This window comes from Natrix helvetica (genome assembly GCF_964273705.1).
Source record: "Natrix helvetica genome assembly, contig: HAP1_SCAFFOLD_191, whole genome shotgun sequence".
Taxonomy (NCBI): Eukaryota; Metazoa; Chordata; class Lepidosauria; order Squamata; family Natricidae; genus Natrix; species Natrix helvetica.
Genome location: NW_028113585.1, coordinates 5,001 through 117,379, shown reverse-complemented (window position 1 = coordinate 117,379; position 112,379 = coordinate 5,001). Strand labels below are relative to the sequence as shown.

Genomic DNA, 112,379 nt, shown 5'->3' with positions numbered 1-112,379 from the left:
AATTGGGAAACTGTTGTTATCATTAAGGACTTTTTCTTAGTGTTCAAAAGAATCTCCCTCTTCCTGTAATTCAAGATCAATATTTTGTATCTTGCACTCAAGCACAATAAATGATTCTTGCTTTTTCTGTATGACACTTGTCCATGTAGTCTTTTTTTCAAGGAACTTTACACCCAGTTCCTTTTATTTATCTTTTAAAACATAGGTCATCCTTTTTCACCTTTTTTTAAAAAAATACACTTCCATTTATTTGAATCCTTCTTAAACTCTAAAGCCCATTAATTAGGATAGGCCTTTTTCTAGTGCAGAACAAATTGGAAGAATTACTAATTATGAGTTTGAAGTTATTTTTCTATTGATGCAGTCAGCATCAAATTGTATTTCATAATACCAAAAACAGAAATGAAAAGCACAGTGGGGGTGGGAGGGTAAGAATTTTGTCCCATAATCTCTAGACATTCCGATAACTAGGCTTTGTTTATTGGAAAACTCCATTTATATGCTGATTAATATTCAAATGGATTATCTTGTTCGATTGTTAAAATCAATTTGGCTTGAATTCCAATATTAAGCTCTCTATGTCATCTTAGTGCCCTTGGAGATGTATATAACTTGTCAATGTGTTATCTACTGACACCAGTTTTGAAATAATGGAATCCAAAGAAAAATAGCTTGGGAGACCTAAAAAAAAAAGACCTTGTGTCCTACACATAAAGAAGTCTACAGCTTTGACCAATGTTCTTGAGGTTTTCATATTATTTATGTTTTTGCATATGATTTCCCTAAACTTGCAGAGTGAAGGAAAGCCCATTTACAATAAATCTGTTAAATTTAGCCAGAAGACAAATAGTGGACAATTGATAGATTTGCTTATCCTGCATTTTGTGTGCTTTGATTTGCTACTAATATTATTTCTAGCATGTATGAAAGCTCTGTGAATGTTTTGTTAGTTAAATTGTTGCATTTTTTCCCTATAATACGATACTTAAAAGGGCTATCTGCCACAGACTGTTATTGTAATAACCATAATGTAAAAAGTTCTGCTTTTATAACCACAGCCTATTCAGCAAGCAATAACGCACATAATGAAAAATGCCCATCATTAACACAGAAGTCTCAAGGACCGTTGACCATTGGCTGATGCCAGAGCCCAATCATGGTCTACCTGATCTCTAGGATGTTTTCAGATTTATTTTTATTCCAATAGAATTCTATTTTACATTTTTACTCTGCCTACATATTTAGCCTTTTTATTTCAATGTGATTTGGTCCTCACATTGCTATGTTTTTCCCATGATAATCAGGGAAGATTAGTTTTTTCTCATTATGATAAATACAGGCATGTGAACGCATGGACCTGATTGCACTAAATCCCCGTGCTAAGTAAGAAAACATTTCAAATTAATTCCAAAATAGTCTATACACAGTTTGTTTCAGTAAATCAGTTGTTTCAGTAAATTTTCTATTTCTCATATCTATGCATGAAATGACTGCATTTACAAGCCTTGTGAAAGCCACATTGACTGATTCTCTCTCTCTCTCTCTCTCTCTTTGTGTATAAATTTTAGATCATGGTTTAGAGACAGGGAGCTGAAATGGTATCCAAAAAGAATCTTGAACAATGGTTTGTTGTTGTTCTTTAAATCACTGCTGGATTCTTTTTCAGATTCTGAAGTTAAGTCATAAGAATCTTTTCACCATCTGTCACTTATTAGAGTCAACTTCCTCATTTAAATTTTTTAACCTTTCTTTTTCAGAAAAATTCTAAACTATGTTAAATATGTGAGCAAAAAAAATGTACTTGGGCTTATATTACAGGAACATTATTACTCTATTTTGTTGCAAAAGTAGTAATCTAATTTATTATATTTTGTTTGTTTAAAAACTTTTTTTACCATGTTACTTGCATACGAATTGTATTTCTTTAAAAGTCCATCCAGGCAAAGAAATCCTATCTATGCATTCCAAAAAAACAAAATACAAGAATATGTTATGAGGCTTCACTTTGTTTTATTACTTTTCAACAGCACTATGGATTTCTGCTAAATAAAGATAGGACAGCATGTGGGGAAAAGAAGGGGGTCTGTCTATTACTTCAGATGAGGCCTGAAATGGCTAATAAGAAAATTATGGTATGTAGTCAAGATATATCATCTTTTCAATAATGTGTCACAGTGCAAAAATCATCCATGATTTCAGCTCCTAAAAGAAAAATGAATAGAACAGATGTAACTTGAGGGTTTCAGTTCAAAGAAGAGATTGCAGAGGAACAAGAAATACTAGAGAGGCTACTTCTCACTTATGGAAATATAGATTTACCCATGGATGTAAATACAAATACATGATTCATAATGGATGTATTTATGATCACTGTGATCATGATTTATCACATATCTTTATGTAGAGAGCTTATGCACCAAAGACAAATTCTTTGTGTGTCTAATCACACTTGGCCAATAAAGAATTCTTTTTTAATATATATTTTAGTTGTTATTTATTATTTTATACTAGATTTTTTTTATTTTAAACACATAAACATAATAACAAAGACATAGACTATATTTATACAACACACCAAAATTTAGGCCAATAAAGAATTCTGTTCTGTTCTGATCTGTTCTGTTCTGATCTGATCTGATCTGTTCTGTTCTGTTCTGTTCTGTTCCGTTCCGTTCTACTCTACTCTACTCTGCTCTGCTCTGCTCTACGAAAGGGTACAGAAACTATCCAGTCCACATTGAGCCACATGGATTGGGTCATTTCCCAAATGGTTAATTTTGAATCTAAACAAAGATATGAAACAGGGAATTCAATTCTATAATAGCATGGTATCTGAAAAAAAACCACAACTTTTAATATATTTCAGCAGAAAGAATGCAATTTGCAGTCAAATCTGATTTTTCTGAGAAAAGCTTGATGTGATAAAAATTAGTGCAAAAAATTCCAAGGTATATTTGAAAATAGAATAGAACAGAACAGAATATAATATAATATAATAGTAATTTTATTGTCAGTTTGTACACTAATTGGCATACATTAAAATGAAATTTCATTGCATACAGCTCTCAAAGCTTCATCACCTCCAATATATACTACATAAAAATGACAAAATAAATAAATAAATGCAAAATTATGTATATACCCACATATAATATATGACACAGAGAAACAACACAAGCTAGTTTGGATGTATACATGAACAGAAAAACAGATCTTGCAAATTTATCAGACAGATGGCATAAGGAACAAAATCTGGCAGTCTTGTTAGAAATATTTCAAAATCTCCTCCCAGAGGGGAGCAATAGAAACAGATTATATAGTGGTTATGTGGGGTCTCTAACAATGCTTTGAGCTCTAAGCACATAGCGCAATATAAGCAGTATCCTGAACAACAGGAAGTGAGCTTCCTGAAATCTTCTCAGCTGACCTTACCATTCTCTGTATGGACTTTCTATCTGAGGCACTGCTGCCACCAAACCAAACAGTGATGCAGTTTGTTAAAATGCTCTCAATCGTGCCTCTGTAAAACTGGCCAGGACAGAAGGAGAAATATGTGCTCTCCTCAGATAGTAGTAGCATGTTCTGTGAGGTGTGAACACAGGCAATAAAACATCCTGTTTCTACTTAGAAAGACACATGCATAGTTTGGATTTACACAGAATACCTAACCAGGCTAATAAAAAAAAAAAACCCATTTGCCATATTTGTTCAACATGCTAAGCCTGGTTAATTTTAACCCTTGGTTAGCTTTGGGTGGCCTAGACTAGGTCAATATATTGTCATATAGCAATATCATCTAGACTTATCATCTAGACTTACTTTACAGCACTTCTGGGCAATTTACAAATCTCAGCATATTACAATACAATACAATAGCAGAGTTTGCCCCCAGCAATCTGGGTCCTTATTTTATCAACCTTGGGAGGATAGAAGGCTGAGTCTATCTTGAGCCAGTCAGGATTGAAGTCTTAGCTGTGGGCAGAATTAGCCTGCAATACTAATTCCACCACCATGAATTAACTGGATAACCAAATATGAGGGCAAGCACAACCCACCAGTAAATTTCCTGACTCCATCTCTACTGCCTTTTTCTTTTTCTTAATCCCTTACCAATCACCAGACGTGGAGAGATGGATATTTTGAAACTTATATTGTTTAGATATGGGATAATATTTATCTTTGTTGTGGCCGCCAGTGGCCAGCGGAAATGGCAGCAGATTCAGAGAGTGAGGAGGTTGGGGAGGAACATGGGCCAGTCCTGGAGTCTGGGGAAGGCTCTGATGAGGGCTCTGTGTTGGAGGCAGAGGGGGGCCAGAGCCATATGCCAGTAACTAGCTGCCTTCAGTGTCAGACATCAGTGAGGCAGACAAACAGCTGGAGCCTGTTCCCAGTGTGCACATGCACAGAGTTGCCAGACGAAGGGAACAGCTAAAGAACAGGGGTCGACTTGGGAGTAAGGCCATAGGTGGATGATGAATGGGCGTTCCCTGAGTAAATAAAAGAGGAGCGAAAGGGAGTGGAGTTTTCAGGAGACAATTCATTTGCTTAATTGGTTTGTAACTCTCCGAGACTCCTTGCTAAGTTTTGCAGATATTGGCCTGTCAGCTCTCCAAGCCAGATAAGGTCTGTGACTGTAAATCCTCCCTTGAAAGACTTTGCTGGATGTGAATGAGCAGAATTCACAGTAAATTAATAAAAGGGTTTTTTGTCAGTACAAGGAGTTTGCTTCCTGCTCTTGGGAAGCCTAGGTCAGAACATTTTTTAAGACAAAGAGCAGGATTGATTTGGACCTTATGACTTCCCAACATCTCATCTATTTTTTGAATATGTGACACAATTTTTATAAATTGAATGAAGGTTAGCTGAGGGTTAGTTGGGAAGAATGGGACAATTGTTTTAAGTGACAGTTGCTGAGTCCTAATTGTACCTCCTGAATTTTACAATTATTCCTTCTCTTGTTGGCTGGGTCACATAATGCACCTTGCACTCCTAATTATGTACTAACCTTAAACATTACATTAAACATTAGGTTTTGCTGGTGTTGAAATAAGATTCATTGACTGAATCTGTTGCTTAGGAAGGATATCGTCTTTTGCTCTAAAGGCAACAAAGAACAAACTGGAATGATTAAGAAACATACAATAAATCCTGCTAAATGAGAACAAAAACATGTAAGGTCCAATATCCTCTTTTTAATGTATGTAATGGCCAATAGGATTCCTCTAGGATACCCTGACACTGGCCTAAATTTAAGATTTTTGAATGATCTTTGGTGATTTGTTCAGGTGATAGGAAGAGCTGAGTGTATTCATGACTTACATATACAGATGACTAAGATGACTTTAAAATAATTCTTCAGGAACCTTTATTCTCTGCTATCTAGTTGATTATACCATTGTGCATTTGGGATACAAACTGTCTCATCCTATCCTCACTTGATATCAATGAGAGATTTTCTTCTGAAATCAATGGAGGTTGATTGGCCTCATCAATCAACATCTCTCCACATTTACTCTCCATGGGTGGTCTCTCTCTCTCTCTCTCTGTCTCTCTCGTGTGCATGTGAGACAAAGAGAAAGATTGAGAGAACAGTCTACTGTAACTGAGCAATTATTCTAGCTGGATTGGCTTTATTTCTTCAATCCAATTAGAAATTATATTTCCAATGAAATGCTAGAAGTCATTAGTCCAATAATGGGACCTCAGGGTGCTATTGTAAGGAGTACCATGAAAAATAAGAGTGAATGCAAGAGTTTCAAACTAAATTTATCTAGCAACAAACAAACACAAATATTAGATTTCTCAGCATGCTGTGATTTAAGAAAAAAAACACCTTTCTTCTATTTTTCATTTCCTGTTTCATTGCCCATGACTGAATGCTCACTCGAGTCCAGTGATCCCCTTCTCAAATATTGAAAAAAATGGTTTTAAAAATTATGATAATTACTGTACTTTATGGAATAGAAGTTTTACCTCAGCTTTCTAGCTCTTCAATATTGTCATAGGAAAGTTTTTTTTTTCTCAGTTCAGTTTTTCATAAAGTCTTTTGGTGTCTTTGCAAAGTAGCGCACATTCAAAAGAAAATGCATTAAAACAACAGATGCATAATCATAACAAATAATAATAATAAATCATTCATTCATTCATATTATTTCAGTCACTGCCCAGTAGAAAAGAACATTTAAACTGCGACATTTTATAGCCCAGTCATAAGAAAGCCTATGAGAAAAGTAACTAAAATATTAAACCAACAGCACAGAAACATAAGAAGACTAAAACCACAAAGAATTACAAATTTATAATTTATTGAGAAAAACTATATATATGAATATTAATATTAATAAATGAAACAATTATATTATAATACCACAATATCATTTCCTGAACTTTCTTTTGCCAATTGGGCCTGCAATACTTGCTGATGTTGTTGATCCATCCTGTTTTAGGTCTTTTTCATGGATGCTTTTTATAAAGTGGGATCCATTCTACAATTGCCTTGGTCTACTTGCCATCAGATCTTCTTGCTATGTGACCAGCCCATTTCAACTTCAATTCTTTTACTCTCTTGATCGTATACTTTAGTTTGCTGTCTAATCCGTCTGTGAGCATATATCTTTTCATGGCTCTTTGCACTTGTAGCTTTGTAGATTGTAAGGTTAGTGTCTATATTTCACCAGTAGAGCAGGTAGCACACACTGATTAAAACATTTCTCTTCATAGATATTAGAAATTATACTCTCTTTATGAGAAGTTGTTCTTCCCTGTAAAGAAGACCAAATCACCTTCCATTGAGATTTATTGGCCAAGGTATATGTAGTGGTCTACTACATCTAGTTCTTCTCCAAATATAAAAATCTTTTCTTTCTTTCTTTCTTTCTTTCTTTCTTTCTTTCTTTCTTTCTTTCTTTCTTTCTTTCTTTCTTTCTTTCTTTCTTTCTTTCTTTCTTCTCTCCTTCCTTCCTTCTTTCCTTCCTCCTTCCTTCCTTTCTTTTTCCTTCCTCCCTCCTCCCTCTCTTCCATTTTCCTTCCTTCCTTTCTCTTTCAGTCTGTCTGTTGTCTGTTTGTCTTTCTTTCCTTCCTTCCTTCCTTCCTTCCTTCTTTCCTTCCTTCCTTCCTTCCTTCCTTCCTTCCTTCCTTCCTTCCTTCCTTCCTTCCTTCCTTCCTTCCTTCCTTCTTTCCTTCCTGCCTGCCTGCCTGCCTGCCTGCCTGCCTGCCTGCCTGCCTGCCTTTCTGCCTGTCTGTCTGCCTGCCTGCCTGCCTGCCTGCCTCAGAACAGCATGGCCGATTATGGTCTATTCCTTCCACATGCCAATAGCACAATCATCTTTATTGTATCTTAATTAAACAGCTATAATTAACCTGAAAAACCAGATTATCATGGAATAAATCATCATGGAAGAAATAAATGTATCTGGTTATTAAGATTTGACACTGACTTGATGGCACATAAGAGCTACTAATTATAACATGCATTATATAAGAGCCTTGGTGGCATAATGGTTAGAGTGCAGTACTGCAGGCTACTTCCGCTGACTGTGTCTGACTGCAATTTAGCAGTTCAAATCCCACCAGGCTCAAAGTTGACTTCACCTTCCATACTTCTGAGGTTGGTAAAATGAGGACCCAGATTGTTGGGGGAATATGCAAACTCTGTAAACTGCTTAGAGACGGGCTGTAAAGCACTGTAAATGGTATATAGATGCTATTGCTATTATATAATGGGTTGTTGTTTTTCTTGGAATGTCCTAAAGGATTGCAAGTTTCTTTTTCTTGTCACTACATTTAGATCAGTGGTTCCCAAACTTTTTCAGTCCACTACCCCCTTGGTGCTACAAACTGATCCTCAGTGCCCCCCACCCAGTGGTGGAATTCAATTTTTTTTACTACTGGTTCTGTGGGCATGGCTTGGTGGGAGTGGCTGGGGGGGTCATGTGTCTGGGCGGTTTGCACGACGGAAGGAAGATAGTAACAGTAAAATTCAAAACTGTAACAATAATTGCACATTTATTCAAAATCCAAATTAAAAACCTTTTTAGTTAATGTTAATTCAACAAAATTGTTGAACATGATCAAGTGATACCAGGTTTTCAAAGTCTGATAGTCATTTATCAAGAACCTTAGTAACTAGTAACTTAGTAAACTCAGTAAAATTTAGTAACTACTCCACTGTTCAGTAAATTCTTAATGTGATGGATGGGCTTGATGAAGTGATACCAGTTTCCCAATGTCTGGTGCAATGTTTCCCAACCTTGGCAACTTGAAGATGTCTGGACTTCAGCTCCCAGAATTCACCAGCCAGGGAATAAGGCTGGGGAAATGTGGGAGTTAAAGTCCAGACATCTTCAAGTTGCCAAGGTTGAGAGACACTGCTCTAAAAGCATCAGAACTGTTTTTCTCTCCTCTCCTATTACGGTATCAGAGGAGCCTTTTCAGTGGCATTAAATCCTGGCTCTAGTTTCCAGTAGTTTTGGGTGATGGTTTGCCTTAAAAGACACTTAAAAAGAGCGGCCCGTTTCCTACCAGTTTGCCCCTGGAGTTCATGCAAAACTTGCTTCGTCATTGCCCATGTCAAAATTTCCTTTGGCCATTGCCCCACTGCCCCCTTTGCACCCAAAGAACACCACCCACCACCCCCTTTTTTGTGTTGCCAGAGGATTTTAGTTTCCACACGCACATATAGGGATCCCCAAGTCCTGGGATCGCCCTTTGCGTGCCCGCAGAAAAGAGGGTTCCCTGCCTGTGGAACCCAGTAATGCTGCCCTTGGCAAACAGCGCGCGGATCGATGGAGCATGTGCTGTCTGACTGGCTACCTCGAGGAATGTGAAGTATGCAAGAGACCAGAAGCAACCATTGGACAGGATGGGGAGGGGGAGGACGGGAGCAGCCCATGTCTGCGGAGGGCTCAGGGAGCACACACATTCCAAGCCATGGCGCTCGGTCCGGAGAGGGGGGGAAAGCCCCGAGCGGCATGTGCCTAGCCGCCACGTGGGAGCAGCTCAGTGTCTTCCGATTTAGTTGTTTTCAACTCCCCCCCTCCTCTGCTTGGTTGCGTGCTCTCTGTATGTTCTCTCTCTCTCTCTCTCTCTCTCTCTCTCTCTCTCTCTCTCTCTCTCTCTCTCTCTCTCTTTCTCTCTCTCTCTTGCTGGGCGGTGGTTGAGGCTGCTGATAGTTAGGATCAATTCTGCTGTTGCTTAAGTCGCCGCGGCAGACAGCAACAGCAACGAGAAGCAGCAGTGGTAGTATGGAGTAGATCAACGAAGAACGGGCATTTATGGCAGTCTGGCCAGCTGAAGCTGTAGGCTCAGCATGGCTCCTTCTCTGCCGCCTGCTGCCCCCCGCCTCTTAGAGTCCCCTAAGTCATCCCATCCCCCCAGGAGGTGGTACCGCCCACTTTGGGAACCACTGATTTAGATAGTTCTTACAGTGACTTTATGAATGTATAATTCAATGAAAAGTTCTATCAGTTGACTTGTCACAGAACCCGACATTGTTTCGGGTTGACAGGGACCATCTGTCTCAAGGTTGTCTGCAAGTTGGCTTCTGTGACTAAGGGAGGCCCAGGCTCTGGATCTCCCATCTTCAGATTCATCACCTTAACTACTATACCATCCTAGATTTCTATATTATACATTATAATGGGAAAATAAAAAATAAAACCTTATATTATAAAGCAGCATATACATTTTTAAATATATAAGGTAACAAATTGTATACTGTTATTAAAATATACTATTTCTTGATGTAGTGTTTGCATTTTACTTGGTATAATTTATTTATACTGTTAATTATATAAAACACTGTACATAGATATACTGTCACTTTTGAAAGTAGTAAGAAATTCAACTGAAATTTTATTTACAAAATGTGCATAGTATGTTTGTTGCTTAGCCTCAGGCCAATATAAAAATCAACTGATTGTATGAAACAGTGATAAAATGCAGCAACATATGCCAACGAAGCAAATTCTAACATGCCCATTTTCAAAAAGAAGCATTTGAAATGCCAAAGAAGATAACTTGATATTACTTTGTCCTGTTCGACTTGAAATTAGATTTTCTGAAAAATAGATTAGGATTCTACTATAATAATACAATTGATAAAATGCTTCATATTTTTTTTCCTGATCCTAAGATTACAGTTTCTTTTGTAATCTGTCACACCATCTGCTTTGAATTATACTCAAAGATTTATCCTTGACACTGGGTGCACTTGTTTATTATACTTTTTCACACACTCTCAATTATAGGAACTATTAGCAATCACTCATGAGTTGGGATTCTAATCCCACAAAGCCATTTCTGGCTAGGTGGCTCACATATGAATGGCACCTGTATGGGAGAATAGTACTATAGACCAGTGGTGCACAAAGGGCAGGGTTGTAGGAACAGTAAGGAAGTACCGGTAGAAGGGAATAAATGTAGCTCAAGGTTGAATTGTGGGGTCTCTCTAAGTTTGGCTGTTTTCTTGCAGACATTTCATTAACCAAGTAGGTAACATTGTCAGTGCTAGAACATAAAGGGGTTTGGCCTCTATTGAGTGGTTTTCCCTCTCAATCTGGCTGATTTAGATGGATAATTGTGTCCTTTAAGAAATGGCTGTGAACAAGAAGTATGGGCTTTGTTTTTGGAGGGGATAGTATGTACACTTAGTACGATGAACCAATAAAATTCTATTACGCTGTTTGAGCTATTGGGACTTATCTAAGGGTTGCACATAGCCCAAGCATTCTCATTGCGAGATAATGGCATCTTTCCTTGCAGATCAATGGGTGAAGTATTATCAATAAAATCATTACTCAAGTTCTCATTTAAATGTGACTAAAGTCTGGAACTTCTCTAGCTAGTCTTGTATTACATAAAACATTCTCGACTCCCCTTTGTATTAAATGTGCAACAGAGAGCGAAAAAGCCATTTAGAACACCTTATATACAATGAACACCTTTTGCCATTGTGTATTATACTTTCTAGAGGGTTTCCTTTTCCTGGCTTTAATGCACAAAGCTATAGATTTTGAGACCAACCCAAACATAAATTGATCATCTTATTAATCTTTCCTGGTTTTTTTTTTTAAAAAATGCATTTCTTGTTCAATTCCAAATAACGGAATGTGTTATTTTAACTATTTCCTGTCTTTCTCAGGAAACATGAGGAAGTTTATATGACAATCCACTTCATTTTATCCTTACAACCATCCTATGAATTAAATGAGAGAAAAAGAGACAGAGACAGGCAGACAGAAAGACAGAATAAAATAACTCAGCAAATTTCCATGGCTAAAACTACTTTCTGGAGTCTTAAACTATTCAGTTTTAGAACAAAATGTTAACAATTATATTGTCTGAAATAAACAAAGCCCCCAAGACCATATTTATTCACTTGTCTATGTTGTCTATGTTATTTTTTTCATTGTGTCCTGAAAAAACCCGCCCATTTCTGCCATCTACACTGATACAACAGAATCTATGTTAAAGATGTCTGCATATTACATTTCTGTATGAATCAAGAGCAGGATGAACATGACATTGGACAGGTCAGTGCTAATGGTGTTAACCTTCACCAAATTAGCTTTCCCCCAAGTTATTTCCTACAATTTTCCTAGTTGGGTTTCTAAATATTTGCATCTGCCTTAATTGCACTGGGAAAGGAGATGTTTCTTAATCCCACCATTGATTTTATCTATCTATCTATCTATCTATCTATCTATCTATCTATCTATCTATCTATCTATCATCATCATCTATCTATCATTGTATTCAAGACCAATTCTTGAATACAGCTCATCTGTCTGGAATCCACACTGCATATCAGGCATTAATACAATCGAACGAGTCCAGAGATATTTCACAAGAAGAGTCCTCTGCTCCTTTGCTCGCAACAGAATACCTTACGCCACCAGGCTTGAAATTTTGGGCTTAGACAACTTAGAACTTTGCTATCTTCTATCCGACCTAAGCGTAGTACATAAAATTATCTCCTACAATGTCCTATCTGTCAGCTTGAGTGACAACAACACACGAGCACACAATAGATACAAATTTATGGTAAACTGCTCCAAACTTGATTGCAGAAAATACGACTTCAGTAACAGAGTTGTCGGTGCCTGGAATGCACTACCTGACACTGTGGTTTCTTTCCCAAACCCCCAAAACTTCAACCTTAGACTGTCTACTGTTGATCTCACCCCACTCCTAAGAGGTCTTTAAGGGGCATGCATAAGTGTACCAGCGTGCCTATCGTCCCTGTCCTAATATTACCTTGTATTCGTATTCATTTCATGTATTCATAATCATATTTATGATTAGATCTGTTATCCAATTCATACTTGATGAAATAAAACAAACAAAAAAAAACAAAAAAACAAACAGTTTCTCCAGGAATCTGCAGCTTCTCCAATTTCACAGATTTACATGCCAAGGGAAATGCTCATGGGTGTGTGTGTGTGTCCTGTTGGCCTTTTTCTGGCCTGGCTCAACCATAGTTCGTTCACACTGCTCCTGACGGGTTTTTTAATTTTTGTGACTTTTAGACTTTTATTAGGGGATTTTAAACTATGTTTTAACTGTCTTTTCTTATCTTCATACCTCCTCCATGTACGCGTGTTCGTTTATTCTGTGTGTGTATTGTCCATATTGTTTTTTATGTGTTTTATTGTACGCCGCCCCGAGTCCTTCGGGAGAGGGTGCGGCTAAGAAATAAATTTATTATTATTATTATTATTATTATTATTATTATTATTATTATTATTATTATTATTATTATTATTATTATTATTATTATTATTATTATTTCTGATCAGATAGTGTGGGTTGTTAGGAGGCTGCAAAAGCATGGTAAAATTATGATAGAACCAGTTTGATGTAGCGGTTAAGGTGCTGGTCTAGAAACCAGGAGAATGTCAGTTCTAGTCCCGCTTTAGGCATGGAAGCTGACTGGGTGACCTTGGGCCAGTACCTCTCTCTCATTCCAGGGTGAAATCTTGAAACTTCTAAATTGTTATAAATCAAAAATGTATAGCAATGAGTAAAGATCCTTTTTTTATCACCTGATTGAATCCTGTTACAGTGGAGTAAAGTTTCATTATTTTATCTTTTTAGTAAACATTCTAACTTTCTTTATTTTGTTCCCATATGTCCTTTGGCCTCAAAAGACAATACCATGTTTCTCATCTAAAAATGTTTTAGTAAGCCAGTTGTATTCTGTGATTTTTATTACATAAAATTTAGTAGTTCTAGCAGTTTTGCCCACACAGATTTTCTGAGGGATCTAGGGCAACTTGCCATGGCCAATTCGTGATGGGCCAACGGGCTACTGGACAATTCAACATTGTATTGTTTCATTCAGTTATTTTTATTATTGGTGACCACATTTTTGTTGAAATTATTGTAACTCTTGTATTTCTGCATTGACTTTCTTTCTTTTATTATTAATGGCCATGGTCTTGTTCAAATTAATTAACTTTTGTATTTGTTGAATTGTCCCATGGCAAGTTAGCCATGGTACAATGTTCTGCAGTGAGTTGGTGATTTGTCCTATTCCATTTTCTGAAAGGGGCATTATACAGCATACACAAGGTGAATACTGTTATAAGTGACGAATCCTTGTAAACAATGTCTTTGTTCAGCTACAGGAGTAATATAAAAATGTTTACATTTAAGTTTAATTTTACTATAATAAAACATTATATACCATTTTAGCATTTCATATAGAAATGTCTTTTAGCATCAGTTCAGGCTAGTTTTTCACACATGTAAATGCATAAACTAAATTCCCGCTGGCTGTACTTCTGTATCCATTCAGAAGTTGTGCCTGAGCAGAAAATTTCAAAATTTAGTATTTATAAAATCCTTTTGGGGAGATTCAGATGTAATTTCACACAGGAGCTTTGCCTGTCTGAAGTAAAGCCGGCAACAACTGTAACATAAATTGTTACAAAATAAGATTTGTAGAATCTTTATAAGGGCGGTGAGCATGAAGATAGGAAACAGTGGGGTTGAGAATATTGCTGACATCTCTTTCCCTCAGCATTCACAGGAGAACATGAAGGGCATACTGAGAATATGTTTTCCTGGGGGGGAAAGTGAAAATGTGAAAAGATTTTATGATTATACCAAAGTAGAAAGGCAATTAAACATAGTAGAAGGTGATAGGCATCAGCTACCAATGATTTATGTCTCAAGATTATTCTGTAATATGTGCATATCTGTGTGTGTGAGAGAGAGAGAGGGAGGGAGAATTATTCTTAGAAGTAAGAAGAATTTTTGATGATTTTCAAACTAGGTCACTGAGGATAAAATCATAGTAAGAAACATATAATCTCAGAAGCCACTTGCTTTGCTTACATTAATAGCTATTTATTTACATTTTGCTACAATGATTTACTTGACTAAAACAAATGACATAAGTAGCATTTGACTTTTTTTATTTTGGAAGAGGGTTTTCTAATAAATATTTTAAACAATCATAAATATTTGTATTAGGCATTTTAAATGCTTTTAAACTCATGCTTTCTTTATTTGCATGCAGTAGGCTAGAGGTTGCTGATGTGGAAATATTATATTTCTTTTATATATATTTCTTTCAGTTACATTTTCTTACCTTTTAGGCTACTGTATCTTTAAGAGAAAATATATTTTTCCCATTTCCCCTTGTATTACTCATGGCCATCTTGGGGTTTAGAAAAGTAAAAGCCTCTTACAGTCCTTATAGTTACAATGCCAACATGAATTTTGCAAAAAATGATCCATCTTTGGGAGGTCTGCAGAGTGCAAAAATCTCTTCAAAATCTTGGTGTTTTTGGCTTAAAACGTGGCCGGAGCTGCCGTCTTTCTATAAATCTTGGTGGGGGTATGTGGAGTGCTGGCTTTGTTTCAGTAAGTGGATTGATTGGGTGTGTGGCTGTATCATGATTGGTAGAGTGGTGCTGATTGGTGCTGGCTGTGGGTCCATTGTTGTTTTGTGTTGTAACGGCCTGGGTTGTGGGTGGGGCTCATTCGTTTACCAGGGCTGGTTTCCAGATGTCTGGTAGGCGGGAGGTATTGTCACGTTTATTCATGTTGTGGGGGTGTTTCTCTATTTCGATAGCTTCCATAATTATTCTCTTGTTGAAGTGTTCAGTTTTGGAGATTAACCTGGTTCCTTCAAAATTAATTTCATGTCCTGTAGCTTTAAGTGCTGGAAAAGGGAGGAAGTTCTTTCTTTTTTTCTTGCTGCGTTCTTGTGTTCTGTGATGCGTGCATTTATTCTCCTGTTCATTTGTCCTATGTATGTTGCAGGACAGATTTTGCATGGTATTTTGTAGACTCCTTGGTTTTCTAGCTGGATTTTGTCTTCGGGGTTTGTTAAGATGTTGGCTCTTTTTTGGTCTTTCATGGAAAAGACCCGAATACAAGAAGACCAGCATACTTACACCCATGAAAATCTACGAAAACATATCTATCTATCTATCTGTCATCTATCTATCTATCTATCTATCTATCTATCTATCTATCTATCTATCTATCTATCTATCTATCATCTATCTATCTATCTATCTATCATCTATCTATCTATCTATCTATCTATCTATCTATCTATCTATCTATCTATCATCTATCTATCTATCATCTATCTATCTATCTATCTATCTATCTATCTATCTATCTATCATCAATATATCTATAAAACACACACACACACAAAGTTTATATAGTAAATCTGTATTGTATTGTACCCATTTTTGTCTTTTTAATTTGAATCTTACACTCCTAATGATATCAGCATCATGCTTTTATAATTTTCACTAGTAACAAATCTTAGTAATTTCGTAGAGTATATTGACTAGACTACCACCACAATGGGATGGCTATGATGTTATCATTGAATATTATTTTATGCTGTTCCATAACTCAGATGAAAGTATCTCAATATTTTTCTTCCTTCTTGTGCAACTGCCTTGAATATCCCTCTTTGCTTTTTTGCTGTAATGTGTCTAATATATCCTTCATTCTACTGAATATTTCCTCTACCACTTAAGAGACACTAAGAAGATTAAGCCTCTTAAATGGAACTTCTCTAAGGTTGCCTTTGCCTCACTGCAGCAATACATCATTTGAATTCCTTCCTATTGACAATCTTCAAGACTTTTGTGAAATGCCTATGACTCAGTGAGCATGGTGGATTGTTGTGTCTAATGATGACCCCCATTGATGTTGTTGATTTAATCTGATCATTGAAATCCATCCGTATGTTTCCCCTGCCATTATTTTTTTATGAATTCTTTTGTTTTGTTTTCATTTTTTCTAATTGATTTTAAGGCTTACCTATGTATAAGAAATGTTTTAAAAACTTGTTTCAAAATGCTATAAAGCTGTGTAACACTTCTCCCAATTCTGGAATTTAAAATGAAAATGTCATTGTCTTTGACATTGACATCTAGACATTGTCCTGTCTACATTTACAGCTAATGTTAATAACATCACTGACTTAAAGCGTGTTGAACTTAATTCTATTGCCAAAATTAAGTCATAAACTATTCAATTGCATAAGACTCAATGCAATGCAATCAAGACAATACCAATAGGATTTACCTTTCTTCCCCCATGACCGGTACTACTATACTATATGGTGACTAAAATCCATCAGTATTTTCATTAGGCTTTTGATAAGGGTGGTTCTTTTTCAAAATTTCCCCAAGATTCTAGACAAACATCAAATCAGGAAGGCTAAAATCCCATCCCAGAGATGTCCATCCCATTTGATAATCTACAGCATGAATGCCAAACTCCTGTCATGGGCCGGATTGTGACTTTTTTGACTTTGAGGAACCAGGGTGGGTGTGGCCTGTGCATGATGTAACCAGCAAGCCTGCAAGCAGTGGTGGGATTCACTTACCATCCCTACTGGTTCGCAAATGTGAGCATGCATGCGCTTCGCCCAAATGCATCTGCACATGCATACCACCATCTATGCATGAGCAGTGCTTGCGCATTATGTTGGGGTGGGTGGGCGGAGCCTCCCACAGCTGCCACTACCGATTCACCCGAACCAGAGAGAACCAGCTGAATACCACCTCTGCCTGTAAGTACAGGATATTTTCTCAGCTGACTGTAAGGCATGAATCTCACTATTATTATTTTTACTAGATTATATGATTAAACTTTATTTGCATTATCCTGGGTGGGTCAGAAATAAGTACTAAGAAGTAAATGTCTGAGGATGCATCTTCCTTCTTTTTCTTTGTGCTTCTGAAATTTATTTATCATATGTTAATGTTTCTATGATTGATATAGATAAATCATGCATGCATCTGTGTATATTATTCTGAGAAATGTTTTAATATCTGCCATGCATGAGCTATTGTATGAATAGATTGATATGATGCATCTAGTGTACTTAGTAATTAGCAGTGACTTCCTTCTATATAAATTCATAGACGGAGGAAGCAAAAGCACATCTGCTGAACTAAGTTTGAACTTCTTCATGGAATCAATCACATTATTGGAACGGATCTTAACCATCTCTAGTCCAATTCCGTGGCATTGCAGGAAAACTGGTGCAGAGCCAAATGTCTCTGCTTAAAATCTTCCAACAAAGAAAATGCCATTGATTTCCAAATTGATCTGTTTATATGATACAATACAATAGCAGAGTTGGAAGGGACCTTGGAGGTCTTCTAATCCAACCCCCTGCCTAGGCAGGAAACCCTATACCGTTTCAGACAAATGGCTATCCAACATCTTCTTAAAGACTTCCAGTGTTGGGGCATTCACAACTTCTGGAGGCAAGTTATTCCATTGATTTATTGTTCTAACCATCAGGAAATTTCTCCTCAGTTCTAAGTTGTTTCTCTCCTTGATTAGTTTCCACCCATTGCTTCTTGTTCTACCCTCAGGTGACTTGGAAAATAGCTTGGCCCCCTCCTCTCTGTGGCAGCCCCTCAAATAGTGGAAGACTGCTATCCTGTCTCCCCTGGTCCTTCTCTTCACTAGACTGGCCATGCCCAGTTCCTGCAACCGTTCTTCATGAGTTTTATTCTCCAGTCCCCTAATCATCCTGGTTGCTCTTCTCTGCACTCTTTCTAGAGTCTCAACTTCTTTTTTATAGTGTGGTGACCAAAACTGCATGTGGAATTCTAGGTGAGACCTTACTAAGGCTTTATAGAGTGGTATTAGTATCTCCCTTGATTTTGGTTGTATCCCTGTGTTAATGCAATTTAGAATTGCGTTGGCTTTTTGGGCTGCTGCTGCCCATTGCTGGCTCATATTTAGCTGGTTGTCCATTAAGACTCCAAGATCCCTCTCGTAGTCACTGCTATTTCACCCAGTTTATATGCGTCCTTTTGCATTTTCATACCTAAGTGTAGGACTTTACTTTTCTCTACATTGAATTTCATTTTGTTAGATAGAGTCCAGGGTTCAAGTCTGTCAAGATGAATTAAGCATCACAGTCCTTGGCCCAGGAGAAGGAAGCATCCCGTCCCTTGGACAAGGTGCTTTGAGAAGAATAGACTAAACCTTCAAAGGGAACTGGTTGATGGAGAGGAGGTTGCACAACCTTCTTGGCCGATCCCTTCCTCTTGCTCAGTAGTTGACACAGTCAGGAGGAAGAGTGAGTGTTACACCACATCCACAATTGCTTGGTTGCAACATGAGCCAATTCCAACTCAACTGGGAGAAAGGAAAGGAAGGTTACCTCTGCTTGCTTACTTTGCATTGGCTGAATAGCAATAACACTTAGACTTATATACCGCTTCATAGTGCTGTTACAGTCCTCTCTAAGTGGTTTACAGCCTTATTGTCCCCAACAATCTGGGTCTCCTCATTTTACTGACCTTGGAAGGATGGAAGGCTGAGACAATTGGCAGAATTAGCCTGTAATATTGCATTCTAACAGGAAAGAAGGAAGAAAGGAAGGAAGGAAGATAGGGTTGGATTAGAAGACCACCAAAGTCCCTTCCAGCTCTATTATTCTGTTCATTTTGATGATTTGGAAAGGGACTGGACCAACTCATGAAAGATAGGGCTATTGAGGGCTGGAGGATGGAATAATGGCTGGTCAAAGGGAACACACCTTAAATGCAAGCTACTGGGAACCAGAGTAGAACTGAGTTTGTTCCCCATGTCCTTGATTGCCAACTTCTTGAACGCATCTGATAGACCCCTGTGGAACACAGAAGGTTGGGATAGATGAGTCCTTGGCCTAACCCAGCTTTAGGATTCTTCATCAGTCTTTATGTTTTGTGTAGTTTGTTGTACTGTCATCCCGTCTTGGGTAGACCATTGCCTCTCTAGATTCAAGCAGCCATTGGAGAATTTGAAGGCTACTGTCAGAACTTGGAAGCTAAGCAGGTCCAGGTCTTATTAGGATTTGGATGGGAGACATTCAAGGCATCTGGAGACTGGTGGGTAGACCAGAGAAAGCCAAGACTTCTGGATGCCAATACAAAAAGTTAGTTATGCCTATGTTGTCAACAGGATTAGAGCTTCAAAAGGCATAGTTGGTGATATTGTTCCTTCCGCCACTTTAATTAACTTATTTATTAAATTTCTGCACTGCCCATCTCACCTACATGACTCTGGGCGGCTCACAACAGCATAATAAAACCATACAAATACATAAATAAAAGCGTAGCTTAAAAACAGAGTGAAAAACAAGTCAAAGCATCCAGGTAAAAAGAAATCAGATTATCAATTTTCCTCTAAACCTCTCACACTTGGCAAGTTGAAGATAAATGGACTTCAATTCTGGGAGTTGAAGTCCACCCAACTTAAAGACTGCAGGATTGAGAAACATTGCTTGAAGCTAAGCAAACTCAATTTCTTCAGCATCCTTTTGGCTCAAAAGCCCCTTATGCTTCCAATTTCTCCCTTCCAGCTTTGCATCCTTCCTTTCCTTCTGAAAACAAAGTGGGCCTAACCGTTCTCATTATACCCTAACCAGTGAGGAAGAGGAGCATATCCGTAGCCAAAATACTAAATGTGCAGCCCTCAATGCCCAGGTTGAGAGACAAGCAAGGAGAAAGGATTCTCCCCGTCTTTCTGATCCGAGTCAGCAAAAATGGGTGAAAACAGCATTGATAATGAGGCTCAAGATAGGGAAGGAGGGGAAATCCCACCGCCCTTTTTGTAAAGTCCGGGGGTTGACTCAGCTTGCTTTGAGCTTTTCTCAGGCTCCTATTGTGTGTGGAGATGAGTCAACAGCTCTAGTGGCCAAACATTTGTGAGCTTTTCATTCCAGTTCCCCCACCTCCTAATCTGCCAGTTCAGGAATTCCTGCACACACATCACATGGAGAGAGAGAGAGAGAGAGAGAGAGAGAGAGAGAGAGAGAGAGAGAGAGAAAGAAAGACACACAGAGAGACATAGAGAGAGACAGGAGAGAAAGAGGAAAGAGAGACAGGGAGGGAAGGAGGGGGGGAAGAGAGAGAGAAGAGAAAGAGAAAAGAGAGACAGGGAGAGACAGACAGACAGACAAAGAGACAGAGAGAAAGGGAAAAGAGAAAGAGAAAAGAGAGAGAGAAAGACACATACAGAGAGAGGGGGGCAGAGAGAGGGGAGAGAGAAAGAGAAGAGGAAGAGAAAAGAGAGACAAGGAGAGAGAGAGATGGAGGAAAGAGAAAAGAGAGAAAGACACATAGGGAGAAAAGAGAGACAGGGAGAGAGACAGACAGACAGAAAGAGGAGAGAAAAGAGAGAGAGAAAGACATACAGAGAGAGAGGGGGGAGAGGGCGGGAGGGGAGGGAAGGGGAAGGAGGGAGGGAGAGAGAAAAGAAGAGAAAGAAAAGAGAGACAGGGAGGGAGGGAGAGAAAGAGAAAAGAGAGGGAGGGAGGGAGAGAGAGAGAGAGAGAGATACAGTTGTGGCTGGTTGAAAGATTGGCTTAACTGGGACTTGGGAATGGGTGAATTGGATTCCCCATATTTCTGTGCACCTGTAGCTGTATTTTAAGCAGTCAGCCTGAGGAGTGGCATGGAGTAAGAGGTGAAGGAGAAAGCAGCTTTCAACACAATTCAGGAGATTATACACGTAGCCCTCAACTGAGCCCAAAACTTAGGTTGCTAAGTGAGAAATGTGTTAAGTGAGTTTTGTCCCTGAGGGATAAAGGGATGGAGACCACCTGTGTGAATCCCCACCCACCCAATCCGAGGTCTTGCTCTATTAGGCAAACGGAAGTATTGCCCGCCTTCTGGAAGGCAGAGGAGGCTGACTTGGGGAAAGTGCTCATTGCAGCAGAATCTGTTCCCAGGGGCGGAGCTCAAACCCTGGGAATTCCGGTTTCAGAAAGAACCTTGGGCTGCTCGTGCTGAGCTTCAAGCTTTGCTGGATTACACCAAGCACCCCAACCCCCACCAGCATTTCCAGACAGCTTCATGTCACCTGAGGCTGATTGGCAGTCTGGAATATCTGGGGGGGGTCTCTTCTCAAGACCCATTTGACATTCTGAACTGTGTTTCGCAGAGGGCACCTTACTCCACGCTTTGGAGTAGGAAAACATCAACCTGGCCTATTTGAGGAGTAGGGTGAGATGGCCACGCCACGGGGTGTGTTACAGAGTTGTCCTAAGCTTCTCATCCCTTCCTTCTTCCATGTCTAAACTATCCTTCCTCTCCGGTTCCGCTTTCAAGAAGGTAGATTTGGATGTCCAGAAGTTTGATGGAGATGTTGAGAGGAGTAGCAATTCGGTGCCTGAGGGTGCTGCCCCATCAACTGTTTTGTCTCCTGAAGGGTGTCAACATCTCACCCTCTGGGACTGAAATTGGGCTGACTCAGCAGGATTCAAGCAGCATCGGGTTTCAAAGGGCCAACACCGTTGAGTCATTGGGAAGTCCAACCCTGATTAAGTCCAGGTGTGGCCTAGCCACCATCCTTGGTGCAGATGGCGAAAACAAGGGTGGGTGACTTGGTTTCTTTTCCGGTTATGGCCAAAGGGTTGGCTCTCTCTCCTTCCTGGCAATTGAACTCCTCAAAGGTCTGAAAGATCTCGGACTGGCCACTCTCCCAGCTTGATAAAGGTCGGTCATTGTGAACTATCTTGAAAGACTCTGGGAGAGTAAAGACTTTGCTGGAGAGGAATTCACTGTCAATGAAATAAAAGGAGTTTATTGGGATGAGGACTTGGCTTTGTGCTGCTGGGGAAGCCTAGGTCAGAACAGTGAAACTCTACAAGGTCCCTTCGTTGACTTCTGGGTGAACCGGAAATCTGGACTTAAGAGGCCTCTCAATGCCAACCCAGCAAGGCTCGCCTTAGGGTGACATTTCCCCATCGTTGGAGACAGGCTCCGCTTCCCTTGTAATGCAGCCCAAAACAACTTCTCCCCTGAAGCAAACATCCATTTTCTTCTAGGCATCGGGAATGAGAAGGCTTCCTTCCATGGCAGGTGTGCCAGTGGAGAGGAAGCAAAACATCCCAGTGTTGGTGATATCATAGGGCCGCAGGGTGGGGAAGGGGGCATGTGGCCCCCTTGCTCTTTTCATCGAGAGTTGAATCACAAGACTTGGCACCCACCAAGGGCTCTGAAGCCAAAGCCCATGACACAGGTGTGTGCTCTTGCCCCATCTTAGGTAGGGTGGCAATGCCAAGGAAGTGGCAGGATCCAGAGCCAGGTTATAGGGTTGCGAGATGAGGGTTGGATGGGGTAGGCAGGTTGGCAACGTGCTAGCTGGGAGAGAGAGAGAGAGAGAGAGATGGAGGGAGGGAGGGAGGGGGGTTGGCAGGGATTGAGACTGTAGGAAGTTGTGCAAGTCAAGATGCTTCCCCTTAACAAAGAGCAATTGATTTAATGATAATCGTGGCAGCTGAGACTCACTCCTCTCTGGTGATTGGAGAGGACTAAAAAAAACTCTTCAGCACTTCACTGCTGATAGTGAAGTGCCAAGGGGCCAACTTGTTCAGTCTCAGAATCTGGGGTTGCCAGCGTTCGCTGGAAGTTGCTTCCATGTGAGCGATCTGTGGGCTCCTTGGTGTTCCTGTGGAGTTGCTTGGTTGTTTTCTTCTATAGAAAGAGAGCAAATGCCACTCTCTTACGGCACTGATGATGATACCTAGTTGGGTCATGAAACACCAGCACCAAAGATGAAATTCCTCCTCCTCCTCTTCTCTTCCTCCCTGCAAACCAGAGGTGGGTGTCTGCCAGTTTGCCCTGGATCGGGGGAACCAGTAGTGGTGGAGGCGGGGGGCTCCACCCACCTACCTGGATGCTAGTAATATAAATTGAAACCCAACACTACTGCAAACCCCCTTCCCTTCTAGCACTGATAAGATTATATAGTTGGGTAATGAAACATCTACAAGAAAACAACCAAACTCAGTGAAGACCAGGAATCCCACAATTGTTGTCCTCCTCCTCCTCTTTGCAAACCTCCTTCTCTTCCAGCACTGATAAGGTTATATAGTTGGGTAATGAAACACCTACAAGAAAACAACCAAACTCAGAGAGCATCAGGGACCCCACAGTCGTCCTTCTCCTCCTCCTTCTTCCTCTTCTCCTTCTCCTCCTCTTTGCAGCCTCCCTTCCCTTGTAGCACTGATAATGTTCCCTAGTTGGGTCGTGAAACATCTACAAGTGTAAACAACCAAGCTCAGAGAGCATCAGGGACCCCACAGCTCAACCTGGCACTAGAGATATATTCTCTTCTATGTCAGCCATCTGCGTGTGAGAATTGTGAGAAACTCAACACCTTGTGGGAGCAGGTCAGTGGGACACGGCGAAGGGCAAGCCCAGATAGGTGTGCATAATGAATTTCCGCGTCGTCGTGATGAAACAATATTGAGTTGGGTAATGTGACCTATTGAAAGGATGCCTTGCTTTGCAGTCAGAATCCTAGACAGGACTGATGCAACCTACTGGTAGCTAAAGCATCACAATCGTTTTTTGCACGTCCGTGTTCCCATGGGCAAAATAATCGAAGCTTTGGTTCCAACACTGCACTCATCTTCATGCAGATTTCAAACCTTATCTGGAGAGGGACCGTCAGTTATTCAATCGTTAGAAATCACAGGCAGGAATTTGGGATCCTGTTCAGCTTTCTATCATCAGATGTATAATAAGGTAAAGGTTCCCCTCGCATCTATGTGCTAGTCGTTCCCGACTCTAGGGGGTGGTGCTCATCTCTGTTTCAAAGCCGAAGAGCCAGCGCTGTCCAAAGACGTCTCCATGGTCATGTGGCCAGCATGACTCAATCCCGAAGGCGCACGGAACGCTGTTCCCTTCCCACCAAAGTGGTTCCTATTTTTCTACTTGCGTTTTTACATGCTTTTGAACAGCTAGGTTGGCAGAAGCTGGGACAAGTGACGGGAGCTCACTCCGTTACGTGGCGCTAGGGATTCAAACCGCTGAACTGCCGACCTTTCTGATCGACAAGCTCAGCATCTTAGCCACTGAGCCACCGCGTCCCTCAAATATATAGTAAAACAATAATAATAGTATCCTAAGTAAAAAGTCAGTTTCTTTAAGATTCGAGCAGAGGCTGAATGCCAGCTTAGTTGGCATCTATTCAGTGGAAGTAGAGGAGGAGAACATAAATGCTATTTTCAGGCTAAGCTTTGTTTTCGGGGGCGAATGTGGAGGGTGTACTATTTGACAAATAATTCCCTCATTTATGAACCGAGAAAAGAAAGTCTTCATGCTTATCTCCATGAGTTATGCTGCAAAATAACAAATCCAGTCATCAGCTAATTTGCCAGAAAAGCTCTTGAGCTAACTGAGCCACGAAAGTGAGTCTTTTTTTTTTTTAAGTCGGGGGAATAAAAGATATTCTTAGGGATTTCTGTTTCCAAATGGGGAACGTGAGCATCCCGATCTGATTCTCGGGTTAAGATTAGACCTGTCAACCTGTACGTACATGAATGACATGACCCCTTTTGCGTTCTCTCCTCGCCTTTTTTTTTTTGCCCTCCAGCCAAATCAAATACACGAGCTTGCAACACGCTGTTGGAAGTGGCTACACCTCCGTTGTGCTGTAGAGCCTTGGGCTAGCTTGAGGTCTCAGACTCTTGAGCAGAGAAAAGGCATCGGTGTGGCATTGATGAGTCAGGGAGAAGAGCTTTTGGGGAAGCCAAGCTCATCATTCTTCCATTTCCTTCCTTGGGACACCATATGTAGACCATCTATGATTCTCCTTGACCCAAAGTTAGCCATTCATGCAGACTGGAGACTTGTGGGACACCATACTTAGACCCATCTATTTTTTACTCAAAATTAGTCATCTATGCAGAACTGGGATCTTGATGGCATTATACTTGGACCATCTATGACTCTTCTTGACTCAAAGCTAGCCATCCATGCAGAACTGGGATCTTGGAGGCATCATTCCTAGATCCATTTATGATTTTCCTTGACCCATAATTAGCCATTCATTCAGAAACTCTTGGGGTACCATACTTAGACCATCTAGGAATCTTCTTGACTTAAAGCTAGCCTTCCATGCAGAATCTGGATCTTGGAGGCATCATTCTTAGATCCATTTATGATTTTCCTTGACCCATAATTAGCCATTCATCCAGAAACTCTTGGGGTACCATACTTAGACCATCTAGGAATCTTCTTGACTTAAAGCTAGCCTTCCATGCAGAATCTGGAACTTGGAGGCATCATTCTTAGATCCATTTATGATTTTCCTTGACCCATAATTAGCCATTCATCCAGACCAGAAACTCTTGGGGTACCATACTTAGACCCTCTATGAATCGTCTTGACTCAAAGTTAGCCATCCGTGCAGACCTGCGATCCCAGGAACACCATAGTTTGATCATCTGTGACTTTCAGAGATGCAAAATTTAGGTCCAATGAACATTTATGGGCTGGGACTACAGTATTCTACGTCGTTTTGGAAGATCTGCTCATCCTGTCTATTTCAAATGTTCCAGGGTGATGTAACCAAAATGCCGAGATTTGGTTGGGAGGTTGGGCTGTTGGAGACCAAGAGAACTTGTAAGGTGGAGGGACAGGAAGGGATGAATCTCCAGGACTGGAGCCACCTGAGTCAGGGCAGCTTCCTGGTTGACCTTTGCCCAGGCAAAGCCCCATCTTGTCTTCAACCAGCATGCAGGTGGGGGTCACCCTGGAGCCTGGGAAAGGGTCAGTAGAAGAAGCAGTAGAACATAGAACATGAACATCCCCGTGACAGGACGGCCACCTTCTAGCCAGCCCAATTAAAGTTTGGAATGTTACAGGCGCTCCAACATATGTGCTAACTAAGATTCAGGATACAAAGCTTGTTCAGAATGTTGCCCTTGCTGGAAGCATAAACATGTTAGTGTCCCAACCTTTCCCATCATCCTCTTCTGCCAGGAAATATGTGCCCTGGCAGTAGTTGAGTGGCCCACGGTCTTCCAACAAGACCTAAGTAAGCCACATTTGCAAGACTCAGCCAATCTCTTCTTGGCCGAGACACGCTATGCCAACCACTTCAAATGTGAAGCCAGAGGAAGGAAGGAGAAGGCCTCAACTAATGAAGTTCTGGCACCAGCATGTCTCCAACGCTTGGATGCTTTGTGGCACTGAATGCATGGAGGGTGGGGGGAAAGAGCTTAGACCATCATGCTCAGACATGTGTTGGGCCAATTTTCACAGAGGAGGCTGCTTACGTGTTGACCCCTAACTTGGCAAAATAGATGGAGGAGAAGATGTTTCTAGACTGAAACGTTCAGCCCACTTACCCAGGAGATCATGGTCCAGCCTCTTTCCAAGTGAACAGATGTGCGATCCACAGGATAGGTTAATGAGTCCAAATCAGTTTGCTGAGGTCTACAGTTCAAAGATACCCATTGCTGGAGAGGTCTGGGTGGACTTCAACTTCCAGAGTCCTCCAGCCAGCGTGACCATTGCTGAGGAATTCTGGGAGCTGAAGTCGACAAATCTTAATGTTGCCAAGGTTGAGAAGCATTATAGTACTTGCATTGAGGAAGGAAGGAAGGAATAGAGAATGAGGAAAGAAGGAAGGAAGGAATAGGGAATGAGGAAGGAAGAAAAGAAGCAAGGAAGGAATAGAGATGAGGAAGGAAGGAATAGAGAATGAGGAAAGAAGGATGGAAGGAATAGAGAAGGAAGAAGGAAGGAAGGAAGGAATAGGGAATGAGGAAGGAAGAAGGAAGGAAGGAATAGGGAATGAGGAAAGAAGGAAGGAATAGAGAAGGAAGGAAAGAAGGAATAGGGAATCAGGAAGGAAGGAAGGAATAGGGAATGAGGAAAGAAAGAAGAAAGGAATAGGGAATGAAGAAGGAAGGAAGGAATAGGGAATGAGGAAGGAAAGAAGGAAGGAAGGAGCTTCAGGTAGAACATTAACTTGAAACAACCTTCCCCATCCGCAAACTCATACCATAGAGTTCCCAGGTACCCTGACTGCTCAGCGAAAGCTCTTTTATCTTTCTAATAATCCCATCAAATAAACTAATTTCAGATTAAGCGACTAAGCCAGCAGGTTTCCTGGCCAACTGAGAATGAGATCCTGGGTCCTTCTTGATATGCCTTTCCCACATGCAGGCCCCCGTGAGCCCTCAAAGACCCTTTGTTCTTTTAAAAGCGGGCTCTTATTTGGCAGCATTCATTGGTCTTCCGTCCACCTCCCTCCCTCCCAAAATTACGTATTCCAATCACCCAAACCTTGTCCTCTCCATTGGATTCTACATTTTCGGTGCATTCAGGGCCAGAGTTTTGCGTCTCTGCATCAGCCGAGTGCCAAGCGTTTTAGTTTTGCTGTGGCTGCAATGTTTCCTGGCCTCCAAAATGCCTGCATGCAGGGATTCGTGATTTAGGGACACACACTCCATTCTTCAGGCAGGACAAGGGACGTCCTGCTATCTTACTTTGGGGTTTTTTGGTGGGGGGGGGGGGGGAAGGAGAGAGGACGGGTTTTTGAGATGCCCAGGAGCAACGTTTGACTTGCAGAGTGCAGCGGAGGGGGTGGTATTTGCATTCTTGCCCTCTAGTCTGGAAAATGTGGAACGTGGGCTTCGGAGACAGGGACATGCAAGGGCTTGATCGGATGTGTTGCAGGTTCAACCAGCGGACAAGAGCTGTCCCGTAGGGGTCCTTCTCTCTTGGAAGTTGGCTTCCACATGACCAAAGGAAGCCATTAGGAAGTCCGTGTCTTCCTCACCCTGCTCATCTCCCACCTCCTGCTCGTTCTTCAAGTCTCTCTCTTTCCCTCCCTCCCTCTCCCTTCTCTTTCATCTGTCTGTCTGTCTGTCTGTCTGTCTATCTATCTATCTATCTATCTATCTATCTATCTATCTATCTATCTATCTATCTATCATCTATCTAGTCATCTCTCTTCTGTTATCTATCTATCTATCTATCTATCTATCTATCTATCTATCATCTATCTATCATCTATCTATCATCTATCTAGTCATCTCTGTTCTGTTATCTATCTATCTATCTATCTATCTATCTATCTATCATCTATCATCTATCTATCATCTATCTAGTCATCTCTGTTCTGTTATCTATCTATCTATCTATCTATCTATCTATCTATCTATCTATCTATCTGTCATCTCTCTTCTGTCATCTATCTATCATATCTCTCTCTGTTTTCCCTCTCCCCCTCCCTCACTCCCCCCCCCCGTCTCTTTCTCATTTCAGATCTTGCTTGTCCAAAAATGTTCTTGTTCTTTGGATTGAGGTGGTGGAGGGGAAGGCAAGGGGCTTGTAGTCAGTTTTCTGCCTGCCCGATCTGTCCTCAAGAACTCTCCTCCCCGTCTCCTCCACGAGGGCAAAGGAGTAACTGGCAAAGAGTTTGGTTTCTTCTAAAAACAAGGACACGTATCATTTTGTTTCATTAATAAATTGCTTGGCTTCTTCCATTCACTTTTGGCTGCGTGGGTAACCCTGTCCTGCATGCCGTCAGAGTTCTCAAGAACAAAATGACAAAGAGGGTGCTTTTTAAACTATATCAATGCATGGAAGGAAGCCCCACTCTGCCCCAGTTGGTGTGTTGAGTCCTGCAGCTCAAACACATCCATTTGGGTGATATATTTGAGCCATATTTAGTAACCAGCAGAGCTGGCAGCAGAGACGGACAGTGAGGAGGTTGGGAAGGAGCATGGGCCAGTCCTGGAGTCTGAGGAAGGCTCGGACGAGGGCTCTGCGTCAGAGGCAGAGATGGGGCCAAGGCCGTCTGGCAGTGATTAGCTGCCTTTGGAGCTAGACAGCAGTGAGGCAGAGGAACAGGTGGAGCCTGTTCTCAGTATGCACATGCGCAGAGTTGCCAGAAGAAAATAACAACTCAAAAATCAGGGTCGACGGGAGTAAAGCCACAGGTAGACGGTGAATGGCCCCTCCCATAGGAAATAAAAGAGGAGCGAAAGGGGAGTGGCGTTTGCAGAAGACAATTCATTCATTTGGTCATTAGATTCGTTTCAGGAGTGTGAAGATCTGTCCGTGAATCTCAGAGACTCTGTGCCCAGTCTTCCCTTGCACAGCGCCTCCTTTGGGAAACATTGACATGGCAGCTTTCCAAGATAGATAAGGTCTGTGGTCATAAATATTCCTTTGAAAGACTGCTTGCCAGGCCTTTGCTGAATGCGAATGGGAGGAATTCACATTCGTTGAATAAAAGGGGATTTGTCCGGACCAGGAATCTGCCTCGTGCTTTTTGGGGAAGCCTCGGTCAGAACAGGATCAACCTCCCAACTCAGGAGGAGCCTTCATTCAGCCTGTTGCTCCGGAGTGTCGTGTCATGAAGCAAAGCCATGGTTTGCGGAGATGGGTGGCTTCGAGATCGTCCAGGATAGGGCCTTCACGAGATGCCTTCGCTAAGCTGGTTGAGTGCCACCGGAGGAAAAGCCGTTCCCATTCAGGCTGAGCGCCTCTTGACAGTGCATTTCAAACAAAGTAGCTGAGTCAACTTGTCTTCCTTGGCTGGGTTCCAAGCGGTTGGGTGGGGAAAGCAGCGCAGCCAAAGACGATCACCCCAAAGCCTGGGAGAGTTGAGGAAGTGCTCAGCGCTGGAAGGCTGTTCCCAGGCCCTCTCCGGCATGACCGTTCATGTGCTCCCGGACATGTTCCAGCATGCAGAACGAGCCACAAATAGTTAGGCAGAGGCTGGGGCTGGCAAACACTGGCTCACATCTGCAGGTGTAGAGAGAGGAGAAAAGAAAAGGGGAATTCTTTCTTGGGTGCATTGGTCGGTTTGCCAATTCTTTATTTTATTTTATTTATTTCTTAGATTTTTAGACCGCCCCTCTCCCAGAAAGGGACTCGGGGCGGTGTACAGTCAATACAAATAAAATCGGTCTTCTCGTGCAAAAGGCCAAATCTGGGCACAGGAGGCCAGGAATGTCTCTCTGTCTTTTTTAAAAAAAATAAAGAATGTTATTACTTTTCAATTACAAAAATAAACATTCCATCTTTCCTTCTGCCGTGTGTCGTCTGGGTGCAAAAGTCTCTGTGCAACATCGTTCCTCTTCTGCCACATCTTTCACATTCATATTAACATTATTTCCCTACCTCTAGTGTTATATTGAGCATTTAAACATTATAAAACTCTCCATTTTTCTCCTTAATATCTTCTAGTGAAGATACCATATTAACCTTAAAAATAATTATTCTCATCATACACATAACTAACAGTTTTCATCTTGTGTATATCTCTACCTTAATATATTTTCTGTTTATTTATTAGCCTCCTTCATTTCCAAACTCCTTTTTTTTATTCTCCAACCATTGGTAAAATACCTCCCAAGTCATGTACTCTTCAGTTGGCTCTTTCTCCTTCATTGCTAATGTTAATCTGTTCATTTCTGCACAATCTAATATGTTTTCTTATCACCTTCTCATCAATAGGAATCTCTACACTTTTCCAGTGTTGTGCAAACACAATTCTACCCTGTTTTCCCCAAAATAAGACCTCCCTGGATAATAAGCCCAATCGGGCTTTTGAGAGCATGCACTAAAATAAGCCCCCCCTGGAAATAAGCTGTCCCTGAAAATATTGCAACACAGCAGCAGCCACGAGGTGACCACACTCACTGCCTCCTGCACCTCAAAAATAATAAGACCTCCCCAAAAATAAGACCAAGGACTTACTTCAGGGGCCAAAAGAAAATAAGACCCTGACTTATTTTTGGAGAAACGCGGTAGCTGTGGTTAATACATAAATGATTAAATATATATTCTCTTTATTATAAATTTCAGGTAGAATTCCCAGCAGAAATGTTTCTGGCTTCACACAATACATTGCTGTATCATCTCTTCCAACCATGTCTTAATTTTTGTCCAATATTTCTTTGCTTCTCCACATGTCCACCAGAGATGATAGTAAGATCCAGGTATTTGATGGCCCTTCCAACATTTAGTTGTCTTTGAACATCTTTGCCAACTTCACAGGTGGGAGAGGCCATCTGTAGAACATCTTATGCAAATTCTCTTTATAGGCAGTCTTCGTCTCATGTCCCTTCGTTGATTAATCCTGGGTTGGCAAGTATTTGAGACTTGGTGGTTTTGCCCAGCTCACGCTGCTTGGGCTGGCGGGTGAGGGAAGCGAAGAGAAGCCACATGGGAGTTTCTCTGGGCCACCACGCTGTACAAGAAAAACCTGACTTCCGAAACCTTGTAACTAGCGTCGCTCGTCGTATTTTCTAATAAGTGCTGGGAGGATGAAAAGAAAAAAAAATTGGTGTGTGATACAGCCTGGTCTTAACGACCGCAATGGGGGGGGGGGCAGGATTTCTGTTGCTAAGCAAGGCGGTGGTTGAGTCACACCTGATTTTGCAACTTTTTTTTGCAGAGGTTCTTAAGCAAATCATTCCAGTTGTTAAGCGAATCATGTGTTCGCAAAGTGAACCACAACGACTTTGCTTGTTGGAAGCCAGCTTTGAGGAGGAGGGGGTTGCTCATCTCTTTTTCCTAGCCAAGGGAGCCATCATTGTCCAAAGACATTTTCCATAGTCCTGTTTCCAGGATTGGAAGGGTACTAGTCCAACCCTCTGCTCAAGCAGGAAAACCTATACCCAGGATGGTGAACCTATGGCACGCATGCCGGAAGTGGCACGCAGAGCCATCACTCCGGATATGCCAGCTATTGTCTGTTGCTCCTCCGGGCTCCGGCGCATTAGTCTTCTTGAGTGCAGGAGCACCAGAATGTGGAAGAGCAGCTCCCTAAGGCGCATGCACACACAGGGAAGCTGCTCTTCTGGTTTCCGGCACGCTCTCCCCCCCCCCAACGCATCATGTGCGTGGTCCCGTTTTGTCACTCAGTGCCAAAAACATTAACCATCACTGCCCTGTACTATTTGTCCATTCAAATAAATGGCTGTTGTTAAAAAAAATCCCCGTTGTTGGAGCACCCAAGACTTCTTGAGGCAAGTCATTCCCCTAATTAATTGTTCTAATGCAGTTATCTTCCCACCAAAGGGGTACCTGTTTACCTACTTACATTTGCATGCTTTCGAACTGCTACATTGGCAGAAGATTACAGGACAGAGACCTAAAACCACCTTTAAAAAAAGGATCTGCCACTCGTCTTTTTCCTAACTGACCAGAGGACCACATAGAATTCCCATGATGGCTCATGAAAAAGCATTGAACCAAGGCCAGTGGACAGGTGACGCCCCTGGTTTTATGGGGTGGTACCACTTCTGGTACCACCCCATAAAACATTTTTATGGGCCTTTGAACTCTGGTGCTGGAGAAGATTCCTGTGAGTCCCTTGGACTGCAAGGTGATCCAATTGGTCAGTCCCAGAGGAGGTCAACCTGGACTGCTCTTTAGAAGGCCAGATCCTGAAGAGGAAACTCAAAATACTTTGGCCACTAATGAGAAGGAAGGACTCTCTGGAGAAGAGCCCAATGCTGGGAAAGATTGAGGGCAAAAGAAGAAGGGGACGGCCGAGAATGAGGTGGATGGACCGAGTCACCAAAGCAGTCGGTGTGAGCTTAAATGGACTCCAGGGGATGGTAGAGGACAGGAAGGCCTGGAGAAACATTGTCCATGGCATCACGATGGGTCGGACACAACTTCGCAACTAACAAGAACAACAACTGCTTCTGGATATCTCCTTCTTTTCTATCGGCAGTCTCTTAGAGTAGGGTCTGTTATCTCCCACGTATCAGGCAATAGCCCGTTGTGTTCCTTCTAAGCCCAGTGAGCTTCTTAGGACATCTTGAGGTTCTTCAGAAACTTCTCCAGGCCTCCTTAAGAGGTCCTGAGAGGATGGGCCAGTTTTTCTTCCAAGGAAGCAGCGTGCCTGCTCACTACTGCCCCATTCTCTGTGGAGCTCAGCCATGGGTGTGTTTCGTAAGATGTAATCGCATTTTGCATGGGGAGGGGACAATCCCGTCGAACAGGCCCGCCTGGGGCCTGTCGGTGAATTCAGGATGTGCCTGAAAATGTAGGAACCCGCCCTGCCACAACCCTTTACAACATGTAGGGTTTTTTTCAGAATCCTTTACAACACGCGGGGCTCAGATGTTTCTCAGCCAGCCCACTGATGTGGGAAAAGGAGATGATCAAAAAACCCCAACATAGTTGGAAGAGATGTTACATCAAAAGATAGACTTAAAATCAGAATTATTCCTATTAGGAATTACAAAAGAGAAATATAGTAAAGGATTGATATATATATAATGTTGCACCAGGGGTGGGTTGCTGCCTGTTCTACTACCAGTTTGCAATGCGTGCTACGCGTGTGTGCGCTGATCAATGTGAATTGTACTTTGCGCACGCGCAGAACAATTTACAGTGAAGTGCGCACGCGCAGTCACTAAAAACCAAAATGGTGGCAGCCCAGCAGCAGCAAGAGAAACATTTTTGGGGCGTGGCCAGCCTGGGTTTCTGCCGGTTCTGTGACCCAGGCCTGCATTCCGCTACTGGTTCAGCTGAAGTGGGCCAAACCAGGAGCAACCCCCCCTCTGTGCTGCATGTGATAACCGCAGGAAGGTTGGTTTATGCGCAAAATTAGAAAAACCGAGATGCCCCCACCGAAGAAGAGGTAATGAAGAAAACTTTGATCTGTGCAGAAATGGACAGGCTGACACTAGAAATCAGAACTAGGGACGAGGCAGAATATTACGACATTTGGAACAAAATGTATCGATGGTTGGAAAATGAGGAAAAGGAGTCGGAACAGAACATACCGAGGATTTGCAAAATTGGAACTGGATGTTACCTGTGGAAATACAGAGAGGAGGAGAAGGCATATGTCAATAAGATCAAAGTAGCTCTGTACGATAAGTAGAAACTGTATTTGTTGTTATGTTAAAATATGTATGGAAATGACAAAGCCAGGAAGGTCGCTCTGTGTCCAATGTTTTAATCTTTATTTAATAAAAAATTATAAAACAAAAAAACCAAACAAACCCCAAATACTTTTTCCCAAGGCACTTCATTCTCTCTTCCTTTTTAAATGTAGTTTTTTTACCTCCATTTCTCTCTCTCTCTCTCTCTCTCTCTGTTTCTCTCTGTCTCTCTGTTTCTCTTTCTCTGTTTTTTTCTCTCTGTTTCTCTGTGTGCTGTGTCTCTCTCTTTCTCTCTCTCCCCCTGTTTCTCTCTCTCTGTTTCCTCTCTCTCTCTCTCTCTCTCTCTCTCTCTCTCTCTCTCTCTCTCTTTTCTCTCTGTTTCTCTCTCTCTCTTTCTCAGTCTCTCTCTGTTTCTCTGTCTCTGTCTCTGTCTCTGTCTCTGTGTCTGTCTCTCTCTCTCTCTCTGTCTCTCTCTCTCTCTCTCTCTCCCCGCGCATTCGCATTTCCCCAGGCTTTCTGTTTCTTTGGGATGGGCAAGTGGGGCGGGGAGGGTCTTGCTTTTCCAGTTCTCGGCTGCACGATGTTGTTAACGCTCTCTTTTTCTCCCCCTTCACTTTCCTTTCTCTGTATGAAATAAAAACACCAGCCGTATAATTACTGGCATGTTATCTCTAAATACACAAATCGGGAATATGCAGCCACAGCAGAAATTTGAGAGGGGGAGGGAGGGAGGGAGGAGAGATGGTTGAAAGGGGCACAGTTGGGGAGGAGACTTATCTCCCTTTTGCTAAAAGGACCCAGGGCACATTTTGCAATGCAGGAAGAGGGAGGGCACAGGCATTTTAAATGCTCAATCGCAAAAAAAAAAAAACCCTTTTTTTTCCTGGAAGGTTATTAATACAGATAGAAAAGGCTGTTTCTAGCTCAATGTTTTCTGAGGTTAGTTGTCTTCTTGCAAACGTTTCATGACTTAACCAGGTAACATCATCAGTGGTAGAAGGGGGTGGGGTTTTCATGAGGGAGGAGGAGGTCATCGTCTTTGGTGCTCTCTGAGGTTGGTTTTTTTTTTCTTGAAGACGTTTCTTGACCCAACTAGATGACGTCATCAGTGGTAGAAGGGAGTGGGGTTTGCAGGAGGGAGGAGGAGGAAGAGGAGGTCTTTGGTGCTCTCTGAGTTTGGTTGTCTTCTTGCAGATGTTTCATGACCCAACTAGGTAACGTTCTCAGTTCTCGCAAACTCCACTCCCTCCTAGCTGATACTGATACTGTCACCTAGCTGGCTCCCGAAACGTCTACAAGAAAGCAACCAACCTAAAAGGACGCCAAGGACTCCACCATCCTGAGGAAGTCAGCCCATCCTCCCCGCCATTCCAAAATTCACTTCCATGACCCGTCACCCTGGTTGGGCTTGCTGTGAAACTCCCCAATGCTCCTCTCGTTCGTCTTTCTTCCGTCTCCCCCCCCCCTTCATGGCGCAGTCCCACAGCAGCAGCATCAGGGCCTCTCCCAGGCTGGCCCCCTCCACAACCGCCTGCCCTGCAGCCAATCTGGCTGTGGCTGATGGGAGCTGCCAGCTCAGCACCTTTGAAAGTCCCCAGGCCGAAGGAGGGGAAGGCTCCCTGCATCAAAGCGAGGAGTCCCATTCAATGCCATGGCACTTCCTCCTGAGTCAGCGCCCTTGGAGTTGCAGCGTCATGTTTATTTTCTTTCCGTGGCTCGGCTGCTTTTGTCTCTGTGTGTGTTTGTGTGTGGGAGGGAGGGAGGGAGGGAGGGAATATATGGAAATCTAGCATGCATCAATTCTACCATGCTTGGATAAATGGATTTCCACCACCACCACCACCCTTTCTCCAAAACTGTCCAGTTCTTCTCACTTTGCATTCCCTCGGCTGCAATCCTCTCGCTTCCAAAAGCGGCCCAGGGTACTTAGTTCAATTTTGCCCATCTCACCTTCCATCCACCCGGTATGCTTCAACCGGCTCAAAATATGGCAGCCTAGGGGGGATTTTGTGCAACATCTCTTCTCTTTTCTGCTTCTCCTTCCAGTCTTCCTTTTTCTTCTTCTCCTCTTCTCTTTCTCCTCCTCTCCTCTCTTCACTTCTTCTCTCCTCCCTTCACCTCCTCTCTCCTCTCCTCCCTTTGCTTCCCTTCTCCTCCTCTCTATTCGCTTCTCCTCTCCTCCTCTTTCCTCTCCTCTCTTCACTTCTCCCTTCGCTTCTCCTCTCTTCTCTCCTCTCCTCCTCTCCTCTCTTTGCTTCTCCTCTCCTCCCTTCTCTTCTCTCCTCCCTTTGCTTCCCTTCTCCTCTCTTTGCTTCTCCTCTCTTCACTTCTCCTATCCTCCCTTCACCTCCTTTCTTTTCTCCTCTCCTCTCCTCTTCCCTGCCCCAAACATGTATTTTGGCATGCTGATTTGCAATAGCGTTTTGCAGGTTGTTTCATTATCCAGCAAACATTTGGGCAGGAACCGAATTTAAAACACATTGTTAAGCCTCTTTCAAGAAAAGAGACAATGTCTGCAATGGTCATTTGGGCTATTTTTGCACACAATACTAAGTTGAGTTGGCTTTAACCTTGATTGTTTCTTTGGTGTGTGTGTGTAAGAGAGAGAGAGTGTGTGTGTGTGTGCCTTAATATGTTGTGTGAACCCAGGCCACTGGGTGACTTAATGATTCACTGCATTGTGCAAAGCCAGGAAATGGGAGAATTTTGCAACAAGATGAAACCTGTTGCCAGATTGTCTCTCCTTAATCTTCTGAGCTTGGAAAGAGCTCAGGAGAATTTGTGGTTCTAAAATGACAACCCTGGCAGATTCACAAAGACAACCTTGGAAGCCTAAAACCAAGGATCATTTCCAGGGCGACATCCTCATCTTCACTGATTACGTTACTTGGCTTGGATGTAGAACAATGGTGAACCCCCAAATCTTAGCTTGGAGAACTCTTAAAGAATGAAAACAGATCCTCATCCTTCCCTTCCTCTTTTCTTGCAGGCCTCTGGGCTCAGAAGGTGCTTGTCAACGAGACGGTCTCCAGCTTCATCGACACAGATGTGGTCCTTCATTGCAACTTGGTCAAGATCAACCACACGAAGATCACCCAGGTCACCTGGCAGAAGGCCAGCAATGGCTCCAAGCAAAATGTGGCCATCTACAACCCCAACATGGGTGTCTCCATCCTGCCCCCCTACGAGGACAGAGTGGTCTTCCAGAACCCTTCCATCACCGATGGGACCATCAAGCTGTCCAACCTCCAGTTGGACGACGAAGGGATCTACATCTGTGAGTTTGCCACCTTCCCGACCGGCAACCGGGAAAACCAACTCAATCTCACCGTCTTGGGTAAGTCGCCAATATTGTTTTATTCATGACTACTAGTATGAAAATTATAGAATGCCCACTCAAATTGAAAGCGGTCCTGAGTGGTTTTCAACACCATCAAAGCAAAAAATACAGAATATTAAGCATTAAAATGGAAAGAAATTTGATAAGTTAGGAACCAGAATGCAACGGGGTGGAGGTGAGATCTTCTTCCTAGTCCACTAACCAGCACCGACATGGAGCACCCCATCGGGGTCCCATGCAGGTGGACCAGTTTTTGAGGTCATTTTGGAAGGCCAAGAGGGTGAGGAGGAAGTTCTCACCTTGAGGGGCACAATGTTCCAGAGGGTGGGAGCCTCGGCAGAAAAGTCCCTTCTCCTGGACGCTGCCAGAGACAATTCCTTGATCGACGAGCTCCACGCCATGCCTCTTCTGCCAGAATGAGCGTAGCAGTCCTACTTACTAGGCAGCGGTGGGATTCCAAATCGTTTCCTACTGGTTCTATGAGAGTGCGCTTCACACTCAAAGACCGCCCTCGGTGTTAGCGCTGGTGAGCTGAGCTGTTGTTTAGCTCAGCTGAGGTGCAGCAATCCACTCTGCTGCGTGAATCAGCTGAGCAAAAAAACCAAGGGAATATAGGACAGGGAACTGCGGGAGGGTGTGGCCAATCAGAGATGGTATTTGCTGGTTCTCCGAACCACTCGAAATTTTCGCTACCAGTTTGCCAGAACCGGTCCGAACCAGCTGAAAACCACCTCTGTTACTAGGGCTGTAGCAAAGACAGAGTGCGCATCTGAGTGATCCATCAGTCTTCCCCTATGCTGTTTGATGTTCATGTGGCTTTACTAGTTTCTTAGTAAGTGAAGAACTGGGTGGTATCTCTACCTAGCTGAACAAGGGCACCAAGGATGGGATCAACAGGCTTCACAATTCCTCCTTCCTTTCCAATCTTTTCCTCCTTTGCACGTGGGCGGGGTTGTATGATTTCAGTATATCCTCCCACCCTCATTGTCTGAGAGCAGAGAAGGGATGGAGAGCACGACCAGAACTCCAGAGGGCTTGGAAAGGATTGCATTGTGGTTAAAGCTCAGAGGACTTTTACCCTCGCCCAAAAGACATAAAAAGTTTGGTTTACATGTCTGGGAATTGGGAAGGTTTTTTTTTTTTTTTTATGGATTCAAAAAGAGGAAATGCAGGAACAGAAAGGAGAAGTGCCTTTTGCAAATTCACAGGGATTGTATTTCAATTTTCCCCCCCTTTCATGGATCTCCTATGTAAGTACTGGTTTTACCTGTCTGAGAACATTTCAGTTTGCAACTCTTGGCTAACCAAAAAAAATAAATAAGATTGCACCCCAGATCTCTGGAAAATATTTCTTCATTTCCCTCTTGTTCCGTCTGGGTCTTATACAGGTAGTCCTCGATTTACGGCCACCATTGTGAGCCCCAAATTTATGTTGCTAAGGGAGACAGTCACTAAGTGAGTTTTCCCCCATTTTACGACTTTTCTTGCCATGGTTGTTAAGTGAATCACTGGATTTGCAATGAATCTGGATTTCCCGTTGACATCGTCATCAAAATCTGCTTGCAAAAGGGGATTATATGAACCCGGGACACTGCGACTAGAGGCGAAATGCTACCGGTTCAGACTGGTTCGCCCAAACTGGTTGTAAAAAATACTACCGGTTCACCTGAATCAGTAGTAAAAGAAATGCTACAGGTTTGCCTGAACCGGTAGTAAAAAAATAATGCTATGGTTCGAGTGAACCGGTAGCCAGCTGTGCAACAATCAGCTGTGCTGCACAATTTATAATTGCTAGAAATTGCTAGATTGTTGGACCTTTTTTTACTTTTTAAAGCATTTTTTTACTACCGGTTCAAGTTTTTAAAAGTTCAGACGATTGCGCAGCAAAACTCATTGTTGCACTGCTGATCGTCGCACGTTTTTAAAAAAAACTGGTCAGCTTCAACACATAGATTTGCTGGTTTTGAATGCGCGCACACTTTTTATTCCCTGATTGGGGATAAAAAACAGCTTCTAAAGCACAGCTGATCATTGGAGGGAGCAGCAATGAGGAAAGCAGGCAAGGCAGGGAAGATCACTTCACTCGTTAGCACCTCATTAGGACTGTAAAAAAGGTTTTAAAAAGCTACTTTTGGAGTATAAGATGCATCCAAATTTTCAGCCTCTTTTAGCGGGAGAAAAAACTACGTCTTCTACTACAAAAAATTATGGTGCACTGTTGTTGAGATGAAGGAAAAGAAATTGACTCTGGACAAATGCAAATGTGTGTAACAAGGTGAATCTTGTTATCCAAAATATGGCGCAACATTCGCAATCTCGGCTCCTGGTTTTGAAAATATTGATGCAGGCCATTTAATGCAAACCCTCAAGCAAGTTTACAGCAATAATATGAAAACAAAACTCCTTAAGCAAAACGATCCGTGAAAAACATCAACATTAGTGGGAGTTACGTGGCTGGGGAAGGTCATCCGTAAAAGCTCAAGACTAAACTAGGACTCACAGTCTCCTGGTTAATGGCCTCATTCTGTAACTACTAACGTCAAACTGGCCCTCCACTTTTATCTTAGGGAGGACTTATTGCTGAAGTCAAGCCTTACAATCCACATATTTCATTAAGCCATGACCTCTTTTAATTCTAGTCTGTAGAATAACCATACTGACTTGGCTCACCCAAAACAGAGGAATAGAATAGAATAGAATAGAATAGAATAGAATAGAATAGTAATAAAAATAGAGTAGAGTAGAATAGAATAGAATAGAATAGAGTAGAATAGAATGGAATGGAATAGAAATAAGAGTAGAGTAGATTAGAGTAGACTAGACTAGACTGGAACGGAACGGAATGGAATGGAATTCTTTATTGGCCAAGTGTGATTGGACACACAAGTAATTTGTCTTTGGTGCATCTACTGTCAGTGTACATAAAAAGACAAGATACATTCATCAAGAATCATAAAGTACAACACTTAATGATAGTCACAGGATACAAATAAGCAATCAGGAAACAATCAATATAAATATAAATCATAAGGATACCAGCAACAAAGTTACAGTCACGCAATCATAAGTGGGAGGAGATGGGTGATGAAAAGACTAATGTTTGCAAATGACAGAATAACAGAATTGGAGGGGACCTTGGAGGCCCTCTAGTCCAACCACTCCCCCTGCCCAAACAGGAGACCCTACACCACTTCTGACAAATAGCAGTCCAGTCTCTTCTTGAAAGCCTCTTAGAAGCTCCAACAAATTCTGAAGGCAACTTCTGTTCCATGGATTGATTGCTCTCACTGTCTCTATTAGGGTTCCAATTAACACCCCCAATGAAAGAAGACTCCGAGGCTTGAGGTTCCTCAAAGCTCCATTTTATTAGAGATGTCATATTGGCACATCTGGGAAAACCTGAATCTGAAAGTTTCCAGGTTTTTCTCCACCCGAAAGAAAGTCCAAGTCCCTGGCCAGCATCCACATGTCCATCATAAGGTCCAATCAAGCACCATCCCAACTGGAGATTCCTCCCAGTCACACCCCTCCAGGTGCAGGGCAAGACATCCTTGACTCTCTGAGAAAAGAATGTTATTTTGACTATATAACTCCCATGCTCCATATACTCCCCCCTCCCAATTTCCCACAGCATTAAATGTGGCAGGCTGGAAGGCCCAAAGTGGCTTCCAGGTCTCCTTATTTCCAGGCCGAATCTCTCCTTGATCAGTTTCCATCCATTATTCCTTGTCTGGCCTTCAGGTGCTTTGGAATGTAGGTAAAAATCAACTTGCTGGCCTAGAAGTCAGGTAGATCAGAGCACCTGCTGTTTCCCCTTCAGCACTTTTTGGGGAACTAGAGGTGTGAAAGGAAGGTGACATGGTCATCAGAGGCTACAAAATTGCCCTCAGTTTCTCCCTTTCTAGCATACCAGATTTTTGTAGCATGTTTGCTAACATGTCCTGGTGAAGAACAACTCAAAACCTGCCCCCATTTTCACGAAACGTGGCATTGCGATGAATCCCGTTTCACCAGTGGGGTCACACTTGCCGGTGGCATTTGTTGCTCCACGTACATATGTATTTATAAGATTCCTATTTCCTCCTGTCTTGTACAACACAAACTTTGGATGGCTCACAACAATAATAAAAACACAAAGAAGGAAACCAGCTGAAGGCTGGTTTCGTTTGAGATAGGATTCAGAAGAAGCCCGTGTCAACAAGTCTACCTAGATCTTCATTAATGTTCAGATCTTGGACAAACTAATGAGGAGGACACCATGTTGATGTTCCTCAAAGGACAACTCATGGTCCTTGTGGGTTATTTGATCGTGACTACTTTGCTTCCACTTGCTCATCCCATGTCTTTTCTTCAGCCAAACCAGTGAATCGGATGGAGGGTACCACCAAACCACTGATCGCCAGGGCCGGCATGACCGAGAAAATCCTGGTGGCCACCTGCATCTCCTCCAACGGGAAGCCTCCCAGCACTGTCACCTGGGACACTAAGCTGAAAGGCGAGGCGGAATTCCAGGAGATCCGCAATGAGAATGGCACCTTCACTGTGATCAGCCGCTACCGTCTTCTACCAAGCCGGGAGGCTCACCAACAGCAGCTGAAGTGTGTGGTCAACTACCAGTTGGAGCGTTTTACGGAGAGCATGACCCTCAACGTGATGTGTAAGTTGAAGAAGCGGGAGTGATGTGTAGCGGTGGAGTTGGGACGTAAAAGAGACAGGACTTAAAATGGGAGTGTCAGGGTTCCAAGTAATAGACCCATACTACCCTGTTTCCCTGAAAATAAGACCTCCCCAGATAATAAGCACAATCTGTCTTTTGAGCGCATGCGCTTAAATAAGCCCTCCGCTGAAAATAAGCCCTCCCCTAAAATATTTAACCGCATGTGCAGCTGGTCCTCACCATTTCCTGGTGGGGAAGGGGGAACATGCCCATATGCCCTGCATGCACCTGCCATCCACGTGGAAGGGCCTCTTGGAGGCCGTTCCTGCAAACTCTAGCTACCGCGCCCCTTCTCTTAGTGGCGGCCGCAAAAAGAGAGGCAGGCCCCGCAACGCCAAGGCCGGCAAGAGTCTGCCAGAAGCAGAGACGGAACTTCTGGGCTTCTCTGGATCAGCTGACCCGCGGGTCGAGGTTAAAGGGCCTCCTGCACCTCAAAAATAACAAGACACCCCCCCCCCCGAAAATAAGGCCAAGCGCTTATTTCGGGAGGGGAGGTCAAAAGAAAATAAGACCCTGTCTTATTTTTGGGGAAACACGGTAAGCAAAGCTCCGAGGCAGAATAATTCCTCGAAGAATAGCTTTATTGGATGTCTGATATTGGCACACCTCTAGTTAAAACCGACTTTGAAGAGTCCCGCGGTTAAAAGTGAATGTTTTTCCCCTCGACCCCAAACCACCAGTCACATGGTCCAATCAAGGCACTTTTTTGATGATCTGCTGACATCACTCCTCCTTTCTTCTGCCAGGTGTGAGAATGTCCTTGGTTCCCAAGAGAAAGTATTTTGTTTTGACTACACAACCCAAGCTATCTCTAGTCCCCACCTCCCCATCTTTCAGCTCCAGTGTGGCAACACTGAAGCTCCAAGATGGCTTCCGCCAGGCCAGCTTCAGGGATGACAGGGAGATTGTACTGCGACTTATTACAACCACCTCAGTGAAGATTTGATTAGATCTCTTGTTGGGGAGTTCCACTGGGCCTGGGCTTTCCCCGCGGGAGGAGGGACAAGTAGCAAAACAAGTGTGCGGGCATCAGGACACAAGGACATCTGCAATCATCATCGTTGGCCTGATGGTACCATGCATGTATCATTTTGACATCATTGTGTTTTGCTTCAGAAGCCATTGTTAGGAGATGAGAATGGACTCCAGGACATCCATTAATGTCTGCCTTTTCTCTCGCCCTTCCTCCTTCTGCCGCTTTTCCTACACTCCTGTCTTCTCCCGACACTTCTCTGTTTTCCCTCCATCTTTCCTCTTTTTCCTCCTTGCCTTTCCAATTCCACTTTTGCCCTTATCTGTCCAATTTTTCCTATCTTCTCCTTGGCTCATCCTTTCACCCTTGTTTCTCTCCATCCTTCTCTCCTCCAACCCCGTTTTCCCCATCCTTTTCTTCCTCAATGTTGCTCTCCTTCCAAACCTCCTCAACCCCACGTCTACCTTCCTTGGCTCTTTCTTTTCTCCATCTCTGTTTTTCTCTTCCCTTATTCTCCTCCTTTCTTCCTTTGTCTCTCTCCTCCACCCTCTTCCTCCATTCTGTCTTCCCTGTTCCACAGACGAACCCGAGGTTAGAATCGAAGGCTTTGACAGCAACTGGTACCTCAACCGGAAGGATGTGAAACTGACCTGCATATCCGACGCCAATCCTCCCGCCACCAAGTACCAATGGAAGCTGTAAGTATTGACCCACAGCGCATGGGTGAACTGTTATGAGTTCTTTGTAGCACTGAATGAGCAAGGAAACAAATGGGAACACTTTTGTGCCCAAGGCCGTAAAGTTGCTTCAACAGCTACTTGGTCAAATTGTGCAGGTGAAGGGAGAATGATTGATAACCTCTTTCCCTCCATTATTTTACGTAAACTGTACTCTGAAGACAGCAAGGTAGCGTTTCTAAGCAAGGCCCCAGCTTAGCTTCCCCATTTGTGCTGCTGTTGTTGTGCAAGTCTTTATGTAACCCTTTTATGTATTCTAATTCTAGTCATAGGGACACGGTGGCTCAGTGGCTAAGACGCTGAGCTTGTTGATCAGAAAGGTCGGCGGTTCGAATCCCTAGCGCCGCGTAACGGAGTGAGCCCCCGTGACTTGTCTCAGCTTCTGCCAACCTAGCAATTCGAAAGCACGTTAAAAAAAAGGTAGAAATATAGAAACCCCCTTTGGTGGGAAGGTAACAGCGTTCTGTGCGCCTTCGGTGTTGAGTCATGCCGGCCACATGACCACGGAGACGTCTTTGGACAGCGCTGGCTCTTCGGCTTTGAAACGGAGATGAGCACCGCCCCCTAGAGTCAGGAACGACTAGCGCAGATGTGCGAGGGGAACCTTTACCTTTTACCTTTTTAAGACCTCAACTCTCATACTCTTTCTTTTTCAAAACAACGCATTAGTTTTCTGGCTGGGAATGCTATAGCTTGCCTTAAATTATAAAATATTGATTGTTTCTCTTCCAAGTCCTTGCCAGCGTAGATACTTGTTTGGGGCGATGTTAACATGGACAGAATCAGGATTTTGATTGTTTCTATCTCCTTGGGCCAAATAGCTTCTGGTTAATGATGGCGGTGAGGTGTTTTATGGGAATAGAGTAGATGGTGAAGCTGCTTTAGAGGACCCTGGTTTTTGGTGTGTGTGTGTGATATTTTCTGATCATTAATCGCTCCCAAGGGGAGGGAGGGGTTTTCCCCACCACCCACTGCTCCTAAGTGGAGCTTCGTCTGAATGCAAATGGGGGCAGTCACCCCTGGGTTGGTGTGCCTGTCGATTGCTTTTGCTGAACTTAATTGCTTTCCCTTGGATTGATTAAAAATGAGCAAACTGCATAATTTTCCTCTGTACGCAGAGTTGTTTGTGTTTGCGCTGTGATTTTTTTTTTTTCAAAACACTTCGGAATTGATTTATTATTTATTTATTTAATTATTATTATTATTTTTGCTGAGCTTCTCTCAATTTCTATCCCATTACAAGGCTGCAGGTCCTGTAGCATTTGAGGGGAAAGCACCGTTCCCATAGAACAGATAGCATTAGTTAGTTAGTTTGCTTTATTGTCATTGCACCTTGTACAACGAAATTAAATGCCGTCTTCTGTGTTCATTATAACTATAAAAATAAAACTGAACACACCTTCTTCACATTCTGTGCAATTGAATTGAAAACTCTTCTAACTCAGGCTTCCCAAGAGCATGAAGCAAACTTTTTGTCCCGACAACTCCCCCCCCCCCTTTTTATTAAGTTACTGTGAATTCCTCTCATTCACCTCCAGCAAAGTCTTTCAAGGGAGGATTTACAGTCACAGACCTTCTCTGGCTTGGAGAGCTGCCAGGCTGATATCTGCAAAACTTGGCAAGGAGTCTCGGAGAGTCACAAACCAATGAAGCGAACTAATGTTCTCCTGCAAACTCCACTCCCCTTCCGCTCCTCTTTTATTTCCTCTGGGAGGGGCCATTCATCGTCCACCTGTGGCCTTCCTCCCAAGTTGACCCCTGTTCTTTAGCTGTTCCCTTCATCTGGCAACTCTGCGCATGCGCACACTGGGAACAGGCTCCAGCTGTTCTTCTGCCTTACTGATGTCTGACTCCGAAGGCAGCTGATAACTGACATACGGCTCTGGCCCCTGCTCTGCCTCCGACACAGAGCCCTCATCAGAGCCTTCCCCAGACTCCAGGACTGGCCCATCTTCCTCCCCAACCTCCAGTAAGCACACAGCTCCGTTCAGTTGCCCAGACTCCTGCACCCCGCGAGGGATTATTGGGGTCATTAAAAGAGGATGGCGAAAGCTTTCTGCTAAAGGACCAAGGGCTCTGTGTTCTTCTTTTCCACAGGCTGAATGACTCATTGCCGGACAACGCCGAAATTCAAAACAGCACACTGTTCTTTAAAGGACCGGTCACGTACAGCCTATCGGCAACATATATCTGTGAAGCCACCAACACCATCGGCACCCGATCTGGGCAGGTGGAAGTGAATGTCACAGGTAGGTATTGAAAACCAAAGTGGCCTATACTTTATTTTATGTGGGGGTGGGGGAGGAGATACAGGTTGCTGAAAGTAAACCTAGTTTTAAGACTTTGTCCACCTCTGTGTTTTTACAAGCTTGCTTTGACTTCTTGCATCTTCTCTGCTCCTCTGGAGGGGGTGATGGGGAAACCTATGGAATACGGTGGGGTTGTCTGACTGTTTCCATTCCTTTAAAAGGGTGTGGTGTTTTTTTTTTGTTTTTTTCTTTCATTCGGAGTGCTGGTTTTACTGGGATTCCTGTCGCTCCTCCTGATTTTCTCCTTCGGCTGGCAATATCTCTCACTTTTCCTTTGGTGCACCTTTTCCGAATCTGGTTCGAAGCCAGGCGGAGGAAAAGCCGCGAGAATCAGAAGGAAAGAGTGGGGGGAGGGAAAAAAACGAGAGGGTGGGATGTCAAAAGACGTGCTACGAGGTCGTGTCTGAAAGAGGATGAAACAAAGGAAGATGTTTTGTAGTTTTGGTATGTTTCCAAAAGGGACGTTTGTTTTTTCGAAAGCTTTAGGAATAAAATCACCGGTCAGAAATGATGTAGTTGAGATCCTGTTGGTTTTTCAGATGTTATTCTTAATTCCAAGCATGTAGAGGGGTGTGTGTGTGTGTGTGTGTGTACACATACAGTTTCCTTCCAGGGTTGTTAAAGACTTATGGGCAGACTAAGCCCCAGAAGGAAGGGTTGACTCAGAGACGAGATGAGATGTTAGCAGAATTGGTGGGCAGGATAGTCCTATAATCAGAAGGTATCAAGAGATGACAGGTGGAAATGCCATTTGGAGTCCTTCAACTGGGATTCTCCCAAGTAGAAAGAGAGAGGAAAAGAGGGAGAGAGGAGGTAGGCGAGAGGGAAGTGGAAGGGAAGAAAAGAGTAGGAGAGAGAGAGAAGGAGTGGGAAGAGGAGAGAGGAGAGGGAGAGAGGAAGGGGAAGTAGAAAAGAGAGGGATGGAAGAAAGGAGAAAGGAAGTAGGGAGAGAGGGAGAGGAAATGGATTGGAGGTAAAATAGGCTACAACATGGTGTATGGAAAGCAGAAGAGCTAATGATAGTTGCTGTGGGTTGATGGTAAGAGGAACTGATATAATATTGAACCATCTAAAATAGTGCTTCTTTAGATGTAATGGTGGCTCCAGTCCCTTCCTTCCGAGTACCTGCAGGAATGTCCTTGGTTCCCACGAGAGAGTATTTTGTTTTGGCTACAACACCCCAACTATTTCTATTCCCCCCTCCCTATCCCTCTTCTCCGGTGTGTCAGAATGAAGTTCCAAAAGGTCTTCAGTCAGGCCAGCTTCACGGTTAACACACACACACCCTGCTCAATTTGGACCCAATGGTTCGCTTTACAAACAAAGTAATACGATCAAGGTTGGACTTGTGACGGCTCTCGTTGTCACAACCTAACCTAATCCTAACTTAGAACTGTGTTCATTTTCTCAACAAAGGAATGCCAATTTTTAACCGGGTTAAATGATGCTTCCAGCTTTGGCTTGACCACTTGGATGGAGATACTCCAATGGTGGTCATCCAGACCAGAAGGAAGAAGCAAATTAGACAATGACAGATGTCCTTAAGCCAGATTTGGCCAAGTTAACTTAGATTTTCTTCATCGTCTCTCAGTCTGGGGTTTCAGGGGTAATCTCCTTCCTTACTCACCCTCCTCCTCCTCTCCCATTCTTTGATTTTTGGATCAAATAAGCAAGCCATCTCCCAGCCAAGGTGTCTTCTATCACTTGGCAGTCTTAAGCAGGAGGCAAACTTCTCGGTGACTAATTAAACCGGGGGGGGGGGGAGCAAGATTCTTTTTAGTTCCAGTGCTGTCAGTACCTTGATCCAGCAGCAACAGCTGGGGATAAGAGGGAGGGAAGGAGGGAGGCTGGGGCACCCCACAAGAGATGCTCTTTTCCAGAATTGATGGGGGAAGGGGGATGACCATTGGAAGGAAAGCGGGAAATTTAAGCCCAACGTCCTTCATCTAGGGCAGGGGTGTCCAAAGTTGGCAACTTTAAGACTTGCGGACTTCAACTCCTAGAATTCCCCAGCCAGCTCTGCTGGGGAAGCAGAGCTGGCTGGGGAATTCTAGGAGTTGAAGTCCGCAAGTCTTAAAGTTGCCAACTTTGGACACCCCTGATCTAGGGTTTAGGCAGCCCATGCAGATGTTGTTTAAAAGCAAAGCTCGGCGGCCCGAATGGATGTTGGTTTGGGGCGTAGCCTCTGGAAGCCTCGTCGGCCGGTCTCCCCAGTTTGCAGAACTGGAGACAGGACGGGTGCCTCTACCCCGCCAGAAAGCTCTTGATTGACAGGCAAGTGGGTAAGATTAAGAGCCAGATGGTTCCAGTCTCCAGAATTGTCAGCCCTTGAAACAGCAGCAGCAGCTGCAAAACTGCTGGATAGACTTTCAAGGGGTCCACCCTGCAGCCCTGACTAAGCCCACCCTGTTATCTCCCCCCCCCTCCCCATTAGAGTGTCTAAGCTTCTTCCCAGCCCCAAATCCAGGCCAGGATTTTTGGGATATGCGTCTCAATTTGCTGAGGTTCATTTGCTCCACAAACTAGGATTCAAACTCCATTTTTAAGCCAGAGGAGATTAAGAATGTAGAGTAATAGAAGACCTGGAAGGGATCTTGGAGGTCTTCTAGTCCAACCCCCTGCTCAAGCAGGAAACCCAATGCCATTCCAGACAAACGGTTTCCAATCTTTTATTTTTTTAAAAAAGCTCCCTTGACAGCAGCCCTTGAGCTCTACAGCATCAATTTAAAGATTAATATTTATCTTGTAAGCAAACCAGAGAATCTGTTTCAAAACAATAAGTGGTAGTCTTAGGATGTTATTCGTGAGTTTGCCCGAGAATGTGCAAAGTGACGTAGAAAGATCTAGGCTTGGCAGTCTGCAAAGCACAAGAGGGATCTTTAGGGGGATTGCTGTGTTTTTGAAAAGATTTGTTAGGAAGGAAAAAAAACAGGAAACAGACAAACAAGAAAAGAGGAGAAATGAGCAAAGAAAGTAAATGAACTGGGAATTTGCAAGCTTTAGAATTGAAGTAGAACACATTAGTTAGGCTACAATTTACATGGTTTCATCCATTTGCTTCATGTAAGACTATCTTGTGTTATTGATTTTAAAAATGGAGGGATATTGTTGACGTCTAAGCAGGGCTGAAATCCAGCAGGTTCTGACAGGTTCTGGAGAACCAGCAAATACCACCTCTGGCTGGCCCCAGATTGGGGAGGGAATGGAGATTTTGCAGTATCCTTCCCCTGGATTGGGGAGGGAATGGATATTTTGCAGGATCCTTCCCCTGGAGTGGGAGGGAATAGGGATTTTGCAGTATCCTTCCCCTGGAGTGGGGTGAGAATGGAGATTTGCAGTATCATCCCCCTGGAGTGAGGAGGGAATAGGGATTTTGCAGTATCATTCCCCTAAAGTGGAGAGGGAATGGAGATTTTGCAGTATCCTTTCCTTGGAGTGGGGAGGGAATGGAGATTTTGCAGTATCCTTCCCCTGGAGTGGGGAGGGAATGGAGATTTTGCAGTATCCTTCCCCTGGAGTGGGGAGGGAATGGGGATTTTGCAGTATCCTTCCCCTGGAGTGGGGAGGGAATGGGGATTTTGCAGTATCCTTCTCCTGGAGTGGTGAGGGAATGGGGATTTTGCAGTATTCTTCCCCTGGAGTGGGGAGGGAATGGGGATTTTGCAGTATCCTTCCCCTGGAATGGGAGGGAATAGGGATTTTGCAGTATCCTTCCCCTGCCATGCTCACCAAGCCACACCCACAAAACCAATAGTAAAAAAAATGAATTTCACCACTGGAAGAGGGGGATTAAAATATATTCCATCTTAGAATCTGTTCGGTAGAAGAAATGACAGAGATCTAAACCTTAGGTCTATATATGCCATTTCCCAAGGGAAGGCAGTCCTTCTGGTGAGATTCTTGTAAGACAGGTGATCAACAATAAAATATCTTCTTAGGCCCATCCATGAATGGTTTTGGGGGTTAGCCACTGACATACATGCTAGCTGGGGAATTCTGGGAATTAACGTTCACACATTTTGAGGTTGCCAAGGTTAAGAAAAACAGCACGAGGGGGGACTCATGGAAGCATTTCCATCAACGTAGGACTTGTGCATGGAATTCTGACGCAAGAAGCAGTGCCAGATTGCAGAGAAGGAATTTGACTTCCCTGAGATGTAGAAACTTGATCGAACCTTTCCTCACGTTGTCAGTCGGAGACTCTGGAGTCAACAGATAACTTGAACATGGCCTTTTCATGCCCAGCTGCGTGAGAAGACATGCTCAGACTGGACTGGACTGGACCTTCTCCAATTGTCCAGGGGAAACCTATTGAATTTAACTCTGAATGGATCTCAGAAGGCTTCCTTCTCTAAGAGGGGATAGGAGCCCCCAAAAGCACATGGACTCCTTATGAAATACATCTCCCATTGTCCTTGTCTGATGGGATAAAAGGAATGCTTGCAAGCTTGGCTCTTCACCAGATGAAAACCCAGAACCATCCTTCGATTTTCTTCTGGTCCAGCTGCTGCCCCAGGAGACCGAGCTGTTGGCACGGGGACAGGATGCTTGGCTTGAATGCAACAGCTGTTGGGGCAAAGAAGAGGAAGGAAAGACCCACAGTAGCTCTTTTTAACGGCAGTAGGATTGGAGAGCTTTCTATATGGGAAGGCTTTCTAGAAGGTGGTTCTCTCTTAAGTCCATCCCACCTCCCTCCTTCCCTCTGCTGTGCTTCCATTTCCCCTTCCAATTTCATCCAGGCGCCAGGAACGCTAGCATTCCAGGGCAAACTTGGGCGGTAAGATCCCCAGCATCAGCCTACTGGTTCTCCTAGCACAGGGATCAGCAACCCATGACTCTGGAGCCTCATGTGGCTCTTTCATCCCTCTGCTGTGGCTCCCTGTTGCTCAAAATATGTGTCACAACCGTCAATGTGTGGCACCAGCTGGCACATGAATTATTGAGCTTTTCAACCCCCGGTAGGCCAACCATGGTTAAATCCAAGAAAAGAAACATTTCAGAAAAAAACAGAATGTTTAATTCAACTACATATACAAATTTTGTGGTCGCTCAGGAAAGAGTCAGGCACGGGAAGAGTTTTGTGGCTGCCCGTGTTTTCTGTGGGAAACGGGTCCAAATGGCTCTTTGAGGGTTTAAGGTTGCCGACCCCTGTACTAGCAGATTCACCACGATAAGGAGATCTGACTTGGGGGAAGGAGAGGGTGCTGAATGGACATCTCTGGCCCACCAACATCTTGACGAGGTTATTTTTTTGAAGACCACCGCATCCGTCGCCATCCAACGTACCCGCGTTGGAGAGGACCACTGAAAGAACGCCACATTTGCAGTCCTCCATCGCGTCAAGAAGGTGCCCTTCCAAATCTACCAGGTGCCTGTTGTCTTCGGGAAACAAACAACCAAAGGAGGATGTCTCTCCTTTCTCAGATTGAATATGTATTAGGCAAGGAGGTCGAAACAACAAGACAAGAATCCCAGCAAGGAATTTATACTTTCAAATAAGAATCTGGAGATACATAATTCAAACAGCTGTAATCTCTCTGGCCGGCTGTCTTCCCATGCAGGGGAGGAGAAGTAGGTAGCCTCTTCTAGGGCAGAAGAGGGCAACTCACACCTGCAAAAGTTTTGGCCAACCATCTAATAGCCATCTTACCAGTGTGAAAACTCACCTGGCAAAAGTAAGAGCTGAGACCAAGGGTGGGTTCCGACGGTCACTACTGCCGGTTCGCATGCGCAGAAGCAAAAAACAAGATGGCAGTGCCTACGGCACTACCCGGAGAACTGGTTCGGGGGCGTGGCGGGCCTGGGCCATTGCCGGTTCCAGCGACCCAGGCTGCCAAACCACTACCGGTTCATCCGAACTGGGCCGATCCGGTAGGAACTCGCCACTGGCTGAGATCCAACCAACCACGCTTCTTGAGCCTAATGTATGACTAAAAGATGGCTTATCTAGCTTGAAGGCCTACGTCCTAGCTAGGTAAATTTGAGGAGGTGGGGTTCAGAATATCAGGGGGACACCAGGATGGGGAGACTTACTTTGGGTTAGAAGGAAAAAGCAAAACTTAAGCCAAAATGTCTTTTTGAGAACAGGTCTACAAGAAGGAAGGCAGGAATCCCTGCTCCAGGTCGTCCTCGATTTACGACCACAATTGAGCCACGAATTTCTGTTGCTGAGTGAGGCAGTTAAGTGGATTTGTCCCCAAATCAAGGACTACCGGTATTATCTGCTACTTTTTAAGAGGATCCTGGTCAAGAGAAGCAACCTTAGGCTGAAACTTGCATTGCACCGATAAAGGAGAACATTTGTAGCTCAGGGTTGAAATGAGGGGTCCTTGGTGGTCTCTGAGCTTGAGTTTTCTTGCAGACGTTTCATGACCCAAGCTATGGAACCTCATCCGTGTGTAGCATTGTCTCCAAGAAACATCTTCAAGAAAAACGCCAAGTTCAGAGAGCACCAAGGATCTCCTCACTTCCCTTGTATTAGGAAGGGTAACCACTCAACTGAAATCCTTGGTCTTTACCACCACCAAGCGGCTGTGTTGAGAAGGTCCCTTTGATGGTCCCACCCATCAACTGCTCTCCTGGATTTCTTTCCCTGGAAAGCCCTCTCGCCTTTCTTCCCCTCTTTTTTCTCTTCTAAATCAGGGGTCTCCAACCTTGGCAAGTTTACGACTTGTGGACCTCAACTCCCAGAATTTCTCAGCTGAGGTTACTCAGGTTATTAAAGTTACCAAGGTTGGAGACCCCTGTTCTAAATGAATCAGAAGATATTCTTAGCATCTATTAGTCCTGGACTTTTCTGGCATCTGTAAAGTCCAGTTGCCCATATTCTCCATCATCCATGTTGAGAGTAGCATTCCTGCCAGTGTCCAGAATTGGGTTCTAGTAAGCTTTGGAAGGCCAAAGAAGAAGGGGACGACAGCGAATGAAGTGGCTGACCGAAGCAGCAGGTGTGAGCTTAAATGGGCTCCAGGGGATGGTAGAGGACAGGAAGGCCTGGAGGAACATTGTCCATGGGGTCATGATGGGTCGGACACAACTTCACAACTAATAACAACAAGGCTTTGGAAGCCCAAGGCTGGTCAAACCATGGAAGGGATGGCCTGGTGGAAGGAATAGTCTTTCTAAGAGAGAAAATTGATGTGAATGTTTGAATTCTCCCAGGCAGCCCCATGGGGGAGAAAGATGTCTTCAAACGTCATGGCAACCAAGTCTCACCAGGGTTGTGTGAAAAGAATCTCTTTTGCTACTGAATTGAGAATAAGGGGAAGGGTGAATGAGGAGGAGAATTGGGACCAGGGGATTTTGTTCCCCCCCCTTCCCAGGATGTACTAAGGTGGAAAAACCTGAGTCTACCACACTTCACACATGTCTTTCCTCACCTCAGGGTTGGGCTGAAATGCGTTTGCCTTATCAAGGTGTTACCTCCTACGCATCACCCTTAACTGGGAGTGCAAATGGGAGAGGGGGGGGCTAACGGGAAAATCACTTTCCCTTTTTTCATAGCATGTTCCTTATGGAAAAATCCATCTGTCAGGGTTCCAAATAGCATCCAAAAGTGAATTAGAGTCCAAGGCAAAGTATTGCTCAAAGTTCCAATTGATGAAGAGAGCCATGTTGGCACATCTGGGAAAACCCGAATCTGAAAGCTTCCCTGTTTCCCCCACCCAGTTGAAAGTTCAAGATCCTGCCCTCCCCACACCCACAAGTTCATCACAGGGTCCAATCTTTCACTGCCTTGCTGGCCGTTCCACCCCTCCAGTTCCAGCCAGGTGCAGAGACAAAGATGACCTTGGCTTTCTAAGAAGAATGTTGTTGTGGCTACATAGCATGTAACTCCTTACAATCCCCCCTCCCACTTTCCCACAATAGATAATGCATAGTAGAAGAATAGAAAGTGTGGCAGGCCAAAGAGCCAAAGGAAATGATGGCTACAGGCCTGACACCATCCTTGTTTGTGCAGAATCATTGTCGTGTCCTCTGTGTCAGAGTGAAACATCAAAGGTTGGGAGGGAAGAGGGCCTTTGGCCTAGAACCATGTGAACCTATGGCACGTGTGCTAGAAGTGGAACGCAGAGCCATCTCTCCGGGCATTGCTTTTCCGGGTTCTGCTGCACACATGCGCGCTGGCCAGCTGGTCTTCGTGCATTCTGGCACACATACGAGCTTGTCTTGGTGCTCATATGCACTCCAGAAAATGGAAGAAGACCAGGTGACAGGCCCGCACGCCAGAAACTGGAAGCTCAGCTCTTCCAGTTTCTGGCACTCCTGCATGAGTGCGCCAGGAAGCTGCTCTTTCAGTTTCCGGCACTCCCCCACTCACACGTACTCCCGTTTTGACACTCGAAGGACAAGTCCAGATTCACATTGGAGATTGGAGAGCATGGTGTGTATCAGACAAAAATGATTGTCAGCGTCTTTGGGTCTACATTTAGTCTTATCCAGAATGTCAACAAGGGCAAGTAATTTCTAGCCTACGGTTAAGAGGAGGAAATCACCAAATCTAGAACTGGAGGGTAATCATGTTGACTGTTCATGTAATAAACCTTGATGGGAGAAGAGTGTCTGTTAAATCCATAAGAAATCCTTGATTTAAAGGACAGATCTGTAATGCAGCATACAGAATCAGAAGCAAAAGAATGTCTGCTAAATCCAAAGTCCACTAAAGCCAAAGTCCATTAAATCCAAAATCCACTAAATCCAAAGTCCGCTAAATCCAAAATCCACTAAAGCCAAAGTCCGCTAAATCCAAAGTCCACTAAATCAGCGTTTGTTAAAGGATGTGTGTTTAGTATCTACTTTTGATTTTGTTTGAATTGTACATCAAATGGGATCCAACTTAGTAGCGTATGACCCTGATGCGTTGGCGGCACCCTTCCCCAACACAACGGTTGCCATTTACTCTTTTCCTCGTGCAAATGTTTTCTTTAATGCATGTGAGTCGGAACAGAGCTGGTGTCCTTGCATGCACGCCTTCTACGCCATCTTTTCTCACTTCTATATTCTGCTTGGAATAATTCACAGAGAGGGTTAACACTTTGTAGCAGCGCTCAACGTACCCATTCCCTTTGCACGAAGTGGCTCACTTTTTTGGGGGGGGGGAGAGAAGCCAGTGATTTCTCAGTGTGCAATTTATGTGATAAAAGTTGAGAAGATTTAGTTGTTTGAGAGAGGGTGGACCTCACATCAGACATGGTGACCAGCAGTGGTGGGATTCAGCCAGTTCACATCTATTCAGGAGAACCAGTTGTTAACTTTCTAAGCAGTTTGGACCCATTAGAAGACTGGGAAAACCCGAATCTGAAAGCTTCCCAGCTTTCCCACCCAGTTGAGAGTTCAACATCCTGCCCCAAACACCCATAAGTTCATCCCATGGCCCAATCTTCCACTGCCACAAGGACAGATTCCACTCATCCAATTCCAGCCAGGTGCAGAGACAAAGATGACCTTGGCTTTCTAAGAAGAATGTTGTTATGGCTACACATCACCCATCTCCACATAATCCCCACTTCCATTTTCCCACAGTAGAAAGTAGACCGTAGAAAGTGCGGCAGGCCTGAAACCTAAAAAGAAAAGATGGCTTTCAGATCTGACACACCATGAGTTTCTCAATGGGGTGCACATTCTTGGGGACCCCAGTGTGGTGTGCTGGCTGAAACGGGGAAGAAATATGATTTGATCTAAGGTGATTATATGTAGTGCTGATGGAGTGCTTTGCTTGAGACTTATCCGCATTTCTATGAAGGGCTGTGTGGGGAGCCAAGCATTTTTGTGACCACAAAGCTGAGTATGAAGAGCCCAAGTCAGGGCTTCCATAGGTAGGCACTTCCTGCCCCCTTCCCTGGCTTTCCCTCCCGTTTTCCTTCTCCTCATCTCCCCCGATTTTTTGAAATTATTATTATTATTTTTAAGTCTGAAAGCATGTGTTTGCCATTCCTCACAGACTGATGCTTGTTCCCCCTTCCATCTGTCTTTTCCTACCCAGAATTCCCCTACACCCCGTCTCCACCGGGCACATCCGTGGCACATCCGACCGTCCCCACTGCTGTGATTGGGGGCGTGGTGGGCGGAGCCTCGTTGGTCGTAGTGGTGGCCGTGGTCGTCCTTATGGTGCTCCGTCACCGGCGACACACTTTCAAGGGCGACTACAGCACCAAGAAGCACGTCTACGGCAACGGGTACAGCAAGGCGGGCGTCCCTCAGCATCACCCACCCATGGCCCAGAACCTTCAGTATCCTGAGGATTCGGACGACGAGAAGAAGCCCGGCCCTCTGGGCAGCAACAGCTACGAGGACGAAGACGACGATGGCGCCGGGGCCGAACGGAAGCACCGGTCCTGTCCCAACAAGTACGAGGAGGACTCCAAGCGGCCTTACTTCACGGTGGACGAGGGCGAAGCCCGCTCTGAAGCCTACAATGAACGGACACTTGGATTCCAGTATGACCCCGAGCAACTGGACATAGCCGATAACATGGTCTCTCAGAATGACGGGTCTTTTATTTCCAAAAAAGAGTGGTATGTGTAGCGTGGTCCACCTCCTCCCCTCTCTTGCCCTCTCTTCACCGGCCACGTCCTGCCTCCGTGTCCTGGGGCTGGTGGCTGCTCCGCAGAGCCCGTGTGCCTCGTCACACGCCCAGAGGTCCCCTGCCCACCCAACACACGCACACCCAGAGACCTCCATCCGCTGGGGAGTGGGACGCAGTACAGGGACACTTGGGAAGCCAACGAGAACTTCCACTACTTTGGGGGCACCTCGGAGCAGGCAAAGCCGGGGAGTTGGGGTGGGGCGGGAGGGATGTTGCTTGGCTTAATGAATTTATTTTTCCTGGGGGAGAGGAGACCCTTGTTTCTTTTCCCCTGCTTAATTTTCTCCGACAGAGATTGGTCCCTTACCGTGTCGTTTGTACTGATCAGTGGTGGCTTTGATGTTAATACTTTTAATTATTATTGCCTGTCTTTGTATAGTATACCGATTCCCGCCCCACGTACTCCTCCTGTTTGCATCTTAAAAGTGGTCTTGGTCTCCTCCTTGTGGGCTCCTCTCACCCTCCCAACTCAAAAACACTGGAATTTGTTTATGGTCTTAACTTTTGGGAGGGGAGGGGACCAGGGGCACCCCCACCCACCCCACCCCATGGACCTTGGAAGGCAAGGTGGGGCTTGGGGGTTTACAGACACCGAAAGCACAAAAGCACAGAATCGGGGGGGGCTGAGGGCTTTGCTCCTTTCCGATTATCCTGGATCCCCGGGGCCTGTATACCTTTCTTTCAGCATCTTCGCTGTGGCCATTTCCCACGATGCACTTGTGGTGGGAAGAGAACGATCACCTGCCTTGATCCGTGGCCACAGAAAAACCAAAACCAAACCAGACTCGACTTCATCTTCAGAAGAACCTCTGGGGGGAAGAAAGAAACAAAACAAGAGTGCATGATACCCAGGAGTATGTAATAAGTGTGGGTCTCTCTTTTTGTTGTTGTTGTTGCTGTTTCGTTCTTAATTATGATTTTAAGAGAGAGGTTCTGGGTCTGTCAAGGTTTGCATGACATATTATCTTTTCTTCTTCTTCTTCTTTTCTTTCCTTCTCCTCATTTGCTCCTGGACTCAACCTCTTTGTCGATGAGGACCTTCTTAGAGTCACTTGCCCAAGTCCATTCCTACCCGTTTCTCATTCCGGGAACTCTCAGTCAGTGAACAGGCTATCAAGAAGTTGCTTCATCAAGTCTCGGGGTTTAATGTTGGAAGCCTGGTGAAGCTTAACATCAGCTTCATGTGCTCCAAATCCAGCCACTCGCTCTTCCAATTAAATAGTCTCAAGGGGCAAGCAAAGAGAGAGAGAGGGGGTGAAGCTAGAAAAACAAAGAGTTTTCATTTGAGGCTGAAATCCTAACCGCTCTGTTGGAACCAGAGTTGGTATTCAGCCGGTTCGGACTGGTTTGGGCGAACCGGTAGCGGAACTTTTGAGTAGTTCGGAGAACTGGCAAATAACACCTCTGGTTGGCCCCACCCACCTGCCCCCCCTTGTTTCTTGCCCTGTATTCCCTTGTTTTTTTAGCTCAGCTGATTCGCGCGGCAGAGTGGACTTCCGCACCTCAGCTGAGATACAAAAAAACCCAGCTCAGCTCACCAGCGCTGAAACTGAGTGCTGTGCGCGCAAAGCACATTCTCATACAACCGGCAGGAAACGACTTAGAATCCCACCACTGGTTGGAACTGGTTTGAGATGGCCTGTATGGTTTTTTGGGGGGAGAGGAACCAAACCTGAAGTGACTTAGTTCCATCACAACTAAACTTGGGGGGGGGGGGGGGAGAGAATGTTCTGTTGGAGTAAAACCTGAGCTTTTTTAGCTAGTTGGACCATTAGAAACAATTGCAGCTGCTCCTCCTTTATCTTTCATTCTAGGACCCCCAAAAAATAAGTGGGCGAGAGGCCCAGTGCAGAATGCCTACCTGCTACCCCAGTTGTAGAAAAATTGGCGAGGGGCATGATTTTTAAAACTTTCTTTGAAAGCATTCAAATAAATCCCATAAGGGGGAAATAAATGGAAACAAAGCTTTGCTTTTACCAAATGAAACAGCTGTTGGGATTAGCATCGGTTATCAACAATGCCCCGCCCTTCCTCAATGGGGGGAGAGAGAAATAATACATAGGCTGTCTTCACTTCCTTTAAATAAAACTTTGGAGTTGCTCAGCCAACAGATTACAGGAGAAACAGTTCCTTAAATTTCCTTTCAATTAGTGCATCCTCTGTACAAGGCTTTCTTAATGTTTTGAAATGTTAAAACATTTAATGCCGATGGAGTTTTTCTTTTTTAAAAAAAGAAATAATTACGGTGTCTAATTTTATGTTGGCAGTGTTTTGTTTTGGTTTCTTTCAATATGCCAGCCATGTACAACTCTTAACAAAACATCATCTGTCCTGATGCTTCTGCTTGCGTGTAGGAGTAGCTGCCATTGTAAAAGACGAGAGCGAGCAGGGAGACCCATTGTGCTTCGCAGTTGCACGAACAGCTCGAGAGAGCGTGAAGGAGCGCACCATTGCGCCCAAATCCAGAAGTTCCACCAAGCCAACATTAAATACCAGTACAGTCGCATTTGTGGGGTCCTTTTGTGCTCTTGGAACTTGGTTGTTTTCTTGCAGACGTTTCATTACCCAACTAAGCATTATCATCAGTGCTAGAAGGCAGTAAGGAGAGCAACACCCCCTCCCCCTTATAGCACTGATGACGTTACCTATTTGGGTCATGAAACGCCTGCAAGAAAACAATCAAGCTCAGAGAGCACCAAGGACCTCACAGTTCAATCCCGAGCTACAAATATTCACTTTTGTGCTGTTTTTTTTAATTTGTAGACTCGGCAACATTAGCAGCCCTTGGTGTCAAGCAAGTCAGTGTACCTGCACACAGATACACACAGAGATAGACTTGTATTACCTGTCCGCAAAATATAGCACAGCACAGTCTTCGTAGAAGCCCCCCGTTCTCCCATCTGGATGATGCCAACTTCCCAAAGTAAGACTTACTTAAGTCTTAAAATAAAATGCATGGTGATGATCTTAGCCAGATGCGCTGGCATTTCTGCAGCCTAAGCAAGCTCCTTCTCTGTTTAATCCTCCTTCTTTCTTTTCAGCCCTTCAGTCGTCCCTTGTCAACCGTCTGTTCTCACATCTTAAGTACAGGAACATGATTGGCTCCTGACCCAGGACTGTTTGAGTCACTACCGTGTTTCTCCAAAAATAAGACAGGGCCTTATTTTCTTTTCACCCCTGAAAAAAGCGCTTGGCCTTATTTTTGGGGAGGCCTTCTTATTTTTGAGGTGCAGGAGCCAGCGAGCGTGGTCACCTCATGGCTGCTGCTGTGTTGCAAGATTTTCCGGGAGGGCTTATTTTCAGGGGAGGGCTTATTTTAGTGGATGCGCTCAAAAGCCCGATTGGGCTTATTATCCAGGGAGGTCTTATTTTCAGGGAAACAAGGTAGCATGAAGTTAAAATGCCTGCAATTAACAAATAATAATAATAATGGAGGAACCTGGATCAAATTTTTGATCTGCTCAGGATCCAATGTGATCAAAACGTACCCTGGCTATTCTAAATTCAATCCTCATTTCCGTGACTCCTATTTGTGGTGCACGCTATACCAAAACTATAGGTCAGGGATGGCGAAACTGTTTGGCACCGAGCGCCCAAACCAGAACACACTCCAGCTCTGGAAACCTAAAGACCAGCTGGGCAATGTGCATGCACGCACCGGCCAGCTGGCTTTTGGGTTTCCAATGTGCGCATGTAAGCTGGCCAGCTGGCCTTTGCATGTGCCGGAGCCCCGGAAACTCATGCACACCTTCCAGCTAATCTTTGGGTTTCTGGGGTCCAGCACACGCAAAGATCAGCTGGACGGCACACATGCGCACGCCAGAAACCCGAAGACCATCTGGCAATGCCGCGTGCCATAGATTCGCCATCACAGCTATTGGTAGTAGCCCAGCCGAATCCTCTGCTAATTGAGTGAAAACGCAAAATTCCTACTTGCTCCGGAAGAGCTTCTACATTCATGTCCAGACCTCTTAAATCGCCACATGTTGCCAGCATCTGGTCTTTCTCATTTCCTCGGATTCCGCTGGGGAAGAGATTCATTTCGCTTCCCCTGAGCGCAGCTAATCCTCTCCCCTTGAAGATTTGGTACGGTAACGTATTTAGGGTCTATTTTTTGGAGACTTCTGATCAGTGGGATAGGACTCGTGTTTTCGAAGCTTGAAGGATAAGTTGATTGGAAAAGCAACTGCAGGTTAACAGTTCCTAGAGCCTCAGATGGCTAGTTATTTTGGGCACCCGGGAGTTATAGTCCAAGGTTTTGGAAGATGGCAAAGGTGGATGGGCTCTAAAGTAGCCCCATTGAGAAAGCAATTCTCTTTCAGTTGTAAATCTGCCTTTACAATCCTCCCTGGAAAAACTATAGAGTGCAGCAGCCAGAGCCATGAGTAGTGTCAAACAGTAGCTTTATTGTTAGCCACTTATGTGACAGGAATAACAGAGTTGGAAGGGGACTTGGAGGTCTTCTAGTCCAACCCGCTACTCAAGCAGGAAACACTGTAACATTTCAGACAAATGGCTGTCCAGTCTCTTCTTAAAAACCTCCAATGTTGGAGTACCCACAGCTTCTGGAGGCAAGTTGTTCCACAGATTAATTGTTCTCACTGTCTGGAACTTTATCCTTAGTTCTAGGTTGGTTCTCTCTTGAATGATCCTCCACAGTTAGTTCTTGTCTTGCCTTCAAGTGTTTGGGAGAATACAATCCTAGGATCCTACAGCTGGAAGGGTCTTTAGATGTCTTCTAATCTAGTCCAACCCCCTGCTCAAGCAGGAGACCCTATGCCATTTCAAACAAATTTTTATCCAATCTCTTCTTGAAAACCTCCAGTGTTGAAGCACCCACAACTTCTGGAGGCAAGTCGTTCCACTGATTAATTGTCCTCGCTGTCAGAGACTTTCTCCTTAGTTCCAGGTTGCTTGTCTCCTTGATTAGTTTCCATCCGTTTCTTGTTTTCCTGCCTTCCGGTGCTTATAGGTTGAATAGAGAATAGGTTGACCTTTTCATCTTTATGACAGCTCCTCAGATATTGGAACACTGATTCTCTCCAGACTGACCATCTTCCCTTGGAAATGGTCAGTTAGGACTTCAGGGATTCTGGGGGAGGTCAGTCCTGTGCCACTTTCTCCACTGCAAAGACTCCAAGACTCCAACTTCTTCACACCTCCTTCTAGTCTAGCGGGAGATGCCACCACAAGTATGTTTGGACCTTCTGAGGAATGACCTAGATGAATTCCATTCTGTTTGGACCAGCAGTCAGTTCTCTTTCCCCCAGCAAGAAGAATTCCTTAGCCTCTCAAAAGGGTAACTTAGGTGAGACGGTCAGGGTAGAAATGTGATGAATGAATAAATAAAATAGGAATTATCCTCATTCTGATGGGCTTCCTTCCCTTCCTGCTAACAAGATGGCCCAAACGTCCTTGCCAGTCTCTCTAGATACCTGCTGAGCTCTTAAACTTTTAACTTTTCTTGACCTTGGACTTCCTTGTCCGCCTAAGGGAGCCGTATCTAGTCCTGGGGATCCTCCAGGCAGATATTTTTAGATAACAAAGTGACCACATTTTTCTGTGGTCGGGGATGCACGATCATTTCAGCCTTAATCCTTGTACATGACCCAAATTCTTGGATTTGTAAAAGCGGTGCATGCTTTGAAAAACAGATGCCAAATCCGCCGAGACGAGACAAGAAATATGTGTATCGAGAAGATGACCAAATAGCTGTAAGAGAGGTGGTACTGTTTTCATGAAAAATTGCTGCTGGGTGAGAATATAAGAAAATGCCAACTGTTTTTTTCATAGTCCTACCAGAGGTTGCACGTTGCTTTCATCGATGGACGCTGATCCCAAACTACACACTAGTTCGCTGAAGGCCACTGTCAGGGTCCCAGATAGCATCCAAAAGTAAATCAGAGTCCAAGGCAAAGTATTGCTCAGAATTCCAATTTATTAAGAGAGCCTTGTTGGCACATCTGGGAAAACCTGAATCTGAAAGCTTCCAGGTTTTCCCACCCAGTTGAAAGTTCAAGATCTTGCCCTCCCCACACCCACAAGCCCATCCCATGGTCCAATCTCCTACTGCCATGCTGGCAGTTCCACCCATCTAGTTCCGGTCAGGTGCAGAGGTGCAAAGACAAAGGATGACCTTGGCAGGCCTGAAGCCCAAAAAGAAAAGATGGCTTACAGGCATGACAGCCACCCTCTTCCCTCTGGGTTGTCATAAGTGAGAGATGATTCGGGTCTCAGAGTAAACAACATCTTGATATGGAGGTTCTATTTAAGGATAAAGATGGATAATCTACATTTATTGAACACCGAGAGATCTTGTTGTCGTTGAGGAAGGTGGACAGTGCAATCCCAACCTTGGGATGGATTAAAATGCAACCTCCGATTTCTTTCTGGATTTTAATCGGGACCCAACATTGCTGAGGTTTCCAATGGCTCTCAACCTCTGTATTGCAGGCTACATCTGGCAGATGTTTGGAGGAAGAATGTATATATGGGCTTTACCCATCCCAGCCGTTTGATTTCCGTTATTGTATTTCATGATGGGACCAGTTGCCTTTCTGGATGTTTTTTTTTTTTAACAATTGTTTCTTTGTTTTATTCCAGCAGTTTATCTTTTTTTAAAAAAACATGAGAAGTTAGCTTGGAGAAAATGAAACCCACCATGAAAGTTGAGATTGGCTTGCAGTCAAGAGCCTTGTTGGAAGGGACGCTTAAATATGGGTTTTCAGTTAAATTCTCTGGACAGAAGAGATTTGGACTACTAATTGATCTGAATCATCTCAGACAAAAGGCCACTGAAAAATAATATATGTTGGGGTTGGTTTTACGCCCAGGAAGACAAAGACAGTGGGATCTGTCTGGAAAATAGACTATGGTTTGATCCTCATGCCGGATTAATGCATCAAAAATGCAAGCTCACAATGCAAGCAAAGACTCCATACAAGTAGTCCTCAACTGATCAGCCATTCGTTTAGTGACCACTCAAAGTTACAACAAGTCTTTAAAGAGTGACTCAGGGCCATTTTTCACACTTACGACCGTTGTGGCGTCCCCATGGTCCCGTGATCAAAATTCAGACGCTCGGCAACTGACTCATATTTACGACGGTTGCAATGTCCCAGGGGAACACGCGATCCCCATTTGCGACCTTCTGACAAGTCAATCGGGGAAGCCGGATTCGCTTAACGACCATGTTGGTCATTTAACCATCATTGAACAAGTGCCTTGCTTAGCAATGGAAATCCTGATCCCGATAGGCCTAGATGTATGGTTGTATGTTGAGGACTAGTTGCATGGCCTTCCCTTGCAAGGAAATGTATATATATATAGCGCTTTTCTATGATGAGATATTCAGGCAGGACCAATAAATGCCAACAGAGAAATAAACTGCATTGTTATTTTGATTTCTTTTCTACATTCCAATGTATTCTTCACTCAGATGAGTCTCTTTATACCGTTATTTCTCAACCTGGGTCCCTTTAAGACGTGTGGACTTCAACTCCCAGAATTCTCCAGGCTGGCTGGAGAATTCTGGGAATTGAAGTCCACACATCTTCCAGCAGCCCAGGTTGAGAAACAAGGCTCTATCATTCTATCCTCCTTGTTCCCATTCACCACATTCCTGCTATAATCAACCTTGTGGCATAGGAGAAATAAAAATGTCCGTTGGGAGGGATGTGTTTCCTGTGTTGTAAGTGCTTTTTTTTTTTTTTTTTGTAAAAATGAAAAATAAAAAAAAATACGTGGAGAAGACGACAAATATTATAGATAGAGTAATAAACCGAACTTTGCTTTCATTCTCGGTTTTATTTTTAATTTCGTTCCCCCGTTCATTGTAATAATTTCTTTGGTTCAAATTTTTTTTTTTCCGTTTCGTTTTGTTTTGGGGGAAACGGAGGGAATTCTCGTGCGGGGGCAGCATCGTCTTTTCCTTGTACAAAATGACAAATTTTTAAAAAAAAGAAAGAGAGAAAAGACTAGTGGAAAGAAGTGTACTTTTTTATAAATAAAAGAATTTTAAAACAAGGAAGCTGTTTTAACGGCCTTCTCTCGTTTTTATTTTCATTTTCATTTGGAAGCGAATTTAGAAGTTGCTCGCCGGCAGACTTTGTACGTCGGAGGGATGGATGGCGTACGAACCAAGGAATACGAGTCGAGAAAGGAATGGGTTTTGCAACCACTTCTCAGTTGCCAGTTAGCTTGTAATAAACCAAACCAGGCCTGTGTGGGTAGTCCTTGACTTATAACCATTCGCTTAGCATGCGCTTTGGCTAAAAAAAGTGCCGAAATGGGACAGCATTGAGGTGGGGCGGGTGGGCGGGGCGGTTTAAACAGGCAGAGTACCAACCTCTGGTGGGGATGCACGCCCAAATTCACCCGTCACTTCTAAACGGCTCACAGCTCGGGCATCATTTGCTTGAGTAGTGTTACTTTTCAGCAGTCTGTGTTTCCCCAGATACGTTTAAGAAGGAATCACATCTGCAATCCCTTGGGTGTTTTTTTTTCCAGATTAAATTCAGTCAAGGTTCAGGAAATTCTTTGTGAGGTTGAGGACTTCTTTGTGGGAAGGTTTGAGGGTTTCCAAACTTCATGGTTGAAAGTGGCAGAAGATGGACGTTGTCTTCTTGATGAGAGGCATTCCTTCGGGATAACAATAGCAATAGCACTTATATACCGCTTTACAGCCCTCTCTAAGCGGTTTACAGTCAGCCTCATGACCCCCAACAAGCTGGGTCCTCATTTTACCCTCCTCGGAAGGATGGAAGGATGAGTCAACCTTGAGCCTGGTGGGATTCGAACTGCCGATCTGCAGCGTTCAGTCAGTTAAAGTATCCTGCGGTGCTGCACTCTTAACCACTGCGCCACCTCGGCTCTTGGGATAGTTCTCGTTACGATTTAAATTTGCAAACTCTCCCAACTGCGATCTGAAAGGAACTCGGACAGCCATAGAGAAATGTGGTTTCAGGTGCAAAAGGATGCAAAATTGACTGTGTGTGTGTGTGTGTGTGTTTATATGTGTACCCCTTGGCCAAGTCCATCATTCAAGGACGCCCACCCGCCTTCACCCGGAAAAATTGCATTTCAATTGAAAGAACTTTCCAAAAGCAAATTCTCTTTCATCGGATTGAACAAGCGCAGGTGGAGAGGAGAAAATACCCCAAAAAAGAAAAAAAAGAATTGGCTCGGCTCCAGTGCAAACAATCACTAAGAGACCATTTCATCTTATTAAATTGCCATTCACTTCTGTGAAAAATGTCTCCATTCACCAGTGGCCTGAGTCACCGTCTAGGCAGAAAGCATTTCAAAGCATATTTCCCAGCTATTTCAACCCATTCTCTCCAGAAATGGTCATTGCAAATTGGGAAACCCCTGTAACTGACTGAGGGACACGGCGGCTCAGTGGCTAAGACACTGAGCTTGCCGATCAGAAAGTTTGGCAGTTCGAATCCCTAGCATCTCGGTGTTTTCTTTTCTGTGGGAAACGGGTCCAAATGGCTCTTTGAATGCTTAAGGTTGCCGACCCCTGGTCTTAAGATGAGATCTAGAAAGCTGAAACCTCCCCTCAGACCAGCCGTCTTGGCTTCACCTGTGCTGCTGCCTGTTATCAGGGTCCCAAATAGCCTTCAAAAATAAAAATACTCAAAGTTCCAATGTATGAAGAGAGCCATGTTGACACATCTGGGGAAACCCGAATCGGAAAGCTTCCCGGTTTCCCCCACCCAGTTGAAAGTTCAAGATCTTGCCCCCCCAATACCCACAAGCCCATCACATGCTCCAATCTTCCACTGCCGTGCTGGCAGTTCTACCCATCCACTTCCGGTCAGGTGCAGAGGTACCTTGGCTTTCTAGGACGACCTTGGCTTTCTAGAAAGAATTTTGTTATGGCTACATATCGTCTAACTCTGTACAATTCCCCCCTCCCATTTTCCAACAATAGAACACACATAGTAGAATAATAGAAAGCGCGGCAGGCCAAAGATCCAACAGAAAAGATGGCTGCAGGCCTGACACTCATCCTATTTCTGTCTCCCCTGTTTCGAGACCCCTCCTCTGCTGCCCTCTTTCAGCCCCAGGGTTGCCGCAAAGGCGGCTCAGCCAATGAACAGATCATTCCCCGCGCGTCGAATTCCCTCCCATCGCAAAGGCTGCCACACAAGGCAATGGGCAATCGGAAAACCACGCGAGGCAGGAAAACGGCAGGATGGCCAGAGACGAGAGCAGCCGGGAAAGAGGAGCCTGAAATCCCTGGATCGTGTAAATCTAAATTCCTCGCAGCTGGCTCAGTCTGGCTGGGTTCAGCTCAGCTCAGAGAACAAAGAGATACAGAGCCGGAGAGGAGAAGAGGGGGGGGGAAGGAAGCCACAGCTGCAGAGGGCCTGGCATGGCCGTCACAACCCTGGGGAATGTGTGTCTTTGTGTTCCCAGGCTTCTCTCTCGCGCTCTCCCCGTGATGGCTAAAGCCCAAAGAAGAGATCAGAGCTGATGGGTTTTTTTTTTAGTTTTTCTTTTAATTTTTTTTTGTGGGGAGGAGGAGAAGCAGGAAGCTCCGGCTCCCAATTTTTCACCCCACCCCAGAACTAACCAGGAACAGGTGCAAATCCATCAGCACCAGAGGAGAGCCAGTTGTTGGAAGCCTTCTCAGGTGATGCTGGCACTTTAGGATGCTGGCGCTTTGCTCCCTCCCCTCCCCAGATTTCCCTGGGGCAAAGGAAGAAGGCAAGTCGCTTCTGGGGGGCCCACATTTCTCCCCCCAAAGAGGTCAGAAGCTAGACTAAAAAACTAAAAATTCATTTCACTTGCAGTTGATTTAACCTTCAGAAGAGTTTGGTTTAATCCTGAGAATCCCGTCTTTTATCATTTCCCCTCGCTAACCTTTTAACGTTACCAAGTTAGGATCTGTTTTGGAGATCCCTAAGGCCCTGGCCTGGGAAGTGGAGGATGCCTTTGGCCACGGGTTCAAGCTTCTGGGTTTGGCCACAGGTCCAAAGTTATAGATCTGGCCCACTGCAGAAGTGTCACTGTTGATCTTCTATTTATGCTCACAGAGTTCTGGACGTGACGTTATCAGGGCTGCTATTTCAGCATTTCAATTTAGGCAGGGCATGTATGTTACTATATACCAACTCTTAGCAAACGACACCTTTCAAACTGTTTCAATAATTAATATAATCCTGCATACAGTGCGTGTGCTTGTGTGTGTGTGTGTGTGTGTGTGTGTGATGGTACTTGGTTTTGTGTTCCCCAACTTTTATTAATAATACCCCAGCCTGCCTTATTCTTCCAGGAATTTAGGATGGGAAAGATGATAACACTAATCCTTAACTTTAGAAGGTTGGTGTAGGACAGGAACCTGGCGCTATACACGGAGTAGACTAGACCTCAAGATCTCTAACTGTGATTATACGTCTGCACACATCTCCTAATAGTAGGGTGGGAGACAGTGGAGAAGACAGCAGCCCAAATTATCCCGAGTCCAAAGGCTTTCTTTCTTTATTTTTTTTGGGGGGGAAGGCAAGAATGTCTGACACTCCTTAGCTTAGTAAAACAAAAAAGATGCTCAAGAAGAATAAAATAAAAGATAAAATCATGTTTTGTTTGGAGAAAATGGGGAAGGGTTTTTCCTTCTTTCCTTCCCCTCTTCCCTCTATTCCTCCTCTTCCCCTTCCCTCTATTCTGCCTCCTTCTCCTCCTTCTCTTCCTTCCTTCCATTCATTCATTCTCTCTATTCCTCCTCTTCCTTCCCGCTATTCCACCTCCTTCTCCTTCCTTCCATCTATTCCTCCTTCTCTTCCTCTTCCCTCTATTCCTCCTCCTCCTTTTCCTTCCTTCTTTCCCTCCCTTCTTCCTTCCCTCCATTCCTCCTCTTCCTCCTCCTTCCCCTTCTATTCCACCTCCTCCTTCTCCCTTCCTTCCCGCTTTCCCTCTATTCCTCATCCTCTTCCCCTTCCTTCCCTCTATTCCACTTCCTCCTTCCTTCCTTCCCTCCCTCCCTCCCTCCCTCCTCCCTCCCTTCCTTGTCAATTCTCTGACCAGGAATCATCTAACAAAACTTGAAGGCCACTGAGAATAGTCAAAAGAAAGTACATTTTCACCCAAAATGTAATTCAGTTGTGGAATTATAGGTGATGGCTATCAAAAAGGGTGACTTTCAAACTGGATTAGATACTTTCCTGGAGGAGAGTCTGGCAAAGCCTCCTACTGTTGAAGACCTCATAATACATCCAAATTAGGAAAAACATGGCGCCATGGACCAACTACAGAGAAACTGGAGCCAGAGATGAGCATGTTCCATGCTTGTGACGATCAGCCTCCCAGGAGCATCGGTTTGGCCCCTGTGAGAAAAACCAATGCTGGCTTAAGACAGGCTAAAAAAAATTGGGCTTGTTCCAGTAGAGTTCTCCTTGCATTCTGTTGACATCTGTTGCAACGGAAAACCAGCATCCTGCAATTAGAGAAGGGCAAAGCCTATACCGGATTAGACCTCAGCTCTCTAGTAGCAGAAGAGATATAAAAAGCATCCGTCTTTTTTTAGGAATTATTCCACAGTGTATAAATGAAGAGAATCACAATTTTATTGAGACGTTTGATGATGGCAGCAAGAATTGATTGGAAAAGGGAACCTCGTGTGTGTGTGTGTGTGTGTGTGTGTGTGTGTGTGTGTGTAGATAGATAGATAGATGATAGATGATAGATGATAGATAGATAGATAGATAGATGATAGATAGATAGATGATTGATAGATAGATGATAGATAGATAGATAGATAGATAGATAGATAGATAGATAGATAGATAGATGATAGATAGATAGATAGATAGATAGATAGATAGATAGATAGATAGATAGATAGATAGATGATAGATAGATGATAGATAGATAGATAGATGATAGATAGATAGATAGATAGATAGATGATAGATAGATAGATAGATAGATAGATAGATGATAGATAGATAGATAGATAGATAGATAGATAGATAGATGATAGACAGACAGATAGAGATAGAGATAGATGATAGATATGTAGGTAGGTTAGTAGGTAGGGATAGAGAGATATAGATAGATAGATGGTAGGTAGGTAGGTAGGTAGGTAGGTAGGTAGGTAGGTAGATGATAGATAGATGATAGATAGATAGATAGATAGATAGATAGATAGATAGATAGATAGATAGATGATAGATAGATAGATGATAGATAGATAGATAGATAGATGATAGATGATAGATGATAGATGATAGATAGATAGATAGATGATAGATAGATAGATAGATAGATAGATAGATAGATGATAGATAGATAGATAGATAGATAGATAGATAGATAGATAGATAGATGATAGATAGATAGATAGATAGATAGATAGATAGATAGATAGATAGATAGATAGATAGATAGATAGATAGGAGTGGGGAGGGAATGGGGATTTTGAAGAATCCCTTCCCCTGCACGCTCACCAAGCCATGTCCACAGTAGTAAAAAAAAAAATTGAATCCCACCACTGAAGCAAAGCCTCTGTAATTGGAAGAAGAAATCTTGGCTGATTTGGAAGCCAGAAAGCAAGGGGCGTGCCAGCCATTATCCAGGCAATTTAAGTTTGCTCCTCAGCTGTCCAGAAGCTTAAAGGGAGGCCAAGCCTGGGAGTTCTTGCCATCTCCTATTGTATCTCAATTCGGTGAACAAAGAGCAAAGCGTGGAGGGAAGAAAAACAACAAACCAAGATTGGCATTTTTAAAAATCATTATTGAGAAGCAGGCTACTAATTAAATAGGCATTAGTTTGCTAAACAGCCATTTCCTGGGGTTACATTGTCATCCAATTAACTACATGGGTTTTTTTTTTAATTTTTAAAAAAGCAATTGTGCTACGCAATGCATGCTTAATAGTGTTATTAATGCATGGCAACTGGGAAGCGTTCTTTTTATTTATTTATTTTAAAAAGAACATCATTTAACTGGGTAATTCTTCTAACCCAGTAATGGAAGTTTTATAGCGTTCGGTGACAAGCTGCCAATTATTTCTGACCTAAAATGTTTGCCAAGGACCTCCACGGAAACATTACCTGAATAAGAAAACAGGTCTGGTTTTCCTTCTCTGTCCTTAGTTTGAATAATCCCTCTTCTCTGAGTTTCTGGCATTGAATCTCAGAATGTGGCCTTTCTTTCTGGAGATTTAACAAATTAATAGAGTTGAAAGAGATCTTATTGGTCATCTAGTCCAACCCCTCCCCCACTCAAGCAGAAGACCCTACACCATTTCTGATTGATAGCAGCCCAGTCTCTTCTTGAAAGCCTCCAGTGATGAAGTTCCCACAATTTCCAAGGGCAACTTTTGTTCCATTGGTTGATTGTGCTCACTGTCAGGAAATTCCTCCTTATTTCCAGGTTGAATCATTCCTTGTTCAGTTTCCATCCATTATTCCTTGTCTGGACTTCAGGTGCTTTGGAGAATAGCTTGACCCCCTCCTCTTTGTGGCAGCCCCTCAAATACTGGAAGACTGCCCTCCTGTCTCCCCTGGTCCTTCTCTTCACTAGACTAGCCAGGCCCAGTTCCTGCAACCGTTCATCGTATGTTTTCTCCTCCAGCCCCCCAATCATCTTGGTTGCTCTTCTCTGCACTCTTTCTAGAGTCTCAACACCTTTTTTATAGTGACCAAAACTGGATGCAGAACTCTAGGTGTGGTCTTACTAAGGCTCTATAGAGTGGTATTCGTACCTCTCTTGATTGTATCCCTCTGTTAATGCAATTTAGGATTTTTGGCTGCCGCTGCACACTTTTTGCTCCTATTTAATTGGTTGTCCACTAAGACTCCAAGATCCCTCTCATAGTCACTGCTATTAAGCCTGGTTTCACCCAGTTTATAGGTGTCCTTTTGGGTTTTCGTACCTAAGTGTAGGACTTTACTTTTCTCTACATTGAATTTCATTGTGTTAGATTTTTCTTGCATTTTCCCAATGAGAGCAGAGAAATTCAAAGGCATTTCAGATTCGTCTAGCAATGTAGACGCGCATCTTGAGAACCTGTGGGCTGTTCTAGGCTGTTAAATTCAGCTGTTGCTAGAATTTGGTGTTAAAAATGACCGTCGTAATTGCAAATTTTCCTTTTGATACCTTCAAGTTGGTGTTGATGTTTTTTTTCCTGAAGAAGGCCCTGTAGTTCTCATGGCATGGTTTTGGAAGTGTTTTGCCATTGCCTCCTTCTTAGCGCTTGGAGAAAAAGACTGGATGGAGGTCACCCAGCTGGATTAGAACTCCTTGTTACCTGGTGATTGGCACCCAGCTGGCTTTCTTGCATAAGGCGAGACTAAAATTCACTGGTAATTAGCCCAAAGTCATCCATCTGGATTTCATGCCTAAAAGTGGAACTACAACTCACCATCTCCCAGTGATTAACTCAAAATCATCCATCTGGATTTCATGCCGAAAATAGAACTAGAACCATTTCCTGGTGATTAGCTCAAAGTCACCCAACCAGCTTTCATACATTAGAAAGGACTATAATTCACTGTCTCCTGGTGATTAGCGCAAAGTTACCCAATTGCTTTCCTGCCTAAGATGGAACTACAACTCACCATCTCCCAGTTTCTACCCTGATGCCTTTCCCACTGCATCAAACTGGCTCCTGCTTACAAACTACTCACTGCCATAAGATAAATCCACTGCATCCCTTTTGCTCCCCTTCTTTGGATTCACTCCAACCCGGTGAATAACTGAGGTGCAGAGCCCCAAATTAAATATGGCAGACGGGATTGGTCCATGATCGGCCATCAGTTTGATCCCCAGCCCTTGCAGAAGGCACGATAAAGAGACCTACAAGTCAGGAAGAATTTCCCCTTTGGACAGAATAAGCGCTTAAGGCCATTTGCAGCCCAAAACCTGTCTAGCAAAGCTAGTGGGTTGATTTATTCAACTATCTTCCATCAGCTTCTAGGGACTGGAGAGAATTTAATCCAGCAGGACTCTGCTCCCACTGCGATAACGGCTGTACCCAAGATTTTTTTCCCCCTCTGCCTCCTAATGCTGCCTCTATCAGGAAGTCACTCAAAGAAAATAGTCTTGAAAGGGGCAGACTGCATAAAACAGGGGTGAAATACTACTGGTTCGGATCGGTTCGCCCGAACCAGTTGTAAAAATGCTACTGGTTCAGGCAAACCGGTGTTTCTAACAATCAGCTGTGAGGCGCGATTTACAGTATATTAGCTAGAATCGTCTGATTTCCTGCTTTCTAGCTAATCTAAATCACATAGCACAGGGGATTCCCCCCTTCCTTGCCGTTCTACTTACTTTTGCAGGCACGCTCGGTAGCAGGCCCCGCCCATCCACCCGGACGTCATCACGTCCCGATTTTGAGACTCTGCGTATACGCGGAGGGGCCATGTGTGAGCCAAGCGAATGCGTGCACGCTCACATTTGTGAACCGGTAGCGAAGGTAAGTTGATTTCACCCCTGATCAGAAACAATGCCCCCTCCCCATATTCACTGCCCGCTGAACTGTTAATAGGATGCCTACCTCGCCTGCAGAAGGAAGGGATGAAGGAAAAAGAGCCAGCTGTGTCCCGCAAATCTCTTCTCAGACCAGCTGCAGAAATCTCGATAAGAAATCCAGGTCAGACTTTGCTGATTCCCCAGCAAAACTCAGCATTAAAGAAGCTGGATTATCCAGCTTTGTGGAGCATTCACACAATACACACAACGCCTGAATACACTTGAGTTGTGGTTGGAGTTGACTGCACCCGGCCAATTTAGATTTATATAATAAATGTGTACCGATAGGCATTGATTTTGTTTGCAGATTTTTTTTTTGTCCAGAGAAGCACACAAGGTTGTTTGAAGCAGGAATATAAAACGTGATAATAACAGAATAACAGATTTGGAAGGGACCTTGTAGATCATCTAGTCCAACCCCCCGCCCAAGCAAGAGATCCTATGCCATTTCTGACAGATGGCAGTCCAATTCTTACAAATCATACCTAGACAGAAAATCTGCAACCTTCTGGTGGCCAGGATTTGTACAGGTAGTCCTCCTCTTATGACCCACAATTTCTGTTGAATGAAGCAATGAAAGGCAATTAAATAAATGTCAGGACAAAATGGATCTCCCTAGGGAAAACATCCCATAATTTGAGCACCTTGTAGGAGAAAGAGAAGGAATGGTGTTTCTCAAACTTCAAGATTTTAAGACATGTGAACTTCAATTCCCAGAATTCCCTAGCTCGCACGCCAACTGGAGAATTCTGGGTGTTCGAGTCCACGTGTCTGTTTCCCCCCCCCCCCCGCCCGTATATAATTTTTGATTGAAAGTTTTACAAAGAGCTGAAAAGTTGACACAAATTAATAAAGCAAAAGCAGAAAAGAGAAAGAAAGAAAAAGAAAGAAAGGAAGGAAGGAAGGAAGGAAGGAAGGAAAAGAAAGAAGGAAAGAAAGAAAGAAAGAAAGAAAGAAAGAAAGAAAGAAAGAAAGAAGAAAAAAAGAAGAAAAATAAATTTTAAAAGTTTCCAATTTCCTTTGCAGCAAATATAATTACAAAGTTTTCTCTGATTACCACAGAAAGCTCATTTTTTTCTAGTATCCAGTTATTTTTCTAATCCAAACCCACAAATGATGAGTGCATTTTCCCCATTTTCTGCAAAAAGTCTCTACAGTAAGAGGTTTTCAATCAGCCGTAAATGTGGCTGTTGTTTTTTTCCTCTAATCAGAGAACTGAGAATTTATCCATCCTCTTCACCAACCTTCTTCCGTTGTGGATATTGTCAAGCCTTTCCACTTTTGAACGTATAACAACAGTCACTACATCTAAAAACAATTTGCCATGATGGTTTTCCCCCTTGTATTGTTCATTAATCCCAAAAGAAAAATCTCTCTTTGCAATTGTGTTTTAACCTTCCAAAATCTTCTGAATTAAGGGCTGTATTTGTATTGTAGAAAATTAGCTTATTTTACATCTCCATCCGGCATGATTAAAATGACCCTTTCATGTTGTTGGCATTTCCGGAGAAGATTCAAAAAGCCTTTATACATTCTAGACCAGTGATGGCTAAACCTTTTTGTCCTTGCGTGCTGAAAGTGTGCAAATGCGTGTGACCCTGCACACCTGCCCACACCCATATGCAATGCCTGTGTGACACCCCCCCCACAGGCCATTTTGGGTCTAGCAGCCTCCCTGAAGCCTCCTGGGGCCAAAAACAGGGCTGCACCCCCTCCCATGCTCCTCCTACCCCCTGTGCATGCCCGTGTGAGACCCCCTACCCTGCTGTGTATCTCCTGCACGCGCAGCAGAGACCTGAAAATCACCTGGCCGGTGGGAGGCACATGCGCAGGCGCAGTAGAGCTGAACTGGGTGATGGCTGGCCGGCCCGCAGAGAGATCTCCACGTGTCACTTGTGACATGCATGCCATAGGTTCGCCATTCCGGTTCTAGACAATTTCCCTGATGACAATTACCAATGATTCCTCTTTTTTTAAAAATACTTTTTAAGGCTGAAAAATAAGGAGAATTTCAATCCTTCCAACCCGCATTATTTTCCCCTCGGTCCATTCTGTATATTATAGCCATTTTTTTAAAGTCCATTTGATCGTACATTTTTCATTTGTCCTTCTGTTCCTATCTCAGCAAATGTTTGTACCGTTTTTCAATAACACGTTCAACGTTAGTGCCTCGTTCTTTTCAAACTCACTTACTTTGCTCAAAATCATATTTCTTTTCATCCACTTTAAACTTTTCTATACATTTTACATAAGGAAACCATTGCCAAGTGTGTCCTTGTGTTGTCAAATCTTCCCTCGACTTCATTTCGCAATCTCCTTCAGAGGTTTTGAATACATCACAATAAGTTAACCATTAATGTCTACTTAACATTTCTCATCTATAAAATGCTTATAGGGCTGAAAGCCACAAAGGTGTTTTCGGGCAGAATCTCAATTTTATATTTGTTTCCTATTCTAAGAATAACCTGCCTGACATAATGATTTTTAAAATCTACACTTAGCTAAGGGTTATCGTAACATAAATCTATCCTTTCTTAATCTTGTGACCTTCCAGATCGAATAACTTTCTATTTCTTAACAACGCCCAAATCAAACAGCTGGCACCAAAATACAGTTTCAAATCAGATAAGCTCAATCCTTCTCTTAAAAGGTAAAAGGTATAGGTTCCCCTTGCACATATGTGCTAGTCGTTCCCGACTCTAGGGGGCGGTGCTCATCTCCATTTCAAAGCCAAAGAGCCAGCGCTGTCCGAAGATGTCACCGTGGTCATGTGGCCAGCAGGACTCAACACCGAAGGCGCACGGAACGCTGTTACCTTCCCACCAAAGGTGGTTTTCTATTTTTCTACTTGCATTTTTTACCTACTTTCAAACTGCTAGGTTGGCAGAAGCTGGGACAAGTAATGGGAGCTTACTCTGTTACGCAACACTAGGGATTTGAACTGCCGACCTTTCTGATCGACAAGCTCAGTGTCTTAGCAACTGAGCCACCGTGTCCCAATCCTCTTACTTTTGCTCATTGTAATATCTTATATTTAACATGTGATTTTCTCTCTCTCTCTCTCTTGCTATAGAAATGTAGCTATATCTTCCTCCTTTTTTTTAAGTGGTACATTAGTTGTCAAAACAGATATTGTCTGAGACAAAAAAAAAACATTCTGGGTAAAACATTCAACTTAATCACAGAAGTTCTACCCAAGAATGACAATTGTCATTTATCCCATTTTGACATGTCTTTTTAAACTTCATTCCACATCTTAACACAGTTATTATTTTATAATAACCTACAATTCATATTTGTCACAGTTTATGCCCAAATATTTTACCTTCTTCTCAATCTTAAAACCTGCTTGAGTCCTCCGTTCTATTTGATCTTGTATTTTCATATTTTATTTTTTTGTTAACATTTTTTTCCCTCTGTTTGTTAATCTTGAAACCTGCTAGGGACCCAAATTCTTCTAATGTACTCATCAAAAAATCTGATCCCCTTTCAAAGTCTGCCAAAATCAAGTCATGTGCAAATGCTCTCAGCTTGTATGACTTTTTTTTAATCCTTATTTCCATGATCCTTTTATTGTGTTGAATATCTCTTATTTAATATTTGGCATGCAATGTGGCTCCTTCCAGTGGAGTTCTGGGGTAGTCAGGGCCGCTATTATGACTTTTTTTTTTTGACTATACCCTACAGACACCCAGGGACGCGGTGGCTCAGTAGCTAAGACGCTGAGGATCAGAAAGGTCGGCAGTTCAGCAGCTTGAATCCCTAGCGTCGCGTAACAGAGTAAGCTCCCATTACTTGTCCCAGCTTCTGCCAACCTAGCAGTTCGAAAGCATGTAAAAATGCCAAGTAGAAAAATAGGAACCACCTTAGGTGGGAAGGTACCAGCACTCTGTGCACCTTTGGTGTTGAGTCATGCCAGCCATATGACCATAGAGACATCTTTGGACAGTGCTGGCTCCTCGGCTTTGAAACGGAGATGAGCACCGCCCACTAGAGTTGGGAATGACTAGCACATATGTGCCAGGGGAATCTTTACCTTTTTCAGACACCCAGGGGTCATGTATGATTCCTGCCTATTGTGTTCCAGTTTAGAACCATGATTTAACCCACCATATAGATGCAGAGACTCCCAAAAGCCTTGGAATCTCCTGCACATCTAAGCAAGACTACACAATGTTGTGGTCCCAGGTGTGTTTTCTTGGGGCATTGAGAAGGACATGTGGGAGACGTGGTCCCAAACATCTGTAAGGCAGCCACTTGCCTTGAACCAGTTCACGTCCAGCATTCATGGACCTCAAGATTCATCAGCAGGTGACCTTGTGCTAATTTTCCATCCTCCCTCTGGAAAAAGAGCATTCGTTCCACCGAAGGAATGTGCGTGAAATTTCAAGTAATTTCAAACACAGTGCCATTCTCTTTAGAGGGGAACCATCCAACAGCATCTGCTACGCTTGTTGAAGCCATTACAACTTTGCGATGGGGGGGAGAGAACAACACGAACACACAGGCTCAACAGGGCACCTTCTTCCTTTGTGGGCCATCTTCAAATCTTGCCATCAGCTTTCATTTTAGACATGAAGAGCTCTTCTCGTTTCCCCGTGGATTCTCCTGACTTGAATGGCTCAGTGGGTCTCCTGAATGCAACAATGGAGCTTCCACTGTGCTTGATTGGACAGGATGGTAAATCCGATGCAGATTTGGGTCTCTGGAAATGGGAACGTTAACCCTGCAGCTGCTTTCCTGCAGAAAGAATATCATTGTTGGCAGGCTGCAGAAGTAAATGTTCCACCCAGCTGGGACAATCTATCCATTTGGATGCTTTTCATGAAATGGCTGCAGGATGGGTCAAAGGCCCAGCAAACATTTGGGTTGCACAAGGGATGCGCAACTCGGGAATTGCAAAATGAGATCCATAAGTCTTTTTTTATTTTAATTTTAATTGGAAAGGCAGTGACATGTCAGGGTAATAATTACCATATTTCCCTGAAAATAAGAACCCTGGATAATAAGACCAATCGGGCTTTTGAGCGCATGCCCTAAAATAAGCCCTCCCCCGAGAATAAGCCCTCCATGAAAATATTGCAACACAGCAGCAGCCATGAAGTAACCACGCTTGCCGCCTCCTGCACCTCAAAAATAATAAGACCTCCCCCAAAATGAGTCCAAGTGCTTATTTTCGGTGTCAAAAGAAAATAAGACCCTGTCTTATTTTCAGGGAAACACGGTACATATAAAGCAAAGCCAATGAACAGTTAATAGTAAATCTTAATACACAAGCAACTAGAACAATAATATAATAACTGTAATTATAGTAAAAGAGTAAAGAAAAAGAGCTTTCTACTTACATTAGCCTATTTACAATTTTTCCTTTGCTATAGTCTTAGTTTTATAGATCTTTATTTTCCATATTAACAATTGTTGACATTTGTAAATTTTCCCTCTTATTTCTACCTCTTCTCTCTATCCATTCATAAAATTTATGCCATGTCCGATAATATTTCGAGTCTTCTTTATCTTTAATTTTTAAGGTTAATCGATCCATTTTGGCAGAATCCCAAATTTTCCTAATTATATCCTCATCCGATGGGGTCTTTTATGAGTTCTCTGCCTTCCCCTTCTTCTTTTGCCCTCCATCCTTCCCAGCATGAGGCTCTTCTCCAGGGAGTCCTTCTTGCTTCTCATCAGGTGGCCAAAGTATTTGAGTTTCATCTTCAGGATCTGGCCTTCTAAAGAGCAGTTAGGTTTGATCTCCTCTAGGACTGACCAGTTGGATCTCTTTGCAGTCCAAGGGACTCACAGGAGTCTTCTCCAACACCAGAGTTCAAAGGTCTCCATTCATTGGCGCTCAGCCTTTCTTATGGCCCAACTTTCACAGCCATACATTGCAACTGGAAAAACCTAAACATATACCCTAAATGGCAACTATTGGAAGTGTAACAGGTGTAAGTAACACCTCTTGCATCGCTCTAGGCTTGACAACATTCTGCTGTAGTTGCATTGCAGAAGAGCAATCTGACAATTTTAGCAATTAAACATGTAGACTTGATCCCTGGACTCCTCTTGGAGAAGGAAGAGGTGTCCCCAGACCAAGGAGGGCTGAAAGGAGTAGATACACATCTAAGTTTATGTGTTAAAAATTTGGCAGAGAGAAGCAGGCTTCTGGGGGAGGAGAAGACACCTGAGTCCATCTCAGCCGATTGGGCTCCAGGGAAGCATTCTTCCTGCTCAAATTAATTGGAACAATTAGAATTATGGAAGAGAAAATGGAGTTGTCTCTCTGGTGTGTTTCACGCAATCCCAATAGTTTGTTCCCTTCCTGAAATTACATCCTGATTTTGCAACTGCGGTTGGTCCCAAACTTTGAGAAGGCTTTGAGGCACAGTCGCTAAGATCAGAAAGGCTGCCAGCTTGTTCGGCCGTGTTTGCAGGTATGCCTTTTGAGGTGCCTTGAATTATAAGGATGGGAGGTGGACCATCATTCTCTCTCATCTCTCCGCTGAGAAACTCATTGAGCTGGAGTTATCCGTCATCCCTTCTGTGTAGGCCAGATCAGGAAACAGGTTCTACAAAAAATGCTGATGAACTTAGAATAACTGAGTTGGAAGGACCTTGGAGATCTTCTAATCCAACTCCCTGCTCAAGCAGGAGACCCTGTACCAGGGGTGTCAAATAGTGGTGGGTTCCTACTGGTTTGGACCGGTTCGATCAAACCAGTAGTAGTTAGGCAGCCAGGGTCGCTGCCAAACTACTGCAAAAGCCTCCCCCTTCCCTCCTCTTTTATTTCCTGTGGGAGGGGCCAATCACCTTCCTGTGGCTTTACTCCCAAGTCGACCCTGATTTTGAGTTGTTCCTTTCTTCTGGCAGCTCTGCTCATGCGCACACTGGAAACAGGCTGCAGCTGTTCCTCTGCCTCACTGCTGTCTAGCTCCGTAGGCGCCTGATCACTGCCAAATGGCCTTGGTCCCCTCTCTGCCTCTGACGCAGCGCCCTCGTCCGAGCCTTCCCCAGTCTCCAGGACTGGCCCATGTTCCTCCCCAACCTCCTCCCTGTCCAACTCTGCTGCCAGCTCTGCTGGCTGCTGATGGGCCACAACAATTGCTTAGATGAAACTCAATGTGTCTCTTGGTTTTTGGAGCCTGGCATCCATTAAGTGTTTGAAGATGGGAAGATAGACCATTAGCCATGCTTATTGGAAAGAGCCTTCGGTCAGGCCTGCAGCCATCTTTTCTTTTGGATCTTAGACCTGCCACACTTTCTATTATTCTACTATGCATTCTCTATTGTGGGAAAATGGGAGGGAGGATTGTACGGAGTTAGATGCTAGGTAGCCATAACACAATTCTTTCTAGAAAGCCAAGGTCATCCTTTGTCTCTGCACCTCTGCACCTGACCAGAACTGGAGGGGTAGAAGCTGCCAGCATGGCAGTGGAAGATTTGACCATGGGATGGACTTGTGGGTGTGGGGGCAAGTTCATGAACTTTCAGTTGGGTGGGAAAACCGAGAAGCTGGTTTCCCAGATGTGCCAACATGGCTCACTTGGTAAATTGGAACATTGAGGACTACTTTGCCTTGGACTCTGATTTACGTTTGGATGCTATTTGGAATGCTGACACCTTCACCCAGAGAGGTGCTGCATCTTGAACCCCAGGCCAAGCTACCAGGGAAGGCCATCTCTGTCTCTTCTTCACAGCTGCAGTGCAGAAGGATCAGACAAGGTGGTGCTTCTGGACTGAAGCATCCCTCAAGCCAAGCTGCTAAATCAGATTATTGGGAAAGCTGGAGAAATCCTACTGTTGTGGGCTAATTATAAAATAGAGTGATATTTACAGTCCAGGAAAAAACGGACAGGATTGCCTCCTCAGTTCAAGGCATCGGACCTTGAACGCTGATTAGCATGACCAGCTACAGAGGACTGGGGGAGCTATCGCCCCAAACATCTGGAAGGCATTAGCTCTCTTTAATCTTGGACCAAAACCATCAGGTGCCATATATCTTCAAGCACGAACATTTGAAGGTTGTGTCATTCTTTCAACCCTGCAGGAAATGTCACCCCGGCTCTTATTAAAAGGGAGCGTAAGATGTTGGGATTGGAACCAGAGTCCAGCATCAAGATCGGACTTCAGTACGATAAATAAAACGGAAGGCAGAGAGGACCTTGTCAATGTCTTGAAGTGGTGACAGGTAGCCCTCAACGTACAACCTCCATTGAGCCCAACTTTGATGCTGTTGAGTGAGAAATTGTTTAAGCCAATTTTGTCCCATTTTACAACTTTTCTTTTTCTCAACGTTTTTCTCAATGTTAAGCGCACCGCTGAAGTTGTTCAGTGAGACACATGGTTGTTAAACGAATCTGACTTCCCCGTTGACTTGGCTCAACAGAAGTTTGCAAAAGGGGAACACATGACCCCAGGGACACTGCGGCCGTCATAAATAGGAATCATTTGCCAAAGCATCTGAATTTTGATCACGAGACCATGGGACAATAGTCACAACTGTGAAAACGGTCACAAGTCACTTTTTCCAGTGCTATTGTATCTTCAAATGGCCACTAAACAAACTTTTGCAAGTCGAGAACTGTCTGTACTTGGTTAAGATGCTACTTCTTTGGTTAAGATGCTTCTTTGTCAGCAAGCTGCGGGTTTCACTCAAGGCCACCGTTTTCTGCTTTTTTCTTTTCTTTTAACATTATCCAACGTTGGATAAAGAGCAACATCTTTCTTCTTGAGCCTTCCTTCGTCCTCCAGGCCTTCCTGGATATCGCCGGGTAGCTTCACCACTTCCCCTTCGTCCTCTTCTCCTTCCCACCCATCCCCGTCCCCGTCCTTTGCAGGTGATCCGATCCATTTTGCCCTCTTTCTCCCACTCCCTCCTTCTGCCTTTCGGCTGCCTCCTCCTCCCCTCCCCCCATCCCCTCCCAATTATCTTTCTCTTTCATCACCACTGGAGCTAGAAGTACAAAGTACCAATTAGCTGGTTTTCAACTTTAATTAGCTTGGAAGGTAGCGCAAATTAAATCCTTTTATCATGTGTTTCAAAATCCGTTCCCGGCAACCTCCGTCTTGCCCTCCCCTCCCCCAGCATCCTCTGACTATCCAGGGGAGGGTAAGGGGGGGGGGGAGAAGTTTGGCAACCTTGGGCGAATGCTCAGGAGTGGGCTTCAAAAATTTTAGCAATGGGTTCCCTCCCCGCTTGCTGGATGGGTGTGGGCATGGTTCAGGGGTGAAATCCAGCAGGTTCTGACAGATTCTGGAGAACAAATAGCAGAAATTTTGAGTAGTTTGGAGAACCAGCAAACACCACCTCTGGCTGGCCCCAGAGTGGGGAGGGAATGGGGATTTTGCGTTTAGTACTGTATTTTCCCCTTACCAGAAAATAAGCTCTAATGCGTCTTTTGGAGCAAAAATTAATATAAGGCCCTGTCTTATTTTTGAGGAAACACATTAGAATCTAGAATCTGTCAGTGTCTGCTGTCTATCCTTTCTGGACAGGTCACATGTTACAAGTCATGAGGTTTGTTTGGTACTCCTCATGCCTCCCAGAACCAATTAACAATGAGCATGGAGGAGGGGTGAAATCTAACAGGTTCTGATAGGTTCTGGAGAACCGGTAGCAGAAATTTTAAGTAGTTCAGAGAACTGGCAAATACCACCCCTGGCTGGCCCCAGAGTGTGGTGGGAATGGAGATTTTGCAGTATCCGTCCCCTGCCATGCCCACCAAGCCACACCCACTGAGCAATGCCCACAGAACCGGTAGTAAAAAAAATTGAATTTCACAGCTGGCATGGTGGGCATGGCCTAGTCGACCCCCTGCACCACAGTAGGGGGATTTTTGCCCTCCCGGGGCTCTGGAGGCTTTCCTCGAGTCTCCTGGAGGGCGAAAACGGCCTTCCCGAACTTCCGGTAGGCCCGTTTCCCTGAACCTCCGCACTCACCCTCCTCTTACCTGCATCCAAAACGGGCCACATGGGGACTCCAGGGAAAGGCAGGGTGGGCGGGGCCAGCCAGCAGTGGGATTTGGGGGTTCTCCGAACCACGCGGAATCTTAGCTAGAGGTTCTCCTGAACCCCCAACAGCGCATACTACCCTTTTCCCTTACCAAGCTGGGAAGCTGCCCATAATCAGCCCCACAGCTAGCAGAGGGCAAATGGTTCTCAGATTCCCCCCTCCTTCCATTTCGATATTTGTGCTGCTTCTATTACCAAGAAGGGAAGCGATTAGCTTTTTCAAGTGCTAATACTGTATAAAACCTTAAGGTCTGGGAAGGTTAAGGGAGAGGCAGAAAGCTACTTTGTGCAAAGCATTCTGGCCGCAGCCCCCTTTTCTTCTTGAAATCTCAACCGCGGGCAAAAGCAGAATACGGGTGTTTGCCCCCTAAATAAAGAGGTCCCTGGAAGAAAGCAAGTGCTAAATTTCAGCTCCAAGGCTTAAGGTTTCGATTCTTGGAGCTATATTTATTTATCCACTCCACTTAGGAAGAAATATAATAGCCTGTCTTTCTGCCCCAGCCTCTCAAGGGGGCTCCCTGGAATACGAAATGATTAAAACAATTGCATCCAATAATTAAAAAAATACAATAACACAGCGCCGAATGTAAGGAAAGCAGAAAACAAACCAGCAGGGAAGGGAGCTGTCATCTCTGCAAAATGAAACTCTGGTTTGATGGTGATGATGATGATGATGATGATGATGATGATGATGATGATGATGATGACGACACTATTATGGTGTCAAATCATTTGCTTTGGAACCAGAGTTCAAAATTTGATTGCAGCATCAGACACCTTGAGTGACTGAGATTTTCCCAAGCTTGCCTTCCTCGGGGAGTTTTTGGGGTAATTACATGAGAAATAGGAGAAGCGTGTATTCCAATATCTCAGGGCCTGCCACAAAGAGGGAGTTAACCTATTCACCTGAGGGCAGGACAAGAAGCAATGGGTGGAAACTAATCAAGGAGAGAAGCAACCTAGAACTAAGGAGAAACTTCCTGACAGTGAGAACAATTAATCGGTGGAATGACTTGCCTCCAGAAGCTGTGGGTGCTCGGTCACTGGAGGTGTTTAAGAAAAGATTGGAAACTGTTTTGTCTGGAATGGTATTGGGTTTCCTACTTGGAAAGGGTTGGAGTAGAAGACCTCCAAAGTCCCTTCCAAGTCTTCTGTTATTCGGCATTAAGGTCACCATTTAAATAGGAGCCAGCCGTGTGCAGCAGCTACCAAAAAAGCCAACACAGTTCTAGGCTGCATAAATAGAGGGATGGAATCAAGATCATGTAAAGTGTTAATATCACTTTATAAGGCCTTGGTAAGGCCACACTTGGAATACTGCATTCAGTTCTGGTCGCCACGATGTAAAAGATGTTGAGACTCTAGAAAGAGTGCAGAGAAGAGAAACAAGGATGGTTAGGAGACTGGAGACTAAAACATATGAAGAACGGTTGCAGGAACTGGGTATGTTTAGCTTAAGAGAAAGAAGGACTAGGGGAGAGATGATAGCAGTCTTCCAATATCTCAGGGGTTGCCACAAAGAAGAGGGAGTCAACTTATTCTCCAAAGTACCTGAAGGCAGGACAAGAAGCAATGTGTGGAAATGAATCAAGGAGAGAAGCAACCTAGAACTAAGGAGTAATTTCCTGACAGTGAGGACAATAAATCAGTGGAACAACTCCAGAGGTTGTGGATGCTCCATCAACTGGAGGTTTAAATCAGTGGAACAACTCCAGAGGTTGTGGATGCTCCATCAACTGGAGGTTTTCAAGAAGAGATTGGACAATGAAACTCAATTTCATTGAGGGTCGCATCAGGGTTGTGTTTGATCTCACGGGACTGGGGTGGGTGTGACCAGAGTGGGCATGGACAACTTGATGTCACTCATGTCAGGGGCGCCTGTGGCGGCCCAAACACTTGCCAGTGAAAACAGGCTCCGAATCGCCATTTTCGGCTGTGTTGGCCTCCTGCAACCCTCTGCCAGAGAAAACGGAGGTTAGGGGGCCACTCACACTCCTCCTGAGCTCCATTTTCGCTGGCACAGGCACCATGGGCCAATCTGCTGTTTCCAGGGTGGCCCCGCAGGCCAGATCTAAGCACCCACGGGTCGGATCTGGCCGACGGGCCTTGAGTTTGACACCCTGGTCTAAGGTGTACTGCCCCCATTTCATTCATACTCATGTTTATTCTTCTACCTATTATCTTGCAAACAATTGACAAGTCAAATAAACAAATAAACGCTCAGCCCCTTTTCTCCTCCAACCCTCCCCCTCCTCTCTCACATCTACTGCAGCCAAAAAGGCTGTGTCATTCCGTGATGGAGACTTGGATGGCCCCATCCATCACTGGGCAGGCAGCTCTATTTTGTTGGAAAGACAAAAGAGCTTTGCAGGGACAGAAATATAAAACAAGTCTGCAAATACAGCAAGGATGACAGTCCGGCCAGATGAAGATGTACAGGGGGCAGGATCAGAGAGGCAGGGATTGAGGAGCAGTGTGTGACTGGTGTATAAAACTCATTGCAATCCCAGGGGGAAAAGTCAACAGCTTAAACAGCCAAAGAAACAACCAGAGAAGGATGTCCATGGAGATTCTCAGTTGTCCAGGCCATGGTTGTCCCAAAGGTGCTTTTTCAAAAGCAACTGGACTTCTTTCTTCTTCTTCTTCTTCTTCTTCTTCTTCTTCTTCTTCTTCTTCTTCTTCTTCTTCTTCTTCTTCTTCTTCTTCTTCTTCTTCTTCCTCTTCCTCTTCCTCTTCCTCTTCCTCTTCCTCTTCCTTCTTCTTCCTTCTTCTTCCTCCTCCTTCTTGTTGTTTTTCTCCTTCTCTTCCTCCCCCTCCCCCTCCTCCTTTTCCTTCTTCTTGAAGACATTTCACTTCTCATCCAAGAAGCTTCTTCTGAAACTAAAAAAGCTTCTCAGATCAGAAGTGAAATGTCTTCAAGAAAAAAAACTCCAGTTCCTTTTGAAAAACCAAAGAAGGAGGTTTTCTGACTCAACTGATGGTTCTTGGACATCACCGGGCAAGAAAAATAAGAAGACCCACTGTTGCACAGGAGGAGGGAGAGAGATGCCTGTCAGGCCTGCAGCCATATTTTCTTGTGGATCTTAGGCCTGCCACACTTTCTATTATTCTACATGCCATAACAATATTCTTTCTAGAAAGCCAAGGTCATCCTTTGTCTCTGCACCTCTGCAACTGACCGGAACTGGATGGGTGGAACTGCCAGCATGGCAGTGGGAGATTGGACCATGGGATGGACTTGTGGGTGTGGGGAGTGCAAGATCTTGAACTTTCAACTGGGTGAGGAAAACCGGGAAGCTTTCAGATTCAGGTTTTCCCAGTTGTGCCAACATGGCTCTCTTAGTAAATTGGAACTTTGAGCAATACTTTGCCTCGGACTCTGATTTAATTTTGGATGCTATTTGGAACCCTGACAATGCCGTTGGCAGAGGGCAAATCTCCATCCATCCAGGGTGGATAAAAACACTCAGCACTGAGCTTTTGAACCTTGAAATGAAATTGGGTTGAAGGCTTCTGGATTCCCCAGGGGAATCAAGCAGAATCCATGTGCCAAGCGGGGATGAGACAAGAAACTTTGGGTGGGGTCACACCTGTCTTTGCTTTTCCTTGTTCTGGCATCCTTTCCTTTCTTTCCTAAGCAGGAGGCCTGGAGATGGGATAGAGAACTCTTCCCAGAGCTTAGATGGTTCTTCTTGAATGGTCCTTCTGCAGAGAGGTTGTCAGAATTAGGTTCAGTTCCATAGAATTATCCCATGGGTCTTAGAATGATCTAGACCCTCAACCAGCCAGGGTTATATTCCTGGGATCAGCATGTTAATAATTCAGAGAGATCTATCAATTCTCTGGATATGTCATCATGGATTTTGGCATGCATAACTTCCACAATCAAAGTATAATCTGTTCTTAAACTGCCTATCAGAAACCAAAATTGGTATGATAATTGCCTCATATGCAGAGTTACATGAACAATATTTCTCTCTCCTTCCTTCCTTCCTTCCTTCATTCCTTCCTTCCTTCCTTCCTCTACTTACTACCTTCCTTCTTCTATCTCTCTCTCTCTCTCTTTCCTTTCTTTCTTCCTTCCTTCTGTTCCCTACTACCTTCCTTCTTCTATCTCTACTTCTTTCCTTCCTTCCTTCCTTCCTTCTTCTACTTCCTTCCTTTCTTTCTTCCCCCACTGCCTTCCTTCTTCTATATCTCCTTCCTTCTTTCCTTTCTTCCTTCTCTCCCTCCCTCCCTTAGTAGATTGCAACACTTACATCAATGAAAAGTTAAAACTACATTGTTCTACTCCTCTTAGCACCTGTAGAATACTTAAAGGAGAAGATAAGCAATGAAATAACGTGATTAAAAGAAGCATTTCCATTCACCATAATAATTCATTCGTTCTTCTTCTTTGGTGTTACAGATAAACCATTGCCCCAGCGGGGTCTAGGAGGTGTTTTGGGAGTCCTGTGTGTGGTGATTGCTGCTATTTTCATTATTGGTGGTGCTGTTACCGTCTACATCATCTATAGAAGACAGAAGACGAATCGGTCAGACACTGAAAATGACCTGTGAGTATCACCATCTCCATGTAATGTCTGTTTTGGTGATTATTCTTTAAGATAATATGAATTGATAGGTAACAGAAGTTAAATATACTTTTGTCTGGGAATTCATGGGATTGAAGGACTTTGCCTGGCATTCAAGATGTACTGAACAGGAACAATTCAGGAATTGCAACCATTCAGAAACGGTTTGAACAAGTTACATCAGAACATAAAGGAGTGCCACCATCATCTCTGAGTACTCTTTAAAACAGCCACCTCATTTTTTTTCAGATTACATCTATCTGTTTTAAAAAGTTGCATATAGGGACCATATTCAAAATCGTATATGCTCTGAAACACGGGGGGGGGGGGGGTTGAATCCAGAATATTGTAGTTGTCCATGGTGCTGAAGATCTAATTTGATGCACACAGTCCACAGTGCTGCTTCATACAGGAGGATGCACTCATAATGTTACATCGTGCTAGGAAGATGCATTTGAGCTTACATCTCTAACTACTTTGTCGCTTCAGAGACTTGTTAACAAACTGAAGAGCTGAACATCCTTGTTCCTGAAATGTGTGTGTGTGTGTGTGTGTGTGTCTGTCTGTCTGTCTTTGCCTCTCTCTTTCTCTCTCTGTCTCTCTGTGTGCGCATGTGTCTGCGTCTCTCTCTCTGTCTCTCTCTCTCTCTGTCCCTTTCTGTCTCTCTTATTTCATGTGTTACTCTACCAGTTTATGTCCATTTCTAACAGAATTGCATTGCTCCTTCTGAGCCATTTTCACTATAATGTCTTCAAAAATAACCATTCATTAAAAAAAATGGGGATTTTTTTTTACCCCATTTTGAAAAAAAAGTACTAAGGTAGAAACGAAAAGTCAAGCAATCACACTGAAATTCCATTTCCTGGCAGTCGTTCATTTCCTGTTGGCCATGCATAATGGTTCAAAACTGTGATTGGTGCTCTTTCAGGAGGGGCTTCGGGAGGCAAAAAAATTGCTGTATTCAGTGTATAAGACGCACCCAGATTTTCAGCCTCTTTTTTTGAGGGAAAAAGGTACGTCTTATACTCTGAAAAATACGGTAAATGAATAAATAAGAAATAAAATACTGTCTCTCCAACTGGCCATTTTCCTTCCTATAGGGTAGACCTTCCCTCTTCCCAGAAACCTGCGTCTCTGCCCCTCAACCAGAATCAAGAAGTGAAAAGCCAACTGACTGCAGAGAATATCCAGGTATACCTTCGGCCGTTCGTAGGACTTCCCGCCAATTCATTGATTCTATCCCACCCCCCACCCTATAGAGGGAATATTTGGATTGGGAATCCAAAAGTTTACTTCCCAGCATTGCCTCTGGAACTCAGTCCAGCAGCCATGTCTAGAATGAGTCTCCACATCTGGCTATCAACCTTGGGGTTGATCACATGGTTAGGGTTGGAGACAGAGGTGGGCTTCAACAATTTTAGCAAGGGGTTCTCTGCCCGGTTGCTGGGTGGATGTGGCCATGGTGGGCATGGTCTAGTCGGCCTCCTGCACCACAGAGAGGGGCATTTTTGCTCTCCCTGGGCTCCAGAGGCTTTCCTTGAGCCTCTGGGAGGGCGAAAACTATCTCCGCCGACCTATGGAGGCCCAGTTTAACCCCTTCCTGAGCCTCCGTGTGGGCCTCCCCGTACTTACCTGACATCCCAAATAGGCCACATGGGAACTCCTGGGAGGGGCTGGGAGGGAGGACAGGGGGGAGAGCCCTCTGGAGGCTGGAAACTGTAGGCCTGCATTTCGCTCTCCCCGAGACTCTACACATGCCCTGCACTTACCTGCATCCAAAAGGGGCTGCGTGGAGACTCCTGGGAGGGGAAGGGTGTGGTGGGCGGGGCCAGTCAGAAGTGGGATTTGGGGGGGTTCTCTGAACTGCACAGAATCTTAGTTAGAAGTTCTCCTGAACCCCTGCAAACCCCCAGAAGCCCACTCCTGGATGGAGGTTAGCAAGCCTACGTTCGAGACCCAAGTGCTGGCCTGGGGAAGGGTTGAGCTCCTGTCCTTGCCTCAACTCCTACCGGAGATGTGAAAGGAGCCCCCAACTGGGCATCCCTAGGGCAATGGTGATGTCACTGGCTAATCTTTGCAACCCAGAAGTGCCTCGGTGCTTCTGACACAAATGCAAACATCTGGATATGAAACTAGCTTCAGAGGCCATCCCGAATAAAGGAATGTCAGAGTTTGTTGCAGAAAAATCAAACCCAGCAAGCATACACAGATAACTGATTCTACTGGATTCATTAACTTCTTTATATACATATTGACAGATGAATAAATGTACAATACCAAGTCGATTCTTTCAATGTGGCAGAAGTTACAAGCAGAACACAAGCAGGAGAGAACAGTTAGTTTCATTTCAGAGTTCAGAGCGGACAGAATCGTTTCAGTTTCAATTCTCAGCACAGACTCAGATCTGTTTAAGCTCCCATTGGCTGACTTAGTTGCTTTGCCTATTCATTGGCTGACCTTGTTCCGTGTCTTTCCCAGTCATGAATATTCTAACGAGGAATTACAAGAATGCTTTTCTCATTATTTCATAGTGGCTTCATCTCAATATACAAGAAGAGATAGGCAGTAGTAAGATGGACCTTTCAAATGAACAGCTTCCATTTCCCCCCATTATTTACTCCTCAGCCTTACCATTATTTCTGTGACTTAACGGATTAATGGGAAGCTTTCCTGATGCCAAGTTGGGTTATTTGTCTCTTTAAATCAATACTCACTTCTTTGGTTAGCTGCAATTCTCCTCTTTTTAATTATGAAGAACTGAATTGGGACCTCCTGCATGCAAAAATATGGGTTCAAGCGTGGAACTTTACCTCCTCCTAATTCCTGGAACAATTTTCTCATCTTCCATAAAGATGAGTCCAGATTTAGCTTTCTGTTCTCACACTGATCATCTGGGGTCCCTAAAGCTCTCTGACTTTCCTATTAAGAGTAGGTGGTATCTAAGGTGGTTAGCAGAATCTCTATTGAGATTCCTAAAGGGAATGACTGATGATGTTATCTAGTTTGGTAGTGAAATGTCTGCAAGGAAACAACCAAGCTCAGAAAGCACCAAGGGACCCCAGAGTCATCGCCCTCCTCCTCCTCCTCCTTCTCTCTCTGCAAACCCCACTCCCTTCTAGCACTGATGGTGTTACCTAATTTGGTCATGAAACGTCTGCACGGAAAGATCCAAGCTCAGACAGCACCAAGAACTCCAGAGTTCAACCTAAGCTCCAAATATTCTCATCTATCACTTAATGCAGGGGTGTCCAAACTTGGGAACTTTAAGACTTGTGGACTTCAACTCCCAGAATTCCCCAGTCAGCATGGCTGGCTGGGGAATTCTGGGAGTTGAAGTCCACAAGTCTTAAAGTTCCCAAGTTTGGACACCCTTGACTTAATGCAATGACCTGATTCCCTTTGAGAAATATAGTGTGATGGTCTCTCCATCAAATCCATCTGTGAGAATAGTTTTTCTAGGACTTCTCTTCCTGAACCTTCCCTACTGCCTCAACTGCAGGTTGTGCACCTGGATAACATGAAGGAGGAAGAGGAAGAGGTCCAGAAGACATCGTCCCAGCCACCCTATTACGACATGGCAGCTACCGAGTCTACTCCCAACACTGATAAGTTGGTAAGGACAAGTTTAGTCTTGATGGCCATCCATGTCAGCCTTCATTCTAGGCCAGGAGTCAGCAACCTGCGGCTCTGGAGCCTCGTGTGGCTCTTTCATCCTTCTGCTGTGGCTCCCTGTTGGTCAAAATATGTGTCGCAACCGCCAATGTGAGACACCCGCTGGCATGGGATTTATGCGCTTTTCAACTCCCAGTAGGCCAACCATGGTTAAATCCAAGAAAAGAAAAGTTTCAGAAGGAAACAGAATGTTTAATTCAACTACATATACAAATTTTGTGGTCGCTCAGGAAAGAGTCAGGCACGGGAAGAGTTTTGGGGTTGCCGGTGTTTTCTTTTCTGTGGGAAACGGGTCCACATGGCTCTTTGAGGGTTTAAGGTTGCCGACCCCTATTCTAGGCCATTAGCTTGAAAGTAGGCAGGAACCCAAAAACACCCACCTGCCCACCCGCCTCGGTCCCCCTTATTCCCCCTCGTTCCCCAGTGGTGACATTTCCATAAGCTGCTGGCATTTTCGGTCTTGCAAATGTAATGCAGATAACTTGGGAGGTACTGATTTAAATCAGCCGCACTGCAAGATAGGATAAGCCACGTAGGGTGCGCTTTTCTTTAAAAAAAAAAAAGAATTTTTAAAAAATAGAACTGCAGACAAGTTCCAGAAAGATACGCATTCTTGCAATAAAAGAGAAAGGAGAAAGGGAAACGTTATAAATGCTCTTCTTTGCAAGATCAAGATTTGATTTCCTCCCTTGGACGGACGGACGGACGGACACACACACACACACACACACACACACACACACACACACAAAGAGGGAATTCAGGATGGACTTTCCCAGGTTTCTTTTTTTGTCTCTTTCTTAATGCATTTATTCTTCCCCACCTCAGCTGAGTATGGGGTTGTGATGTCCAATGGTTGGATAACTTAAAGGTTGCTTTGGAGACAAATAGATTTGTTAACAGGGGACGCAGTGGCTCAGTGGCTAAGATGCTGAGCTTGTCAATCAGAAAGGTCAGTGGCTCAGTGGTTCGAATCCCTAGCACCACGGAAGGGACCTTGTAGGTCATCTAGTCCAACCCCTCACCCACTCAAGCAGGAGACCTTACACCATTTCTGACAAATGGCAGTCCAGTCTCTTCTTGAAAGTCTCCAGTGATGAAGGTCCCACAATTTCTGAAGGTAACTTCTGTTCCATTGTCCTCACTGTCAAAAGTTCCTCCTTGTTTCTAGATTGAAATATCTCTCCTTGTTTAGTTTCCATCCCTTATTCCTTGTTTGGCCTTCAGGTGCTTTGGAGAATACCTTGACCCCCTCCTCTCTGTGGCAGCCCCTCAAATATTACAACACTGCTGTCCTGTCTCCCCTAGTCCTTCTCTTCTCTAGACTAGCCATACCCAGTTCCTGCAACCGTTCTTCATATGTTTTAGCCTCCAGTCCCCTAAGAACTCCTGCTTTGGGTAGGGGGTTAGACTAGAAGACCTCCAAGGTCCCTTCCAGCCTTAGGATTCTATGATTCTATGGCTTCAGCCTCAGTTTCCTTTACTTGTTGCTCCAGACAGCTTTACTTCTCTGCTCTTCTCAGTTACCCAGACCTTCACCTGATGAATTTCTACCTTGCCTTGGATCTAGCAAAGCGTATGGCCAAACTGGGCCCATCTGTATCATTTGGAACCAGTGCTGGATCTCAAGGTGGGGAAAAAGAAATTCTCATTACTTTTCTGCCAGTCAGGCGTTAGGACCAAACTTTTTATAGATGGTGACACAGTTTCAGCTGAATCTCATGCCATTCCTTTGCTCATCAAGCCAAGGAAGTAAAGCACTCAGCCCTGGCATCTAACAGGGAATCAGGTCTCGGATATGGGACTCGGAGGCAGGCAATTACTGGCCAAATCAGTCCACCTCGCCACGGGCTTCAAAGTGCTTGTTCTGAAGCCACAAAATTTCTTTGAATGCTTCCCCCGCAGCTGGGCAGTTGCTGCAAACCAATTTGAAAGGGAAGGAGAGGGAGGGAGACTGCTGTAGCGGAGCTCCTTCGAAATAATCTCTGCCAGCTAAAAGATTTGGAAGGACTGAGAGGTTAAAAGGGATGCGGGCAGAAGGTTTAATCAAAATAAGAAGGTATATATATATTTAGAGCGTGTAGCTACACTGACGTCACCTATTTTTCATGGGAAAGTTGGAGGAAAGGAAGTTTTATGTGGGGACATGCAGAGCAAAGTTCCTTTTCCTGGTCTCTACGAAACATCTGGATTGCGGAAAGACAGCCATGAAAAGTCTCTTTCTTCATTCCTCCTGACCTCAGAAAATGCTGTATTTGAAGCATTATACTCTTTCCCTTGGGATGTGGTGGCTCAGTGGCTAAGACACTGAGCTTGTCAATCAGAAAGTTTGGCAGTTCGGCGGTTCAAATCCCTAACTCCGTGTAATGGAGTGAGCTCCCGCTACTTGTCCCAGCTTCTGCTAACTAGTAGTTCGAAAGCACATAAAATGCAAGTAGAAAATGCAAGAAGAAAAATAGGGACCACCTTTGGTGGGAAGGTAACAGCCTTCCATGCACCTTCGGTGTTTAGTCATTCCGGCCACATGACCACGGAGACGTCTTCGGACAGCGCTGCCTCTTCGGCTTTGAAACGGAGGTATACACTGTCCCCGAGAGCCGGAAATGAGTAGCACACATGTGCGAGGGAATCGTTACCTTTACTCTTTCCTCATTTGGGGGCCATGATTGCTTAGCAGTTAAAGACACTGAACTTGTCAGATGGAAAGCTAACAGCCCAGGTTCGAGACCTGAGCACTGTGCAACTGGTTGAGCTCCCATTCCTAGTTCCGGCTCCTGCCCACCCAGCAGTTCGAAAGCATGCACATGTAAGTAGTTAAATAGGTACCACTGATACCACTTTTCTGTGCCTTTGGCATATAGCCATGCTGGTCAGATGACCACAGAAGCATCTTCGGACAATTCTGGCCAAGAAATGGAGTCAGAGTTTGTTGCAAAAAAATCAAAACCAGAAAGTGCAGACAGATAACTGATTCAGCTGGATTCCTTAACTTCTTTATATACATAAGAATAGATGAATAAATGTACAATAGCAACAAGTGGTTCTTCCAACATGGTAGAAGTTGCAGTTCACCAGAACACAAGCAGGAGAGAACAGTTAGCTTCATTTCAGAGTTCAGAGCAGACAGGGCAAGTCCAGACAAGTTTACTTCTCAGAGCAGCAGACTGCTTAAGTTTCTGTTTCAATTGTCTGCACAGACTCAGATCTGTTTGAGCTCCCATTGGCTGACTTCGTTGCTATGCCTATTCCTTGGCTGACCTTGTTCCCATGTCTCTCCCAGTCATGAATATTTTAACAGATAAGCACCATGCCCTAGAGTCAGCCATGACTGGACAGGGGAAACCTTTACCTTACTCTTTCCTAACTGGGTGTTTTCTGAATAGCCTGGGTTTGAAATCTCCCAAGTTCTTTCTTTCATGCTCTCTTGCTACGATTTCCTCCTTGATTTTGTCACAGGTATGGATCGATCAAGCTTTAGTGTTTCCCTCTTGGATGACTTGGGAATAAGCCAGCCAGCTGAGAAAACATTTGGCTGCCGAACATCGTACGAATGTTTCCCGATAGACAGAAAAGCAGACAAAGACAGCGTCCTAGAGATTTGAAAGCCATTTGTACACGAGAAGGAAACTGACTCATGAATTGTGATTCTGAGAGATTCAAATCCTCAGAGCAATGTTTCTTTTGAGCTTCTTTTGATCTCTTTCTCACTGTCGTTCTTCATTTCCCTTTCTGTCTTGATTTCCCTCATTTGACTGTCTTCTTCTCCTCTCTTCCTTTCCTCCTTCTCCCTGGTGACTTGTCTTTCCACCTCCACTCCACACTTCTCCCCACTTTCTTTCCTTCCTTCCTTCCTTCCTTCCTTCCTTCCTTCCTTCCTTCCTGTCCATCCATCGCGCTCTTTCATCTTCAGACCGCGGGCACCAACAAGGATGCCAACATCCAATACGCAGAGCTGGACACGTCCATTCTGACGACATCATCCTCACCTAGTCACAAAGCCTCTGTTCCTGCTGGTGGAGATCTGGTTGAGTACGCAACCATCCAGGCGAACGTATGTTAGCGCACCACACTGTCAGCCTTTCTCCCTTCAGATGCTGTCCTCAAGGTATGTACGACAACTCCTCCCTTCCCCACAGCGCAACATTGGGTGACGTTCTCCTTGCCTCTGAGATGTCTCCTCCGTCCTTCCCTCCTTTCTCCTGCCAGGGATGGGGATGGTCCTAAGAATTGGACAGTTTCTATGTCAACTCATAAAGCATTTGCATGTCTATTATCAAGTTGCCATGGTGAGGAAAGGGGGGACGAGCGCATTCCATGCATACGGCTAGAGTCAGATCTGTGAGGTGTGCACCTCGTGGGAGAATGTGATTTATGACACAAACTGAGGGGAGGGAAGAAACAGGGGCAAAATTCAGCCATAATTTAAATGAGGTCAGAACTGACTGCAATGGAGTATTGCCGAAATGGTGTTCCTAATAAATGACTGGAACGAGGTGGCTCAGTGGCTAAGATGCCGAGCTTGTTGATCAGAGGGTCAGAAGTTCAGTGGTTCGAATCCCTAGCGCTGCCTAATGGAGTGAGCTCCTATGACTTGTCCCAGCTTCTGCCAACCTAGCAGTTCGAAAGCACGTAAAAATGCAAGTAGAAAAATAGGAACCTGACCATTGTCAGACGGCCCTGGCCCCCTCTCTGCCTCTCACACAGAGCCCTCATCCGAGCCTTCCCCAGGCTCCAGGACTGGCCATTGTTCCTCCCCTACCTCCTCATTGTCCGACTCTGCTAACAGCTCCTCTGACCGGCCACAACAATGACCCATTGCAACCTTTCTTTCTTCTGTCAACTAGCATTGTCCCCACTTTCCTAAGTGAAATGAACTCCCTCTACAAATGGGGAGGGGAGCCTTCCTCTCCTAGTCATCCATCTCCCCACCCCATCCCTTCTCTATCCTTCCTGCATTTCTTTTCCTCCCGTTGGGAATTTGTCCTTCCTGAAGTTGATAAGGTCTTCTTAATCAACCTTGGGAGGTCTTATTTTAAAAAAAACGATTGAGGTTGTTTATCATCATCTTCATCGTCAGAGAGGGATGGGGTTTTATTATTATTATTATTATCCTCATCCGTGAAAGGATGCTAATCCTGCCAAATCCACATTCCAGAAAATCTCCCAGCTTCTCTGAAAATAAAGCCTGTCAGATGACACTTTGAAAATGTAATCTGGTTGCAGCAGGATTTCTGAACGGAGGCGCAATTTTGCAGAAACTTCATTTTATTTTATTCCTCCTGCCTACCTTTCCCTGCGGGGGTCTTTTAAGCCTTGTGAATCGTAGAGATTTTAGACACCTTAGAGTGGCGGACAGCTTGATAGATGTCCGGAGAAGATGGGAATGGCTGAGGAAGATACAGGGGGTCCTCCACTTATGACCACAATCGAGTTCAAAATTTCCATTGTTAAGTGAGACCTTTGTTAAGTTTCGCCCCTCGATCTGAGGGCAAAAACAGGCGTTTTAGGGGAGTTGCGGGTTCCCCAACCACACCCACTTGCATCCCCCCCTCTTCACTGTCTCTCCAGGACAGCTAGGGTGGGGTTACAGGTCGCCCCTCCCCCGATACAGCAGGAATCTGACGTTTCTTCAGAGAACCCTGCTGGGATTCAGGCCACACTCTTCTGGCAGTCCAGTCTCTTCTTGAAAGCCTCCAGTGATGAAGCTCCCACAACTTCCGAAGGCAACTTCTGTTCCGGCAGTGGATCAGTTAGTAGCCCGGTTGTTAAGTGAATCTCGCTTCCCCAGTGACTTTGCGAAAAAAGATTACGTGACCTTGAGACACAGCGACGGTCATAAATAGGAACCAGTGGCCCAGCGTCTGAATTGTGGATTGTGTGGTCATGGGAATGCTGCAAAGGTCATAACTGTGAAAAACATGTCACGTCACATTTCTCAGTGCCGTTGTAACTTTGAATGGTTGCTAAATGAACTATTGTAAATCAAAGATTACCTGTATTTTGCTGACCACTTCTTTAGCGTGACTTTAGTTAAAATAAGCTTTTGTTGAGGAATTATGGAAGGGTAGGGTTAAATAAGTAAGCTCCCCATTAGGAGAGCGAGTGTGCAGAGAAGCGTAATGAGAGTGGTATGGAAGAACACGCACAAACCAGCATACAGGGACACCAAATAGTATAAAATATAGTAGTAAGAGGTATTCAGAATTCAATTTACAGTCCAAGTCATACACGGTTCAGTCAGTGAGTTATCAATGTTCTCAGTTAAGGAATGATCCTTCGAACACAGTCCAGTATCAAATAATCAGTTTAGGCTAACAGTAGCAAAAACACAGTAACTCACAATACATCCACCAATCAGCGTCTAACAAACAGAGAGAGAACTAACAGTCATTCTGGCTCCCTCTTATGGCTGCTTGTGGTAACAGCAACCAATCACATTTACAGCAGTACTTAAAGAAACAGTACTACCATCCTGGTTTATATATTGCTAACCCAACTGTTAGCTTACAATCCTAACAGGTAGGATCCAATCCTAGCCTATGGTTCAGCTGTCGACGACTATGGACAAGTTGATCCAGAAAGAAAACTCCATAACCCAGAATTCCTTTGGGCTAAAAATCAGGTGCCCTGCCCTGGTAGCCAATCACATACCACTCCTTGCTACAAACATAATCCTTGATTTACGATTGCAATTCAGAGCAGAATTTCCATTGGTAAGGAAACCGATTGTTCAGGGAGTGGAGCTCTTGTTTTATGAGCATATTTTTTTTGCGATTCACTGGAATTACTACATGAAACCTGTAGTTGTTATGGGGAATCTGGCTTCCCGCATTGATTGTGTTTGTTGGACGTTGCCTGGGAAGGTCCCAAAATGCCGATCACAAGACCCCGGGATGCTGCCACCGTCATAAGTGCATGCCAGTTGCCAAGCTCCTGAAATTTGATGATGTGACCATACTGCAAGAGTCGTAAGCGTGAGGATTGGTTGTAAACCTGACATTGTAATTGCCACCCATGATTAAACACAAGGTCGTAAGCCGAGGGCTACTTTCTAACTTCCAAGAACTGCACCTCTTTCTCATTATTAGTTCTAAGTAAGGGGAGACTAGATTCACAGTATTAATAGTATTAAGTAGTATTAAGCCTTAATTAGCTTTAATGCTCGGCATTTTTGTTGACGTTGAAATTCCTTCGGAGAATCAATTTGTCAAAGGTTCTTTCTCTTTCTTGCTCTTTAGCAGGGTTCCTGTGCCTTTACCAAGTGAATTAAGATGGGGTTTTTTTCCTGTCCCAAAGGAGAATGGAAGGATTTGCAATCCTCTGGTTGTTAACGTTCTTTCTGAGAGTTTTTTTCCCCCTTCCATCCTGTTTTCCCGAAAACAAGACCTCCCTGGATAATAAGCCCAATTGGGCTTTTGAGGGCATGTGCTAAAATAAGACCTCCCCCAAAAATATTGCAACACAGCAGCAGCCATGAGGTGACCACGCTCGCCGCCTCCTGCACCTCAAAAATAATAAGACCTCCCTGAAAATGAGGCCAAGCTCTTATTTCGGGGGTCAAAACAAAACAAGACCCTGTCTTATTTTCAGGGAAACATGGCAAGTTGGGTGGGGGGAAACAGTGGCCCCTTCACAACCTGTGGACTTCAACTCCCAGAATTCCTGAGCCAGCATGGTTAGCTCAGGAATTCTGGGAGTTGAAGTCCACATGTTGCAAACATGACAACGGAGCTTTTCAGGAACTTAACCCTCTAACGGGACACATTGGCTCAGTGGCTAAGACGCAGAGCTTGTCGATCAGAAAGGTCGGCAATTCGGCGGTTTGAATCCCTAGCGCTGCATAACGGAATGAGCTCCCATTACTTGTCCCAGCTTCTGCCAACCTAGCAGTTCAAAAGCATGTAAAAATGCAAGTAGAAAAACAGGAACCACCTTTGGTGGGAAGGTAACATTGTTCTGTGCGTCTTTGGCGTTGGGTCATGCCAGCCACATGACCATAGAGACGTCTTTGGACAGTGCTGGCTCTTCGGCTTAGAAACAGAGATGAGCACTGCCCCCTAGAGTGGGGAACAACTAGCACATGTGTGCGAGGGGAACCTTTACCTTCCACCACCTAACCTAACAAGATCTTTTTACCTGAAACCAGCCAATCTGTTACACTCCTACATCTTTTGACATCCCATTTGAAATACTAATAGAAAATAGATAATTGGATCTTTATATGAGATAAAGAGCATAAGGGAAGAAAATGAGAGGAAAAAGGAGACATTGGTGCCAGTTAAATTTAATTTTTCTCATTACCTGTAATTTAAGTTCAAATTTTGTTAGCTGGTAAATGAGACTGCTGGAAGTTCAGAAGGGCTCAGGAAAGGACACACCAGTTGGCAGTTATTATTAATAAATGTAGAATTATCTCCTTTTTCTTCTTTCTTGTCTCTGTCGCTTGGACATGAAGTGGCATCCCCTTCAGCGAGCAGGTTGGATTGGGAAAATGGAAAAAGGACAGATGGCAAGAGACTGAGACCAATTCTAAGCACTCCCAGTCCAGTGTTTGCAACCTGTAGTTCAACCTGGAGCAGAGACCTTGAATGGTCAGAGAATCTTGGTTTTGCACTTCTCTTGTGATGGCCAATTAGTGATGGCCAACGGAGTTAAAGAGAAGGTCAGGTCTCTTCCATTTCCAAAGAAATGTCGTTCTTTCCTCCTTCTGCCTCCGTTTTCCCTCCTTATTTCCTCAACTTGAGACTCTGTAGGACTACAGTATTTGATTTCAACTCCTGTATTTCAACTCCAACCAGTGTACATTATGGATGGAAGCTACATCAGGCACAAGCAGCCACAGCCACCTGGGAATAACCCCAAGTAGATTCAGTGGTACCTCCATACCAGTGGTGAAATTATTTTTACTACCGGTTCTGTGGGCGTGGCTTGGTGGACGTGATGTGGCTTGGTGAGCATGGCTTGGTGGGTGTGGCAGGGGAAGGATACTGCAAAATCTCCATTCCCACCCCACTCTGGGGCCAGCCAGAGGTGGCATTTGCCACTTCTCTGAACTACTCAAAATTTCTGCTACTGGTTCTCCAGAACCTGTCAGAACCTGCTGGATTTCACCCCTGCTCCATACTCATTGTTAATTGGTTCTGGGAGGCATGACAAGTACCAAACAAACCACATGACTTGTAACATGTGACCTGACTGGAAAGGATACCAAGTCATGAGATAGTCGACACCAATAGATTCTAGATTCTAGATTCTGACGTGTTTCCTCAAAAATAACATCGGGTGTGTTGTAGGAGATATTTATGAGCAAGTATGAATGGATGGGTTTGGACTTGTTTGGACTTTGGACAGGCAAGACATCTCTGTCTGTCTGTCTGTCTGTCTGTCTGTCTGTCTCTCTCTCTCTCTCTCTCTCTCTCCCTCTCTCTCCCTCTCTCTCTCTCTCTTGTCCTCTCTCTCCCTCTCCCCCTCTGTCTCTCTCTCCCTCTGTCTCTCTCTGTGTATCTCCTCCCTCTCCCCCCTCTCCATCTCCTTCTCTTTCTGTCTCTCTCGACCCTCTCTGTCTCTTTCTCCATCTCTCCCTCTCTCTCCCCCTCTCTTCCTCTCTCTCCATCCATTTCTCTGTCTCTCCCCCCTCTTTCTCTGTCTCCCTCTCTCCCTCCCTCTCTCTCTCCCTCTCTGTCTCTCTCTCCCTCTCTGTCTCTTCCCCCTCTCTCTCCCTCTCTCTCTGTCTCTCTCTCTCGTCCCCCCTCTCTCTGTTCTTTCCGTAGATTTCTTTCAGAAGCTCTCAAAATCCGATTTAAAGTTTTTAAAACATAAATGCTGAACCGAAAGGGCTTTGCAGACTCCCTTAGATGTACACCTCTCCTGTCTTATTTCTTGCCTAAATAACCGATGCAGCAGATTGTAGAAGAGATAAAATAGAGTCAGGTTATTTGTAGACATGATTGCTTTTTGGGGTGAAATCAATACAAAAACACAACACTGCTGGGCATTCTGACCCAGACAAGTTCTTGCCAAGTTATTTTCGTGCTTTCTTTGTAAAATAATATTCCTTGGTTAATGTTAGGAGGCGTCCAAACCCAATTAAATCGCCCCCTTGCAAATGTAAGACGTACAGCTAAGACTCTACCACTGTTTTGCTACCCATGAGAAGCAGAGGTGGTATTCAGCCAGTTCTGACCGGTTCTGGAGAACCCATAGTGGAAATTTTGAGTAGTGCGGACAACCGGCAAATAGGCTGACCCCACCCCCGCTGCCTCCCAACCAATCTTCTTTTATTGCCCTGAACAGGAAAATGGAGCTGGAAAGCAGGTTAGTGGGATGGGGAGGGAATGGGGATTTTGCAGTATCCTTCCCCTGCCACGCCCACAAAGCCACTCCCACAAAGCCACACCAAAGCCACGCCCACAGAACTGGTAGTAAAATAATTTTGAATCCCTCCACTGACGAGCAGCATTCATAGGTTGAATTTTCAGTCTCCAAAGCTTGGAAGTTTTAAATGCAAGTTTTAGGAGCAGGCTGAAGGAGAGGCTCATCCTGATCTCTAATCGTCTGGAACGCCCTTGATTGATGTCCCACATGCTCTATTGGCTTCCTTCTTCTAAGGACATTGAATAGCAAATCCTGTCCATATGTATGACAGTTGTTGGGTCGGCCTCAAAGCTTCGCTGCACCTAAACCCCAGTGGGAAAAACATCTGCAGATAGCAAGCTCAGCATGAAGAATTAATCCTCCTCTGCACAGCAAAACAACTTACTAACCAGTATTTCGCTTGGCTGCAATTGGCGATAGGTTTTGCCAGTTTCTGTCATTTAATTGCTGCTTTCCAGCCGCCGCCGCCACCCCTCCCCAATGCTCACTGGGAAAAATGGATTGATTTAACGACCGCCGTATTCGCTTAACAACCAGGTTAGAGACGTGGTGGTGCGGTGGTTGGAATGCAGTATTGCAGGCTAAGCTGACTCAGCCTTCCCTCCTTCCGTGGTCGGTAAAAAATGGGGGGGGCAATAGGCTGACTCTGTAAACTGCTTAGTGAATTCTAGAAGGCAAGGGGCCCCACAATTTGGGGACCAGGGATCGATTCCATGGAGAGAGGATTTTCCACAGACCAGAAGGTCCCTGGTTTCACACCCCGCCTGCGTCCCGCCTGTGCACGGATGGGGCTTCACTTGTTTGCATAGCCTGGTTTCTGGCATGACGTGGACCGGTGTTGATACACAGACTGGGGGGGGGGGGTTGTTGGGGAACCCCTGGTGTAAAGTATTTAAGTGGTATATAAGTCTATAATGCTATTTGCAATGGTTCAGTGGCTAAGACGCTGAGCTTATCCATCAGAAAGGTCGGCAGTTCGGCGGTTCGAATCCCTAGCTCCGTATAATGGAGTGAGCTCCCATTCCTTGTCCCAGCTTCTGCCAACCTAGCAGTTCTAAAGTATGTAAAAATGCAAGTGGAAAAATAGGGACCACCTTTGGTGGGAAGGGAACAGTGTTCTGTGCACCTTCGGCATTGAGTCATGCCGGCCACATGACCACGGAGACGTCTTCGGAGAGCGCTGGTTCTTCGGCTTTGAAACGGAGATGAGAACCGCCCCCTAGAGTCAGGAACGACTAGAACATATGTGCAAGGGGAGCCTTTACCTTTACTTATGTTAAAAAATGATCACAACTTTGAATCTGGTCACGTGGTGCCTCGATGTATAACTGCAATGACTTACGGCTGTAATTACAGTTGCAAATAGAGGATTATCTGTAATCCGGAATGCCTACAAATGTATTTAGTTTCTCCTGTATTTACTGCTGGTGCAGGGAAAGGAAGAGCAATTCCCACTCATTATACAGAGCAGCTTCCCCACTTTTCATTTGCAGGAAACAATTTGTTCAGTCGGTCAGTTCAAGAGTGGAAAGTTCTGGTTGTGACTTTAACAGCGTTTGGAAACTACTTATCTGGCAGTGCTCCAAATGAGATAAGGTGCGTGTGGATAAACATTCCTCTGAAAGAGTGTTTGCCAAGCCTTTACTGTGCGGTTGCTGCAATGGTCATAAGTGCAAGGACTGGTCATAAATTGCTTTTTTCAGTGCCGTTGTAAATTTGAATGGTTGCTAAACATGGCTGTATGTTGAGGATTACCGTACCAGTACGGCACCATGGCCAGGCTGCCATCGTTAATAGTACAAAAAGGTAGGGCTGATTTCCACTATCCAGACCGGTAGGAACCCACCTCTGCTGTGCATACCTGTTATGTTTTACAGTGTATACGCAGGTTTGACCAACCATGGCAATTTGAAGACTTGTGGACTTCAACTCCCAGAATTCCCCAGCCAGATGGCTGGGAACCTCTGGGAGTTGAAGTCCACAGGTCTTCAAGTTGCCATGGTTGGATACTCCTGCTGTACAGTTTTGGGAGAAGGGACCCTTGTCTCATGGATTTCACATGATAGTAAGGCTCCTCTCGTACAGTGGCCTCTTAAAACCGCCTGAAGCAAGCTTGCAACGATCTTGTTCAATCTTTACATCCAATTAAATATTCTTCTTCTTCCCCGCAGAACTTCAACAAGTGTCACTTAGAGATACCAGACGCAGGGGATGATCTAACCACCACCACCAGCGCCTGCCAAAAAGTATCCTCCGTCTTTAGTCCCTTGTCTTACTTCCGAGAAGATGTCTACTTGTCTAATGCTTCCCACCCACATCCTTCTGCCATCCAACACCAGGTCCCGGATGCCCCCAAAAGCCCTACCTGTGAACCGACACAACCAAGCAGAAGAGAAGAAAGGGGGGGAAACCTTTCCGTGTCTTCAACATCCATGCGTCCACCACAACCTGGGTCCCTTCCCTAACCCTCCACAACCAGTAGTAACCTATCCAGTGTGTCTGTGTGTCTGTTGAGTATGAGTGGACATCGTGACTGCCACCTTCCTTTCTCTCTCTTATTTTTCTGTCCCCTACCCATTTTTGTTGTTGTTGAAAAGTATTGGTGCGTTGGTATTTTTCATCGTTAGATTAAGGCCGCGATCCTGAAGGAGGGCACGGACCACTTGAAATTCCCCAAGGGGAATAATTGCAAGTGCAGGATTTGGGGGCCACTCAGCATGTCACTGCCTTCTTTGCTAGTCCCCTTTTTGTAATCTTTGTTTTTTTTAACGAATCCATCCGTAATTTTCATCCCCTTTTGAATCCCTGTTCTTTTGAATAATTGACACTCCCCCACCCCCCGCAGTAAGCCGTTGCTTCCCAACTGGTGTTGTGCATCTTTGTATCTGTGCCACCACAATTCCCTAGCAGAAAATGCCAGATTTCCCCCCCCCCCCTCACTTCCCACGTGTTCATTATCGCTTTCCAGTTATGGGATTTGCACTATGGTGAAACTTCAAGTTAGCACAGCATTTGCTCCCCACCCCACCCCCACCCCGCCACGAGTCTCTAAATCTTGTTGTTTCTTCTGAATGCAACATTAACTGATCCGTGAAGATGGTTTTATTTTTGATTTGATTTGATTTACTTATTTTTTGAGCACAGGGGCTTGGAGTTTCAACCATCCTATTCATCTCCAGAAATCGGAGCCTTGTTCCCCTTTCCTTGCTGCTTGTTTCTTTTGGGGGAACAAGGCACTTTCTCTGTGATGGAGCTGGATACAAAGATGTTTTCAAAGAAAACTCCAGTGAATACCCACACTCAAAAACATGCTCCATTTCCCATGTCTAAGCCCTCTGGTATCCCTGATTATTGTTCTTTCTGCTTACAAGTCATTCAAGCCAGAGATCATGCAATGGGAACATGGGATAGGAGGGGGGATGCATTCAGACAGGAAGGGAAGGGAAGGGAAGGGAAGGGAAGGGAAGGGAAGGGAAGGAAGGAAGGAAGGAAGGAAGGAAGGAGAGAAGAGAAGAAAAAGAAGAGGAGGAGAAGGAAAGGAGGGAGGAAGGATAGAAGACAACAAGAAGAAAAAGGAAGAGGAGGAAGGAAGGAATGAAAGGAGGAAGGGAGGATAGAAGACAAAAAGAAGAAAAAGGAGGAGGAAGAAGAAGGAAGAAGAAAAGATTGAAGAAGAAAAAACAAGGAGGAGGAGGGAGGGAGGAATTGAGGGAGGGTAGAAGAAGAAAAGAAGAAAAAGAGGAGGAGAAGGAAGGAAGGAAGGAAGGTAAGAAGGAAGGACAAAGAAAAAGGGGGGATTTTATTCAGGCTAAAAAAAGTTGATCAACTAAATTTTGCATTGACGAATACTTTCAGGTACCCCTTGCTCTTAACAAAGGATGAAAGCCAACCTAAATCAGACCTTTGAAAACAATTGTTTTGATTGCTTCTTTAAAGAATGTCCATAGTGTTTTGCACATTTAGAGAGTTGCAGTGTGAATGGGATTATGATCATGTACAACTTCAAGGAGTTACAGTTATGGGAGTTTCTATCTTCCCTCCCCATTTTACCTATGTATAATAGAGCGATAATTTGGTACAGTGGCAAAGGGACCAGACTAGAAACTGGGAGATCAAGAATTCTAGTCGTGAAGCCAATTGGGTGACCTTGAGCCAGTCCCTTTCTCTCAGCCCTAGAAAAGAGACAATGGCGAACCGCTTCTGAAAAATCCCGCCAAGAAAACATCAGGGACTTCTCCAGGCAGTCTCTGAAAATCAGACATGATTGAAAGGAAGGAAGGAAGAAAACAACAACAGAATTGTAGATAAAATGGAATAATATTGGTTAAATTTGTTCTGATGCTTTCTTTTATATTTTAATTTTAAGATTGTTAAATCTGTGAGTTTCTTGGGGGGATTTTCGCCACCAGTGTGGAAGCTGCAAAAAAATATTTGTACACCCTTTTACCCCTCCCTATATATTTTTAAATCAATAAAATTTTACAACAATAAAATGGGAGAGGAGATAGAAGAAATCCTGGGGGGAAAAGGGTCATACAAACTATGATTAATCTGAGGCAATACAGAAGAAGCAAGGAATTGGTAGGGCTTATGTAAGCAGATATTCTAAGCTAAAAATGAACCATCCTTGCTGTTGATAAAGCAAGCTGTCTAATCAGTGTTTATCAAACCTTGACAACTGGAACAGGTGTGGACTTCTTTGCTGGCTGAGGGGATTCTGAAGGTTGAAGTCCACACTTCTTTGAGTGGTCAAGGTTTGAGAACTACTGGTCTACAGCCTTCTGCCCATGGAGACCCTGGGAGAAAAGGGACAGTATTTTAATCTGCCATGATGAGCCGTGATTCAGGAATCTAGTGAATTGATCGACTAACGGTATGGAGAAGATCCACTGCGGGAAGCCTACAGTGGAAGCTCAGTTGATATTTATTTTTGTACCTTGTGTTGGAGAAGGCTAAATATTGTTTGATGCACTCTGGATCCCAGTGGATTTCCATGCACTTTGGATGTCACCTCAACTTGGGTTTCCTCTCTTTCCCAAGCCCTTCCCCCCATGCCCTCTTAAAACCTAACGTTGCCATTTCAGCATTTGCCCACAAAATACCAAGCTGTCTTCACACTACCTCAAGCCATTTCCTACAAAGCTGAACGAAACAAGCATCTGACAAGCCCTGATGATAAAGTACCCCCGAAAGCAAGATGGCAGCCCTCCCCTCACAACCCATCGCTACAACCACTCTTGCCAACGTCAAGTTTAGGACACGGTTGCCTCAAACTTGACGCCACCTCTTTCCTGAAAGAGCTGCGGGAGGAAAATGCTGATATCACAACAAATGGTGCTGCTGGTTTCCTCCATTCCCACCTCGACGGGTCCACCTGCTTTCTCCAAAGCAAAAGGAGCAATGCTTAAACCTGGTTAAAACATTGATGATTGATTCTGAGGTCTATTTTGGCCAGGGCATGGAATGTGATGGGGGGGAGGGGTTACGATAACATGTTAGCACTTTAAATATATGGTCCAAAATTAAACCCAGTTGAAGTAAGTCATTCCAGATGTGTTGTTTGGTCTCTGTTCGCCTTGGTCTCTCTCTTTTTGTCCTCTGAAAAATATCATGATAGACATGATAACATCTTCTAAAACTTGAAAGGCTGTCATTATAGGGAAGAGGGGTCAATTTATTCACCAAAGCACACAAGGGCAGGAATAGAGTAGAGTAGAGTAGAGTAGAGTAGAGTAGAGTAGAGTAGAGTAGAATAGAATAGAATAGAATAGAATAGAATAGAATAACAGAGATGAAAGGACCTTGGAGGTCTTCTAGTCCAACCCCCTCCTTAGGCACGAAACCCTACACCACTTCAGACAAATGGTTATTCAACATCTTCTTTAAAACTTCCAGTGTTGGAGCATTCACAACTTCTGGAGGCAAGTTGTTCCTCTGATCAATTGTTCTAACTGTCAGGAAAAAAATTTTAGTTCTAAGTTGCTGGCCCATGTTCCTCCCCAACCTCCTCACTGTCTGACTCTGCTGCCAGCTCTGCTGGCTGCTGCCAGCCACAACAGGTATTTGATCAGATAACTTCTTTATTACCTAGACTACCCTCAGCCGTGATGCTCCCTAAAAGACAAGGGACAGTTGACAAGGGATAATTCACCTGGTAGCTTCGATAGCTTTCCCATGTTCATACACAAAATAGAGGAGTCTCCAGTTGTTTCACCAAATGCATGGCATTGGGCAAGAGGGATGACATTGTGTCTCCCCTCCCATGCTGTTCTCTCTCCCATGAGCCATTCACGCCATTCAAGGCATCAAGTAAAACATAAATGAGACCCAGGTATACAGATCCTACAATCAAACAATTTCCAGGGATGGGGAGCAAATTCAGCATGCAGATTCTTCCTTAGCTTGCATCTGTAGAACCCTGCGAAGGGTTAACGCACCAATGTGAATGACAACCACAGAGAGATACAGAGAGAGAGAGAGAGTTTTCTGACATGTTAGATACTTGGATTGATGAGCACGTAGCACATGTCTTAGCTTCAAGGTGATGTTTGACAAGCCTTGTCTGGTGCTGACATGCCACATGGAAAACATCAAGGAAGGATGAGGTTGAGCTGTGAAAGCAGCAGCATCCTCCATCAACGGTGCTGGGAAGGGAGACAGCTCCCATTTAATTACATGCTCCACTAATACCCATGAATCACTGTAGCCCAGCACTAATTTCTTCACACCGGTGGCACCGGCAGTGATCAAACATCTCCTGGCATGGCTCTGAGCGGTGGCCAAAGTTAGCTTATGCAGAGCTTTTCTTGATGGATCAAGGTTTGAAGAAAGGATTCACGATGCCCACGGCATCCCCTGTGGACAGGCAAGAAGACATACCATACATAAATGTTTGGGTAGAGAAGGGGAGGGAGAAAATAAGAAGCAGATGAAGGAAATAGGGACGGCTGAGTTTTTCCAGATTCTGAATGCCATGGAGAGGACTTGCTGTCTGCAGAAGACTCACAGACATGAGTCTGTTGTTTGTTTCATTACCCAACTAGATAACCTTATCAGTGCTAAAAGGGAAGGGGGTATGCAAAGAGGAGGAGGAGGACTGTGGGGTCCCTGGCCCTCTCTGAGTTTGGTTGTTGGTTGTTTCATTACCCAACTAGATAACCTTATCAGTGCTAGAAGGGAAGGGGGTATGCAAAGAGGAGGAGGAGGACTGTGGGGTCCCTGGCCCTCTCTGAGTTTGGTTGTTGGTTGTTTCATTACCCAACTAGATAACCTTATCAGTGCTAGAACTGAAGGGGGTATGCAAAGAGGAGGAGGGAGGAGAAGGAGGAGGAAGAGGAGAGGGGAGGGAGAAGGGGAGGACTGTGGGGTCCCTGGTGCTCTCTAAGCTTGGTTGTTTTCATGTACCCAACTCGATAACCTTATCAGTGCTAGAAGGGAGTGGGGCATGCAAAGAGGAAGAGGGAGAAGAGGAGGAGAAGGAGGAGGGAGAGGGGGGAGGACTATCCCTCTCTGAACATGGCTGTTGGTTGTTTCATTAACCAACTAGGTAACCTCATCAGTGCTAGAAGAGAGTGAGCTTTGCTCTCTGTTTATATATAGTGGCATAAATCAGATAGATAGAATAGATGCTTTATTGCATGCTAGAACAAAGCCACATACAACCAAAAGGTCTACTGCAGTTCATTGCCATCGAACTGTGTGTTTGTGTGCGTGTGTAGTCCAGGGATTTAAATCTCGAGTCTTTTCCCTCCCACCCTTCTGAGTCAATGGATGCTCTTCAAGATGACAGAGGCAGCCACAGCTCAGCTCTGTTGACATAACGTCTCTCTCTAACCAGAGAACCCCTGGTCTCTATCTCAACAATTTCACTCTAAACGCTAGAAATATTTCTAAGGAGTCACCCAAATGCCATCACCCAGAGTGTTGATCCCCACTCCTCAATGTAGATGAGCCTAAGATAGAGAAGCGATGAGATCAGGAGAATAACAATTAAAGCACTTAAAAGACACTCAATATGATTAGTCCTTGAATACAATTATTTCCCCTTCTTGTCATTTGGTTCAAAATTCCTTTCAGCCATTCTGAGTCTATCAGGGAAACAAACCAGACAGCTTCATGCCATTGTACTAAAAGTGTACTGATCCTCACACATTCACCCACCCACCCCCCAACTAGTGCACAATGCAAATCACTTATGGGACTAGGTCAGAAATGGTTCTGACCAGTTCTGGAGAACAGGTAGCAGAAATTTTGAGTACTGTATTTTTCGGACTATAAGACGCATGTTTTGTCTCCTCAAAAACAGGCCAAAAAAAGCCCAAAAAACCGAAAATGGGGTACACTGAAGCCAGTGTTTTCCTCTTCTAAATTTAGGTGTGTCTTATATTCAGGTGCATCTTATAATCTGAAAAATATGGTAGTTCAGAGAACCGGTAAATGCTACCTCTGACTGGCCCTGCCCCCATCTATTCACTGCCTCCCAAATCCCAGCTGATTGGGAGGGAATGGAGATTTTGCTGTAACCTTCCCCTGCCACACCCACTGAGCCATGCCACGTCCACCAAGCCACGCCCACAGAACCGGTAGTAAAAAGATTGAATCCCACCACTGGACTAGGTGGTTTCCTCAAACCATCTGCTATGATGGTGGGGGATGATGGGATTGGAGGCCAGAAGAAAAGAGAAGGAGAAATGAAAGATGTTTGCCTTCTGTTGGGGTTGGGTCTCCCCATTATAGGAGGTTCTACTTCCATCTTTACTTCTTGATGGAAAACATTTTTAGCATCTGTGCAGTGGTGGCATTCAGCCAGTTCGCACCACTTCGGGAGAACTGGTTGTTAACTTTCTGAGCAGTTTGGAGAACTGGTTGTTGGAAGAAATCAGGAGGGGAGAGAACCGGTTGTTAAATGACTTGAATCCCACCCCTGGATCTGTGTCCCTTTCTCCAAATATGGATTTGGGTTTTTCACTTTTCTGCATAAGAGAAAGAGAAAGAAGGGGGGGGGGGAGAAACTACAACAAAGAACTGAACAGCGCGAAAAAATTAGGAGGAGAAACAAGATAGCCAGCTGAAAATTGGACCACATTCAAAGCTTCAAGCACGGTATTGATTCTGTTTGCACTAAGGCATTATTTGTTGAACCTTTGTGAATCGAATAAACGACAATTGATTGGGTTCGCTAAACATTTGAGCCAAAAGCAAATAAATCACCTCAGGTATCAACAGCCTCCCAATCTCATTCCCAAGCTCCCTTCTCTAAAATGGAGGAAAAAGTGGCCCCAGAAATCTCCTAAGGGGAAATGGTGGGGTCAGTTCAGCAAAAGATTCCAATTCTTCAGACACAAGGAAGAAGAAAGGAAGGAAAAGAAAGGAACTTGTTGTTCATACATTCTTACATGCTCCTTTCGGCATATCGGCTGTCCAGGCTTCCCATAAATCCCTTTGAATCTAAATCTCTGTGGGATTAGCAGAAATATTATGGATTGGTGACAGGAAGGGCATCCAGCCAGTAGAATTAGAACTAGAACTAGAACTAGAATAGAATAGAATTATTTCTTGGCCAAGTGTGATTGGACACACAAGGAATTTGTCTTTGGTACAAATGCTCTCAGAATTATAAGGTACAACACTTCATGATATTCATAGGGTACAAACAGTAAAGACTCAGCTCCATTCTGTTGCCTTAATAACTATATAATATAACAATAGAGTTGGAAGGGACCTTGGAGGTCACCTAGTCCAACCCCCTGCTTAGGCAGGAAACCCTACACCACAAATGGCTATCCAACATCTACTTAAAAACTTCCAGAGTTGGAGCATTCACAACTTCTGGAGTCAAGTTGTTCCATTGATTAATTGTTCTAACTGTCAGAAAATTTGTCCTTAGTTCTAGGTTGCTTCTCTCCTTGATTAGTTTCCACCCATTGCTTCTTGTCCTGCTTTCAGGTGCTTTGGAGAATAGCTTGACTTCCTCTTCTTTGGGGCAGCCCCTGAGATATTGGAACACTGCTATCCTGTCTCCCCTGGTCCTTCTCTTCATTAGACTAGCCAGGCCCAGTTCCTGCAACCGTTTATCGTATGTTTTAGCCTCCAGTCCCCTAATCATCTTTGTTGCTCTTCTCTGCACTCTTTCTAGAGTCTCCACATCTTTTTTTATATTGTGGCGACCAAAACTGATTAACTGCGCAGATTAACTTCACCATGGAAGTTGGTGATTAAGGATGTAGAAATCTGAATGTTGAAGTTTCTGAAAGAGACAGGGACCAAGTGAAGACTGTAAGGATAAATTTCCACCTTAACGGGAATAAAACTCAAGTCTGAATTCCCATCTGAACTTTCCAGACAAGCCTCTTTTCCTTTTTGAGATCTCCCAATTTCCCATCTTCAAACCAAATTAAACAAAAGAGCCACTTCACGCACATCAGATGCTTTGGTGACAACAGTGACCTCCTAATGT

General features: G+C 44.2%; 2 protein-coding genes across 2 annotated transcripts; both read left to right on the top strand.

The window, feature by feature from the left end:
• Nucleotides 1–35,975: 35,975 nt before the first annotated feature.
• NECTIN1 (nectin cell adhesion molecule 1) lies at nucleotides 35,976–64,842 on the top strand (the record flags this gene model as incomplete). The annotated part of the gene is made up of 6 exons (XM_081971830.1): nucleotides 35,976–36,078; nucleotides 37,146–37,493; nucleotides 41,851–42,153; nucleotides 43,767–43,884; nucleotides 46,021–46,172; nucleotides 56,215–64,842. The coding sequence occupies 6 exons, from the start codon at nucleotides 35,976–35,978 to the stop codon at nucleotides 56,754–56,756; spliced, it is 1,566 nt and encodes a 521-aa protein (XP_081827956.1). The 3' UTR covers nucleotides 56,757–64,842.
• On the top strand, nucleotides 57,848–105,460 carry LOC309382323 (uncharacterized protein; the record flags this gene model as incomplete). Its single annotated transcript, XM_081971831.1, has 7 exons — nucleotides 57,848–57,914; nucleotides 59,172–59,312; nucleotides 87,712–87,859; nucleotides 88,978–89,068; nucleotides 91,377–91,490; nucleotides 95,460–95,654; nucleotides 104,095–105,460. 6 exons carry the CDS (start codon nucleotides 57,848–57,850, stop codon nucleotides 95,607–95,609), a joined length of 711 nt encoding a protein of 236 aa, XP_081827957.1. The 3' UTR covers nucleotides 95,610–95,654; nucleotides 104,095–105,460.
• Nucleotides 105,461–112,379: the final 6,919 nt, after the last annotated feature.